Source organism: Garra rufa, chromosome 12 (assembly GCF_049309525.1).
Source record: "Garra rufa chromosome 12, GarRuf1.0, whole genome shotgun sequence".
Classification (NCBI taxonomy): domain Eukaryota; kingdom Metazoa; phylum Chordata; class Actinopteri; order Cypriniformes; family Cyprinidae; genus Garra; species Garra rufa.
Window position 1 is genome coordinate 4,679,954 of NC_133372.1, and position 122,802 is coordinate 4,802,755.

At 34.0% G+C, this 122,802-nt stretch overlaps 7 protein-coding genes across 7 annotated transcripts in view; 3 read left to right on the top strand and 4 right to left on the bottom strand.

Annotated features, from left to right (window-relative positions):
• The window catches only part of LOC141346816 (lysine-specific demethylase 4A-like), an 18,119-nt gene extending 16,008 nt beyond the window's left edge, over positions 1-2,111 (bottom strand). The window contains exon 1 of the mRNA XM_073851775.1: positions 1,958-2,111. Within this exon, the coding sequence (XP_073707876.1) occupies positions 1,958-2,111 (154 nt within the window). The remainder of the gene's footprint in view (positions 1-1,957) is intronic.
• A 4,287-nt stretch (positions 2,112-6,398) lies between these two features.
• Positions 6,399-10,958, top strand: LOC141346817 (artemin). The gene is made up of 2 exons (XM_073851776.1): positions 6,399-6,429; positions 10,534-10,958. The coding sequence occupies exons 1-2, from the start codon at positions 6,399-6,401 to the stop codon at positions 10,956-10,958; spliced, it is 456 nt and encodes a 151-aa protein (XP_073707877.1).
• Positions 10,959-19,579: 8,621 nt separating this feature from the next.
• On the top strand, positions 19,580-37,022 carry rad54l (RAD54 like). Its single transcript, XM_073851606.1, has 18 exons — positions 19,580-19,862; positions 20,004-20,084; positions 20,813-20,917; positions 22,279-22,339; positions 22,736-22,871; positions 22,959-23,028; positions 24,054-24,342; positions 24,624-24,748; positions 26,730-26,880; positions 26,995-27,121; positions 28,143-28,217; positions 28,452-28,582; positions 28,680-28,790; positions 29,552-29,675; positions 29,856-29,934; positions 30,925-31,104; positions 31,201-31,364; positions 36,633-37,022. Exons 1-18 carry the CDS (start codon positions 19,860-19,862, stop codon positions 36,832-36,834), a joined length of 2,214 nt encoding a protein of 737 aa, XP_073707707.1. The 5' UTR covers positions 19,580-19,859; the 3' UTR covers positions 36,835-37,022.
• Positions 36,842-50,950, bottom strand: LOC141346673 (leucine-rich repeat-containing protein 41-like). The gene is made up of 10 exons (XM_073851605.1): positions 50,819-50,950; positions 50,561-50,647; positions 50,303-50,373; positions 45,110-45,806; positions 41,444-41,671; positions 41,127-41,273; positions 39,958-40,056; positions 39,740-39,868; positions 39,159-39,231; positions 36,842-37,318 (listed from the first exon to the last, which is right to left on the bottom strand). Exons 1-10 carry the CDS (start codon positions 50,904-50,906, stop codon positions 37,099-37,101), a joined length of 1,839 nt encoding a protein of 612 aa, XP_073707706.1. The 5' UTR covers positions 50,907-50,950; the 3' UTR covers positions 36,842-37,098.
• Positions 50,951-53,016: 2,066 nt separating this feature from the next.
• LOC141347099 (cytochrome b-c1 complex subunit 6, mitochondrial-like) lies at positions 53,017-57,312 on the bottom strand. The gene is made up of 4 exons (XM_073852084.1): positions 57,182-57,312; positions 56,834-56,866; positions 54,711-54,872; positions 53,017-53,312 (listed from the first exon to the last, which is right to left on the bottom strand). The coding sequence occupies exons 1-4, from the start codon at positions 57,224-57,226 to the stop codon at positions 53,280-53,282; spliced, it is 273 nt and encodes a 90-aa protein (XP_073708185.1). The 5' UTR covers positions 57,227-57,312; the 3' UTR covers positions 53,017-53,279.
• A 288-nt stretch (positions 57,313-57,600) lies between these two features.
• Positions 57,601-90,083, top strand: LOC141347233 (fatty-acid amide hydrolase 1-like). Its single transcript, XM_073852236.1, has 15 exons — positions 57,601-58,089; positions 60,804-60,917; positions 62,225-62,365; positions 62,445-62,578; positions 70,836-71,042; positions 72,695-72,735; positions 72,839-72,963; positions 73,052-73,177; positions 76,711-76,808; positions 76,909-77,008; positions 79,875-79,918; positions 80,684-80,723; positions 83,383-83,491; positions 85,918-86,063; positions 89,355-90,083. The coding sequence occupies exons 1-15, from the start codon at positions 57,877-57,879 to the stop codon at positions 89,487-89,489; spliced, it is 1,773 nt and encodes a 590-aa protein (XP_073708337.1). The 5' UTR covers positions 57,601-57,876; the 3' UTR covers positions 89,490-90,083.
• A 13,431-nt stretch (positions 90,084-103,514) lies between these two features.
• On the bottom strand, positions 103,515-110,975 carry LOC141347384 (diencephalon/mesencephalon homeobox protein 1-B-like). Its single transcript, XM_073852390.1, has 5 exons — positions 110,843-110,975; positions 107,876-108,038; positions 107,602-107,780; positions 106,141-106,513; positions 103,515-104,375 (listed from the first exon to the last, which is right to left on the bottom strand). The coding sequence occupies exons 2-5, from the start codon at positions 108,027-108,029 to the stop codon at positions 103,963-103,965; spliced, it is 1,119 nt and encodes a 372-aa protein (XP_073708491.1). The 5' UTR covers positions 108,030-108,038; positions 110,843-110,975; the 3' UTR covers positions 103,515-103,962.
• Between the last annotated feature and the right edge of the window lie 11,827 nt (positions 110,976-122,802).

Genomic DNA, 122,802 nt, shown 5'->3' on the forward strand with positions numbered 1-122,802 from the left:
GGGAATGTTTATTTACAGTATACCGAGATCGCCAACTTTTCATTCCAGACTTTGACTTCTAAAACAAAAGAATTGTTTGTTTTTCTCATCTTAATCTTATGTAGAAAATCAGTTGAGATAAACAAGAGATTTCATTAGTTTGTTTTCTGTGAAATGGAAAGCGAAGCTGAAACCAGTTCAGTCTGCTTTCTGCTTTCTGTCTTCTCAGGCTTCTTACTGAAGTTACTGTTACATTTTCTGTCTAAACTATCAGAGGTTTGAATCCTTTGGGAATGATGCTTTACACTTTGTTGCCACTTCCCAAAGCCCTATAATGTGTGAGTCTCACGAAACCTGTCAAAAACATGTCCAGATCATATTTCACCCCAAATATATATGTAAATACCAGTCAGAAGTTTTTGGACAGTATGATTTTTGTTTTTAAAGAAGTCTCTTCTGCTCACCAAGCCTGCATTTATTTGATCCAAAGTACAGGGGAAAAAAATTAAATATTTTTTAATATTTAAAATAACTGTTTTCTATTTAATATATTTAAAATATAATTTATTTTTGTGATTTCAAAGCTGAATTTTAGCATCATTACTCCAGTCACATGATTCAGAATTATTAATATTCTTATTTGCTGCTCCAAAAAACATTTATTATTAGCATTTATCTGAAATAGAAATATTTTGTAACATTATAAATACAATTTAAAGCATCCTTGCTTATATAAATTAAATTATTCATTTCTATAATATCTTTCCCCCCAAAAAATGACTGACTCCAAGCTTCTGAATGGTATAGTGTATAATGTTACAAAAGCTTTTTATTTCTGATTAATGCTTTCTATTAATCAAAGAATCCAGAAAAAAAAACTGTTTTAAATATTTACAATAATATTAATTAAAAGTTTCTTGAACAGCAAATCAGCAGATTAGAATGATTTCTGAAAGATCATGTGACTCTGAAAACTGGAGTAATGATGCTAAAAATTCAGTTTTAAAATGACAGAAGTAAATTACTTTTTAAAATATATTCAAATAGAAAACAGGTATTTGAAATAGTAATAATATTTCTGAATTTTACAGCTTTTGCTGTACCTTGGATGAAATAAATGCAGTCTTGGTGAGAAGAGACTTCTTTAAAAAGCCATTAAAATCTTTTGACTGTTACTGTATATACAATAAATTAAAATTATGTTTTGGTCAATTCATTTTTTACAGAATTTATGTAATGTATATTTTTTTTAACATCAATGAGTTGAATATCAGTTAAACAGGTATTTTCAAAATGACAACATTATTGCATACAGAAGGTTTAAGACCAAAACCACTATTCAATGTGTTTAAAAACAACCCAGTTTTCATACGTGTATTACAATCTTGCATTCTTACTTAGTACTGCAAACACACACATGCACATTTTATTCAACCTTTCTGCTCAGCTGCAAATCCTGTTCTAAATACTGATTTAATACAATAGTTGAAAAATAGTAGAAAATTAAAGAGCATTGCAGCAATGAGAATCTGGGGGTTAATGTTCTCAAATGTGATTACGATGAACATCACAATTAAATATAAATAGGACTACTTCTATTTATACAAAACACAAATTCTTCTTTGTCTGTTGATTTTAGGGTGAAATGTGACCTGGATGTTTATGTGGAATTCATCACACTTTTCTGCATTTACAGAAAACATCTTTGTGGAAGTTTAAGACGTTGTTCTTCTCATCCTGTGATTCTGTGCTATGTCACACTGACACATTGCTTCGAGGCAAATTCCTGTCAAATTATTCTATTTTCATGTTTTTCCCCCTTATGTTTAGAGGAAATAAAATATGTGTGCACATAATAGTATACAAACACGAGTGGAATGCAAACCTTCTCTTGTGAGGACATGCACTATAATGTAGACCTAAGATATAGCTGCTTTAATGAGCTCTGAGGAACTTCTGACATTTAATGCTGACATGCCCATGTACTTTGTTTTGCGCAGTCTGATAAACACGATCAGCATTAGCTGAACCACAAGATGACATGTTGGGCAAACAAACAGAGCAGTGTTTTCACAGAGCTGCAGAGTCACAGTGTTTACACTCTTCAGGAAGTCAGCCGTGATATTGACCATTTTGCTGCCACTGAATTAGACCCTGTTATCACAAACACCACCATCGGTGGATGCTGAGTGGGCTTTAAAATACACAAAACAGCTTAATTACATAATATATTAACAGATGTCATTTGAAGAGTACTGCTAAAGGTCTGAAAAAGAAGATATGAAACACACTACTGTTTGCAATTTGTAGTCTGTAAGACTTGTTAAAGTTTTTGAAAAGTTTCTTTTGCTCATCAAAGCTGCATTTAATTGATTAAAAATACAGTGATATTGTGAAATATTATTGCTATTTAAAATAGCTGTTTTCTATTTGAATATATTTTCAAATGTAATTTATTCCTGTGATACAATGCTGAATTTTCAGGATCATTATGCAAGTCTTCAGTTTTTCAGAAATTATTCTAATATGCTGATTTGCTGCTCATAAATAGATACAGTTTAAAAGAACAGCATTTATTTGAAATATAGTTTGTAGCATTATAAAGGGTCAAAGATGAAAAAGGGTTTAAGCATAAATTGTTAATTAAATTGTTGTTTTTCCCAAAAAATATAAAAAAGTTTTCTGTTTAATTGTATTGTATTGCATTTTTGTTTTTGTTTTTCTGATCAAAAAATAAACCTCATACATTTCCCTAATTTACAGAAGACACCCACTAAAATGTCATTCAGTGTAACAGTCTTGGCATATTTGAGTCAAAGACTTTTTACAAAATTTACAAAAGTGATTTTATGTCTGTCGGAAGCACATTACATATAAGTAAAGTGTCTACGTTTATGGTTTCAAATGAATAGATAAAGTTCAAAAGAACAGCATTTATTTGAAATATAAATGTTTTGTAGCATTATAAGGGTCAAAGATGAAAAAGGGTTTAAGCATAAAATCAATAAGTGTAATACTGCTTTAAATTGTTGTTTTTCCCAAAAAAATATTTAAAAGTTTTCTGGTTAATTTTATTGCATTTTTGTTTTTGTTTTGTTTTTTTGAGCAAAAAAATAAATGTTATACATTTTTCCCTAATTTACAGAAGACACCCACTAAAATTTCATTCAGTGTAACAGTCTTGGCATATTTGAGTCAAAGACTTTTTACAAAATTTACAAAAGTGATTTTATGTCTATCGGAAGCACATTAAATGTAAGTAAAGTGTCTACGTTTATGGTTTCAAATGAAAATATAATGTTCAAAAGAACAGCATTTATTTGAAATATAAATGTTTTGTAGCATTATAGGGGTCAAAGACGAAAAAAGGATTTAAGCATAAAAACAAAAAATGCAATACTGCTTTAAATTTTTGTTTTTCCAAAAAAAAAAATATTAAAAAGTTTTCTGGTTAATTTTATTGCATTTTTGTTTTTGTTTTTTTTAGCAAAAAATAAATGTCATACATATTTCCCTAATTTACAGAAGACACCCACTAAAATGTCATTCAGTGTAACAGTCTTGGCATATTTGAGTCAAAGACTTTTTACAAAATGTACAAAAGTGATTTTATGTCTATCGAAAGCACATTAAATGTAAGTAAAGTGTCTACTTTTATGATTTCAAATAAATATATAATGTTCAAAAGAACAGCATTTATTTGAAATATAAATGTTTTGTAGCATTATAGGGGTCAAAGACGAAAAAGGATTTAAGCATAAAAACAAAAAATGCAATACTGCTTTAAATAGTTGTTTTTCTAATAAATAAATTATAAAAAGTTCCAATAAAGAGTTTTCTGATTAATTTTATTGCATTTTTGTTTTTGTTTTTCTGAGCAAAAAATAAATGTTATACATTTTTCCATAATTTACAGAAGACACCCACTAAAATGTCATTCGGTGTAACAGTCTTGGCATAGGGCCTATTTGGGTCAAAGGCATTTTACAAAATTTACAAAAGCGATTTTATGTCTATCAAAAGGCCATTAAATGTAAGTAAAGAGTCTGCTTTTCTGGTTTCAAATGAATATGTAAAGTAAAAAATAAAAAAAAAATGTTTTGTAGCATTATAAGGGTTAAAGACGAAAAAGGGTTTAAGCATAAAAACAATAAATGCAATACTGCTTTAAATAGTTGTTTTTCTAACAAATAAATTATAAAAAGTTCCAATAAAGAGTTTTCTGATTAATTTTATTGCATTTTTGTTTTTGTTTTTCTGAGCAAAAAATAAATGTTATACATTTTTCCATAATTTACAGAAGACACCCACTAAAATGTCATTCGGTGTAACAGTCTTGGCATAGGGCCTATTTGGGTCAAAGGCATTTTACAAAATTTACAAAAGCGATTTTATGTCTATCAAAAGGCCATTAAATGTAAGTAAAGAGTCTGCTTTTCTGGTTTCAAATGAATATGTAAAGTAAAAAATAAAAAAAAAATGTTTTGTAGCATTATAAGGGTTAAAGACGAAAAAGGGTTTAAGCATAAAAACAATAAATGCAATACTGCTTTAAATAGTTGTTTTTCTAACAAATAAATTATAAAAAGTTCCAATAAAGAGTTTTCTGATTAATTTTATTGCATTTTTGTTTTTGTTTTTCTGAGCAAAAAATAAATGTTATACATTTTTCCATAATTTACAGAAGACACCCACTAAAATTTCATTCATTGTAACAGTCTTGGCATGTTTGAGTCAAAGACTTGTTACAAAATTTACAAAAGTGATTTTATGTCTATCGAAAGCACATTAAATGTAAGCAGTGGCGGTTCTACACGGAGGCCAAGGGAGGCCCGTGCCCCTGTAGACATATCCTTGGCCACCCCTGTGGCCCCCCGTACTGACCAAATAAAAAAATTAATTAATTATGGTTTTACACACGAGCGCCAAAAGCGGAACTAATGCGACGCATCGTTCTACTTACATGGGTAAATTAGAGCGGCGCACACAAACACTGCAGCAACAATTAGAACTACTCTTGGATAGAGGAGCTACGATTTATTTCTCCTGTTGCAAGAGTCGAAGGTAAGCAAAACAATTTCATTTCGTGAGTGACTTGTTGTTCTTGCACATAACCGTGTTACTTTTGTTTTTCACACTGATAATTAAATCAAGTTTGTAAATGGCTTTGTAAAATCTTTGTTAACGTTAGTTAATAAAAATATACAGCTGTTCATTGTTAGTTCATGATCAAGTGCCGGTTCAGTTCTGCTGAAATTCTACACCTCTGAGAACTCTCTCATTAAAACAAAGAAAGTGTAGACATGATGTAAATAAGAGATTAATTGTATTGTGTAAATGTGATTTTATTACCTTTTATTAACTTTGAGAGATTGCGATGAACTACAGTAATGTATGAGTGACAGCTTTCCAGTGATTGTAAGGGGAGCGCGCACTTTTAAGACTATAATTAATTCAGAATTTGAATTCATTTATTCACGGATTCACTCTCTGATAACGCAACATCGCCATTGCTATCGTGCAGCACATAGGCTATACATCAGTTACACAAACTAAGAGAAGGTAAAGCAGGTGCTTACTCATCAAAATATGTCTAAACAGCCGCACTGCACGTGTCGACACGCGCCCGTGAGTAAACATTTTTTTTCTTTCACCATGCAGCAAACGTAAAAAAAATTAAACCGTTTAACTTATAGTAAAAATCGGTTAAAATTCTTACTGTCGGTTAACAGTGAACGGTCAATATGAGCATCCCTAAAATGTTTGTATGATTTTAAAGTAAAACAAAGTTTATAATCTTTAAATATCACTTGTTGTCATTTTTTAATGTGCCCCTCTGGTTAAACACTGGCCCCTTCTTGGCCCCCCTAGTCAAATTTGTCTAGAACCGCCACTGAATGTAAGTAAAGTGTACTTTTAAGGTTTCAAATACGTTTTTGGAGAATAAAATGTCAAAATTTGGTTGAATTAATGTTACATTTTCATTCAGTGTAACACAATATTTATATAAAAATATAAACAGCATGCTTGTTCTGACTTGTAACATGTAGAATAAATATATAGAAATAAGGGAACGTATTAAATTTGATTGTGTTTTAAATGAGTAAACGATTCTTACTGACTAATGGACAAAACCTAGGATAGCAGCTAATTTTAATTAGTATTTGGGGTGAAAGTAATTTTTCTTTTAATACGTAATAAATTGATTTTTGTTGTAAATATGCCTGACAAGATTGTTACTGTAATGAGGACTCTGGGAAGCGTGTAAGATCCACGTGCGAGCTTTATTAAACAGACCGTAGTCAAGACAGGCAGGGTCGAACACATGCAAACAGGAATGCGTAGACAAGACAAAAATAAGAGAAACGCTTGGTAGAGTCCGCAACAGCAAAACAATACTTCGCAATGTCTGTTAGGTAATGGCTGCTCTTTATGGCCACCAAACAGGAAGTAACCAACGAGGCAGCAGAGGGAGCAGCAACAGTCAGAGTGAGTAAGGGCTCCCTCTGCTGGCCTGGCGTTACAGTTACACTGAATAACATTTTACTAGGTGTCTTCTGTAAATTAATTTTGCTCAGATAAACAAAAACAAAAATGCAATAAAATTAAACAGAAAACTTTTTAATATTTTTTTGGAAACGACAATTGAAAGCAGTATTACACTTGTTTTTATGCTTAAACCCTTTGACGTCTTAATCCGTTTACAACAAAAATCAATTTATGACACATTAAAAGACAAATTTCTTTCTCCCCAAATATTAATTAGTTGTAATTCTACATTTTTAAAAAAATTAAATTTTTCAATAAAAATTCTTTTACGCATTTAAAACACAATACAATTTAATATGCTCCCTTATTCTATTAAATATTTTAATATGCACAAGTCAGAATAAGCATGTTGTTTGAATTTTTGCATAAATATTGTGTTATTTTAACCATTTGACATTTCATTCTACAAAAACATATTTGAAACCTTAAAAGTAGACACTTTACTTACATTTAATGTGCTATGGACTTAAAATCGCTTTTGTGGACATCTTAACGTCTTTGACCCATAAATGTCTTTACTGTCACTTTTGTTCAATTTAATACATCCTCACTGAATAAAAGTATTAATTTCTTTACAAAAAGATAAAGCATTTCAACATAAAACAATGCACACTTCTCCTTTAAGAAGGATGTTTTTTTTTTCACTGAGGCACACAGATGTTGTACACAAGTTTTTCACACCCAGTACATTTGTCATGTTTTTCCCCGACTCATGCATGCAATAGAATAATCTCCGTGCGTTTATCAATTTTATGTTCCACTTCAAATAATCCGAAGCTTCTCCGTGCAGGTTTTGACACAGCAAATTGCTCCCTTGGAAGCTAATTACTGCAATCTTCGCCTGGAGAAAGTTTGAATCATATTCTAAGGTTCTCCTCACCTTGTGACTTTAAACAAATCGCTATAAACATGATGTGACACGTCGTGGGATGTTTTCAGTGCTGCATGCTGCAGTTGCATGAGTTACAGTACAATAACAGTCCGGTGCAATGGCATTAAGTTTTCCCCCTCAAACAGCAGGAGGAATCTCACACCGCGGAGAGACGTGCACATGTTACACAATCAGCTGCTGAGGTGTGAACCAGGGCCACTAGTGTTATCACCTTTTTAAATGCCAGTGTTACATTACAGTGGGCGGATGTGCCTTGCGCTGCCAGGAATCGAGACTATTTTAATGCATCAGAGCCACGTGCCAGAAGCTGTAACCTCTGGAGAAATATAGTTCAACCAAAAATCATTTACTATTGACAGTGTTATTCCAAAGTTTAATGATTTTCTATTATCTATGAATTTAAATTTAATGAAAGCCAATGGGATGGGTATGGGTACGGGTGCAGTTAAAAAAGCCAAATATCATAAAAGCATAAGTAGTCAATACAACTTATTACATTGTAGTCCAAGTGTTCTAAAGTAATGTAACAGAAAAGGAAAATAAATGCATTGACATTATTGCCCTTATGCTGCTGTTAGACATGTACACTGCCACTCAAATGTTTGGAATCATTTAGAATTTTTTTTTTGTAAAGAAGTCTGTTATGCTCATCAAGTCTGCATTTATTTGATCAACAGGAAAAAAACAGTAATATTGCAAAAAAAAATGTTACAATATAAAACAATGGTTTTAATTTGAATATACTTTAAAATATTTATTCCTGTGATGCAAAGCTGATTTTGTCAGCTGTCACTCCAGTCTTAAGTGTCACATGTTCCTTCATAAATCATTTTAATATGCTGATTTATTATTAGAAATCAGTTTTTGGAAATTTGGATTCTTTTTTTCAGGATTCTTTGATGAATAATAAGTTAAAAGTATAAATATTTTCTAACAATGTAAATCTATGCTGTCACTTATTAAGTTAACACATCGTTGGTGAATAAAAGTATTAATAGTGTATATTGTTAGAAAACCTTTCTGTTTTAAATAACTGCTCTTCTTTTTAAAATTTAATGATCAAAGAATCCTGAAATAAAGCATATTGGAATGATTTCTGAAGGATCGTGTGACACTGAAGGCTGGAGTAATTATGCCGAATATTCAGCTTTGTATCACAGGAATAAATTACATTTTAAAATATATTCACATAGAAAACAGTTATTTTAAATTGAAACAATATTTCACAATATTACATTTTTTTCTGTATTTTTGATCAAATAAATGAAGCCTTGATGAGCATAGGAATCGTCTTTAAAAGCCATTAAGAATCTTACTGATCTCAAATTTTGGAGCGGCAATGTACATTGAAAAAAAACTGAATTTGAAGATTTTTTTTCTTGTTAAACATGCTCTTTGTCTTATTTACACTTTTGAAAAATCATTTTGTACAATTTAGCATTAGGTTTTCATGTGTATCTTGTCACTAAATAATATTTACATCAAACTTGATATGGCACATTTATTAGCTAAATGTGATTTGAGAGTTACAGCAAAGGGCATATTTTTAGCAAATGTTTAGTTGTAATGTTTTAGAAAAGTTAAATATTTTAATGGCCTGCTAAAGCAATCACACAAGGTTATCACAGCCTATATATTTTTAAGAGAAATTATCGAAACGAATACTTTTATTTAGCAAGGATGCTTTAACTTGATCAAAAGTGATGATAAAGACATTTATAATGTTATGAAAGATTTCTATTTCAGATAAATGCTTTTCTCCTGAACTTTCTATTCATCAGAGAAACCTGAAAAAAGGATACTTAGCTGTTTCCAACATCACAATAATACATGTTTTTTTAACAGCAAATCAGCATTTTAGAATGATTCCTGAAGGATAATGTCACACTAAAGACTGGAGTAATGATGCTAAATATTCAGCTTTGAAATCACATGACTAAATTACATTGTAAATTATATTCAAATAAAAAACAGCAATTTTAAATAGTAAAAATATTACAAAATGTTGCAGTTTTGCTGTACTTTGGATCAAATAAATGCAGGCTTGGTGAGCAGAAGAGACTTCTTTAAAAAAACAATGAAAACTTTTGACTAGTGTAATTTTTATGCCATAATTCAGGATAGCTAAAACGTCTATTAAATCTATAAATCCACATAATTAAATCAAATATACAAACATACATTTTAAATCATTATAAGTCCCCATACTTTGACCAAACAGACAAAATATATAATCAATGTTGTTAGTTGAACCCTCACCACCAATATTGACATTGCCTAAAAGTTGACTTGTGATTATTTATTTATTGATGTAATGTCAACTTTCAACTTTTCTAGATTTAATAATTAATACATTTTTAAAAATGAAAGTATATATTAACACTTACAGTACAGACCAAAAGTTTGGACACACCTTCTCATTCAGGTGTGTCCAAACTTTTGGTCTGTACTGTAGATATGAATTCAACTGAAAAAACTTGTGAAAAAATATCTTTCAGGTTGTCAAATAGCAAATAGTGGAGCTCTGCAGGCACCTATTGGTAAAAGTTATTTGTAGTTGTTTTTTTTTTTACTTTTAAAACTGGATTTTCCAAAAGATGGGCAAAAATCTTACACTAAACCATGTGAAATTATCCATGTTATCCCCATGAATTAAAGTTAGAAATGTGGGTCTTTTATAAAGTGAATTTTACATAAAAAAGCAGTTTTTGTATCAAACCCCATTTAAAAATATTTATTTATTAATTTATATATATTTAAAAAATATCACTAACCCACTGAAAACTGCACAAATGTAGAGTAAAAACTTTAATAAACAGAAAGATGTGCTGTACAGACCAAAAGTTTGAACACACCTTCTCATTCATGCAATGCTGCTCGACCAAACAGATCATGGATCAGAACTTAATGTTGCATAATTTATTATGCTGTTAGAGTGCTTTTTGTCATTTTCAAATTTAAAAGCCCAGTTTTGTCTTGAGCAACTAAAATATTCTGCAAAATGTCACTATCTGTCACCCAGAAGAAAAGAAAATGATAGAAGTTTGTAATGAAATAAGTAATGATGACAGAATCTTTATGTTTGTGTATAATCTGTGGTTCTGTCTCCTTAGATTCGTCTATGGCCGAGGAAGGTGAGAGCCATCGAATTCGGTGGCAGCGCTCTTCTACAAACACCTCCACTTCACGTAAATCTCCTAGGAACCGCAAGGAACGCCGAAACCGCCAACGAGGCCGGAGCAGCCAGGACTGCCGTTTAGAGAAGAAAGAGATGAAGGTGCGTGATCTCGGCCTCGGCTACGACTCGGACGAGATTGTGCTGTTTAAGTACTGCGTTGGGACGTGCATGAGCGCCCGTAAGAACTACGACCTGGCCCTGAAGGTGCTGACAGATAACGGCAGCGTTTCGAGCCGCAAGGTGAGCACTCACCCCTGCTGCAGACCCACGCGCTTCGAGACCGTCTCTTTCATGGACGCCCAGACCAGTTGGCAAACCATCAAGTGGCTTTCAGCAGCCAACTGCAGCTGTGTGGGATGAGAGAGGCCGAGGAGACGCAGCCGGTAAAATCAATCCAAAGCTCCGGTGTAGAAAGTGCAAGGAGTCGGATGCAGCGCTCCTGATGATGCAGAGGATCTACAGGAGCACAGGAATACGGGACGTCCTGCAGTGAGACGGTCATGTGACCTCGGAAAGCCTAAACTGTACCTGTGAAGCGAGTCGTCAGATTCCTGCTCCAGACTGCAGTTCTGCGTGGAAAGATTGTGAAAAGTAACTTGAAGGCCTACGTTTCACACTATCTGGCGTTATGAGATTTTTAAAGTTTTAAAGGAGAAGTTTACTTCCAGAACAAAAATGTACAGATAATTTACTCACCCCCTTGTCATCCAAGATGTTCATGTCTTTCTTCTTCAGTTGTAAAGAAATGATGTTTTATGTTTTTCTCTCCATATGTGACCCTGGACCACAAAACCAGTCATAAGGTTAAATTTGACAAAACTGAGATGTATACATCATATGAAAGCTCAACAAATAAGCTTTCTATTGGTGTATGGTTTGTTCGGATAGGACAATATTTGGTCGAGATACAACTATTTGAAAATCTGGAATCTGAGGGTGCAAAAAAATCAAAATACTGAGAAAATCACCTTTAAAGTTGTCCAAATTAAGTTCTTAACAATGCATATTGCTAATCAAAAATTACATTTTGATATGTTTACAGTAGGAATTTTACAAAAAATCTTCATGGAACATGATCTTTACTTAATTTCCTAATGATTTTTGGAATAAAAGAAAAATCTATAATTTTGACCCATACAATGTATTTTTGGCTATTGCTACAAATATACCCCAGCGACTTAAGACTGGTTTTGTGGTCCAGGGTCACATATAGTGGACTTCTATGGTGCCCCCGAGTTTGAACTTCCAAAATCCAGTTTAAATGCAGCTTCAAAGGGCTCTAAACAATCCTAGTCGAGGAAGAAGTTTTATCTAGTGAAACGATTGGGTATTTTCTAAAAAAATACATTTGATATACTTTTTAACCTTAAATGCTCTGTGTATTCTGGTTCATGACAGTTAGAGTATGTTAAAAAAACTCAAAATAGTCCTACATCACTGTTTTACCTTTTTTGTAAAGAGCACTTGATCTTTGCAAGTTCACTTTGTAAACACTTGATTGGTACTTCTTCAGCGATGTAGGACAATTTTGAAATTGGAGGAGAAAATAAGATGGGAGTTTTTTGACATACCCTAACTGTATTGAACCAGAATGGAGGTTAAAAAGTATATAAATTGAAATTTATTTTTAAAGGGATAGTTCACCCAAAAATGAAAATGTGGTGTTTATCTGCTTACCCCCAGGGCATCCAAGATGTAGGTGACTTTGTTTTCTTCAGCAGAACACAAACTAAGATTTTTAATGAAAACCAGTGCAGTCTGTCAGTCAAATGGGCATCAGCATCCGGATCGTTACATGTGTAGTGCTCTGGCGTAGTATACGCAAACGCCGTAAGGGGAAATCGGTGAAAAGTCCCGGATGAGTTTGCGCAAGCAAACGTAATCTTTTAGCTTTAAATCGGTTTGAACAATCAGGATAAGCACAAGTAATTACCATTTTGAATAGCCGCTATACCCACAATCTCTGTGCTCTATGTAAACAATGAGTGTCGTATACATGCAACAGATCGCTTCCGGTGTTTCCGTATTCTACGCCAGAGCGCTACACATGTAACGAACCAGATGCTAAGTTCGTGCTCAGGACAGATGGACGTGGCTGTGTATCAAAGGTAAAAAATGATATAAATACTGTTCAGTTTCTCAAGTAAACCGATCGCTTCGTGTCTTAGGACATCAATGTATCGTCACGAGTCGCAGGGTGTAATTTGGATTTGTCTGTGCATGTTTTTGTTTACTTTTAAAGGTCTGGTGCCCATCCGCTCATATTATAAGGCTGGCAGACTGCACCGGTTTTCCTTAAAAATCTTCATTTGTGTTCTGCTGAGGAAACAAAGTCACCTACATCTTGGATGCCCTGGGGGTAAGCAGATACACATAAAATTTTTATTTTTGGGTGAACTATCCCTTTAAATAACTGATCGTTTCGCTAGATAAGACCCTTATTTCTTGGCTGGGATCATTTGGAGCCCTTTGAAGCTGCATTTAAACTGCATTTTATAAGTTCAAACAGCATAGAAGTCCACTATATAGAGAGAAATCCTGCAATGTTTTCCTCAAAAGACATCATTTCTTTACAATTGAAGAAAGAAAGACAAGAACATCTTAATTATCTGTAAATTTTTGTTCTGAAAGTGAACTTCTTTAAGATCTAGGATACCATGAAGGTTAATTTTAACAGAACAGAAGGTGCTTTTTATTACTTGTCAGCTTAGCATGTGTGTTTAATACACACACACTTACACACACACTTTCCTTCAGCCATATGCACATTACAAGACTGATGCGTGTCACCTTTTTTAGTCTACAGCCAGTTTTTTTTTTGTCAGATACAGGCCAAAAAGTGCTGTATTTCTGCATTGGCTCTTTATAATGATGATATCATGCTCGATTACACTGCATGTCTGGACGTATGCCCGGTTATAGGACTTTCTTCCTTCATCTGATCATCATTAGATGAATTACTGCTGCCACGATCGCTCGAAAATGTACACAAACTATTTTTAACTCTTTTTAGCTCTTTTCACTTTTAAACAAAATTCCGTCTGCTTTCTATAAGCAGTACGAGCTTTGAATTTGGTGAATAATGTATTCTATAATAGGCCTGTTTTACATGAAATGAATCCTTCTTGGATTTAAAAGAATGCCAGTGACCTAATTTACATGATTGTTCAAACGTTTGGGAGTCATTATGAAATGAATACTTTTATTTAGCAACAGTGTGTTAAACTGACCGAAAGTAAGAGTAGAAATGTTTGGAATGTTATGTTTCGTATAAATGCTGTTCTTTTGAACATTCTATTAGAATGATTTCTGAAGGATCATGTGACACTGGAGTTGCCTAATGATCGTGAAAATTGAGGTTTGCGTCAAAGGAATAAATTAGATTTTAAAATATGTTCACATAGAAAATTGTTTCTTTAAATAGTAATAATATTTCACAATTTTACTGTCATTTTACTGTATTTTTAATTAAATAAATGCAGGCTTGGTGAGCATAAGAGTCTTCTTAAAATAACGGTAGTGTCAATACACTGCAAAAAAAAAAAAGAGGTTTATCTTGCTTAGTATTTTTGTCTTGTTTCTAGTCAAAATACAGTACAGACCAAAAGTTTGGACACACCTTCTCATTCAGGTGTGTCCAAACTTTTGGTCTGTACTGTAGATATGAATTCAACTGAAAAAACTTGCGAAAAAATATCTTTCAGGTTGTCAAATAGCAAATAGTGGAGCTCTGCTGCCACCTACTGGTAAAAGTTATTTGTAGTTGTTTTTTTTTTACTTTTAAAACTGGATTTTCCAAAAGATGGGCAAAAATCTTACACTTAACCATGTGAAATTATCCATGTTATCCCCATGAATTAAAGTTAGAAATGTGGGTCTTTTATAAAGTGAATTTTACATAAAAAAGCAGTTTTTGTATAAAACCCATTTAAAAAATATTTATTTATTAATTAATATATTTAAAAAATATCACTAACCCACTGAAAACTGCACAAATGTAGAGTAAAAACTTTAATAAACAGAAAAATATACAGTACAGACCAAAAGTTTGGACACACCTTCTCATTCATTTGAAATTGTGTCCAAACTTTTGGTCTGTACTGTATCTAAAAATTCTTAAATTAAGATGCATTTAGTAAATAAACAAAATGATAAAAAGATATTTAGTCTTATTTCCAGGGGAATATTATTTTACTTACCCCACTGGCAGATCATTTTACTTGTTTCCAGGGGGAAAACACTAAATTAAGTACATTTTGCTTAAAACAAGACTAAGTATCTTTTGTAATTTTGCTTATATATTAAATGCATCTTAATTTAAGAATTTGTTGATATTTTGATTAGAAACAAGACAAAAATACTAAGTAAGGTAAACCTCCTTTTTTTTTTTTGCAGTGTAACTACAGAACATTTACTGCAAAAAAAGCTTTTCTTACTTAGACTTTTTGTCTTGTTTCCAGCCAAAATGTCTAAAGAAGAATTTTCTAGACGAGTAAAAATTATTTTCTCATTTTCAGAAAAAAAAGTCAAAATTAAGTGCTTAGATCAAGCAAAATAATCTGCCAATGGGATACGAAAAAAAAAATCTTATTTCAAACAGAAAACAAGATTATCAGATTATTTAGCTTGTTTCAGTAAGAGTTTTTTTTTTTTTTTAGTAAGAGTTTAAATGGCTCAGGTTGACTTGTGACCGTCTTGTAATGTGCTCTTGGCGTTACACACTTGCACAAACACAACCAACAGCTAACCAGTTATCCTGATGCCACATTCAACCTCTACTATCAAGAAATACCTCTTTAATTTCAAACTTCTTTGATCAACATTGTTATTTTGTTTCACCGCTCAAGTGAATGTCTGTTTTTCTGTGCATTTTCCATTATGGACTTGATCTTTGTCAGGGTACGTGACATATTTGGTTTGTCATTTAAATTAAAATGTGTCCTGGCTAACAGCCAAGCACACAGCACTGTACCGGTTTACCAAATTGTATTGTATTTTAATTGTCACATTTCATGTTTTTGGGTGTTGACCTATTGTATGCAAAGTGAACGATATACCAAAGCAGGAGTTAATAAATAGCAGATCACCTCAGGTAGGGACAGTGGGCAGAAGAAATGAAACCTGTGGTTTACATCACGCTTTTATTCCATTTTTCACATTTACTGTATTAATCACATGGTTTACTGTTACTTTTACTCGTATATCACTTGTAATGTTTCCAAAGAGGCTATAACTACCTGTGAACTCATTCTCAGAAGAACACATCTGGCTCATGTTTCACCCTAAATTCAACAAAAAATATTTATTTTTTTACATTACTTTAATGTTTTAATTTTCATTTCATCAGTTAAACATATGTCCCCTAAAACTCGCATGATCAGTACTGTAATGTAAAAACAATGCATAGATTATATTGTATTTATACATTATAGTAGTATTTGTTGTAGGCCTACATGCTTTTTTAACCGTAGTACATAAAATTACTGTTACAATAATGAAAAACCTAATCATTTTTAATCTCATTTTATTGTTAAATGTGACCAGATTGTGTTGTCATGAGATTCACCCGTAAAGTAAAAGCATTTAAAAATGACAAGTTCCATTTTTGTTTCTACCTTTGAATGTAACAGGGATTTAATCAACTGTTTTATATTGATATTAAGCAATCGATTAATAGAAAACATCATACAGTAGACACCAGTTTAACCTCCTAATGTTTTGTTAGATTACTTGCAGTGTTTTGGCCCTGTTTTTATGTTACATTTCTGCATTTTTTGACTCATAGATCGTAGATCTAATAGATTATCTTCTATATTACCCAACATTTGAAAGATGTCATATAGGGCGAAGCTTAATTCAACATGCCATGATCTTCACTGACACCTTTATGTCAAACGCAATAATGTTGTTCTGATAATCTGGGATGTTTTGGTCAGTTCAATTTGTTTAATTCTTTTCTTTATGAATGGCATTGTTTTACCCTTTGGATGCTATGCATCCCCACTTTATTTAAGGGAAATTACTGCTATTGTTTGATGTATTTATTTGTTGTTGTTTTTTTTTCATATACTGTACATGTTATCATAATTATATTTTTTATTATTTATAAAATGTATATACCTGGAATTTATTGCTCAGATTTTTATACAGATGATGCATTTAAAGAGAAATACATTTTATCTTTGTGTGTCATACCACGTGTTTGTCACTGTTTCTCTTTTTGAAGCACTAATGCAATAATGCATTTTCAAACTATACGTTATAGAGCAAATGTTATTGCAATAGAATTGTTAACCTCTTTTATTTGATGTTCAGCACAAATAAAGGTCTCAGCAGAAAGTTTCCATACGAATGCTCTCAGAGCACAGCACGTTTATACTAAACAGACTTAAGTGTCTTATTACTGTCATCCCACATGCTGTTAGTGTTAAGGTCTTTTAGAGCAAAAGGTGAGTAAAAGTATGAATTCGATGCAACTGTGCACAATGCAATGGACATTTATGTTCTCCAGGGCTTACTAATGCTCACATCTACTTGTCTATTTTGTTATTTTTCACACGAGAGATGATGAATTCATGACATTTGACCTCTAAGAATTATAATGCACAAGTTTGAACTGCTGCTGTCAATATAAATAAAACAACTGCGCCATCTAATGGACAGCCACAGTGGACGTTTATATAAAATACGCTCAAAACCTTCAGATAAACCTTAGAATCCGCTATATAGTAACTTATTACATTTAATATGGATTACGTAATCAGATTCCAAAAATTAAGTACTTGTAATAAGAGAAAATTACATTTTAAACACATTCATTTACATTTTGACTATCCCTCTGTAGGTTAATATACCATGTATTTCTGTCTTTGGAAGGCTTTTGTCTTTCAAACACATTAAAATGCACAAATTCACTCCTCTTTCACCTAATATAATTACTTGACATACCCCTGAGATAAAAAATAAATGTTTTAATAATTAAGTATCACATTTGCATGTTCATTGGTGGGCGTTTCTTCAACTAGGGCACTTTTAGCCTTGTGAAGTTGAAGAAAGAAAAATTGTTCAAAAGTCACATAACACAGTCTCATAAGTTTAAATAATTTGTCTAGTTTTAAGGTCTGTAAGAGGACCAACTTAGATTACAAGAGAAATGGTTAATTTTTTTTTATTATTTTTTTTTTTTTTTGGACCTGCAATGAACAAATGTGTATATTATATTAAGTATAAATATAAATATAAATATTAAGTAGAGCATGATCTCATAAATTGTGGATAAATTTTTTAATGTGTGATGAGAACTTTTTAAATATTTTTTAAAAATGTGTGTGTGTGGTGTAAATGACAAGAAATGAAGGTAAATGTAGGGAAGTTTTGTACTTTGTAACAATGAATGTCAGAGGGCAGTGTGGTGGAAATTACATTTCTGTAGTTTTTTGTGAAAAAATGGAAGATAGCTTCACTGATTGGCTTTGAATTATTACTTAGCATTTCGTGTATGTAAAATACTCTTATTTAACTTAAAATTTTTAGCTTTTTAATAACACCCTTGATGGTACAGCGTGTGGTGGAAATGACGTAGAATAAATACATTAACTGAAAAGTCTGGGTGTGCGACAAGGAGAAAGCACTGATTTTGACACCTATAAGAAGGTTGAAAAGTATGAAAAAATCATAATAGAAAGGTAGTAAAAAGTTTTAGGGTGGTTTTATTGATAGCTGGACAAAGAAAGAGGAATTTGTCCAAAATGATATGTATTTTTAAAAATATGACCAAAGTACATAAAAGTGCCCATAGTCTAAGAATCACCCCTCTGACTTTGGTTATGGTCACGTGACATGTAGTTAAACAAATTAAATATTTAATTTTTTAGTACTTTTTTAAATTTTGATTGATCTTAAAAAAATTTATATAAATATATGTTTTTTATTGTTTTATTAATAATTAGTTTTTCATTAAACTCATAAACCCCCGCAGTTCCTTCACCAGCACCAGTTTGGGAAACCTTGACGTAATATAATTAAATGCCCTTTTAATTTAATGCTACAAGATTATCCCATTTAAATCAATGTGATAAACGAGTTAGGTCAAAAGTAATCCAAAAGTAGTCGTAGATTGTATTACCTAAAATGTGTAATGTAATGGATTGCGTTTCTTACTACAATTTTCGTCGTGTAATTTGAAAATCAGTAACGGATTACAATTTGGAAGTAATCTGACCAGCTCTGAGAATTCCATAGTAGAATCTTCAAATGCATTTTAAGTGAACAAACAGCACATAAAACTACACAATACAGTACACAATATAAGAGTCAAGTTTTAAATAGGACAAATATCGAAAATCATTGGTCATTTTTGAAAGCGATGCTATATTGGTCTCATAGGACTCAATGATCTATGCTAAGCTATGCAAGTGATATCGCCAGACAGGAGAACGGCTAAATGGATTTCAAAACGGTAAAACTCCACTTATTAACTCGGGGGGAGTTGGAGAATGAGCCTATTTCCAAAAAAAAAAAGGTGGAGTGTTCCTTTAAGGAAAATATATATTTTAACTAGCATTTCTTATTAACAAACAGACAAACCGTAATATCCAGTAAAATTTCCATTTTCATGCCATGTGCTCATTTATACTGACAAGTGATGACAAATACTATTATGTATTAAAAAAAATAATAATAATAATAATAGAGAGAGCGACAGAAAGAGACCTATTTATATAAAACACTTTGTTTACAATTTGTTTATATCAATATATTGATTGTTTAAAAATATTTCTATATATTCTACTGATATAATGTTTAGATTATATATTTATAATAATATTAAGAGGTTAATACAAAAACGCTGTATTAGTTATGCTATTCGGTGGTTCTCCTGTCGGAGTGGTCGGAGCAGTATTTATTTTCGAAACGCATATCAGAGTCAAAAAGTTTGTCCCTTTCCACTTGCCGTAGTGTTGTGTGAGCGATGCGCGGGACTCTCAAAGAAACATGCCGGTGTTTCATAACGAAAACAAACGCTTAATTTCTGGTCACTTGATATGTTCTTGAATGAGATATTCGTTGTAGTTTAACACGACAGTTTTGCTGTGGGAATTTCGTTAAACGGAGTTAACTTCTTTGCTTAGTTCTGAGGCAGAGCAGAGCGCTTCTGCTGCCAAAATAAGAGAAGAGACAAGTGAAGACTTTGAAAAAGACAGAATAATGCATGTTTATTTAAATTTATACGTTTAATTCGGATTCAATTCCTGATCCAGAATGGTAAGTTGCTATATTGATCTTTCAATTTGTCATAAATGTTGATTTATGTAAGCTATGATCTTCATGTATACACATCTAGTGTATGTTCTGTTTGTTGTTGTCAATGAATTCATTAAAATCTTTAATTTTTAACACCTGCAGAGGAGAAGTCTAGCACCCAGTCAGGTGGCCAAAAGAAAACAAGAGCCAGATTCAGATGATGAGGAATGGGAACCTGAAATCGTGAGTTGGTCTTATTTAAAGGAGTAGTTCACTTTCAGCAAAAAACAAACATTTACAGATAATGTTCTCACCCCTTGTCATCCAAGATGTTCATGTCTTTCTATCTTCAGTCGATAAGAAATGGTGTTTTTTTGAGGAAAACATTTCAGGATTTCTGTCCATATAATGGACTTCTATGGTGCCCACGAGTTTGAACTTCCAAAATACAGTTTAAATGCAGCTTTAAAGGGCTCTAAATGATCCCAGCTGAGGAAGAAGGGTTTTGTCTAGTGAAGCGATCGGTTATTTTCTAAAAACATTTACAACTTATATAATTTTTAATCTCAAACGCTCTTCTTGCTGAGCTAGACAAAACGAGCATTTGAGGTTAAAAGTATATAAATTGTAATTTTTTAGAAAATAACCCATCATTTTGCTAGATAAGACCCTTCCTTCCTCGGCTGTGATCGTTTAGAGCCCTTTGAAGCTGCATTTTGGAAGTTCAGACTCGGGGGCACCATAAAAGTCCATTATATGGAGAGAACTCCTGAAAGGTTTTACTCAAAAAAAAAAAAAAAAATTCCTTACGACTGAAGAAAGAAAGACAGGAACATCTTGGATGACAAGGGGGTGAGTACATTATTTGTAAAATTTTGTTCTGAAAGTGAACTACTCCTTTAAAGCTCTTGACTGAGTTATCATCATCATTGAGGACATGGTTGACTGTTTTCACTGATTTTACTCTACAGGCATCACAAAGTAAAAGAGACTGTAGAGAAAACTACATCTCTCCCTACAGAAAACCCCTGACACCGCTCACAAACAGACCCCTGTGCACTGATGGCAATGAGCATGTGAGTTTAGAATGAAAACACAGAACACTAGTATGAAAACACATTGAAAATATAAAACATAATATAAAAAACAGAAAAAAAGTGTAAGTATAGCCATGCATAGTCAAGTCACCTTTATTTATATAGTGCTTTTAACAATACAGATTGTGTCAGCTTTACAGTATTAATAATAACAATAGTGTGTCAATAATGCAAAAGGACAACAGTAAACACTTAATTTTCAGTTAAAGGCAGTAATAAATATAAATATAGCTGGAAATGTAAAAAGAAAACGTAAAAATATATAAAGATAATATAACAAAATATGTATAAATAAAATATTTCTGTATAAATAATGATTATGTAAGATTCTTAAAGTTTTTTTTTTTTAAAGAATTTTCTTCTGCTCACCAAGCCTGCATTTATTTGATTCCAAATGCAGCAAAGCAGTACTTTTTTAATTATAGAAATGATTGAAATTAATACTTTTATTTAGCAAGGGTGCTTTAAAGTGATCAAAAGTGATGATAAAAGATTTCTATTTCAGATAAATGCTGTTTTGTTTTTAAACTTTCTATTCATCAAAGTAAACGTAAAAATATTTCAGAATTTAACTTTTTTTGCTGTACTTTTTTGTGAGGGGAAGAGACTTCTTTAACAAACATTAAAAATCTTAATTCAAAAACTTGACTGGTAGTGTATTAGTACGGAGCCCCTAAGGGGACGTGGAGCAAAAATTAAATAAAGTTTAGTTTCGCGTGCTCACGTGAAACTATCGCGTGCGCACGTGAAACTATCGCGTGCGCACGTGAAACTTTCTCTATAGTTTCGCGTGCGCACGTGAAACTTATAGTTTCGTGTGAGCACATGAAACTAAACTTTAAAAAAAATTCTGTACATGAAGGTTTTCGCGTGAGCACATGAAAGTTTCAAGTGAGCACATGAAACTAAACTTTAGATTTTTTTTACTCTGACGTCCCCTTAGGGGCTCCGTATATTTGACAGTAAGGCATTATTTTAAAAATATAAATCAAATGTTTCTAAAGCAATTTACATTTAAAACTAAAAAGTTTTTTGGCTTCACAATGGGATTTCAGTCATCCTGCAAAACAGGCAGTTTATGCAATTTTTGTACTGATGCATTATGATATACGTGATAGATTTGACAGAAAATTGCATTATGAACAGAATACTACAGGATCTTTTTTTTTTTTTTTTTTTTACCTTGTAAATATAAATATAGATAAATTCTGGAACACAAGAGGAAGGTAACATTGAGATATGAAGAGATATGAATGGGCATTACTTTAATTACTAATTACTAACTACTACTAATTGTTAACTATTTATATTATGTAATTAATCATTTGAATTTTTCACAGGAAGCATTGATTCGCAAGATCTTATCAAAGCCATTTAAAATTCCCATCCCAAATTATACAGGTCAGTCCACACTCACAGCTCATTTTCATTAGTGGTCGACCAATATATCACCAAGGCTGATATTTGACATTTTTTATTTATTGGTATGGTTTAATTTTTTCGGTATGGTCGATTTATGTCAGTAAAAGTATTTTTATTTTGACATATATTGCCATCTAAATCTTATTTCTAATTTAGTGAATATTACATTAAATGCATATAAATGTCATTTTAGCAGTTGTCATGCATGTTTTTCTTTCTTTAATAGTGTGATTTTTTTTATTTTTATTTATATTGGCATCAGCATTGGCCATCAAATCTATATTGTTTGACCACTAATTTTCATATATTTAAACAAAAATCCTTTGTTGTAAATGCATTGTAGAGGTTCAGCTGTGTTTGTGTTGCTCTGAACAGGCTCATTGGGTCTGCGGGCTCTGGGTTTGAGGCGGGCCGGAGTGAGGAAGGCTCTGCATGACCCGTTTGAAGACGGAGCTCTGGTTCTGTATGAGCCGCCTGCCGTCAGCGCTCATGAGCTCATCAAAGCTGACAAGTCAGTGACATCTTTTGGTTATAAGAAGGGTTTATATTGCAGCTTCACAGCAATGACATGATCACTTTATGATTGATTATTTTGCAGGGAGAAGTTACCAGTGCATGTGGTTGTCGATCCAGTGCTCAGTAAAGTGCTTCGACCCCATCAGCGAGAGGTATGATTACGTTATATGGATGATTCAGGGCTGTAGTGATATGGGTTATCCCAGAATAATCTCAAAATGCTCAGTTATCAGTCAGATATATAAGCTATAGCCATATATAACCCATTCTCTTCTATAAATTTCTGTCTTTATCCCATGATTTTGGAATTATTTCCACCATGGGTTAAAAAAAAAGTGCAATTTTCAGATTTTTTTTCCGGGGATGCAAGACCTAAAATTAGTTTAGAACACAGTTTATAACTAAACTCGTAATTGCGAGAAAGGTCAAAGTTGTGAGATGGAAAAAGTTGCATTTTATTTATTTATTTTTGAGCAGTCCATAGTTAAAAAAAAACTCTCAATAAGACTTTTCTTCTTTATATCTTGCAATTTTCAGTTTATATCTGGCAATTCTGACTTTTTTCCTCAATTGTGAGGAAAAAAGTCAGACTTGTGACGAACTCGAAATTGTAGGGGGAAAAAAGTCAGATTTATGAAATAAAAAGTTCTAATCAACTTTTTATTTATTTTATATTCCATGGCAGAAATAAGTGTACATATTTCCACAAATATGGGATAAATGTAGAAGTTATTGAAGCTTAATTGATTTTTTTTCTCTAACAAAATAAATTTTCAATTCACAACAGAGTTAAAATTTGTTATAAATAAACTTGTGATTACAAGAAATAAGTTATAAAAAATTATGAGATAATTTTTTTAGTTACAATTTCAGTTGACGTCTTGCTTTTTTTTTCCTTGGAATTGAGATTTTAAAATTGTGGAAAATGTCCAAATCTGAGATTTATTTATTTATTTATTTTGGTAGAAATGGTTCAGACTTTTCTTCTTAGGATCTAGCAATTCAGAATTTTTTATTTAGAATTGCAAAGAAAAAAAACTCAGAATTGTGAGATATAATCTCAGAATTTATTACATAAAAAGTCACAATTACCTTTCTTATTTTTTTATTCTGTGACAGAAATAAGCCTCCATATGGACAAGACTTTTCAAATCATGCTTGCAATGTTCTTCCGTAGGGTGTGAAGTTCCTGTGGGACTGTGTGACAGGAAGGCGGATTGAAAACTCTTTTGGCTGTATAATGGCAGATGAGATGGGGCTGGGAAAGACACTGCAGTGCATCGCTCTCATGTGGACTTTACTGAGACAGAGCCCTGATTTCAAACCTGAGATTGACAAAGCCATCGTAGTGTCCCCCTCCAGTCTCGTGCGAAATTGGTACAACGAAGTGGGCAAATGGCTCGGTGGACGCGTGCAGCCTCTCGCTATTGACGGCGGCTCCAAAGACGAGATTGATCGTAAACTTGGTATTGAATTCATTCTTTTGTTACAGTTAGCTAAATTGTTACATTTCTACCTAAAACAAGTAAGAAAACGATAGGTTAAGAAAAAAAGAACTTCTAATTCAAATGTATATTTATTTTTGCTTAGTCGATTAATAGAAGTTTTAATGCTTGTTTCCTGTATTACAATGGTTTTTTTTTTTGTCTTTTCATGTCTTCTTTGTCTTTTTTTTTGACTTCATCTGTTTTGCTATAGCTTTATCTATCTTCAGTACATTTTTATGTTATTGCATGTGTTTTTGCAGAGAGTTTCATCTTCCAGCATGGCATTCGAGTGGCAACTCCAATTCTGATAATATCTTATGAAACTTTCCGCCTCCATGCTGAAGTCCTGCACAAAGGCAAAGTTGGACTGGTTATTTGTGATGAGGTAGGTGTACTAGAATAAGTACATAAATATAGGCCAGGAATTTTTTTTAAATGTATTATTATTATTTTCTTTTTAAATAAATGTATAGTTTTAGTTAGCAAGGATGCATTAAGTTGATCACAAGTAACAGTAAAACATTTAACCCTTGTGCGACCTTATGGACATTTTTGTCCATTTCAGTTTTGTTTTTTGTTATAAGTGTGTCTGTGTTAATGCCAACTGGATAAATCTTGGCTCAGGTGTGTATTTTTATTGAAATTTTAATATTTCACCCCCATTTCCTTCAAAAAATCTATTTTACCCTCCGTAAAAAAATACTCACACTCAGGACCTTAAGGACAAAAATGTCCACATTGAAACCCATTAAAACTGCAATTTTTTAGCCCAGGGCCATTTGACTGTAAAATGATGCAATATTTGCTAATAGGCATTCATTCTATCGGAAAGGCTTCAAATTTTAAATTTTTACCATTTTTTACTAGATTGTGCCATTTTTTTCAAATTTGGCATATAAAAGAAATACTCACTTTTTTGTGTTTTCTGCTTATGCATATTATAGCCTATTATAGAGTCAATTGGAAAAATAATGCAGCTAAAATTGTGTGGGTATGTTGGTAAGGATGTCAGAGTGTGGTTTGGATGTGTTTACTGAAAATTTTATGGGTGTAATATGTTTGAAAGAAATTATAGTGTATATGAGTCTCACCCTTGGCAGGGTTGTAGGGCCATGAGAAGGCTATGAATAAGGTCAAAGAAGGTTAATGAGCTTTGAGGATTTTTCTTTTTCACCCAAACACACATTTTAATCCTTGATTGCACTTTTTCATTTGTTAATGTTTTTGTACAGAGATAAAAGGTGAGCATGAATTTGATGTAGAAGTTAAGAAGTCCCTAAACACATTGTTTTTGTTTTCACCACAAGAAAACGCTGATTGTGTAGTCTGGTAGATTTTATACAAAGTTTGAGTGTTCACAAAGCCCAAACAGGTGTTCGCAAAGCAAAACCTATACATATTTGGTGCTTGAGGGCTTGATCATTTCATTGCTTGCAAGATAAAGAGACGTTACTCAGCAGAGGAAGCTCTGGAGCTGGTGTTGCCCACTGACAGTGAGGATTATGTAAAGAAACCAGTTTTTAAAACCTTACAATTCTGAAAATGAATGAATGTTTGGTAATTATGAATAGAAGAGATGCTGATAAAAAACAACAGTCAGAGAAAGTGGAAAAAAATATTAATATATAGCATTTCTATGACAGCTTTTTGACAGTTTTTTCCATTGTGGCCCTAAGTGTTAGTTTAAAAAAAAAAAAAAATCTGACACTACATAAAAAATATAAATGCCTCAATGAATGTTGTTGTTCTTCATTGACACACCCAAGAAGCTAATAAGCAAAGAAAAAAAATCTGCTTAGCATTTAGTATATGGAAATTAACTACTATTTTTCATTTTTTCATTAAAAAACACCTGTCATTATGTAAACAAACCAGCATTTAAAGGGTTAAAATTCTGAAAATTAATGAATGTTTGGTATCTATGGATAGAACAGATGCTGGTTAAAAAATCGACATCAGTGAAAGTGGAAAAAAATATTAATAAATCATGTTTTTATGACAGTTTTTGGACGTGGACATTTTTGTCCATTTTGCACCTATGTGTAACTTTTTTTTTGAACGCACAAGGGTTAAAATGTTACAAAAGATTTTTGTTACAAATAAATGCTGTTCTTTTTAATCATCAAAGACTTCTGAAAATAAAGTATCTCAGTCTGAATGATCATGTGAAAGTGATCTAGAAAGACTAGAGTAATGATGCTGAAAATTCAGCCTTGATCACAGAAATAAATTACATTTCACAATATATTCACATAGAAACGTTATTTTCAATTCTTAGAAATAATTCACAAAATTACTGTTTTTGATCAAATAAATGCACCCTACATTCTATATGCTATATGACCATCTCAGTGTTTTTCATTTAGGGTCACAGGCTGAAGAACTCGGACAATCAGACATACCAGGCGCTGAACGCTATGAACGCCCAGAGGAGAGTGCTGATATCTGGGACTCCCATTCAGAACGACTTACTGGAATATTTCAGTTTGGTGCACTTTGTAAATGCTGGTATTCTTGGTAAGAGATATTCTCTCATTCCAGTTTTGCACAACCCTATATGGAGAACTACTGAAGCTTTATTGAATAATGAAAAACATTCATTTGCATTTATCCATCGGTCCCTTCTCTAAGGCACAGCTCAAGAGTTTAAGAAACGCTTTGAGATCCCAATCCTGAAGGGTCGCGACGCTGACGCCAGTGATAAAGACAGGGCAGCCGGAGAGCAGAAACTCCAGGAGCTCATCAGTATTGTTAACAGGTGAGCATGAGAGAAACTATCTGGAAAAGACTAGGGATACACTGAATGTTCGGCAACTACAATTATTCAGTAGAAAATGGCAAAGAAAAGCTCTTCGGTGTTCTGCCGAATAAGTGAAAAGTCTGAATAATTTATACCGAACAATGACAGATGTGATCAAATAGAGGCGTGCACTAATGCAGCAAACATGTGGGGAGTGGGGAAGCATTTAAAACTGTCAGAGAAAGACACAAAAATCATTACAAGCACCGACAGTACTGCATCGCATGTCTTCGATGAGAAAAGAAATGGGTGGTTGTTGCTGGTATGATGGCTGAAATCACGAAATAGCCTTAAACCATTAGTAAATAAACTACAGAATGTTATGTTGTCTATTACACGCACGAAATCTGCTGTTGTCAGCAGTAAGTGGTACTACTGAGGTCTTCCTGCGGGTTTTCGCCAAAATAGAAGTCAACATTCATAAATGTTAGTATTGTGATTTTACTGTTGTTCTGTAAAATAAAAAGTAAGACAAAAATATGCTAACAATCATTAAAACAGCTCTATTAATACATTTATTATATCATTCTTAATTTGCTCGGCAAGGCTGCATTTATTTGTACATTAAAAAAACATGCCCGATTCAAGAAGAGGGTCTTAAAAATGGCCAAAGAATATTATTTTACTAACTTATTCATTTTAAGTTAAATTGTGCTTTGTTGGTAGGCTATAATGTCTACTAGAATGTTAAAAATGTTCAGTGTTTTTAAATCGTTGTTTTGTAATTTATTTATTTATTTTTTGATAAGCAAGACTAAACTGTAAATAGCACATTTTGGCATTTAATTTATGCAATGGTGAAAAAAATAGGCAAAAATACATGGGGGAAAAACTCGTAAAACCGTGTTTAGTAATCGGCCTTCGGCCCAGTGCTTAATTTTATTTGGCTTCGGCCAAGAATTTTAATTTCGGTGTATCCCTACAAAAGATTCTTTGTTCAAAACATTTTGATTAAACATAGTTTTTTTTGTTTCTTTAGGTGTTTGATTCGAAGAACCTCAGATATTCTTTCCAAGTATCTGCCTGTGAAGATTGAACAAGTTGTCTGCTGCAAGTAAGAGATCAGTTGATATTCTCGACTTTTTGTAACGGCAAGGCTCAATATAGCAATAATAAACACTTGATATTGTTATTTCAGTAATTAGCCATCTCATGCATGTATGTCATCATTAGCACTTGAGCAATAAGATATTTAGTTAAAAATGTGGCATGTGGCTTTATTTAAGTGTGACTGATCGTTTTTCCTTAAAGGAAATATTAATGAATAATGTGTGTGTTCCTTTGTCAGACTGACTCCCCTCCAGACAGAGCTGTATAAGTTATTCCTGAAACAGGCCAAACCTGTAGAGAGTGTGCAGAGCGGCAAGATCAGCGTGTCTTCTCTGTCGTCCATCACCTCGCTTAAAAAGCTCTGCAATCGTGAGTGTTCATCAACATAATCCTTTTTTTTAAATATATATAATTTCTGACTTATTGTTCTGTTTCTGTTTTCATGTGTGTTTGGTTTCTCTGTTAGATCCTGCCTTGATTTATGAGAAGTGTCTGGCAGGAGAAGAGGGATTTGATGGAGCAATGGATCTCTTTCCCCAAAATTATTCCATTAAAGCAGTAGAACCACAGCTCTCAGGTCAGTTCTCAAGTCAGACTTACACTACCTTTCATTCAGTAAGAATGCATTAAATTGATCAAACGTGACTGTTAATAATGTTACAACAGATTTTGTATATCTCTATCTTCTATTCATCAAAGAATCCTGAAAAAGTATCAAATGTTCACAAAAATATGAAGCAGCACAACTTTGTTAATCATTACTGATAATCATAATCAGAAATGGTTCATGAGCAGCAAATCGGGATATTAGAATGATTTCTGAAGGATCATGTGACACTGAAGACTGGAGTAATGATGCTGAAAATTCAGCTTTGATCATAACTAAATTAAGTATATTCAAATACAAAAAACAGTTATTTTAAATAGTAATAATTCACAATAATGCTGTTTTTTTATTAAATAAAGCAGTCTTGGTGAGCAGAAGTGCCTCAAAATCATTAAAGCATTTTAAAATTTTTAAATTTAAAAATGTTATCAACGCTAAACATTTTGCACTGTGTGCTCAGAGATGGAGCTGCACCACAAGGACCATTAACCTAAGAAACACAGAGCTGCACCATGGGACCCCCTAAGTGCTTCTGATTTTTTTATGTTGTTCATGCACAGAACAACACTCACCGTAGAAAGATTTTACAGAAATCTTGCATGTATTAATCAGACAGACAGGTCATGGTATTTGCTGCAGAGACATTAAACCCTAATTTTACACCAGAGCTGTAATTGTGGACTTCAACTGACTTCTGATCCTAAGTTTTATGTTGGTCATCTTGTTTTCAGGGAAGATGTTAGTACTGGACTATGTCCTGGCAATGACCAGAACAACAACGAGTGACAAAGTAGTTCTGGTCTCAAACTACACACAGACTTTGGATCTTTTTGAAAAGCTGTGTCGAAGCCGAAGGTGAGATTCATTTACTTTTTAAATGGCCTGGATCTGAAGGTTTTTTTGCCCCCCTATTTACTTTCTATATAGTGGAGGATTTTAACAATGTCTTTTTATAATTTTGCCATTCATTCTTATGGCATAATGGTAGGTATTAAGCTGAAATTGGTATAATAATAAATATTTCTTCACAAATAGATACCTTTATGTCAGACTGGATGGGACAATGTCCATCAAGAAGAGAGCCAAGATTGTGGAGAGATTCAACAACCCTTCTGTAAGTTTCCTTTCCATTATTAATTTTTATTATTATTATTTATTTTTATTTATTATTTCTAACATCAGTTTGTAATAATTTAGAATTTTCTTATAATTTTTTTTTTTTTTTTGGCTTTTGTTGTATTTAAATTTTTTATTTAATTTATTTTTTTAAATATCACTATTTAGGTTTGTTTATTTTATTTCAGGTTCAATAGTAGTTTTATTTTTTTGTTCAGTTTTAGTTTGCAGGTCCTTAAAGTCTTAAAATGTCTGAAATAACATTTTCCTGATAAAAGGCCTTAAAGTCTTAAAATGTCTTAAATATTTTTGGTCACATTATCGCTAAAATATCTTCAGTCTGAAGGACCTAATGACTGTTACAGTTGTTGGACAGAAGGAAGATTTTCCCAAACATTTCTTGTTTTTAAATTCATAAATATATTTAAAACATTAATCTTATAACATTATTTATGTATTATTTATTGCACTTGTAATTGTGCAGTGTACATTATTTAATTTGCCTGGTAACAGCCCTTTAGAATTTGTTGAATTGTAATAATTTGAAATGAAAGATGATGCATATATTTTATAAATAAAAATAAATAAATAAAACATTTGCTGAATTAAGTTTGTAAAAGTTGAACACTGATAAATATTGCTTATAAAAATATTTTGTGGAATATTGTCGGCTGAACAATGAAAAGTTCACTGTATACTGTAGTAATAAATATCATTAATGACATTTTAGTTTTGAAATGTTGTTTTCTTTTTACATTAAACACATTGAATATTACATATACTGCTTGTATGTAGTATGATGTGTATTTACATTACAGGTTTAGGTCTTAAATTTCATGTAAGGTGGTATTTATAGTCTTAAAATTCACTTGTTCATATCTGTAGAAAACCTGTCTAATTCACATTTAATGTTTTAAGTTTTTCATCTAATATTTAGTTTTAAGAGCTCTAATATTAATTAATGATGATAATTCTTTTCTTTTTCTAGAATCCAGAGTTCATCTTCATGCTGAGCAGTAAGGCTGGCGGCTGTGGCCTTAATCTGATTGGAGCAAACCGCTTGGTGATGTTCGACCCTGACTGGAATCCAGCCAATGACGAGCAGGCGATGGCCAGGGTTTGGCGAGATGGACAGAAGAAGACCTGCTACATCTACAGACTGCTATCGGTGAGAAATACATACAGGAAAAGTCTGTTATTATACAAAATGCTCATCGTTTACAAGTGGATGACCAGCCGGCTTGTTTCTTTTCCTCTCTGACAGACTGGAACGATAGAGGAGAAGATCCTACAGAGACAGGCTCATAAGAAAGCCTTGAGTAGCTGTGTGGTGGATGAGGAACAGGATGTGGAAAGACATTTCTCTCTCGGGGAGCTACGAGAACTCTTCTCACTGAATGAGGAGACACTTAGTGACACACATGACAGGTAAAAACACACCACCACCTTCTAAGGGAATTACATATTAATTTAGCTCAAAGGGAATTGATTATGATTCAAATGGGAATTTGCACAGAGTCGCTGTTCAGAGTCGGGCGCGCGATTCATGGAACGAGCCGTAGAACAGAACTCTGCAATGGATATATATAGTGAAAACACTATATATTAGCACAGTAGCAAGATCGGCAGTTTAAGACATTAACTTGTAGGGCTGGGTAAAAAATATCGATTCTCCGATTTTAATTGATCTTCAGTTTAACGCAACGATATCGATTCTTAATGCGTGTGCTTCACATAAGAGGATATGAATATTCACCTCTCCTCCTGAAGGTGTCACCATCAGCTGCTTTTTTTGCAGAAAAATCTGGTGATCAAAAATGATTAGGCTGTAGTTAAGAACTGTTAGTTTTATGGACAGTTAGAATGTTTTGTATACGCAGACAAGGGCTTTATGATGGGCCTGTTTTGAATTTAGAACAATGTTTTATGTCTTAAACATGTTTGAAGATCTTAATAGATTTCACTGTTGCACATTTACAGTCTTTTTATTTTTTACAGTAATGTGCATTTTGCAGTTTGTTTACATGGTGTACAATGGATGCACATATTTATGACTTCTTGTTACAGTGTTCATTTAAAATAAAAGTTGTTTAAAATAAACAACTGTGTGCACCCTATTATTAATGTAGATGTGTATTTCAGTAATAAACTTAAGTGCAGAGTTTCAGTTACCAGCATTTATATCAAAATATGGATCCCATGTCTGCAAAACTAACATTTTAAATGAAATATTGATATCGAATCGAATCGAATCGAAACCATAAAAATAAGAATCGAATTGAATCGCCAAATTGGTCACAATACCCAGCCCTATTAACTTGTAAGCACAAAACACAAGATACTTCTCTTTTCTATTAAAATAAGATTTTATTGGATAAATCCACTGATCTATATAATGACTATTATAGATCAGTGGATAAATCTAAGACACAAACTAATCTAACACATAAACACATGCATTCACACAGGTTGCAGAAGAGAGCGAGAGAGGAAAGAATGAGTTCAAAAGAGTGAAAATATAAAATCCCAAGTTTATAGCAATATGTGCAATTGCTTAGACCTGAACAACCATCAATCACTTAATTAAATGGATAGTTCACCCAAAAATGAAAATTTTATGTTTATCTGCTTACCCCCAGGGCATCCAAGATGTAGGTGACTTTGTTTCTTCAGTAGAACACAAACTAAGATTTTTAACTCAAACCGGTGCAGTCTGTCAGCCATATAATGGGAGTGGATGGGCACCAGACCTTTAAAAGTAAACAAAAACATGCACAGACAAATCCAAATTACACCCTGTGACTCGTGACGATACATTGATGTCCTAAGACAGCGGTTCCCAATTCCAGTCCTCGCGCCCCACCGCTCTGCACATTTTGCATGTCTCTCTTAGTTAACACACCTGATTCAGATAACCAGCTCATTAGAAGTGAGGTCCGTGCAGGAACTGCGATCCGATTGACATGGTCCCTGCAAAGTGTTCATTGCTCCCTGCTCCCTAAGCGGGGGAAATCTGCTTACTATACTTCGAAACATTCATTCACATATTTGCGCTACGTCACAGCATGTAGCGTCTTCACACACAGATGAAACTTACTAGAGCAGTGTGACATAAGTGCATCTGTAAATAAATGCATTTTAAATTTACGTCTCGCACGCTTTAATGACCTTCAAATGGAACACATACACTCGCTTCGAACTAATGAATAATGGCGGAATATCCTGTGATATCCACTTCGAAGGGCAGTAACGTTGGAATAGAACAAACGTCGGAAGCGATGCGTGAGACACACAAAATGTGCAGAGCGGTGGGTCGCGAGTACTGGAATTGGGAACCGCTGTCCTAAGACATGAAACGATCAGGTTTTGCGAGAAACTGAACAGTATTTATATAATTTTTTACCTTCGATACACAGCCACGTCCATCTGTCATGAGCACGAGTTTAGCATCTGGTTCGTTACACGTGAACGCGCTCTGGCGTAGTATACGCAAACACCGTGAGGGGAAATCGGTGAAAAGTCCTGGGTGAGTTTGTGCAAGCAAACGTAATCTCTTAGCTTTAAATCGGTTTGAATAATCAGGATAATCGCAAGTAATTACCATTTTGAATAGCCGCTATACCCACAATCTCTGTGCTCTATGTAAACAATGAGTGTCGTATACATGCGACAGATCGCTTCCAGCGTTTGCGTATTCTACGCCATTCTACGCTACACATGCAACGAACCAGATGCTGAACTCGTGCTCAGGACAGATGGAAGTGGCTGTGTATCAAAGGTAAAAATTGATCATTTCATGTCTAAGGACATCAATGTATCGTCACGAGTCGTAGGGTGTGATTTGGATTTGTCTGCATGTTTTTAACTTTTAAAGGTCTGGTGCCCATCCACTCACATTATTTGGCTGACAGACTGCACCGGTTTTTGTTAAAAAATCTTCGTTTGTGTTTTTCTGAGGAAACAAAGTCACCTAGCTACATCTTGGATGCCCTGGGGGTAAGCAGATTTTCATTTTTGGGTGAACTATCCCTTTAACACTTGTTTTGAGTCTCTCAATGAGGCTATTAAACTTTATATCAAATCCACCAGTTCAGCTAGAATCTGGAGGTTGTACTTGCGTTGCCTTTGTGTTAAGGGAATTCCTTTCGTCGAGTCGTTCTAGAAAGGGGGTTTTCCCGAGGTTGCTGATTGGTTGGAAGTTCTGTGGTCGTTCGATGTGAAGTCTTGGGCGTTGGCTGAAGATGCGGAGCTGTGAGCTAGGTGAAGTTTAGGCAGGCACGGGCGTCTGAATTCAAGTAAAAGACATAAGTGTAGCGATCTCCTCATGTTTTCTTTAGAGGAGCAGCTGGCATGTAGGCCAGGGAGCGTTAAAAAAACGCTAAACAGCAGCGAAGAAGGGCGAGCAAGTAAGAGAGAATAATTTGATGGTGTCCTGAGTATTTAAACTCAGCTTTTGGACACATCCTAAATGGTGTCTTGACCAATTTAAACATTGTCCTAACTCGGGGTACTGCTAATTTCTCCTCCCAAAACATAAATCAGCATGTCACCTAACAGTCCCATGGTCCCAATTTTCCCGCTCTTTGCAGAGTTAAATTTAGATGTTATTTCTATAACAAGACTTTAATACATTTTACAAAGAATTGAGTTAAAGAAACATTTTAAGAATGCAATTTCAAGCTCAGGCATACCAAACTCAAATATAAACCATTAAGCTATTCAATAGTTATCAAAAAGGACATACACAACGAGTGTTTAAAACATAAATACACAAATGTGTGGGTTACATAAATGATAGGAAGTTATGCATAGAAATGATTAGTTGCTCATAAGTCCTTTTAGCACCATCTAGGTGTATACATGGAAAGGCAGTTTTCCGACCGTTCTGTGAACGTAAGGACGTGTTCTGTGAGGAATGAAAAGGTTAAAAGGGTATAGAAGGAATTTCGGTCTCTGTCCTGAGTGGGGGAGCCCACCAACCAAAATCTCTAATGATTTACCTCATGTGATGTTCATGATGTGCATCTCTTTGACCATTAATCTTGGTTACTTTCCCCAAATTTGACATTCTCCTTCCTTCGGGTTATCAGCGAGTGTCCTTGTGTGTTAATGTTGCAAGTTGTTCAAAGACAAAATTTATGGCGAGGTCTTATCATGCTGGGCCTCTTGTGGAATTTGGGTCTGTAGAAGTGTTTCAAAACTTCTAATCAAACCGCCTGAGTTGTCTGATTCGCGCTGAGATCCTACAACCTAATGCTGCCCTTAAATGATTTTTGATTAAATGATTCAGTTATGGATTAGGAAAAAGCATTCAAATTCCACAAATAACGCCCTGCATCATATTTGCAGATTGAAATCCAGTACTTCTGATTCCAAAATAAGTGCTTGTTTTGTTCTGTCTGAAACACTCTCACAAGATATTATGCTTTTTGTAGCACTTTAGCTTTTGACAGACATTTGTGAGGTGAAGAAGTCTTATATTATCCTTTAAACACCAGAAATGCTGCCAAAGACATTTTCCTCTGAGCCAGATTACAACTATTTGTTCAATTCTCAGCCCATTTTCAAATGTACTGTAGGAATGATTCTGAAGACAGTATTTTATGCCTAATTCTAATTCCAAGGTTAGAATTATGACCAGTGACAAAATAAAATGCAAACATATTTTATTTTATTTTTTGCTTGATCTATGGGTGTTTCACTACACCCAAACAGTGACAACAAAAAATTACAGATTTTGTGGAAAAAAAAAATCATATTTTTCAACATTAAATATTTGTACTGAGTATTTGAACATATTCTACAACTCCTTTGCTGACTGTAAGATGTTTTGAATACTTTTTTTGTCAATGAAACTTGACTGCTTTTCTTTGAGCAGTCAAAAGTTTTTGAACAGTTAGATTTTTAATTCATTTTTGAAGTTTTTTCTGCTCACCAAGCCTGCATTTATTTTATCTAAAATACAGAAAAATCAGTAATATTGTGAAATATTTTTTACTATTTAAAATGTAATTTATTTCTGTGATCAAAGCTTATTTTCAGCATCATTACTCTAGTCTTCAGTGTCACATGATCCTTCAGAAATCATTCTAATATGCTGATTTGCTGCTCAAAAAACATTTTTAGAATTATCATCAAAATTTAAAACGGGTAAATTTTTTTTCAGGATTCTCTGATGAAGAGATACAAAAATCAGCATTTATCTGAAATAAGCTTTTTGTAACATATACTATAGAAATTAATACATTTATAATGTTGCAAAAGATTTCTATTCTATTTTTCTATGAAAAAATATATACTCAGCTAGTTTCAATAATAAATTAATTTTTTGAGCAGCAAATCAGAATGTTAGAATAATTTCTGATGGATCATGTGACTAATGATGCTGAAAATTCAGCTTTGAAATCACAGGGATGAATTACTTTCTAAAATGTATTCAAATAGAAAACAGTTATTTTATTTTATTGCTGTTCTTTGAATAAAAAAAATGCAGGCTTCGTGAGAAGACTTCTTTAAAAACATTTTTAGACGGGTAGTGTATGCTGTATGTGTAATAAAAAAAAAAACTACATTATAGAACCTTTTTGATATTTTTGAACTCATCAAATTAGCTAATATTAGGCCTTAGAATTTTAAGATGCACAGTGGTGTTCTCTAAGGAGGCAGGATCATTCAAATAATTTTTTGTGCCGTCAGGTTTCGCTGCAGACGTTGTATAAACAGTCGCCAGGTTCGTCCTCCTCCAGATGATTCAGACTGCACTTGTGATCTGTCCAACTGGCATCACTGTTCGGATAAAAGAGGCCTGAGAGACCCGGTGCTGCAGGCGTCCTGGGACGCTGCCGTCTCGTTCGTCTTTCACCAGCGCTCACATGAGGACCAGAGAGGAGTCGTCTGAGCATCATGAGTCAAAACACCAGATCATCAATGCTGAACACCGTGAAACTGATATCAGCACTGATGTAAACCGAAACTTTTCCATCACTAGTGCACTGATTTTTTCAGTTGTTTTCATTGTATATATTTTGTAAACATTATAAACGTTTAATAAGTATCTCAATCTGTGTTATAAAAAGTATAATTATACCCAAGATGTTGCTGGTTGTTTATTATCATGGTCACATTTGCAAATGTGTTTTAAAAGGGCAGCTTGAAGCGTTTGTCACATCACACTTATATGATCTGCCAAAGTTGACCTCGAATCCCAATTATCTGTTAATATGTTAAAGTACGGGATGAGCTTTCGCAGTGCTTGACCTTTGACCTCAGGGTCACGATCCAGTGGATTAGAGCACAGGTCTAGTGTGAGTCGCTGAACAGGCTTGTATGTTTCCACCAGCTGCGCAAACTCCAGCAGTTCAGCAGGAAGAATAAAATTTGAGCTGTAAGAAAGATTACATTTATTTAAATGGTTGGTTCACCCAAAAAGCTAACTTTTATTAATTAGTAATTAATGTCCAAGGCAACTGACTAATATAATCATTACCAAAAAAATTGTAATAATACTATATAAACAAAATAAGTACATTAAGGTTATGTTCATTAGAACTAAACTAATTATATCAATAATTACTGTCCACGGCAACTGACTAATATGATAGATAATATTTACAATTTTTGTTAAAAGTGTATTTAAAAGCTTCTTCGCAAATTATGCACACATTTTTATTCAAGTTTATGCATGTATTACAACATGAGCACTATATAGTAACAGCACTGTAATGTAAAGTGAGATTTTTTTGCTTGGTTTGAATCTTGGATGAAACTTCCTTGTTCGTCTTTCATTTTGTGTGTGCTGTTGCTGATTTTAGAGAGCTGAGCTTTACTCTCTGAACAGCTCCAGACACATTTAAATGGTTAGTTCACTCAAAAATGAAAATTAACCCATGATTTACTAATCTTCCAGGCATCCTAGGTGTATACGACTTCCTTCTTTCAGACGAATCCAATTGGAGTTATATTAAAAATTATCCAGGCATTTCCAAGCTATAGAATGGCATAGCGGGTGTTTCGCTTCACCAGTCCAAAAGAATAAAGCGCATCCATCTATAATAAAAATTGCCTCACACAGCTCTGGAGGCGGGTGAATAAAGGCCTCCTTTGGCGAATTGATGCATTTGTGTAAGAAAAATAAGAATCAGCTTAAAAGCTTAAGAAAGCAGCTCCAGTTGGATTGCGCAAGACTTCAATGTTGCATATGCACTGGTGAATCTCGTGAAACCAATGTACAAATCCTGATTGATTAGTTTTGCATGTGCAATCTGCCAAGAGCTGCTTTCGTGTACAACCAGTTGGTGCAAGCTAATTTAAAGTGATTCTTATGTTTTAAATATGGATATTTTTCATACAAAAACATTAATTCACTACAGGAGGCCTTTATTCACAAAATAGGTTTTTAACATTTGTGCAAATGTATTAAAAAAAACTGAAAAGATCCTGTTGCATAAGTATTCATACCCTTTTCTGGGACACTCGAAATTTAGCTCAGGAGCATTCATATTGCTTCTAGATGTTATTACACTTTGAGTGGAGTTAAACTGTGGCAAATTCATTTGAATGACTTTGATTTAGAAAGGCACACACCTCTCAGAAAAGGTCTAACAGCTGAAAATGCATATCAGAGCAAAAACCAAGTCCTGAGGTCAAGATAACTGTCTGTAGAGCTCAGTGACTGACTTGCGTTAAGGCAATGATCTAGGGAAGAGTTCAGAAAAAAATCTGCTGCATTGAAGGTTCACAGAAGCATGTAGCCTCCATTATCCATAATGGAAGAGGACTGGAACAACTAGGACTTGAGAAAATGTCTGCCAGCCCCCATCCAAGCTGAAAGAGCTTGAGAGGTGAAAAGGTGAGGCAAAGAATGGCAGATAATTGCCAAATGCAGATGTGCAAAGCTTGTCACATCATACCCAAAAAGACTTGAGGCTGTAAAGGTGCTTCAACTATGTACTGAGTTAAGGGTATGAATACTTATGCAACGTACTTATTTCAGTGTTTTATTTTTAATAAATTTGTAAAATTTGCAAATCTGGTTTTTGCTTTGTCATTATTATGGTGTATGGAGTGTAAGTTTATGTGGGCAAAAACTAATTTAAAGCAGTTTATCATAATGCTGCAACAAAACAAAACGTGAAAAAAAAATAAAGTAAATCATGGGCTAATTTTCAGTTTTGGGTGGACTAAGCCTTTAACAACAGTGAGTGTGTATGAAAGAAGCATTACCTAAGGTCTAGTTTTGTGATTTTGCTTGGGTGGGATCCTGAGAATAATTCAGCCATCTCTATGGCACCCGTTGCTGGAGGAAGAAAAACAGATTTGTCATATTTATTCCCTGTTGAGTCATTCCAAACACAATATTTTTCTTTCATGAAACACAATAAGATGTTTTTTTGTGACTTTTCTTCAACAATTTACATATTTCAGTCTGTTGCTCACACAGCGATTTACAGAAAAAGAACATGAGCATCAAAACATGTTCAGCTGAAGTAAATCATGTTAATAGTTCATAAAAATGTAAATTCTGTCATGCGTTAAAATCAATTTAAACTCAAATCATAACAGTATATACACTACTATTAAAAAGTCAGTAGAATGCAATAATATTGTGAAATATTGGAATGTGAAATGTGTGAATATATTGTAAAATGTTATTTATTTCTGTGGTCAAAGTCATTTTCAGCCTCATTCAGTGTTACATGATCCTTCAGAGATCATTCTAATATGCTGTTTTGCTGCTCAAGAAACTTTTCGTGATTATTAAAGTTGAAAACAGTAGTTTTTCTACAGAGTGAGTTTGGTCTCACCGAGGCGATTCTGGGCCAGCTTCAGGGTTCGGAGGGAGGAGATTCCTTTCAGTGCTTCTACAAATGGCAGCAGGAAATCCTTCTTTACCACACACTTATCCAGCAGCCTGCAGTCTCTAAAGGACAGCTCTGAGATTCAAATAACAGTACAAACATTAGCCATTCATTTCAAGACTTAGTGTTGCTGTTTTTTCTGTGTAGTGCAGTATTATGCTGACCTTCTAACACAAAACATCCCAGAAACTGAAGAATCTCCTGATGATAGTCTGATAAGTTTATGTCTTCCAGCTTTAATACCTTGAGGGTTGGATTAGATCCTATGGGCAAAAAATACCAAATATAAACTGTAGTTTTTTATCTTAATAGCCATTTACATTTACACATAATAAAACAGAAATAACTGATCATATTCAAACACTAGATTAAAAGATTTATCATTTGGGACAGGTAAGAGAATAATTCCTCCATTATTTAATGAGTATGATGTACTCTTCAATATCTCAGAAATACATGTGAAAAAGAAGTGCACTTAATTGTATTGAATTTGAACATATATATTTAAATTTATGAATTAAAAAAATGCCACTTAAGTACATTTTTAAGTGTTTATAAATATTATTCTTAATATAATTAAGAGCAATTTCAAAAAGTAAACTGAAATAATGTAAAATCTAAAAAATTACTTCAGTTTCCTGCTTTAAAGAGGTACATTTATTTTGACGCGTTGACAAACATAAAGCATATTTATATTTGACTACATATATGTATGCATGTATGTGTGTATATATATATATATACACACACACACACACACACACACACATACATATATATATATATATATATATATATGTTACTCAATATTACATTTAATGTCAATATATTTAAAATAATCTGCAATTTAGAATATTTAAAATATGTTAATATTAAATGAAAGTAACTTAATTTCAATTTTTTTTTACAAATGTAACTAACTAAATAAAAATAGATTTAAATGCAGATTTCTAAAGAAATTACACTGAAGTATATTTTAGTTTACCATAAATGACTGTTAGTACATTCACACTTGTTAAACTAATTGCATTTAATATAAATTTGGACTATAATGCATGTTCACTGCAATTTTCATGCAATTATGTCTAAAAAAAACATACATTTCAGTAGCTTTTTTTGCTATTTTCGGCCGGATAATAGCCGAACATCCGGTGCATCCCTAAATTTTAGTTCACATTTCAGTATATTGTCTTCAAGTATGTTGTCTCCGTAGTAAGCACTCTTTTACTCTTTTATGCTTAAGTGCACTTGGTTTTCACAAGGGTGACAAAGGAATGTTGGTCTTGTGTAAAAATGTCTGGCTAAACCAGGAACTGATTATTTGTTGGAGTACCTGATAATGTGTGAAAAAACTGCTGTGACAGATGGATTCCTGTGAAATGAAGGCTGCTGAGTTTTGGAGCCGACGTCAGAACCGGCAGAAAACACGCCACTGTCATTGGACCGGTGGATCTGACCGTCAGCTTTTCCAGACACAGCTCTGCAGATAACAAAGAAAGAAAAAAATGACATCAATCTGAATTTTATACCATTACACAGTGGAATGTTACAGCGAATTAATTTGAAAATTGAAAAATTGAACAAATTCTAATCCAACTGCTTAATTCACATAGACTTGAAGAAAAAAAATTGAGCTCAGGAGATCATCACCTTTGTTTTTGGCAAAATGCGGCTGCTGTCTCAATGCATTTCTGTTGGCAAAGGCACAGATCTCCAGACACAGTCTCTGTAGGGTCGGACAGGCTCTCAGCAAGCTCATCAAGTGTGTGAGATCGCTAACGTGGCTTATACTGAGATCCGTCAGAGAACAGCCGGGATTCAGAAACAACCGTCTGAGAGACTCCACCAACTCTGACATCTCCTGCTCACTGATCAGCCCTGCACACACAAACACACATCATCACTTCACACCACCCTGCATTCAGAAATGTCAAAATTAAATAATTCCAATAAGTATTTAATAATAATAATAATAATAAAACTATATAAATTTGGGGTCTGTACAATTTATTTTTGTGAAAGAAGTCTAATATGCTGATTTGCTGCTCAATAAACATTTCTGATTATTATTAATGTTGAAAACAGTTGCATTTTAATAATGTTATTCAGTTGTGGAAAGCTTGATCTTTTTTTTTCCAAGTTCATGTTTCAAGTTTATTTGAAACAGAAATCCTTTGTAACATTATACATGTCTTTACTTTCATTTTTGATCAATATAATGAGTCCTTACTGAATAAAAGTAAATAAATAATAACAACAACAAAAAATAAAATGAAATATATTTTGATCAATATAACGCATCCTTGCTGAATAAAAGTAAAAAAATAAAATAAAATAAAAATCAAGGAATTGAACCTAGTAGTTCGCTCTAAAATGTCAGAATAAAATATTAAATAAAATACACAAATTAAAATAATATAAAATTAAATTAAAGAAATTGATCAATATAATGCATCTTTGTGCAATAAAAGTGTTAATTTCTTTAATTGAACCTAGTAGTTTGCTCTAAAAGTCAAAATAAAATAAAATAAAATAAAATCCCATCGGATTGCGTTCCAAACTCATTTTCCCATGCAGTTTTATTTGCAGACATAGAGGGAGGTTGGAGGGTTAGTAGTGACTCATAAAAGTGTGACACTTTTCTATTTTGAAGGAGGCACCTATCTAGGAGTGAGGGGGAAGCACTTACATACGAAGGTAGGTGGGTGCGTACATAGTCTCTGGTTTGCATAAACCTAAAGAGGTTGTTCCGAGGGAGTTGAAATTTATCGCATAGCTGGGAGAATGAAGCAAAGGTTCTGTTCAGGTAAAGGTCACCGATTGTGCAAATACCCAAGTCTTTCCACTGCGAGAATACTTTATCCAGTTGGGACGGCCGGAATGAAGGATTCCCAAAAATTGGGAGCAGAAAAGAGAGCTGACTGATCCCAAAGTGTGCCCTAATTTGCTTCCAGATTCTAATTGTACTATGTATAGTGATGCTTCCACGGTAGACACTTGTATCTAGAGCCACTGGAGACAGGACAACCGCACTCAAACTGTATGGGTAGCAATGCTGCCGCTCCATTTGAAGCCAGCGGGGGGACTCGGCCAAGTTATCTAACCACAACGAAATTATTCTAATATTAGAGGCCCAGTAATAGAAACAGAGGGTAGGGAGAGCAAGCCCACCAGCTTGTTTCAGTTTACAAAGGTAAGCCTTTTTAATTCTGTGACGTTTATAATCCCAAATAAAGGAGAGAATAACAGAATCAAGACTCTTAAAACAGGACTTGGGAAAAAACACTGGAAGGAAGGCATTGAAAGAGGTAACGCAGTTGAGGAAGGAATATCATTTTAATTGTATTGATCCTCCCAATCATTGAAATAGGGTACAAGAGGGGGGTTATTGGCTCGGAAAAGAGTTGAGATGAGATGAGAGATGAGATGAGAATTCTTTAGTGATTTGAATCCCAAGATAAGTGAAAGTCTGAGATGAAATTTTAAATGGTAAATGTTGTATCAGGGATAGATCGTTTAAGCCAACAGGCATCAACTCACTTTTGGTCCAGTTGATCCTGTAACCAGAAAATGACCCAAAATAGTTAATTTTGTCCAAAAGAGCAGGAAGGCTTAATTGAGGCTGGGTAATAAACAAGAGTACGTCGTCTGCAAATAACAACATTTTTTCAGTTATATCTATAATATTAAGGCCGTGGATACTTGGATCGGTGCGAACTGATTCAGCGAGGGGCTCAATGGCCAACGCGAACAGGAGAGGAGAAAGGGGGCACCCCTAAACAAGCGGAATTGGGAGGAACTGAGTTAGGCCCCGATTACACCGAACGCATTTTTGCAGTTGGAGGCGATTCTTTTGAATGGTTTTCTGTTGGCAGTGAGCGTTCTGCGCACTGCTTATGCGCCCTAGGCGCCTCGTGTTTTCGCCGCCTGCTGCGCCTCGCGTTTTTGCAGAAGCGCTGAGCGCCTGAAGTTGAAAAAAAATCAACTCTGAGCGGAAAAAACGCCCGACGTCATTCGCGTTCTTTTCCATTGTCCAATCGAATGAATGGAGAGGCGGGCCTTCTGTTGTGGAGACGAAAGTTTACCGTTGCTTAAAAAGTCCGGAGACTGCAAGAAATGAAGGAGAAACCTTAGGTGTCTCTTGTGGGTAACCCATAGCTGTATTTTTTAGGGTTTCTGCTAATTTGACAGTTTAATTAACAGCAAAAAAACTAACGCTGCGTCCCAATTCGCCTACTTATACTATGCCCTAAAAGTATGTACTCTTTTTGTGAAGAAAAAGTACATACTTTTGAGTATGTAGCAGAATAGTAGGCAAGCTTTGGGACATACTACTTCGTCATAACTGCTTCTTTAACGGACGCTCTGTTGCTTAGTTACCTGAATCCTGTCACTGTTTAAACTGCCCCTGTCAATTATCACAGTTAACATTATCAACATTTCGTTTAATTTCCTACCGTATTAGAGACAAATGAAGAGGCACGTTGAGTATTTCATGCCGAGAACTCTGCTCTTGTGTTTGCATAATTATGCATTTAAACGTTAATGACCAAACCTATCATTATAAAAGTTCATAATGTTGCTGCACATGAAATATAACGCGGATAACATTTAAAAAATATTTTTTATCAGGTTACACATTGATTATTTATCACTCAAACCCCTTTCTCTAGCTGCCCGTTGGTCGCGCATATCCTCCATGTTTGTAGTTTTTTTTAACACTATTTAAGCGTGTTTGTAGTTCTAATCGAATCCTCGTTCGCCGCACAATGTGTTGTGGGCAATATTAGCCGTTAGAGTGTGCATTGATCCGCACTTCGAATTCCGAAGTTAAGTAGTAGACAATCTGGGAATCTTTGGAATACTTTTTTAAACATACTACGATTTGGGACATACTAATTCTATTTTCGAATACTATTTAAGACGGATAGTATGCGAGTTGGGACGCAGCATAAGATTTTAGAACGGTCACGCTATAATCCTTTGATTTGAATGACAGGACAGCTGTTTTGGTCATTGCTTAGCAACATAAAAAACCGCAGCACACTGCTATTTTATTAAAAGTCACCAAAAAAAGGCAGTGCTGTGCGCCTCGCGTTTTAAGAACTAAAAGACGCGTTCGGTGTGATCGGGCCCTTATACTTTTACAAAAAACTAGGGTTGCAAAGGGGTGGAAATTTTCCATTAAATTTTTCCGAAACTTTCCAAAAATCCCATGAAAATCCTGGAAAGTTTCCAAAGTGTACTTGAAATTTTCCACATTTTTGCAACCCTACAAAAACTAAAGTTTATTTTTATTTATTAACATGTACTTACAGCCACTGTGAAGATGTAGTGTGTGAAGACACAACCATGTAGGCAGCATATGTGACACTGCAGTCAGGATTTCACATTTGGACACTTCAAAGTCGAATGAGTGGATCTGACCTTCAGGACAGCGGTCAGCAGGGCTGCTTGAGGACGAAAACTCACGGCACAAAACCTCTGGGTTTTCATCCACGTCTAAAGCGAGACGTTTGGCAGCAGGCTCCTCCGGTTCTAAATCATCTACTACTGAACGATGGCCATCAGCGTGGGACGTCTCTGGTGCGGTGGACACCGTTATCTGCGGACCTCTGCGTCTGGATGTGAGCCAGTTCAGAAAAGATGAATCTGGATTTCTTCTCAGAACCACTTCTCTAACAGAGCCGTGATCCAGGAGCCGGTGGATGACGTACAACATGTGCTTGCGTCCGTGTTTGAACAGTGATTTCACATCCAGTAGTTTGAGGGTTGTCACTCCCTTTTCTAGGCTGCTCAGGACGGGCCGCAGGTCCCCGGATGCAAGCCTGCAGATGTTTTTGTTTGAGGTGTGGAGAGTAAGGACTTGGACATGCTTTACGGTCATAAAGAAAATGGAAGAATCGCTGAGGTCGGAAATGTAGGATCCTCTCCGTCTGACCTGAGTGAACAGGACCATGTGAAAGAGCCTTTCCAGACATCTCTGCTTCGAGTCTTGATCAGGCAGTGTTGACTGGAAAAAATAGTAAACCAGATTTCAGGTTTACTGCACTCGCTCACAAAATACAGTAAAATAAAATAACAAAAATAGCACAACAAAAAATAAATAAATATATATTTATATATATACAGTGAGGCCAATAAATATTTGATCACCCTTTGATCACCCTGTGAAAAATGAAAACAGGAGAACGGCTGAATGTATTTCAAAACAATAAAAATCAACTTATTAACTCGGGGGGAGTTGGAGAATGAGCCTATTTCCAAAAAAAGTGGAGTGTTCCTTTAAGGTCAAACCAGGAATGTGCAGCTTAATTAAGGAGGAGCCCCCCTCCTATAGCTTGCGTCTAAGGTCAAACCAAGGATGTGCAGCTTAAGCATATGAGGAGTGTCTGCACATTCCAGATGGATACCTTTTTTCTAAAGTAGGCCTCCTTTCACATAGGCAATGCATGATTATAATAGTGAAATAACTTGATGCATAAATGGCTATAGTCACATTGATTATACTTGTTTGTGATTAATAAAAATCTTCCTTATTTGGTCTAAAAAATATATATAATAATAATAATAAAATTAATTAAAAAAAAAATACACACACAAAAAACTATTTTTAGTGAACCAGATTTCAGGTTTAGTGCACATGCTCACAGAATAAAATAAAATAAAATCACAAAAATAGTAAAACAATAAATAAATAAAAAAAATTATATATATATATATATATATTGTTTTACTATTTTTGTGATTTTATTTTATATATAAATAAAATGTACATGGGTTTATTGCCCATGTAAGTTGTACTTATAAGGAATTTGACAAAATAATAAAACAAAATAAGATGAAATAAAATTGTCTATTACCCATGTTACTTTTAAGTATTTTGACTTAGCAGTTTGGTCTAAAAAAAACTGAATAAATAAAATAATAAAATTAATAAATAAAAAAAAATACACACACAAAAAACTATTTTTAGTGAACCAGATTTCATGTTTAGTGCACTTGCTCACAGAATAAAACAAATAAATACAATAAAAACTAAATAAATAAATAAAATAAAAAATAATACACAAAAATAAGATGAAATAAAATTGTTTATTACCCATGATGTTACTTATAAGTATTAGTAATATTAGTAGTTTGATCTAAATAAATAAATAAATATATATATATATATATATATATATATATATATATATATATATATTAAAAAAAATAAATACACAGAATAAAAAATACACAAAAAAATCAAATATAAAATAAAATAAAATTTACATGGGTTTATTGCCTATGTATGTTGCATTTGTAGGGATTTTGACTTAGTAGTTTGCTCTGAAAACCCAGAATTAAAAAAAATAATAAAACAAAATTAAATTGAATAAAATTGTTTATTACCCATGTTACTTACAAGTATTTTGACTTAGTAGTTTGATCTAAAAAAAAAACTAACGTGATAAAATAAATAAATAAAAAATATGCAAAAATAATAAAAACAAAACCAAACAAAAAATAATCAAATATAAAATGTACATGGGTTTGCTGCCTATGTAAGTTGCACTTATAAGGAATTTGCTTAGCAGTTTGCTCTAAAAACCCAGAATTAAATGAAATAAAATAATACACAAAAGAATAAAACAAAATTAAATGAAATAAAGTTGTTTATTACCCAAGTACTTTGACTTAATAGTTTAATCTAAAAAAAAACTGAAATACACAAAAATAATGAAAAAAAAATTATTGTCCGTGTAAGTTGTACTTATAAGGAATCTGACTGAATTAATGAATGAAATAAAATAGTTTATTACCCCTGTTACTTATAAGCATTTTGACTTAAAAATCTAAAAAAAATAAAAATAAATAATAATACACAAAAATAATAAAACAAAAAAAAATAAGATTTTTTTTTTAAATAAAATAAAACAAAAAGCTTATTACCCATGTTACTTATAAGTATTTCGACTTAGTAGTTTAATCTTTAAACAAAAAATTAGGGCTGCAACTAACGATTATTTTAATAATCGATTAATCTGTCGATTATTTTTTCGATTAATCGATGAATCGGATATTTAAAAAAAAACAAGGGATTTACAACCCTTTATTCAAAAACAGAACTAAAATCTTTAGAAAGTGCACGAACATGTTGCTCCTTGAACTGTTATAATAATAATAATAAAATAAAAATGGACTAACACAAAAAACATACACATGTATGCTTTACATCTGCCAAATATATAGACTAAATAAACTAAAAATACTATCCGTCAAGACAGCGGCTTGCTGTGGTTTACATGATGCATTTCCCATCAAGAAGCCTCTCAAATTAAATTCCTCAGTGCGCATTAAAAAAGTCATGTGACTTTGCACGCTGGAACGGGATAACTTGACTAACTTTCTGCTACATTCATTCTGCCATGGCGGTGTTTAGTGTCCTGCCATCAGCAGCGACCAGCTGGAAGAGTTCCGCATTCAAATGCACGCAAAACTGGCCTCAAAGCCCCAGCAAAAGTAATTACCATGAATGTGTCAAGGCAAAAATTAAGAAAATATTCGAATTACTTATTAATAAACTAGTATTTTCTGATTCAGTGTTGCAAAGATGAAATTGAAGATCCTGCCATCTGCTCATTAATGCCTAATGCATCTTTATGGATTAGCTAATGAAAGAGTTTTGTTTTCGATTTTAATTATTTCGTTTTATAGTAAAATAATAATTTAGATATTGTGTTTGTGAGGCAATTACAGTGTACCTGGGTTTCGGTTAATTATTGTGAAGCGCTCCTGTTTAAACCAAAGATATCAAGCGTATTCTGTTTGTTTTCTTTAAGAGCACATTTTGTTGATACTGTGAGTACACACGAACTAAGGTAGACCCTTTACAGTACCGGCCCGGGTGGTAAATTACTCTTACCTTTATGAGCAAAAAAGAAATTCCACATTGCACTGGCGTCTCCATGTCCTGCAAAGCGCGCTTCTCTCCGCACAAACTTTGGACTTATCTTGATTGAATGATTAAACTAATATTGTGATATGTTTTAAGTTTTTTATATCAATGGATTTTAATTTAAATCGCGATGACTTGAGCAGGCTATTGATCTGTCTGCCGCTGTTTGCTAGGTCATAACTTTAAAAAACAAAAACTTGAATTTAACAAACAAAAAGTGTTCCAAATATATCTCTAAATTAACTTTATAAACTAAAGAAACGAAAATAAATGTAATCACTTTGCTATTAAAAACAGCAGCTGTGTAATGAGGAAGAGAAAGAGAAAAAAAGACAGTCGGACTGGAAATTCAGTCGGCCAAAAATTGATGAGCTGTCGGACATTTTTACAAGGAATGTTTGTTTAATAGCCTATTTAATATTCTTAGGCTACTTTCTTAATTAAATATATTATTTCTTTGATTTATTTTAGCGTTTTTAGGCTGCTTGTTCGCTGACTGAGGTGTAGGCTATATATAAAAAAACAACGTGCCGCGTCACAGCCCTATTCAAAACTGAGACGATTTCACCTTTCGATTTCTCCTTACGGTTGTGGTATGTTTTCGACACATTATACAGACAGACAGTGTTACAAAAACTATTGAAGTAGTTTTCTCCATCTCCACTATCCAACGACCCGTACAGCAGCTGTTTTGCGATCGAGCATTGGCTGCTGTGAAAGTAGGCTAGCCAAAGTAGGCTTAAATATCAAACATGTTTGATATAAATCGGGGCAGCATATATATATAATGTAGAAACGGTGCTTTATGCTCAAATGTTCCAGTTTTGCGCATAAGTTAAATTCGCATTTTTGGATGGAAACACAGCTTAGGTGCCGAACTCTGCTGGCATCAGTGCGGGAGAGAGACCGAATGTGTCCACTCCGCTCTGCGCTCAATTTTTTTTTAATATATATAATAACAACCAAATGTGTCTGCGTCGCGCGACACAACGAATCGATTATGAAATTCGTTGCCAACTCTTTTAGTAATCGATTTTTATCGATTTTATCGATTCGTTGTTGCAGCCCTACAAAAAAATAAAACACAAAAATAATAAAACAAAACAAAATAAAATAAAAAAAAAGTTTATTACTCATGTTACTTATAAAGTAAAATCAGGGGACTATTTCCATCTTGTCCTATGCATTTAAATAAAGAATTAGATTTAGTAGTTTGCTCTAAAAAGCCAGAATAAAATAACAACAAAATAACATTTTCAAAGATTCTACACAAACAAAAATTCAATAAAATAATACAAATAAAGCATTACACCAAAAAATTTCAAATTAAAAATTAAATTAAAATAAACGTGTATTGGCCATGTAAGTTGTGCACTTATAAAGAATGTGACTGGATAGTTTGCTATAGAAAGTCAGAATAAAATTAAATAAAACAAAATATACAAAATAAAGTAATAAAAAAATAATTTAAAAAAATAAATGCACTGTATGATGACAGTATCCTGATATTCTAAGCACGTTCATCAAACAATCATTTATCAGAGATGATTATATGAAATACAACGAACCTTTAATTTCCAGCGCCACATCTGATCCAAATCTCTCCATATTGCTGCCCAAATTACAGAGGTGGAGATGCCTAAAAAAATTCAGGTATTAGATGTCATTAATATACTGACAAGTATTTAAGCATTTTATTTCTAACTTTTACACACATACAGACAAAATGAAAACAATATTAAGCTGGCATAAACTAGATCTGATAAATGTTAATGAACCAGAGATTGATTGACATTGATTCATTAAATGCTCTTTTGTGTGCATACCTTTGGTGGCAGCAGCAGTTTCAATTCTGTCCAGATAATAAATGTTTAGATGTGGCAGTAAGTCTTTCAGGAGAGACACAGGCAGACCTACAACAAAAAAGATGTAAATATTAGACATTTTTTCAAATAAATGTTTTCCATCACGTTCTTTATGTCCATAAACTGAAATTAAGTTGTAAATTTTGTTAAATTACATATCAGGTCTTAATTTTGGAATTAACGCGGAATTAAAATAATTTCCCTGAAAGTAAAACTCACTCGAAACCTTCTTTTCCAACACATCCATGTTTTGAGCAACTTTGACGATGCACATCCGCACTAACGAGCTTGCATCTGAAGTTCCCATTTTTGCACTAGAAACGAGCTCAAGTGTTTTCTTACACAGCAGCGTGTGCTTTGCACATTTTTGATGTTGTGCTTCCGTCATATGCTTCCGAAATAAAAATATATTGGAAAAAAAATCCGACAACAAACGTTGTAATTGACCCAGGGGGCGCTCGGCGGCTCAAAAAACCTGAGGTACATTGTATCCTAATTTTTTTTAGCTCATTTGGGATATTTATACACAACACCGTGTAGTCTTTTACATGTATGTATTGGAATAAACTATTACCTGATAGAAAAATCTAAAACCGTTATCGTAAATCGCTATAGAATGAAATTTAAAACTCGTATCCAGCAATCACTCTCGAACGCGATTGGTCCAATCTGCCCGCGCTGAGAAAAGAAACAGATACCACGTGACAACCAATTTTATAATTTATATATTTATTAACGTACATCTGAATAATAAATTAAGGGGAGACACTGCAGGCAAAAAATGCTTTTTTTCATACACCTGTCAAATTTGATATTTTTTGGACTTTTGTTGGTTGGTTTTAGACTAGTGGGAAGAAAACATCCAAGAGACACTGTCAAGTGTTTCTTTTATAGCACTTTATATATTGTGTCAATAGATTTCAATTACAATACCCATTTTTAAAAGTCGTTTTCTCAAAATGATATTTTTTCTCCTACACTGAGCCATAAATCTCCACTTCAGTAGCACTTATACACACCAAACTTTACATTTTTATTCCTGTAAAAAATGTTCTAGAAATGATATGTGCATATTTAAACGTAACACTTTAGAAAACTTGTAATCCAAAATTATCAATGTAATCAATCAACTGGGTAAGCAAGGTCATAACTATTAGTAAAAAAAAAAAAAAGTACCCTATACACCTGCCAATGTTTCGCCTTAACATCTATTAAACTAAAAAATACTCGGATTCTAATGCACCAAATCCCTCCAGGTAAAGAACCTTATTTAATGTTAATTTCCCTTCTAGCTGCTCAAATTCCATGGGCAGAATGCGCCCATTGGCTCAATTTCATGGAGTCTTACTTCCGGGCGCTGAGGCGGCCAATGAAACACGCTGTAGAGGTGCAAGTCCCGCCCAATACAGAAAATTCCATCGGAAAGATGTCAGCATGCCGAATGCAGTCCTGCAATATGAACTGATTGATTATATGAAGCAAACAAGTTGTGAAAACAATTAAAACATCTACAGTTTCTAAAATGTATTTTAATGAAAATAGGAAAACTAATTTCTCTACTATTTAATTTATGCTTTACCATATAGCTTTTATCTGTAGGTAGATGTATTTGTCTCATAGACAAGTCATTATCTTAGTCGTGTTTATGTCATATATATTATATATTATGTTCTTTGTATGCTGTTAATGCTTAATGCTTTAAGGGGAGACACTGCAGGCAAAAACACAGTTTTTTCATGCACCTGGCTGTCAAGTTTGAGATTTTGGGCTTTTTGTTTTTTTCATGAAGTGTTTTTTCAGACTAGTGGAAATTAAACATCCAAAAGACACATTCAAGAGTTTATAGTTTTTAATTACAATACATATTTCTAAAGGCTGTTTTCTAAAAAATAGTTTTTAAATCCATAAATCTCCACTTCAGTAGCATTTACACACATTAAACCTTACATTTCTATTCCTGTCTATATCCTGAAGGATTTTACAGAGGGATTTGTTCATACAGAATTTGCTTGATTATGTACATTTTATTCCCTCAAATTGTGAAAATATATTGTTTAAGTATTTTCTGAATTGTGGAGTGACAAAAATAAGATACCTGAAATTCCTTCTGTAAAACTTTTGACTCTAATGTCAAAGAAATTAAACAAGAATTTTGAAACTGACTTCGTTCAGTGTTTAAAATTTTGTCCTACACATGTATGCAAATTAGCACATATTTCATTAAACAATGGCTAATTTCCATATGTAGACCTAACATTTGAGAAAACTTGTAATACCAAAAATGTTTGTAATTACTAATGTAATAAACCAACTGGGTAAGTAAGGCGATAACTAATAGTTGTTGTTTTTACCCTATTCACCTGCCTTATTAAATTCCTAACAGCCAATTTATGGCAATGAATGACTGAAAACAACAGTTGTCTTTTGTTCTTTATTGTTTTTCTGTTATTTGACATTAGCAATAAACCCAAATTCTGTGTCAACATCACCTCTTTACTGATCTCAACGACAGAGGACAGATGACAGATGAACAGAGCACAGTTATTAACACTTTAGTCACAATTCAGCAAAGTGGACAACCTGAAAAACCTATGGGTGACAGTGAATAGTTGAATCTGGGACAGAAATCACACCTTATATAAATAACCGAGCACTGTATTCCTATAAGCAGACATGCTGTTTATTTCATTGACTGGAAAACATTGTGGGCCACCTGTAGAAAACAAAGAGAGAAGAACAAGTTATTACAAATAATGTTTACAAAAAAAACAAAAAAAAAAAAAACAGTATTTTGGAGAATTTTTAGAGAAAAACAAAATACATATAGGTTTGGTATGACAAATGAGACAGACAAAATAAAGTATCTATATGTGACCCTGGACCACAAAACCAGTCTTAAGTAGCGCGGGTATATTTGTAGCAATAGCCAACAATACATTGCATGGTTCAAAATGATCGATTTTTGCTTTATGCCAAAAATCATTAGGATATTAAGTAAAGATCATGTTCCATGAAGATATTTTGTAAATTTTCTACTGCAGATATATCAAAACTTAATTTTTGAGTAGTAATATGCATTGCTAAGAACTTTATCTGGAAAAATTTAAAGGCGGTTTTCTCAATATTTAGATTTTTTTTCACCCTCAGATTTCAGATTTTCAAATAGATGTATCTCGACCAAATACTGTCCTGTCCTAATAAACCATACATCAATGGAAAGCTTATTAAGCTTTCAGACAATAAAAAAAGACCCTTATGATGGTTTTGTGCTCAAGGGTCACATATTTAACCCTTGTGCGTTCAAAAAAGAAAAAAATGGACAAAAACTGTCCATGATTTATTTATATTTTTTCCACTTTCACTGTTCTATCCACAGATGCCAAACAGTCATTAATTTTCAAAATTGCAACCCTTTAAATGCTGGTTTCTTTGCATAATGCCACAGGTTTAAGTTTTTTTATTTTTATGAAAAAATTAAAATTAGTAGTAATTTCCATATACTAAACGCTGAGCAGATTTTTTTCTTTACTTATTAGACTCTTGGGTGTGTCAGTGAAGAACAACAACTTTAGTTTTGAGGCATTTATATTTTTATGTAGTGTTAGATAAAAAAAAAAAAAAAAGGCACAATCTAGTAAAACATGGTAAAAATTCACAATTTGAAGCCTTGCCAAAAGAATAAATGCCTATTAGCAAATATTGCATCATTTTATAGTCAAATGGCCCTGGGTTAAAATATTCCAGTTTCAATGTGGACATTTTTGTCCTTAAGGTCCTGAGTGTGAGTATTTTTTGTACGGAGGGTAAAATTGATTTTCTGAAGGAAATGTTGGTGAAATATTAAAATGTAAAAAAAAAAAATAAACACCTGAGCCAAAATTTATGCAGTTGGCATTAACACAGGCACCCTTATGACAAAAAAACAAAACTGAAATGGACAAAGATGTCCATAAGGTCGCACAAGGGTTAAACTACTTCTTGAAGTTAGTTGTGTGACCAGCATCTTGACAAAGTCAAAGACTCTAACTAAAATGCTAAATGCATTATCTAAACCTTTCTAGCAATTACTGACATCTAATATCCACAGGTTCAGTTGAATATCAGCACTTACACAGTGGTCACGAGCGTGCAGGAAGTCAAAGAGCTCCTCCGTACAGTCCTCTGTTGTCTCTGAGCGAGAGCCGACCCGTGACTCGCACGCTTCGAGCCGCTCACCAGCGTGAACGCAATGCTCCGACTGCTCACACTTCTCACGCACCGTCTCTAATGGGTCCTGAGGAGCAAATATTCAACAATATTCTTCATCAAACATGGTATGCATAGACCACTAGTCATTATGAAAATGGACATCATCACATGAGACATTCACATTTTGTATCTTGGGTCTACAATATCCAATGTGAATAAGACATGGTACTCAGGGACAAAAGGAGAATGCATACACTACCAGTCAAAAGTTTTTGAACAGTGAGATTTTTTATGTTTTTTTAATCTTTTTTGCTCACCAAGCCTGCATTTATTTCATTTATTTCAAATTTTAAAATATTTTTACTATTTAAAATAACTGTTTTCTATTTGAATATTTTTTTAAATGTAATTTATTCCTGTGATCAAAGATAAGTTTTTAGCATCATTAATCCAGTGTCACATGATCCCTTCAGAAATCATTCTAATACGGTATGCTGATTTGCTGTTCAAGAAACATTTATTATTAACATAGTTAATACTTAAAAAAAAAAAATCAGGATTCTTTGATGAATAGAAAGACCCAATTTATCTGAAATTAATACTTTTATTTTGCAGGAATGCTTTAAATTGATCAAAAGTAATGATAAAGATGATATTTTTACAAAAGGTTTCTATTTCGGATAAATACTGTTCTTCTGATCTTTCTATTCATCAAACAAACCAAAAATAAATTATACTCAACAGTTTTCAACATAATAATAATAATAAAAAATGTTTTTTTAGCAGCAAATCAGAATATTAGAATGATTTCTAACAGATCATGTGACTGGAGTAATAATTTTTAAAATTCAGCTTTGAAATCACACCAATAAATTTCATTTTTAATTATATTCAAATAGAAAACAGTTATTTTAAATAGCAAAAAATGTTTCAGAAATTTTGCTGTTTTTGCTGTACTTTGGATTAAATAAATGCAGACTTGGTGAGCAGAAGAGGCTTCTTTAAAAACATTAAAAATCTTACTGTTAACTGTAAAAAAAAAAAAAAGGTACATGTCAAAGTTCTTTAAAGGAGTAGTTCACTTTCAGAACAAAAATGTACAGATAATGTACTCACCCCTTGTCATCCAAGATGTTCATGTCTTTCTTCAATCGTAAGGAAATTGTTTATGATGAAAATATTTCAGGATTTCTCTCCATAATGGACTTGTATGGTGCCCCTGAGTTTGAACTTCCAAAATGCAGCTTCAAAGGGCTCTAAACGATCACAGCCGAGTAAAAAGGGTTTTATCTAGCAGAACGATTGGTTATATTCTAAAAAAAAAATTACAATTTATATATTTTTAACCTCAAATGCTCATCTTGTCTAGCCGTGTGTGTACTCTGTGTAGAGATTAAAAAGTATTAAAAATATTTTTTGAAAATATCCAATCGTTTTGCTAGATAAGACCCTTCTTCCTCGACTGGGATCGTTTAGAGCCCTTTGAAGCTGCATTTAAACATTTTGGAAGTTCAAACTTGGGGGCACCATAGAAGTCCACTATATGGAGAGAAATCCTGAAATGTTTTCCTCAAAAACATAATTTCTTTACGACTGAAGAAAGACATGAACATCTTGGATGACAAGGGGGTGAGTACATTGTAAATTTCTGTTCTGAAAGTGAACTTCTCCTTTAAGTTATGATGCTAGGGGGCACCACAACCTCAGAAAATCTACAATTTCATATACAAAGATGTTCTTCAAACATATTATGGACTTTCATTAACTGCTGTGTGCGTATGTATATAAATCTAGATATAGCTATATATTTATAGACATATAAAGATAGATAAATAAAAAGATAGATACATACATAGATCCAAATTGCTCACAAAACACATTGGCATAACCTGAAGTCTTGATCAAGGGCATGCTAGTGAAAGTTTATGGGTCTTTATCAATTACACATTTTTGAACAACTGTCTAGTATAGTTTTAATTCATTTTAACTGATTTGGACATAAAATTTCAACATATTGCATTGTAATACAATACAAAAGAGACATACCACCAAATCCTGCTCCTCTTCTTCTTCCTCCTCCTAAACACAACAAAGTATATTATTTGGCTACATATACATGCATACACCTATGTATACACATAAATTGTAAGAAAACAACAACAAACATATATGATAACCTAGGATGCGTGTTTACACATACAAACCAAACATAAAATCAAACGCAATAATTTAGACAGCGGAAGCATAAAATAATAATATGTATGTACATCAGATTCAATGTAAAGATTAGGCTCGGCCCTTAAACCAAACCGGTTTTACATAAAGCAACTAACAGTTACTTTACAACCTAAATGACATTTAAACCGCTCTGTAAAACAGTATGTGCTATTATACCTCTTCTGGCTCTCCATTCGTGATCATTTTATCTTCGAACACCATGATTTCAGCTGAGTTTTTCCGATTTGACCCTCTGTGGACTGTGATATGCGCCGATGGAGGACAGCGTGACACTTTCCGGAAGTTGTAAGGGCTAAAGTGTTTCATGCAAAGAGAGACAGTCCACCTCTGTCAACTTCCGGTTAGCAGTGTCTGTTTACATCAGCTGTAAATAAGCAAAGTTAGAGTCCTGCCTTCATCAGCTTGTACTTATCATTGTGTATTCGACATTAATACTCAAAACAGTGAGGTAATATGACATGTTTTCACTATATTAAATCCTGTCAGCGTTGATCTGCGTTACATTGTATATGTTTTGCTGCCATCTGTTGGCTTGGAGTATGAATAAAAATTAACAACAAGGTGAAATATATAATGTTTAAATGCATGTTACCTGTACTACCTACCCGGATATAATCGCTTATTATCTCCCTGACAGGATTTTTAAGGCAATTCCGAGCGCAGCTCCTCTTATGAGGTGCTCTGCATATATTATATTCCGCACAGGAAATGGAATCAAAGTTGGAGCTCTAGTGCGCACAATTAGTTTTGATGTCTTTAACTACGCCAAAGTTCTTAAAGATCCAGTAACAAATGATTCAAGTGCATTACACTCCGGACTTCGCAGGATCACAAGACACTGAGCAGCAGTTATGGGCCGCTTTAATGTGCAGCAGCTCACAATAGACATGGATTTTAACTGGACGCCGGTGATTGCAACCATAGTTTGTGGTACAGGTGCATTATATCTCTACTTGAAATGGAGAAATAACCAGAAGATTCAGAAGAAAATACTAAACGCACGGAAAAGACGAGATAAATCATTTCAACAGGCTGAACAAGCGGTGCAACAATTTAAAATACAGGTAAAACTAACATGCATGTATATGCATTGTGTTTAGAGTAAATGTTTATAAATGTGCATGGTATGTATACAATTATATTGTTGTTACACTATATGGGGCAAGTTTTTACGCAAAATGTAAACAATAAAGCAGTTACAAAACAAAGCAGTTTATAAAAAAATAAATTGTAATAAAAAATCACATTTTTCCATTCTTGTGCTGAACAAATACAATAATTAATCCATGTAAAATAAATAAAATTAAATGCATTTTAAACAATGTATTAAATACATTTATTTAGACTATTTATCAAATTTAAATAGTACAAATTACTCCAATAAAAAGCAATTTTGGGAAAAGAAAAAAGTAAAATGTACTTAATTTTTCGTTTCGTTTAAGTACATTTAAGTATGAGGTAACACTTTATTTTGATAGTCCACTTTAGACATGCTACTAACAGTAAGTAACTTTGCAACTACATGTCAGCCAGCGGGCAATAGAGTATTAGTAGATTCTGTTTAATATCATCTTACACTTTATTTTGATGGGTCCACTACAAAAAAATGCTTTTCTTACTTCGTTTTGTCTTGTTTCCAGGCAAAATATCTAATAATTCTTAAATCAAGAAGGATTTTCTAGACAAGTAAAAATTATTTTAGACTGTTAGATTAGGTTTAGGGTTACACTGCAAAAAAAAAAAAAAAAATGCTTTTCTTGCTTAGATTTTTTTTACTTGTTTCCAGCCAAAATATTTAAACATTTTTAAATAAAGAACCATTTTCTAGACAGGTAAAAATTCTTTTCTTTTTTTTTTTTTAGTAAAAACAAGTCAAAATTAACTGCGTTTTTGCTTGAAACAGGCAAAATAATCTGCCAATGAGGTAAGAAAAATAATCTTGTTTTCTGTTTGAAATAAGATTATTTTTCTTACCCCATTGGCAGGTTATTTTGCTTGTTCTAAGGACAAATTCACTCAATTTTGACTTGTTTTTACTAAAAACAAGAAAATAATGTTTATTTGTCTAGAAAATGGTTCTTTATTTAAAAATGTTTCGATATTTTGGCAGGAAACAAGTCAAAAAAATCAAAGTAAGAAAAGCATTTTTTGCAGTGTAACCCTAAACCTGATCTAACAGTCTACTCTGACAGTCTGTAGACAGGTAGTTGCAAATTAACATTAATTGACATGTAGTTGCAAAGTTACTTATAGTAGTAGAATGTCTAGTGGATTATCAAAATAAAGTGTAACCAAGTAGGACAAGTTAAATAAGAGAATAAGTTAATCTAACTTGGCCAGTTAGAGTTTGTTGAGTAATTACAAGTTAAAGAAGGCAGTAGATTGCTTGCTATGCTTTACCAACTGAACACATTATGTGTGCACAATAATATGTGTACACAATACACAACACACAATGATGAAAACAATCAGTGGATGGTGGTGTTTGAGTATGTAGTATTTTCATTTTAAGTTTAAGTAAATAAATACTGGATGTCACAAAACTGCATGTTACTAAACCGAACAACAATAGGAATTATAAAACAGTATAAATACAACTACAAAACAGTAAAAATTTTAACCTTATAATTTATTATTCATGTTTGAAACATGAAAACTTTGTAAACAAACAATTCCAAGTGAAAATCAGATAGTCTATCTTCACTATATTGTTGACTCTTTTCTGAATGTATAAGAGTGCATTGTTGTTTTCAATTTTAACTGATATTACAAGAATATTATAATAAACTGGAATTTAACAGATTTAACTAAACATTTAGAAACCAACATATAAAACCATCTCTGGAGAAAATATGTACTTATACACTACCAGTCAAAAGTTTTTGAACAGTAAGATTTATAAAAAAAATTTATATGTCTCTTATGCTTACCAACCCTGCATTTGTTTGATCCAAAGTACAGTAAAAAAAAAATTAATATTTTTACTATTTAAAAGAACCATTTTCTATTTGAATACATTATAAAATATAATTTATTCTTGTGATTTTAAAGCTGAATTTATGGCATCATTACTCCAGTCACATGACCCTTCAGAAATCATTCTAATATTCTGATTTGCTGCTCAAAACATTTATTATTATTATTATTATTATTATAATGTTGAAAACAGCTGAGTAGATTTGTTTTCTGGTTTCTGTGATGAATAGAAAGTTCAGAAGAACAGCATTTATCTAAAATAGAAGTCTTTTGTAACATTATAAATATCTTAATCTTCACTTTTGATTCATTTTAAGCGTTCTTGATAAATAAATGTATTAATTTCTATAATTAAAAAAAAATATATAAAATGAAATACTGACTCCAAACTTTTGAATGGTATAGTATATAATGTGACAAAATCTTTTTATTTTTAGATATATGCTGATCTTTGGATCTTTCTATTTATCAAATCCTGAAATTTTTTTACTCAGTATTGAGTAATGATTTCTGAAGGATCATGTGACATTAAAGACTGGAGTGATGATGCTGAAAATTTAGCTTCGATCACAGAAAAAAAAATGCATTTTAAAATATATTCAAATAGAAAAAAATATTTAAAATAGTAAAAATATTTTTAAAATGTTACTGTTTTTGCTGTACTTTTTGATCAAATAAATGTGGGCTTGGTGAGCAAAAGAGAACACAGAAAAAACACAGAAAAAATCTTAGCTAGCCCCAGTCTCCTTTGTTATAGATTGATTGTATAAATATCTAATATTTGTTTCTTGCATCTTTCCAGAATCCAGACTTTAAGAGCAGCTCCATAGTGTCTCTGTCTTTGCCTGAGCTCACTGGAAAACTCAAGGATGGCTCTTTACAGCCAGACGCTGTGCTTTATGCCTTTATGGAAAAGGTTGTGACTGTGCATACAACTATACGATTTATGAGTTTATGGCCAACTTCAGAGGTTTACAATTAACATTTTAATTGCAAAACTTTGAGACTTTGAGCTGTCATGTCTTGTGCAGTCTTTTGTACACAACATTTACTAATAGTTTTGCTCATGTTTGTATTAATATTATAAATGTCAGCTATAGCATTATTAAGAAATAATCTCTCGTTTTAAATTTAAAACTGATTGTTGAGTTTTGTAATGTCATATTTCCAAAGCTTTGGAGGTGAACAAATTCAAAATGGGAAAACCTGGTAATATCAAATAACTTGCAGGACAAGAAGACAATCTTTTGCCAACCGGAGTGTATTAAGAGACCATTCAGTTAGTCTAGTGGCTCATTTACTGGAAAAAATAAAGTTAATTAGAAGCCAGCTGAAAATGATTGTGCCATTAACCAATTAAAACATGGTCTGAAGTGAGTGGCACAGTATTTTTATTTACTAATAGTTTTGCTCATGTTTGTATTAATATTATAAATGTCAGCTATAGCATTATTAAGAAATAATCTCTCCTTTTAAAAAAGAGAAGCATTATTATATTATTAGAAAACAAACCTATATGTGACCCTAAACCACAAAACCAATAATAAGTATAATTTTTTCGAAATTGAGATTTATACAGCATCTGAAAGCTGAATATATATGATTTGCATTGATGTATGGTTTATATAGGTAAAGATTTGGCTGAGATGCAGCTATTTGAAAATCTAGAATCTGAGGATGCAAAAAAATCAAAATATTGAGAAAATCACCTTTAAATTTTATTGCATATTACTAATCAAAAATTAAGTTTTGACATATTTACAGTAGGAAATTGACAAAATATATTCATGGAACACGATCTCTTCTTAATATTCGAATGTTTTTTGGCATTTAAAAAAAAACGTTAATTTTGACCCATACAATGTATCGCTTTCTATCAGAATCAGAATCAGAAAGAGCTTTATTGCCAAGTATGCTTGCGCATACAAGAAATTTGTTACAGTGTTATTAGCTTCCAGTACACAGAGACAACAACGCACAGACAATATGTAAGCATAAATAGACCAAAAATAAAATAAAAAATAATAATTATAATTTGTAAAAAATAAATTGACAAATAAATAGGTGATATGTACAGTTGTGCTATAGTTGTGCTATTGCTATAAATATGCATGTGCTACTTAAGGTTTTGTGGTCTATGGTCACAAATGGTATTTTTGAGCAACTGGTAAAGTGCCGTTAAATAATACTGATTGTTGAGTTGTGTAATGTCATACTTCAAAGGCTTTGGAGGTGAATAAGAATCTGAACTGCAGCACTGAGATCATAATGGAGTGTGAGGCGCAGCTGAAAGATATCAACACTCAAAAGAAAGGTCTTTTGTATGGAGTGCCCATCAGCATCAAGGACAACATTGCATATGAGGTGAATAAGATGGGTTAGGCTGGTTCAAAGAAGTGTGGTTCTGTTTGCGGTGTATGTAACATCCTGTTTGTGTGAGCAGGGTCATGACACTTCCTGTGGTGTGGTGAGTAAGCTGGATCAGCCTGCGCTCATGGACAGTGTGCTGGTTACAGTGCTGAAGAAGCAGGGCGCCATCCCGTTCATCAAGACCAACATACCACAAGGTCTTCTCAAGTGAGTAAACGCCACATCATTTCTGGGGGAAAAATCAAAATGGGAAAACCTGGTAATATCAAATAACTTGCAGGACAAGAAAACAATCTTTAGCCAACTGGAGTGTTTGAAGAGACCATGCAGTTAGTCTAGTTGCTCATGTACTGCATCGAAAACAAGTTAATTTGAAGCCAATTAAAAATGAGTGCACCATTGACCAACTAAAACATGGTCTGAAGTGAGTGGCACAGTATTTTTATTTATTTAAAGGGTGTGTTAGTAATATGCGCCTATAGGCAGGTGCACAAGGCCTGTACACTGGACGCGCAGCAGCACACAAACATCCCAAATATTAAAAATGAAAGGATTACAATGTAAAAGATTATTATTGTGTACATAAAGAAAGCTTGTCCTATAGAACTGTTTCCTAGTGTTTGTAAAATAAACCTTTACCACACTTCCTATATCCACTTCCGCTCCCATCGTAATTAGGCATGCAATGATACCATTTTTTCAGATCCGACCCAATCCAGAAAATTCGGAGTATCTTCTGAGTATTTTTTTTTAAATCAATGTAGAATTTCTGTACTTCTGTGTGTTGACCTGATCATCACTCTTTTGTGTGTTAAACACAATCTACAAAATAAAGACAGCTTTTAGCATTTGATTTTAGCATATTCTGCAAAGGGGAATGTAAATATATGAGCATAACTATACATAACAGTAGTAGTTCTTCACAGGTTTTTTTATTCGATTGCAGTGATTTTCCATTGTTTTTCTGTATAAACCTTAGCGCTTTTGACTGCTGCACTCGTGTCTCTTGCAGCATCTCATGCATGAAATGGCATTATAAAAATGCGGTGCTCAGGTTAAAAGAAGTTCACTCCCATCATGCATATTTTTCCTATTCCACTTTCTGTGTTGCATCTTTGTCAACACGAAAGCGCAATTAAGTGTGAATGGCGCCTAGCGATATGACAGTTGAATCGTTCTTTTCTTTTTACTGTTATCATTGGCATATTGTCAAAGTGTCTAATTCTAGTCAAAATCACGATTCCTCGATTTCTAAAAAAATAAAATCATGGCAAAACATTAAATTCGAATTAATCGATAAAATCCGAAAAATTGCTTAGCCCTAGCACCTTATTATTTAAATAACAAATGCACTTTCGCCCATCTGTTGCTGGTCTGAAAACGTGTGTTTAGCGAATTGTTGATGCGTTGCTATTTTGAGACAATTGAAAAACAATTGTGCCATTGACCAACTAAAACATGGTCTAAAGTCAATGGTGCAGTATTTTTTTGTTTATTTAAAGAGCAGATCATACAGTATTTTAAAGTGTCATAATATTGTGTCGGAGTCCCCTACAACAGGTTTAAATGCATCTAAGATCAGAAAACTTGTAATTTTCTCAGAATATACATTTAATATTAGAATAATTTTGCAATGATTTTGGAATGAGTCATTTTAAGCATTTCTGAGCAGGGTTCCCAGGTTTTCAGAACAAAACCTGCCCAATTGCTACTCAAAACTAGTTTGAAGTGTTTCTAGCGGGGGTCCTCCATTCAAAATCGCATTCCGGGGGATAAAATACAAGGTTTCTTTTTGTCAGGGTTCCCCTGGTAAATTTGTGTTTCAGGGACTAAATATGATGTTATTGGAGTCGCTTCAACCCACGTTTACATCAAAAACAACCTGCGGCCACAGTGTTAAAGTAGCCCACTTCTGCGGGAAAACTATGGACTTGGCAAAAATGGTTTTGAGTTTGAAGGAGTAGTTCACTTTCAGAACAAAAATTTACAGATAATGTACTCGCCCCCTTGTCATGCAAGATATTCATGTCTTTCTTTCTTCAGTCGTTTTTTGAGTAAAACATTTCAGGATTTCTCTCCATATAATGGACTTCTATGGTGGCCCCCGAGTTTAAACTTCCAAAATGCAAGCTTAAATGGAGCTTCAGAGGGCTTTAAACGATTATAGCCGAGGAAAGAAGGGTCTTATTTAGCAAAACAATGGGTTATTTAAAAAAAAAAAGTATACTTTTCAACCTCAAATGCTCATCTTGTCTAGCTCGGCAAGACAAGCGTTTGAGATTAAAAAGTATATAAATTGTAAATGTTTTTAGAAAACAACCCATCGTTTTGCAATATAAGACCCTTCTTCCTTGGTTATAATCGTTTAGAGCCCTCTGAAGCTGCATTTAAACTGCATTTCAAACTCAGGGGCACCATAGAAGTCCATTATATGGAGAGAAATCCTGAAATGTTTTCCTCAAAAACTGAAGAAAGAAAGACATGAACATCTTGGATGACAAGGGGGTGAGTACATTATCTGTACATTTTTGTTCTGAAAGTGAACTACTCCTTTAAAGGGATCATCGGATGCAAAACTAACTTTTCCAAGTTGTTTGAACATTAATGTGTGTTGGCAGTTTGTGTACACAACCACCCTACAATGATAAAAATCCACCCAGTGGTATTTTTTTAATCTTTAAAAGTAATGTCACCTTGTTAAAATCAGTTCATTCTCAGCTCCTTGTCGTTGTGACGAAATACATTTGATTGACATGAGCGTCTTACCTTAGCCCCGCCCTCACCGATCTGAAACAGTCCGAATACGACCCTTACTGTGTTGACTCAGGTGCAGAGGAAGACTCTAATTGAGCGATTGAGGTGTTCTGTTGTTGGATGTAATAATGAACATAGCTGTAGTCATTTACTACCGACATCTGAGCCGCTGAAGACCCAGAGGTTTAACGTTACTTTCGTTTTTAAATGGAAAGCGCCAATCCCGATCTACATATTCATCTATCTTCGTGCGAATTGTTCCTGATGCAGCTTCACCCACAGCAGAAGTGAGTATAAGGGTTTTTATGCATCTTTGCAAATGATTTTTATAATGGTTTTATGTGCTTGTTGGCAAGTTTCGCCGATAAACGTGGCTAAAGTAAACATAATCCCAGAGAGGGGCGGGGCGAGTAGATCTCGCTGACATTTAAAGGGGCCATGTCTTAAAATGAGCTGAAATTTTGCAGAGCTGATTTTGACAAGGTAAAAGGTTTTTTTTACACTACTATTGAGAATTTTTAACCAAAGTATATTAGAGACTTTTCATTAAGACCCTAAAGAATCATATGAACTTGACCCCGTTTAAGGTCAGTAAAACCCGTAAGCCTACTCTGCTGTGATTGGTCACTGGCCAAGTCTGTTGTAATTGGTCTTTCCATATACATTACAATGCAAGCGAATCGTGCCCACAGCTAAAGTTTAGCTGCAGAACTCTAAACACTTAACAAAACAATAAAGGTGGATATGTTAGTTGAGAGCTAATGTGATAAACTGATGAAACAATACAGTTTGTAAACCAAAATATTTGTTTATTATTAAACAAAGTAATTAGAACAACAACAGTCATGAACCGACACATACTTAGGAAATAGTGTGTTCACAGCGAATATTATAGAACTATTTCAGTAAGACAGTAATATCGTGGTTTACCTGGAAAGCTGCACTAGGTATACAGCACATATTAGCACAAAAAAATGATATTTTGAGCACTAAATTGAAAATGTACACATAACGTGTTAATCATACTTATACTTATACTTATCATACGTCCAAATAAAAAAGGTATGGACTTATCTTTCATGGACAAGTGTTTAGCGAATCCTGCGTTGCAGGTCGAAATGACGAGATATATCAAGATATTAATGAAAACTATTACAATATCTCAGTAATTCTCAAACAACACTGTACAACACAGGTGTCAAACTCAGTTTCTGCAGAGTTTAGTTCAAACCCTGCTCCAAACCACACACAATGTAGTTTTCATATAAACCTGAAGGGCGTGATATAAGATGGATCAGGTGCGTTTATTTAGGGATGAATCTTAACCAAACCTACTAGAAGGCATGCCTGCAACCTCTATCCAAAAAAGTGTAAAGGTTAAATCTAACAGTGCAACTCAGGGAAGGAGACCAGACGCTGTTTCTTTTTAAGAGGCTTCACTATGCTGAACAAACAGCTTTTTTAAGGAAATAGCCTATCATTTATTAAACTGACAGTTTAATGGCTAATCTAAAACATGTTTTAGACTAAACCATTTTTAGAGTTTACAATAACAAAAATAAAATTGGTTTTACAGGAGAAGTCACAGACTTTTTGCAACAGGTGGAATTTGGCTTACAGCAATTCCCGTTTATTCCTATAGTATCCGCACTCCAAAAAAGGCTGATCTTACTTAGTATTTTTGTCTTGTTTCTAGTCGAAATATCTAAAAATTCTTAAATTAAGATGAGTTTACTAAATAAGCAAAATTACATAAGATATTTAGTCTTGTGTTCAGGGGGAAAAACTAAATTAAGCACAGTTTGCTTAAAATAAATAAAATTATCTGCCAATGGGGTAAGTAAAATACTCTTGATTTAAGAATATTTGACCTACCCCACTGGCAAATAATTTTACTTGTTTCCAGGGGGAAAAAAACTAAATTAAGTGCATTTTGCTTAAAACAAGACTAAATATCTTATGTCACTTTGCTTATCTAGTAAATGTATCTTAATTCTTAATTTTTTGCTGTGCATAAACAAATGGAAAAAGTTGAAGAAAAAAAAGGGGTAATGCTCCTAAAGATAGGCTTAATTTTATTTGATTATTTCATTTGATTTCTTTCATTCTTTTTTCCTTTTAATGAAGAATATTATTTAGCATTTTTCCAGTAGCCTTATTCATGCAGTTCAGCTGCTCATCTCACAAATCAATGTTACTATTTTGAAACATTTATCTATGGAACAGAGACACGTAGTCCAAGGCCGAACATTCCTATAACTAATGTTTCTAAAAGTACCAGTCCAACATACTAGAAGCACTTCAGTTCTTTCCTGCAAACTTCAGTAACAGAACAGATTTTATTGGCATCTGTTAAAAATGGTATTATGACATTATGGGCGGCTATTACATGGGAATGTGTAAGATCTAAGTCGTAACTTATGCTCAAACCATGATTTTCCCAAGATAAGACCAATGTATGGTACATCCTGTCTAACGCCAGCCATAAACACATAGGGCTCCACAATCATTATACATTTTATGAGAGGTAAAAGTTGTTTTTTCAGTGACCTTGATCACAAATGGCAAGTTTCTGGGGTCAGCTGGAGTAGTTCAGACGTTAGAGATGAAATAAACAGTGTCTCACAAAAGTGAGTACACCCCTCACATCTCAGCAACCATTTTAGTATATCTTCTCAAGGGACAATACTATAGAAATGTAACATTGGATATTATTTAGAGTAGTCAATGTGCAGCTTGTATAGCAGTATAGATTTACTGTCCTCTGAAAATAACTCTACATACAGCCATTATTGTCAAAATAGCTGACAACAAAAGTGAGTAACATCCTAAGTGATAACAGCAGTATGTTGTTTAAACATGCAAAGCCACATGCCCATACAAAGTTGTGTATCTTGTATTAGAGCAATTAAAATTTGCTGCTTTAAGTACAATTCTCTCATACTGATCACTGGATGTTCAACATGGCATCTCATGGCAAACAACTCTCTTACGATTTGAGAATAAGAATTGTTGCTCTCCACAAAGATGGCCAAGGCTATTAGAGGTTCGGGAACACCCTGAAAGTGAGTTACACTTCAGTGGTCAGGGTCATACACAGGTTTTCCAAGATGGGTTCCATTCAGAACAGGCCTTGCAAGGGTCGATCAATGAAGTCGAGCACTCGTTCTGTGCATCTCGTTCTGTGCATCTGTGCAGAACCTGGCTTCAAAAAACTGCTAGCATTGCTTTAAAGGTTGCAATAGTAGAAGGTCAGCTTGTCAGTTCTCAGAACATACGCCGCACACTGTAACCAGTTGGATTGCATAGGCGTCGTCTCAGAAGGAAGCCTCTTCTGAAGCTGGCTCACAAGAAAGCCTGCAAACAGTTTGCTGAAGACAACCTGTCCAAGAGCATGAATTACTGGAACCATGTCCTGTGGTCTGATGAGACCATAAGATAAACTTGTTTCGCACAGATGGTGTCCAGCATGTGTGGTGATGCCCTGATGAGGAGTGCCAAGAAAACTGTGTCTTGCCTACAGTCAAGCATCATGGTCTGGGGCTGCGTGAGTGCTGCTGGTGCTGGGGAGCTGCAGTTCATTGAGGGAAACATGGATTCCATTATGTACTGTACATGCTGAAACAGAACATGATGCCTTCCCTCCAGAAACTAGGCCGAATGGCAGTTTTCCAACATAATAACGATCCCAAACACACCACCAAGATGACAACTGCCTTGCAGGAGGAAGGTGAAGGTGAAGGTGATGGGGTGGCCAAGTATGTCTCCAGACCTGAATCCTATTAAGCACCTGTGGAGCATCCTTAAGTGTAAGGTGGAGAAGCACTGTGTGTCTAAAGTCCAGCAGCTCTGTGAGGAGTAGAAGAAGATTCCAGCAACAACCTGTGCAGCTCTGGTCAATTCCATGCCCAGGATGATTAAGGCAGTGCCAGATAACAAATATCTGGCATATATATAAAAAAAAAAAATCCAAGTTTCGGTTCTATAGTGTTGTCCCTTGAGAATACAGTCGTGACCAAAAGTTTTGAGAAATAAATATTGGAAATATTTGCTGTTGCTGCTTAAGTTTTTATAATAGCAATTTGCATATACTCCAGTATGTTATGAAGAGTGATCAGATGAATTGCATAGTCCTTCTTTGCCATGAAAATTAACTTAATTCCACTGCATTTCATTGCTGTCATTAAAGGACCTGCTGAGATCATTTCAGTAATCGTCTTGTTAACTCAGGTGAGAATGTTGACGAGCACAAGGCTGGAGATCATTATGTCAGGCTGATTGGGTTAGAATGGCAGACTTGACATGTTAAAAGGAGGGTGATGCTTGAAATCACTGTTCTTCCATTGTTAACCATGGTGACCTGCAAAGAAACGCGTGCAGCCATCATTGCGTTGCATAAAAATGGCTTCACAGGCAAGGATATTGTGGCTACTAAGATTGCACCTAATCAACAATTTAAAGGATCATCAAGAACTTCAAGGAAAGAGGTTCAATTCTTGTTAAGAAGGCTTCAGGGCGTCCAAGAAAATCCAGCAAGCGCCAGGATGGTCTCCTAAAGAGGATTCAGCTGCGGGATCGGAGTGCCACCAGTGCAGAGCTTGCTCAGGAATGGCAGCAGGCAGGTGTGAGCGCATCTGACGCACAGTGAGGCCAAGACTTTTGGAAGATGGCCTGGTGTCGAGAAGGGCAGCAAAGAAGCCACTTCTCTCCAAAAAAAACATCAGGGACAGATTGATCTTCTGCAAAAAGTCTGGCGAATGGACTGCTGAGGACTGGGGAAAGTCATATTCTCAGATGAAGCCTCTTTCCGATTGTTTGGGGCATCTGGAAAAAGGCTTGTTCGGAGAAGAAAAGGTGAGCGCTACCATCAGTCCTGTGTCATGCCAACAGTAAAGCATCCTGAGACCATTCATGTGTGGCTCACTCACAATTTTGCCCAAAAACACAGCCATGAATAAAGAATAGTACCAAAACACCCTCCAACAGCAACTTCATCCAACAACAGTTTGGTGAAGAACAATGCATTTTCCAGCACGATGGAGCACCGTGCCATAAGGCAAAAGTGATAACTAAGTGGCTCGGGGACCAAAACTTTGAAATTTTGGGTCCATGGCCTGGAAACTCCCCAGATCTTAATCCCATTGAGAACTTGTGGTCAATCCTCAAGAGGCGGGTGGACAAACAAAAACCCACTAATTCTGACAAACTCCAAGAAGTGATTATGAAAGAATGGGTTGCTATCAGTCAGGATTTGGCCCAGAAGTTGATTGAGAGCATGCCCAGTCGAATTGCAGAGGTCCTGAAAAAGAAGGGCCAACACTGCAAATACTGACTCTTTGCATAAATGTCATGTAATTGTCGATAAAAGCCTTTGAAACGTATGAAGTGCTTGTAATTATATTTCAGTACATCACAGAAACAACTGAAACAAAGACCTAAAAGCAGTTTAACAGCAAACTTTGTGAAAACTAATATTTGTGTCATTCTCAAAACTTTTGGGCACGACTGTATATACTAAAATGGTTGCTGAAATGTGAGGGGTGTTCTTACTTTTGTGAGATACTGTAAATGCAGAGGTGTGTCTTTAAATGTTTCTTGTAGGTTGTGATGGTCTCAGCAGATCTGGTAGACATTTAGAAGAAGATTGAAGGTTCTGGAAAGAGACTTTGTACCTTTGTATCCACTGTCTTTGTATTTTTATGTACTGTAGTTATGACTGCGGGAACCCCATTTATGGGCAAACCTTGAACCCATACAACCTTCAGAAGACACCTGGTGGTTCCTCCGGAGGGGAAGGAGCTCTGATTGGAGGAGGTGGCTCCATCCTGGGCATAGGCACTGACATTGGTGGGAGCATTCGTATCCCAGCATCCTTCTGTGGCATTTGTGGATTTAAGCCCACGGCAAAGAGGCTAAGGTTCGTATGCATCTGATGATACTGAATATGGGGCTGAAAAGTTACATATTGATATTCATCTTGGTAACTTGTCTCAATATTAAAAAAAAGCTAAATCATCCAATCATGAAAAACGTACCATCTCATTTATCAACGTCAGACAAGCAAGTATCTGCAGCAGAAGTGAATGGTCCAAAACATTTTGGCAAGTGTATACCTGGATAAACTTAATTTTAGCAAATAGAAAAGGAACTTGCACAGACTCTAAACAACTTTAAAGGGAATTTTCTCAATATTTAGATTTTTTTGCATCCTCAGATTCCTTTTTGGAAATAGTTGTATCACAGACAAATATCCTAACAAACCATACATCAATGAAATGCTTATTATCAGTTTAAAAAAATTGACCCTTATGACTGGTTTTGTGGTCCAGGGTCACATTTACTATCAATGTTGGGAACAGTTGTGCTGCTTAATATTTATTTTTGCGATGCTTTTTCCAGGATTCTTTGATGAATAAAACATTAAAAAGAACAGCATTTATTTAAAATAGTACTTTTTTTGTAATCTTTTGTTTGGGGTATTTTTTTTTTCTTTCTTTCTTTGTAAGAACTTAATACTTTTATTCAGCAAGGATGTGTTAAACTGATAAAAAAATGATAGTATTTCTATTTTGAATAAATGCTGTTCTTTTTAAATACATTTTATTTTAAAATATGTAAAAAAAAAAAAAAAAAATTAAATTGCAATAATATTTCATATTATTACTTTTTTTCTGTATTCCTGATCTAATAAATAAAACTTTGATAACAATAAGAGACTTCTTTAAAAAACATAAAAAAATCTGGGATCAGTGTATATCACTGCTATTTTTTGTATGTTGACTTTTTAAGACAAAATTGTTAAATTATTGTAAACATTATTTTGAAAGGTAATGATCGAATTGATTGAGTGATGCAATTGTTTTTGCCATGAATATACCCATTGCTGCTGACAAGAAATCATAAATGTGACCCTGGACCACAAAACCAGTCTTAAATCGCTGGGGTATATTTGTAGCAATAGCCAAAAATACATTGCATGGGTCAAAATTTTTGATTTTTCTTTTATGCCAAAAAGTGAAGTTCATGTTCCATGAAGATTTTTTGTAAAATTCCTACTGTAAACATATCAAAATGTAATTTTTGATTTGTAATATGCATTGTTAAGAACCTAATTTGGACAACTTTAAAGGTGATTTTCTCAGTCTTTTTGATTTTTTTGCATCCTCAGATTTCCGATTTCAAATAGATGTATCTCAGCCAAATATTGTCCTATCCTAACAAACCATACATTAATAGAAAGCTTATTTATTGAGCTTTCATATGATGTATAATTCTCAGTTTTGTCAAATTTAACCTTATGACTGGTTTTGTGGTCCAGGGTCACAAATATTAAAAATACATATTTTATTGTAAATGAGAGGCATTGAAGGAAACGATTCCGCACAACAACCACAATGTAATGCCCTTTATCAATCGTGTAAATGGGAAAAAAACATGTCTAGATCATATCATTTTTGGACCTGTTAATAATGTCACTTTGTAAAAATGCTATAATATGTAATTTCTCATTACCTGTTATTGATTTTTGTGTTCTTGTCTGTTTTGCTTTTTCTAATCATCTATGTTTAGTCTTCAAGGAATTAATTCATGCGTCAGAGGTCAGAAATCAGGTGAGATCACATCTATCATCCTGCTGGACTAGTTTTGAACTGTAGATAAAAAGAACATCATGTATGGTATGTTGTCTCATTGTTACATTGTGCTGGTTTTCAGTGTTGTCCTCCATTGGCCCTATGGGAAGGGACGTCGAAAGCTTGGCACTGTTTATGCGGGCGTTGCTCTGCCAGGACATGTTTTCCTTGGACCCCACCATCCCTCCCATACTATTCAACCAAGAGGTTCCCTATTTAACATCAAACATCAGATGCCTGTATTTGTGATGTGTTGCAAATGCAGAATCTATGATACTTTGCTCTTATTAAACAGGTGTATGAGAGCTCAGAGCCCCTGAGGATTGGTTATTATGAGAACGATGGGTACCAGCAGCCATCTCCAAGCATGGCCAGGGCCTTCAGGGAGACTAAGGACCTGCTGGAGAGAGCGGGGCACACGGTACACAAACACATTGCGTTAACAGTTGTTATGTAATCTCATGGTTCAGATCATTTTCGGATCTGTGAGAAAATAAATATTTTATATCAATGTAACTTTCTATTACTTAAAACTCACTTTTGGTACCTCTTTAAAACAACAGCAAAAACTACTAGCCTAAGAAAGTTCGAAATGATTGAAGTGAAAGGTCAATAAATAATACAATAAGAACAAATACACAAATTACAAGCATGGATAAATACAATATAACAAACAGGTCCGACAATAGTATTCAGGTACAGAAATGTGTGTATGTGTAAAATAACACTGAATAGTGCTCACTGTAGAAATTAAAGCTACAAAAAGTTCATAAGTTTTTAAGTTAAATCAGCTTAAAACTACGTCATTTTAACTTATTACAATAAAAATGAGTTGATATAACTTGTGAGTTTAAATGACTTACGTTGATTTAACTTACAATCTTAAGGCAGCTGCTAAACTTAAGTTTTTATGTTGAAACTGGTGAAAACTTTTTACAGTGTATGTTTTGTTTGATTAGCAGCAGATATTTATGGACTACTGTCCCTTTAAGACCTGGGGCACAGTTGCATATACATACCCTTGAAGGATTACTCTACTCCCAAAATAAAAATTTCCTGATAATTTACTCAGCCCCATGTCATCCAAGATGTTCATGTCTTTCGCAAAGAAATTACGTTTCTTAAGGAAAACATTCCAGGATTCTTCTTCATATAGTGGACTTCAATGGTGCTCAACAGATTGAATGATAAAAATGCAGTTTCACTGCAGCTTTAAAGGGCTCTACACAATCAAATTTACAATCTACAAAAAAAATTACAATTTATATACTCAGAGCTGGGTAGTAACTTATTACATGTAATCTGGATTATGTAATCAGATTTAAAAAATGAAGTACTTGTAATTAGAGAAAATTACATTTTGAAATACTCGTAATTAGACTACAGTTGTTTTTTTATTGGTTACATGATTGCATATTATTCACACAATAGCAATAAATTATTCATCATTTATTGATTCTCTCTAATTCCTTTTTTTTATCCTTTAAATGTTCCTTTCTATAACAATCTACCATTTATATTCACTCAAAGTCTTCCAAAATGAAATGGGAATTTTTCCACATACCCTAACTGTATTGAACCGAAATGCACAGAGTGCATCGCAGAGCTAGACAAGATAAGCATTTGTGGTTAAAAAGTGTATAAATATATTTTTTAAAGAAAATTACAGATTGTTTCTCTGGATAAAACACTTATTCCACGGCTGGGATTGTTTAGAGCCTTTTGAAGCTGCATTGAAACTGCATTTTAATTATTATTTTATTATTCAATCTGTTGAGCACCATTAAAGTCCACTATATGGAGAAAAATTCTGGAATCTTTTCCTCAAAAAACTTAAAGGAGAAAGTTAACTTCCAGAACAAAAATGTACAGATAATTTACTCACCCCCTTGTCATCCAAGATGTTCATGTCTTTTTTTCTTCAGTCGTAAAGAAATTGTTTTGTTTTTTTGAGGAAACATTTTCTGAAATGTTCTCCATATAGTGGACTTCTATGGTGCCCACGAGTTTGAACTTCCAAAATGCAGTTCAAATGCAGCTTTAAAGGTCTGTAAATGATCCCAGACGAGGAATAATGGTCTTATCTAGTTATTTGCTAAAAAAAAATTAACAATTGTCATACTTTTTTTACCTCTGTGATGTGCATGCATACCTTGTGCACTCCGGTTCAATACAGTTAGGGTATGTCAAAAAACTTCCATCTCATTTTCTCCTCCAATTTCTAAATCATTCTACATCGCTGCAGAAGTACCGACCCAGTGTTTACAAAGTGAACGTGCAAAGAAGGTCAATCACCCTTTACATTAAAAAAAGGTAAATCAGCGATGCAGGGCGATTTTGAAGTTGAATTGAGTACGTATTTGCATCGCAATACTAGTGTATTGTCTTTAAATATAATTTTATATAAATATAAAGAAAATGATCGATCGTTTTGCAAGAAAAGACACTTATTCCACAGCTGGGATCGTTTAGAGCCCTTTGAAGTTGAATTAAAACTGCCTCCAATCTGTTGAGCATCATTGAAGTTTACTATATGAAGAAAAATCCTGGAATGTTTTCCTCAAAAAAATGTAATTTCTTTGCGACTGAAGAAAGAAAGACCTTTTTTGGATGACATGGGTGTGAGTAAATCATCAGGAAATTTTTATTCTGCAACTTTAAGAACTAGTTTGACCAACTATCAATTAGAGAGCAGTCTAGCTTTTTGTAACTGATTTGAAAAAGTTATGACCAGTCTAGAAGGAAAAAAATTACATGACTAACTTTTTAAGACTAGTCTTAGCAGCTTTCTCAGCTGCAGTCTGTGGTTTTACTGTGGAAATAGGCTTCTTTTACACTGTTGCCGCAGGTTGTATGTTCTGAAGTAAGTGCCTGAGCGCGTTTGACCCCCAAAGCTTGGTTCATTTGATTACGCATAACCGCACCAGAGCACAGAACAGCTACTATTTTATATAATTTAACATACTACAAATGTTACATTTTGCAACAAATCTGCAAATGACTTGCGTGCTGAAACATGGGACCTTGTCTGAACGTATCACTGATCAGCTACAATCTGTTTAACTCATAATGTAAGCCAATGGCAGCTTGTTGGTGCACTAAGAAAGAAAATGCACTTTTTAAACCGTTAACACACAACAATGGTTATGAATCGGTTGTGAATGTCCAAATTGCTTTAAAGGGGTCATCGGATGCCCATTTTCCACAAGTTCATATGATTCTTTAGGGTCTTAATGAAAAGTCTCTGATATAATTTGGTTAAAAATTCTCAATAGTAGTGTAAAAAAAAACTTTTACCTTGTCAAAATCAGCTCTGCAAAATATCAGCTCATTTTATCGCATTGGCCCTTTAAATGCAAATAATGAGGGATTACGAGCTGTAATGTTTACTGTAACCGCGTTTAGCTGCATTTAACGGCAAGCACATCGTTTGCAAAGATGCATTTATACTCTTATACCCTTATACTCACTTCTGCTGTGGCTGAAGCTGCATTACGAATGATTCACACATATGTAGATTGGGATCGGCGCTTTCCTTTTAAAAATGAAAGTAACGTTGTCCTGTGACTCTTAAGCGGCTCAGATGTTGGGAGTAAACAATGGCGATCGTATTCGGACTGTTTCAGTTCGGTGAGGGCGGGTCTAAGGTAAGACGCTCATGTCAATCAACTGTGTTTCGTCACAACGACAAGAAGCTGAGAATGACCAGATTTTAAAAAGGGGATATTACCTTTTAAGATTAAAAAAATTCCACCGGGTGGATTTTTATCATTGTAGGGTGGTTGTGTACACAAACTGCCAACACACATTAATTTTCAAACAACTTGTAAAAGTGAGTTTTGCATCTGATGAACCCTTTAAAGACCATGCATCTGAAGGTAAATGGCTGTGTCAACACACAAATGTGATAAAGACTTGAGAAGCTGATATTCTAACAAGGCGTTTACATTTTAGCTGGTTCCATTCCAACCCCTGCGGCTCTACCATACCATGCATGAGTTGACTTTGAGAGGGGTCTTCAGTGATGGAGGTCGTACCTTCCTCAGTAATATGTACGTCTGTTATCAGCACATTCAGATTTCCATTAAAGGCACTATAGTCACCTCTAATGCATAGTAACCACATGCTTGTTGTATATTGTGTGCTTTTCAGGAAGGGAGACCCCGTTGACCCGTGTCTCTGTGGTCAGACCACTAAGCTTGGCACTCCAGGCTTCATTAAGAAGTTGATTTCTGCTGTTCTCAGGCCTTTTGTGAGTGCTTCTCATTTGTATCCAATTAAGCAATCAGTTGTCTTGAATAGCGGATATTTAACTTAATCCAAAGTTCTAACATGAAACTAGATGGCACAGTCTGATAGGTTTAATGGCGTAGCTGATTAGTTCTCTTCTGTATCAGCAGCCAATGAGCTTGCTGCTTAACATTCAAATGCTTGGCTAGTGCTTGCCATAGCAGTGCATCACTTCAGAAACCCTTCACCTTCCCCAGCTCCACCTGTATAGATATGCTACATAGTGATTCATGTATGCTATATGGGGATATTTCATATATGTGGTGCGATCTGGGAAAAGCCATCGGATGTCGCATTGGGTTTTTCAGGAAATTCGATAAATAGGTTGAATGTCAATTTTTTTTGTCAAAATCAGGTTTTCGTTAAATTATTATTCTAAAACATCTTGTCTATCATCTCTGAAAATACCTTGGCAAAATTCACTTGTTTAGTTCAGAAATATAGCAATTGCGTTAAGAATGCGCTGCAGAGGTGCTTTCTCTAAACACCACAAAAAAACAGTTAACGAAATAAACCATGTAACATATTTAATAATGGTGTATCAATGCACATTCCCCGCAAGTCCTGTGTAAACTATGGTATGCAAAGTTTATTTATTTATTTTTTAGGGCTGCAACAACTATCTTATTTATTTTGTATATTATTATTTACTATGTATTTTATTCTGTTTTATCTTATGTCACTGCGTTTTATCTGTGTTTCTATATTATTATCTATATCTATGTTTTTATTATGTTCATGGAGTCGTACAGCACTTTGGTACACGCTGTGTTTTTTAAGGTGCTTAACAAATAAATTTTGATTTGATTTGATTTGAACTAATCGGTAAAATCGATTATCATCGATAATGAAAATTATCGACAACGATTCTCATTATCGATTAATCGGGTGCGCCCACAGTGCACTTACAACTTCAGAGGGTCATGTCAAATTACAGCACTGAATGACGCATTTCTATGGACAAAATGTATCTAAAAATAGTGGAGGAAACAGAATGAGATGCGGCAGGAGAGATGCGGCATGAGAATTCTTTATTTTAAACTTTAGGCTAATAGCGTAAAAAGCAACCTGTGAGGCGCTTTGACAGATTCGTTTGCATCCTCAGCATGAAAACTTTCTGTTTATGGTCATATCCTTATCTGTAAATGTCACAAATTCACAAAAGCATTTCCATTTTTGCATAAAAGTCCATCCTGACAGTCTGTGTTAAGTTTAAATCTTTACTGAATGAGCGTGTCAGACAGGGAGACAATTAATACTCAGCGCAAAAACATTAATTGTGCTGAAATATGTTGTTGAACGTTAAATTTAGGTTTAAAAGAAAACATGTAGTGCACATATTTATGAAGAGTAGGAACTGTAAAGGGATAACATTGTGTAATTATCTGATATATAAATATCAGACGCTTCATAGCCGCCTTTTATATAAAGAAACGACAGTAAATGTGACTGAGCAAAGTGAATGCGTGTTCCTTCAGAACATTCATCTCACCTGTTGGTTAACTCTGAGTTTGTTTTTATTCGTCTTTATTATTTGTATTAGGCTATTCTTATCATTTTTAATGTAGAGATTTAATCTTTGTTCACTTAACAATTTATGTAAGGTGTTTAACAAATTATATAAGGTTTGTGCCGCTGCTGCTCCAGACTAACAGTATTGGTGATTACCAAAATCGTTTTTTAGCTTTCTGTATTGGTTAGTCCTCCAATATGCAATATGTTTTTAGTAACAGAAGGCTATTTCTAATGCTATAATTATTGCGGTTATCTATGAAAAAAAATAGTCAAGCACTGTATAGTGTTTTTCTTCAGATATTTTTTTTCTCTTTATTACGACCGGTGGTCTAATAAATTAAGCACTGTTTTCATAACATTCAGTTGGCACATTTGTTTGAAGCACATTGGGCAGGATGTGGAATATTATGATTTTTGTCAATTAAAAAAAGGGATTTAAGCAAATAAATCAATTAATCAAAAAAATAATCAACTAACTAATCAATTATCAAAATAATCGCTAGTTGCAGCCCTATTCATTTTTTAATATCGTGAGATGGCGGAGCACAAAAAACGACGCAGTGTGAAGTAGCTGCTCACTTAAACGATCTTCCTCGTCTCAATCTGCTTAGTCTTGATGTCAGTGCCCTAAATGATGTTATAATGGATTATTTCCCATCCAGAGATGAAGGATCGGATGATTAAATTACTAAAGAGGAATCCAGTGACAGTTTGTTATATGAAAAGGTCCGCGAACATTTGCGTTGCGCTCGCTTTCCTAAATGAAAATTTCAAGGTACACTTTTCTTGCTGTCTAAAGTAATCAAAAGAGAGACTATGCCTATGATAAACAACAGAAAACTCTCCTCTTCAGGGAAACGTTAGTCTGTTTGTGTAATGATGCTCCTGACAGACAGCTCTCGTTAAACCCGTTAATTAAAAATGAAACCCGTCTCACTTTAAACCCGTTTTTCTTAAAATTCCATTCCTGAAATAATCATAGCTATCAGCCAAATTAAGATAGCCATAACTTTTGTTATGTTCAAAGTATGGCAAGGGCTTGAACCCAGCTTTCATATGGTACCTGGGTTTTTCTAGATCGCATCACATATATATCATATGTGCAGCAGCAGTATTTCTTACATGCTCAGAACATCATGTTGTGGATGTATTGACAGTACAAAGTCTTGGTGCTTGCTCTGCCACAGCATTAGAGTACCAGATCTTTTTGGCCAAGACCAAACACATTAACATTGTCATGTACATTACCATGCCAATACCTCAGAGAGTTGTCATGACAGAAATATGTTTTACTTAATGTTTCTACTCTTCAGTATCCACGGATTTCTGCATTCATAGATGGAAGTCTCGGAGTTGGGTCAGTTATAAAGATGCACATTTTATTCGTTTTTCCTAATGAACATAATTATGTTGATCAGTTTTCTAGAGTTGGTTACAATTACATTTTTACAATTACAAAATTGAAATACACTACCGCTCACAGTTTGGGATCAGTACGATTTAAAAAAAAAAATTTTTTTACTACTTTTATTCAGCAAGGGTGCATTAAATTGGTAAAGCAACAAACACTTTTACAAAATAGTGTTATCCCAAAAAATATATAGCATCGCAACTGTTTTGAACACTGATAATCAGAAATGTTTCTTGAGCAGCAGATCAGCATTTTAGAATGATTTCTGAAGGATCATGTGAATGATGCTGGAAAAGCAGCTTTGAATCACAGGAATAAATTATATATTATATGATAAGACATCAAAAAAATAGTTATTTTAAATTATAATACAATTTAATAAATTATTACTATTGTTGCTGTATTTTTGATTAAATAAAATGCAGCATTGGTGAGCAGAATAGATACATAGAAAAATCTTACCAATCCCAAACTTTTTAATGAAAGAATTGTTTACTTTTAAAATTAATTGTTTACTGTTTAAAATCTCAAAAAGGACTTTTTTCTTCTGTTAAACATCTTTTCCATTCAGCAAATAAAAACACTGCAATCTATTTTAACAGTTTTAGAAGTGTTCTGTTGGCTTTGTGGTGCAGAATTTAAATTAATTTTTGGGAAAACTGTTTCTTTAATAGCATAAATTAACTTTTTTTTTTTTTTTTACTTTTTAAGGTCTGTGGAAGAATTATGGAAACTACATGACAATATTGAGGTAGTCTTTTATCATATTCATTTAATTTTTATTAGGTGTTTTTTCAACAGCTTGCATCAACGCCACTGAAACGGTAATGATTCTCAACTTTTTCAAGGGTACAAGAGGCACAAAATGCATAACATTTACAGACCTGGTTTTCATTGATAATTTGGAGCTGGGGGGGGCTGTGAGAGACCTTTAATATTTAGAGGTGTAATAGGTAATTGTCTTCAGAAACATTTTTTGTTATGCTGGTTGAAAGTCTCATTACATCCAGATAGCAATCATTAAGTTAAGTGGTCTAAATGTATTTATATGTATGTACAGTGGGTACGGAAAGTATTCAGACCCCCTTAAATGTTTCACTCTTTGTTATATTGCAGCCATTCGCTGAAATCATTTAAGTTCATTTTTTTCCTCATTAAATGTACACACAGCACCCCATATTGACAGAGAAACAGAATTGTTGACATTTTTGCAGATTTATTAAAAAAGAAAAACTGAAATATCACATGGTCCTAAGTATTCAGACCCTTTGCTCAGCATTTAGTAGAAGCACCCTTTTGATCTAATACAACCATGAGTCTTTTTGGGAAAGATGCAACAAGTTTTTCACACCTGGATTTGGGGATCCTCTGCCATTCCTCCTTGCAGATCCTCTCCAGTTCTGTCAGGTTGGATGGTAAACGTTGGTGGACAGCCATTTTTAGGTCTCTCCAGAGATGCTCAATTGTGTTTAAGTCAGGGCTCTGGCTGGGCCATTCAAGAACAGTCACGGAGTTGTTGTGAAGCCACTCCTTCGTTCTTTTAGCTGTGGGTCATTGTCTTGTTGGAAGGTAAACCTTCGGCCCAGTCTGAGGTCCTGAGCACTCTGGAGAAGGTTTTCGTCCAGGATATCCCTGTACTTGGCCGCATTCATCTTTCCCTCGATTGCAACCAGTCGTCCTGTCCCTGCAGCTGAAAAACACCCCCACAGCATGCATCACTGTTGGGACTGTATTGGACAGGTGATGAGCAGTGCCTGGTTTTCTCCACACATACCGTTTAGAATTAAGGCCAAAAAGATCGATCTTGGTCTCATCAGACCAGAGAATCTTATTTCTCACCATCTTGGAGTCCTTCAGGTGTTTTTTTTAGCAAACTCCATGCAGGCTTTCATGTGTCTTGCACTGAGGAGAGGCTTCCGTCGGGCCACTCTGCCATAAAGCCCCGACTGGTGGAGGGCTGCAGTGATGGTTGACTTTCTACAACTTTGTCCCATCTCCCGACTGCATCTCTGGAGCTCAGCCACAGTGATCTTTGGGTTCTTCTTTACCTCTCTCACTGATAGCTCAGTTTGGCCGGACGGCCAGCTCTAGGAAGGGTTCTGGTCGTCCCAAACGTCTTCCATTTAAGGATTATGGAGGCCACTGTGCTCTTAGGAACCTTAAGTGCAGTAGAAATTTTTTTTGTAACCTTGGCCAGATCTGTGCCTTGCCACAATTCTGTCTCTGAGCTCTTCAGGCAGTTCCTTTGACCTCATGATTCTCATTTGCTCTGACATGCACTGTAAGCTGTAAGGTCTTATAGACAGGTGTATGGCTTTCCTAATCAAGTCCAATCAGTATAATCAAACACAGCTGGACTCAAATAAGGGTGTAGAACCATTTCAAGGATGATCAGAAGAAATGGACAGCACCTGAGTTAAATATATGAGTGTCACAGCAAAGGGTCTGAATACTTAGGACCATGTGATATTTCAGTTTTTCTTTTTTTAATAAATCTGCAAAAATTTCCACAATTCTGTGTTTTTCTGTCAATATGGGGTGCTGTGTGTACATTAATGAGGAAAAAAATTAACTTAAATGATTTCAGTAAATGTCTGCAATATAACAAAGAGTGAAACATTTAAGGGGGTCTGAATACTTTCCGTACCCACTGTATATATTCTGTGGAAGGCATAAACCATGAAAATTCACCTTCAAGCCACTTTTTGTTCTTCTATGCCACCCCTGTAGTACAAATACATGTTGTTAATACTGATTTAATTTGATTGGTAACTTATTTTTATTCTACTTGTTCTTTTAATTAGAAATTTTAAAAAAGCTTTTTTTTTTTTTTTTTTTTTAGTTTGACATATATACTTTTAATAAAGTTGCCAAAAATGCCATTACAAAGGTAAAGACAAAATTCCCCTGTAAATCACTTTAAGGAGTCAAATATCACCTCGTAATGGGAAGGCACAAAATCAGATTTTTGATTATTTATTAAAAGGTGCATAGAGTAAGTAAGTAAGCATATAGCCCTGCTTTGTGCCTTTAATGGTCATGGTTGTAGTACATTAAACCAATTAAATCATTGCTGTAAAAAAAAATGTCAAAGCCATCCTGACGAAAACCAACGTGGTGTCTTCACATAGGCATATTTTTGAGCAACCTGTAGTTGCTGCACAAATCTCATCTCATCAGGTTTTGCACAACTTGTACTAACACATCTCACACTTTCCTCAACTTTTAAATTTGACATTTTTTCAGCCAAATTGACCACATTCTTCACCTCCTGTGTCTGTAAAAAGTTTATGATATTGAGTGTCCTTGTTCCGGTATATTATCGTGACAGTTGAGCAATAAGTAAATAAGACTCTTAATAAGATTCTGATATGATTAAAAAGGTTTTCTGTTTTTTTTTTAACCTGCAGCAATACATCCAGGAGGTGATAGCAGAGTGGAGGAGACTGAATGTGGACGTTTTGTTGTGTCCGATGCTTGGACCAGCCTACAATTTCTGTTACTGCGGGAGCATCGGCAGTACTGTTTTATCTCACATTTACATTATTATTGTGCCTGTAAACACACCGTACACCTGACACCTAATTTTTTTAGCTTTTAATTTCCTCATCATTACTATTTACAGTTACGTCTCCTGTCAATTACTACATCTTGTTTACACAAAAAATTTTATTTACTGAACAAAATTAGTCAAGATGTAGATAGGTTTACTTCTTCATGGAAACAGATTTGGAGAAACCTTACATCACTTGCTCAGCAATGGATCCTTTGCAGTGAATAGGTGCCGTCAGACAGACAGCTGATAAAAACATTACAATCCACACCACTCCAGTCCATTAACATCTTGTGAAGTGAAAAGCTGCAGGATTGTGAGAAACTAAAACACACATTTTTTATTAAGACATTTCAACATAAAAGCATTAATTCTGGCTAAAATATGAGTCCATCATCTATAATACTGCTTTCTTCAGTGAAAAAGTCATGGATGGATTTTGATTTGAGTAAATAACATAGGATCGATTTTTTTTTTTTAACTGGGGGGTTATTGGTTAGTATGGATTATGGACTCGTATTTCTGGAGAAAGCAATGTTGTATATAGTTGACTTGTATTTTAGCTGGAAGCAATATTTGAAGATGAAAACATCTTAATGATGGATTTGTTTCTTACAAACATGCAGCTTTTTTCTTTACAAGAAGTTGGACTGGAAGTGGTGTGGATTATTGTGATGTTTTTATCAGCTTTTTGGACTCTCATTCTGACGGCACCCATTCACTGCAGGATCCACTGGTGAGCGGGTAAAGTAATATTTTAATGTTAATTTCTTCACTTTGTCTAGTTTTTTCAAGAGTGCGAACCACCTACAGCTTCTTCCATACTTTATTGGTTTTTACGCACCTGGACTTACAAATAGCCTTCGTCTGAGCGCAACAATATTTCCTTGCCTTCAATGTAAATTTCTCCAAATCTGTTCTGTAACAAGCTTATCTATACAGCGAGGGGAAAAAAATGTTTGATCCCCTGCTGATTTTGTACATTTGCCCACTAATAAAGAAATGATCAGTCTGTAGTTTTAATGGTAGGTTTATTTGTACAGAGAGTTCAGGTGCCCTTGTGGGCAGCTCGCCGACATTCAGCGTTGTTGCGCTCCGGGCGTCCCGTGTTCGAATCCCGACTCGAGGACCTTTCCCGATTCCGCCCCCTATCTCTCTCTCACTGCTAAAATTACCCTACCATTAAAATTATAGACTGGTCATTTCTTTGTCCAGTATAAAATCAGCAGGGGATTAAATAGTTTTTTCCCTCACTGTATCTTGGATGCCCTGAAGTTGAGTATATTATGAGCAATTTTGGGTGAACTATTCCTTTAATTATTAATCTGTATTATTACTAGTGGTGGGCCGTTATCGGCGTTAACGTGCTGCGTTAACGTGAGACTCTTATCGGGCGATAAAAAAAATATCGCCGTTAATCTATTCTCAAAGTTGGGTTGGGAGCTGGGTCTAAACTACGCAAGATATGATGACTTTCACCTTGATATTTTAGCGCGGATGACGTATACCTAGTCGAATTGCACTGTAGGGGGCGAGAACGAGTCTTCAACTTCTGTGAAATTACCACATCAAATGAGACGTGCAAAGTCTGCAATGGATGCAGTTATGAAGCCGCTTCAGGGCAGGTGCGTGCGTTGCTAGACCCTTTTTACTGGGGCACGCGCCCCAGTGAAAATCTGCTGTGCCCCAGTAAAATCTCAAGTTTGAGTTATAATTTACTTTGATAATCCCGAAATAAAGACATTAAACTATATGCAACAACTGAATTGACGCTTCTAAAAGCAACGCAGTTTAATCGAAGACTATGCACGCAGATAGGCTATTCTTTCCCGTGCGCGTCTGTGTATTTAACGGCACGTCGTGCAGCCTTTTGCGCAGAAGTACTTGGTTACACAAGTTTGTATAGGTACTTATGTTGTAAATGCAATTGTCAAGCAGTTTGTGATGCATTTTGGAAACAGGAGATGAGCGCCTGGTCTAATGCGCCACCTGGCCCGTTCTCGAAGACTTAGGCTACTTTTAGTCATTATTTGGGTAGCACACATATTCTGAATGCCTTCACCAGAATTCAAATTAGCCATTTTAATCTAGATTAATTCCAAGATTTAATCTAGATTAATCTAGATTAAAAAAATTAATCTATGCCCACCCCTAATTATTACATTTTTACTCTACAGTTTTATTTTACTACTAAAGCTGATTTGTTTTGCCCACATGCCAATTTTATACCTCCTGTCAATGATTTACTTATAGCGGGTCAAAAACTGAGCAAACTACAGTTTGTAGGTTTCTGCAGTTTAATGTTACTTATTAACTCAACAATAATAATTTTAGCATTGCCTAAGGCCAGTAACAGTCACCTAGATGCAGTAAACTTTCTCCACTCCTGAAGGTGCTCTGAGTTACACCGCCCTGTACAACCTGCTGAACTTTCCTGCCGGGGTGGTGAGCGTGTCTACAGTGACGGAGGAGGACGAGGCTCAGCTCAGTCACTACAAGGGTGCCCATGGGGACGCGTGGGACAAACTCTTCGTTAAGGTGCGTTTTCACAGTGCAAGAGTACTGAAGTTGCATTAAACTTGCATGAAAAGCATATGCTGTTTTTGTCAACCTTGAAATAAACTTGAATGAACTCTGTCTGAGATGAATGCCTGACTACCACAAGGTGGCAGCATGGTCACGATTACAAAGAAGAAACTACACATTTTACAAGTGAACATATTGAACATAATATACATATACAATTGCATTGATATATGTAAATAAACAGACGTTAAGCAAAGCACATACCAGACAAAACTGATGCAAAGTACCAATAAAATTACAAATATTCTGAGAAAGAAAAGAAAAAGAAAGCAAATGTAAGTAGCGGTCTCTTCATTCCTCTTCAAGCAAATCAAGTTCTCTTATTATTCCGATAAGTTTCTGGGCCTTTTTACTTTTCATATATTCAAATGATGGAAAGTAATTATAAAAAAAAGTCTCTTTTAAAAACAGAAAAATAAGTTTTCTGACTTTAGAACTCTTGATACGTTTGCATTTGTGAAGAATCAACATTATATAAATTTATAAAATCATTCAACAGTATTCCGAACATAATGTGTTTTTTTGTCTCCAATAAGACATATTTTCTCAGAAAATTTTGGAATACACATGGCAGCTTGACAGAAAGTACAAACATTTTCTTTCAAATTAAACTGGTGTCTTAAAAACATATGCTTTATCATACTAGAAGCTTTATGATTTGATTAAATATAATGGTCTTATATAGGTTTACTACTTTTTTTTCTCAAGTTATGTGATGCTGTGTATTTTTGGGTCATTTTAATCTAAGGGGACTGATTTTCCTATGCTTATTTTTAAAATTATTTCCACAGTAATAAATATAGGATGACAGTTTTTTTTTTTTTTTGTTAATATTCTGATAGTTTTACTTATAGTTTTTATGTGTTGTTATAAATAACTCATTATAACATGGAAAAAATGTTTCCAAGCTTGTTTTGTTTCATCTCCATAACATTTTATAGTCTTTGAAGGTTTAATTCTCAGTGTAGAGCTAAAATTGACATTGACTAAATTGTGAAATACAAACTTGCAATAGTAAGAAAAAAAGTCAGAATGGCGAGATACAAAGTCGTAATTGCCAGAAAAAGAGTCAGAATTACGAGTTTATATCTTGCAATTCTAAATTTATTTCTCACAATTGTGAGTTTATATCCCAAAATTCTGATTTTATATCTAGCAGTTTTGACTATAACTCGCAATTGTGCATTTATATCACAGTTTTGGAGAAAAAAGTCAGAATTGCAAGTTTATATGATGCAATTCTGAGAAAAAAATCTAAATTGTGAAATACAAACTTGCAATAGTAAGAAAAAAAGTCAGAATGGCGAGATACAAAGTCGCAATCGCGAGAAAAAAAGTCAGAATTGCTAGATATAAAGTCAGAATTGTGAGAAATAAAATCACAATTGTGAGAAATAAACTTGCAATTCTGACTTTTTTTCTCGCAATTTTGACTTTTTTCTTACTTTTGCAAGTTTGTATTTCGCAATTTTGTTTTTTTTTTTCAATTGTGCTTTTATATCACACAGTTTGGAAAAAAAAGTCAGAATTGCGACTTTATATGACGCAATTCTAAGAGAAAAAATCTAAATTGTCAAATACAAACTTGCAATAGTAAGAAAAAAAGTCAGAATGGCGAGATACAAAGTCGCAATTGCGAGAAAGAAAGTCAGAATTGCTAGATATAAAGTTAGGATTGTGAGAAATAAAATCACAATTGTGAGAAATTAACTTGCAATTCTGAATTTTTTTTCTCGCAATTTTGACTTTGTATCTCACAATTCAGACTTTTTTTCTCAGAACTGTGAGATATAAATGCACAAATGCGAGTTATAAAGTCACAATTGTGAGAAATAAAGTCAGAATTGCAAGATATAAACTCAATATTCTGACTTTTTTTCTTACTATTGCAAGTTTGTATTTTACAATTTAGATTTTTTTTCAATTGTGCTTTTATATCACACAGTTCGGAAAAAAAAGTCAGAATTGCAAGTTTATATGTGAAATACAAACTTGCAATAGTAAGAAAAAAAATCAGAATGGTGAGATACAAAGTCGTAATTGCGAGAAAAAGAGTCAGAATTACGAGTTTATATCTTGCATTTCTGATTTTATTTCTCACAATTGTGAGTTTATATCCCACAACTCTGATTTTATATCTAGCAATTTTGACTATAACTCGCAATTGTGCATTTATATTACAGTTTGGAGAAAAAAGTCAGAATTGCAAGTTTATATGATGCAATTCTGAGAAAAAAAAATATCAAAATTGTGAAATACAAACTTGCAATAGTAAGAAAAAAAGTCAGAATTGCTAGATATAAAGTCAGAACTGTGAGATATAAAATCACAATTGTGAGAAATAAACTTGCAATTCTGACTTTTTTTCTCGCAATTTTGACTGTGTATCTCGCCATTCTGACTTTTTTTCTTACTATTGCAAGTTTGTATTTCACAATTTTGTTTTTTTTTCAATTGTGCTTTTATATCACACAGTTTGGAAAAAAAAAGTCAGAATTGCGACTTTATATGACGCAATTCTAAGAAAAAAATCTAAATTGTGAAATACAAGCTTGCAATAGTAAGAAAAAAAGTCAGAATGGCGAGATATAAAGTCAGGACTGTGAGATATAAAGTCACAATTGTGAGAAATTAACTTGCAATTCTGAATTTTTTTTCTCGCAATTCTGACTGTGTATATCGCAATTCAGACTTTTTTTTTTCTCAGAACTGTGAGATATAAATGCACAAATGCGAGTTATAAAGTCACAATTGTGACAAATAAAGTCAGAATTGCAAGATATGAACTCGCCATTCTGACTTTTTTTCTTACTATTGCAAGTTTGTATTTCACAATTTAGATTTGTTTTTCAATTGTGCTTTTATATCACACAGTTTGGAAAAAAAAGACAGAATTGCGACTTTATATGACTTTATATATAAACTAGCCATTGCGAGAAAAAAGTCAGAATTATGAGATAAAAGGTCGCAATTTTTATTTAATTTTATTTGTATTTTTATTCAGTGGCGTTAACGGGCTCCCATACAAACGTCCTCACTAATATAATCAAATATCATGACATGCATTTTGTGTGTCATCACTTGTTTAAAAGTCTTGTAAATTGGTCAGATCATGTTTCTATATCAGTCTAGGTTTCTGTGATGGTTATATTTAGGGGTAGGCCATAGAAAATATCATTAGCCTAATATAAAAACAACTGAGGTCTATAAGATATCTTCTAATATAGTGAAACGTGTTTTCAGGCGGTGAAGGGTGGCGTTGGTCTCCCTGTGGCAGTGCAGTGTGTGTCTCTGCCGTGGCAAGATGAAATGTGCCTGCGCTTTATGAGAGAGGTGGAGCAGCTCACAGCCAAGAACAAACTCACCAAGAAACATTAATGACTGAAATTCTGCTCTGTATTTTTGTGGGCTGCTAACGGTTCAGTCCCAGGTGAATTACAAGCAGGCCTGCACTAATTCTGTGAACCGTAGAAACATCCAGAGATGTTCTAGAGTTCTAGATAATTTACAAATCATGTTTGTTCATTAAAAGTTTTAGTTGATATGATTATGATTTTTTTTAGATAAGAACAAGACTCTGAACTCTGCATGATGCATTTTTACCATTGTACATTTAATTGTAATTTAAATCTGATTGTTGTGTTAACGTTTTGGAAGACAGAATGGTACTGTAATGTTGATTTGCTATATTTGTCTAATTTCAGATTAATATTCATATGTTTGTCAACTGAGAAGAATTTATGTGAAATCAGGCTTTATTTTTGTGATAACATTTGGTGGAGATAGTGCTGCTGAAATTGCACACCTTTAATAACTAGCAAATACCTCTCAATCATTCTTCACAATGTTTAATGAAACATGAATATTTGCACTCACTATAGAAGCAATGCCGCTTCAAATCTGAATGAGGATTCTGTATCATTTTGTATAATTTAGTGCCATGCAAATTCATTAAACTAAAAATGAATCAGAGCTGTGTGTCACAGGTTCACTGGAAAGCCATCGTCCTTGCTTGGCTGTCTTTTATGAGATGAGCGGCACTCATTTCTGTGCCCTGAATGATGACTTCGGTTGGAAAGGCTTTAACTGGACTTAATGACACATGACGCCATCAGCTCCGATGTAATGTAAATATTTGTCTGTTCTGGGTTTTGCGCACATTTTACATTCTTCATTTACATAAGTCATCAAGGATGAAAACTCGTTAGAGACGCTTTGATTTCTTCTCGTTTTATTGTTCTCTTTCCTGTTCACTTTTGAAATGGATCCTAACACTAATTTTAGCATGCAAAGTAAGGTTTTTTTGAATGAATAAGAAAAAGTTACACTAACAAACGACAATTTATATCACGATGAACTCTGAAAAAATGCATCACCAAATCAGCGTACTACTGGCATAAGACTGCTGGACTGCTGATGCTAAATATTCAGCTTTGCATCAAAGGAATAAATTACATTTTAAAATATATTACATTAGAAAACCGTTATTTTCAATTGTAATAATATTTCACAATATTATGTTCTTTCTGTGTTTTTGAACTGAAAACCTGCCCTTTGTTTCCAATCAAACAAACACTTACAGTTAGGGTCAAAAGTTTATATACACCTTGCGGAATCTGCTAAATGTTAGCTATTTTACCAAAATAAGAGGGATTATGCACAATACATGTTATTTTTATTTAGTACTGACCTGAATAAGATATTTGACATAAAAACAATTACATATAGTCCACAAGAGAAAATAATAGTTGAATTTATAAAAATGACCCTGTTCAAAAGTTTACATCCCCTTGATTCTTAATACTGTGTTGTTACCTGAATGATCCACAGCTGTGTTTTTTTGTTTAGTGATAGTTGTTCATGAGTTTCTTGTTTGTCCTGAACAGTTAAACTGCCTGCTGTTCTTCAGAAAAATCCTTCAGCTCCCACAAATTCTTTGGTTTTTCAGCATTTTTGTTTATTTGAACCCTTTCCAACAATAACTATGATTTGAGATCCATCTTTTCATACTGAGGACAATTGAGGGACTCATATGCAACTATTACAGAAGATTCAAGCGCTCACTGATGCATTAAAAGAAAACATGATGCATTAAGATATTTGATATTTGAATATCAGGGCAAATTTAACTTATTTTGTCTTCTGGGAAACATACAAGCGTCTTCTGTAGCTTCTCAAGGGCAGTACTAAATGAAAAAATAGGATGTGTGAGACATCTTCAAGCTCTACTTGTGAAATAATAGCAGAAGGTGCTTTTTGGTTGGGTTTGAAACAACTAAAAGAATCCAAGGCACCTGACACACTCTGAGGAAGGCTGAAGACCGAAATGCATCAGTGTGCAAAGTTTTAGGCAGTTTAATGTTTATATTGAGATGTCCAGAATAGCCTTTTAACTCTTTTGGAAGAAAAAGTGCCTTTTTGTAATAGAAAAAAAAATGCAAAATAAGAAAAATCTACACATCTTCATTCTGTTCAAAAATTTTCACCGCCCTTAATGCATCTTTTTTCCTTCTAATTCATCAGGGAGTGTATGAACTTTCTGTAATAGTTGCATATCCCTCAGTGTGAAAAGATGGATCTCAAAATCATACAGTCATTATTGAAAAATGTTCAAATACACAAAAATGCTGAAAAACCAAAGAATTTGTGGGAGCTGAAGGATTTTTCTGAAGAACAGCAGGCAGTTTAACTGTTCAGGACAAACAAGGGACTCATGAACAACTATCACTAAACAAAAAAAACACAGCTGTGGATCATTCAGGTAACAACACAGTATTAAGAATCAAGTGTATGTAAACTTTTGAACGGGGTCATTTTTATGAATTCAACTCTTATTTTTGGACTATATGTAAAGGTCTTCTATATGAAATATCTTACTCAGGTCAGTACTAAATAAAAAAATAACATGCATTTCATATGATCCCTCTTATTTTGGTAAAATAATTAACATTTTGCAGATTCTGCAAGGTGTATGTAAACCTTTGACCTCAACTGTGTGTGATAGAGATTTTTTTAAAGGGACGGTTCACCCAAAAATGTTCCATTGCCACTGACTTCCATAGTAATTTTGCATATGGAAGTCAATTGGGACCATCAACTGGTTCCGCAGAAGAAAAAACTCATTCAGATTTGGAACAACATGGTGAGTAAATGATGAAAGAATTTGGGTTTACTATCCCTTTAAGGTAATATAGTTATTAATGTGATTGGGTTACTAGAAAGTGTTGCCAGGTGATTTTGATCAGGACTTAAAATCATGGTGGCAAATGTTTCTGAAGAAAAATGTATTTTTGAGATTACAAGCAGTGGATAAACCTGTATGCACAAATGTTTCATGAAGTACAGACACCTGACTGGAAGTTGAAAAGTATGTCTGGCCCATCACATACAGCCGGATTAGGGGATAACGATGATTGTGAAGATTTCTGCGATTCAACAGTCCAGTGATTCAGGTTTTGGCGGCTTTTGGGTTCTTATTGCACAAACGGGAAGCATCGCCTCTGGACAGGATTCTCTTTTCTCCTGCGCCGTTCTGCTTCTTTTCTTCTTTTCTCATGTTTTTGCTCTACGTCACAGCACCCCCCACCACGCTTCAGCTACGTTTGAGTTTTTCTTTCTTTCCTTCGGCGGTGAGCTCGCCCTGAGGCCCTTATAGCCAAATTGGTTTACATTGGGGAGATAAATGCTCTGCAAATGCGCTTAAACACATACAGTAAAAATGCAGACAGTGCGTATCGGGATTACCGACCAAGTCAGAAGGCGGAAAGAGAGCCGCTGCTCGCCGAGTCTGTCTCATCCACTTTCAGGAAGAGCAGAGGAGGATTTAGCATATCCTTGCCTGTCAGTAATTCCTGGAATTATATAACGCCGCGCCAACAATAAAAGTCCAGCGGTATTGTGAAAGTATTGTTTTGCAGGGCTGGCAGAGCGAGTCGTCGGGCGGGTCAGATGGAAGGGTAAAACTACGCCGCTTTGCAGAGTTTTGACTCAGAATCCTGTCGAGGGGAATTATAGAGAATCTGCTTTAAACCTCTGAAGTGAGGAATGAAGTTCTGCTGAGCGGCTTCTTCTGTTGTCTTAGCGCTGAGAGCGCTGGAGGAGTTTGATGTTTCATGTCACTCCTATAAAAATGTCTTGCAAAGTGGTTGCTTTCAGTTTTTTGCTGCTTGCTGCTCAGGTATTTTCTCTTTTTCTGTCACATTGGGTGCCTAATAATAGCTGTTTTATTTACATGAAGCGGGTCCCCTCTTGGAGGCAAACATGTTGAGGTCACATAACCAGCTGAATACGACTCATTTTACAGTGGTGTGAAAAAGTGTTCCTGATTTTTTTATTTTTTTCCATGTTTGTCACACTTTAATGTTTCAGATCATCAAACAAATTTAAATATTAATGAAAGATAACACAAGTAAACACAGCATGCTGTTTTTAAATGAAGGGGGTTGTTTTGAAGAGGAAAAAAATCCAAACCCACATGGCCCTGTGTGAAAAAGTGTTAAAACATAACTGTGGTTTATCACACCTGAGTTCAGTTTCTCTCGCCACACCCAAGCTTGATTACTGCCACACCTGTTCGCAATCAAGAAATCACTTAAATAGGACCTGCCTGACAAAGTGAAGTAGACCAAAAGATCCTCAAAAGCTACACATCATGTTGAGATCCAAAGAAATTCAGGAACAAATGAGAAAGAAAGTAATTGAGATCTATCAGTCTGGAAAAGGTAAGCCATTTCTAAAGCTTTGGGACTCCAGTGAACCACAGTGAGAGCCATTATCCACAAATGGCAAAAACATGGAACAGTGGTGAACCTTCCCAGGAGTGGCCAGCCGACCAAAATTACCCCAAGAAGGCATCGACGACTCATCCAAGGGGTCACAAAAGAGCCCATAACAACATCTAAAGAACTGCAGGCCTCTCTTGCCTCAGTTAAGGTCAGTGTCCATGACTCCACCATAAGTAAGAGACTGAGAAAAAATGGCCTGCATGGCAGAGTTCCAAGACGAAAACCGCTGCTGAGCAAAAAGAACATAAAGGCTCGTCTCAGTTTTGCCAGAACACATCTTGATGATCCCCAAGACTTTTGGGAAAATACTCTGTGACCTGACTAGACAAAAGATGAACTTTTAGGAAGGTGTGTGTCCCATTACATCTGGCCAACAGTAAAATATGGTGGTGGTGGTGTGATGGTCTGGGGCTGTTTTGCTGCTTCTGGACCTGGAAGACTTGCTGTGATAAATGGAACCATGCATTCTGCTGTCTACCAAAAAATCCTGAAGGACAATGTCCGGCCATCTGTTCTTGACCTCAAGCGGAAGTGAACTTGGGTTCTGCAGCAGGACAATGATCTAAAACACACCAGCAAATCTACCTCTGAATGGCTGAAGAAAAACAAAATGAAGACTTTGGAGTGGCCTAGTCAATGTCCTGACGTGAATCCTATTGAGATGCTGTGGCATGACCTTAAAAGGCGGTTCATGGTCGAAAACCCTCCAATGTGGCTGAATTACAACAATTCTGCCAAGATGAGTGGGACAAAATTCCTGCACAGCGCTGTAAAGACTCATTGCAAGTTATCGCAAACGCTTGATTGCAGTTGTTGCTGCTAAGGGTGGCCCAACCAGTTAAGTTTAGGGGGCAAACACTTTTTCACACAGGGCCATGTAGGTTTGGATTTTGTTTTCCCTTCATAATAAAAAAACTTCATTCAAAAACATTAAAGTGTGACAAACATTCCAAAAAATAAAAAATCAGGAAGGGGACCAACACTTTTTCCCACCACTGTATCTGAGGCCCGTTTTATTGGACAGTTTTGCATAGAATGAAGGTCCGTTCACACAGATGTGTCTTTGCGTCTAAACGTGTGAGATTCAGTGCGCAGGAATGTTTTTTAAAGATCCACTGAAGGAAGACAGGGCTGAACATATCAAGCAGCTCCGCCTCTTTTAAAAAACGGCCAGTAGTGTTTCGTTTATATCACAGTTTGGGCCAAAGCCGTTGAGCTCGGCTAAGCTGCATTTGACAGCCAGAGTCTAATGGATTACCTCTTTAGATTTAATATTAAACTGTTAGTAAAGCAAAACAATCCCCAATATACTCTCTTAAAAATAAAGGTGCTTCACAATGCTGTGGAAGAACCCTTTTTGTCTAAATGGTTCCATTAAAATTAAATTGAATGGCTAATGAAATGATCAGTCATTTTCTTAAATAAATTAATATTTACACACAGTATAAAGTTAGGGTATGTCAAAACTCCCATCTCATTTTCTCCTCCAACTTCAAAATCGTCCTAAATCGCTGTTTTACATTTTTTTTTGTAAAGGGCTTTTGATCTTCTTTGTTTGTTCACTTTGTAAACACTGGGTCGGTACTTCTGCAGTGATGTAGGATGATTTTGAAGTTGGAGGAGAAAATGGCATGGAAGTTTTAACCTAACTGTATTGAACCGAATACACAGAGTACACATGTGCATCACAGAGCTAGACAAGATGAAAATTTAAGGAAAAAAACTATAAAAATTGTAATTTTTTTGAAAATAACAGATTGTTTCGCTAGATAAGACCCTTGCTTCTCATTTGAGATCATGTAGATCTCTTTTAAGCTGCATTTAAACTGCATTTTTAACCTTCAATCCGTTGAGCACCATTGAAGTCCACTATATCCTGGAATGTTTTCCTCAAAAAACTACATTTTTTGCAACTGAAGAAGGAAAGACATAAACATCCTGGATGACATGTGGGTGAGTAAATTATCAGGGAATTTTTATTTTAGAAGTGGAGTCCTTTAAGACACACGGACACACTTTTTATTCACGCGCATACTCCTAAATACTCCTAAATCTTTAGTCGCAAGTACAATGGAAATGCCGGTACTGTCGAGCCCTGCTTCCTCCACTCGCAAGCATATATGTGACCCTGGACCACAAAACCAGTCTTAAGTCGCTGGGGTATATTTGTAGCAATAGCCAAAAATACATTGCATGGGTCAAAATTTTTGATTTTTCTTTTATGCCAAAAATCATTAAGAAATTAAGTAAAGTTCATGTTCCATGAAGATTTTTTGTAAAATTCCTACTGTAAACATATCAAAATGTAATTTTTGATTTGTAATATGCATTGTTAAGAACCTAATTTGGACAACTTTAAAGGTGATGTTCTCAGTCTTTTTGATTTTTTTGCATCCTCAGATTTCTGATTTCAAATAGATGTATCTCAGCCAAATATTGTCCTATCCTAACAAACCATATATCAATAGAAAGCTTATTTATTGAACTTTCATATGATGTATAAATCTCAGTTTTGACAAATTTAACCTTATGACTGGTCACAAAACCAGTCAGAACAATGCCTATAAAATAAGCTTTCCATTGATGTACGGACTATTTGAAAATCTGGAATCTGAGGGTGCAAAAAAATCTAAATATTGAGAAAAGCACCTTTAGAGTTGTCCAAATGAAGTTCTTAGCAATGCATATTACTAATCAAAAATTAAGTTTTGATATATTTACGGTAGGAAATTTACAAACTATCTTCATGGAACATGATCTTTAGTTAATATCCTAATAAGTTTTGGCATAAAAGAAATCTATAATTTTGACCTGTTAGTCTATTATACCCGTGCTACTTAAGGTTTTGTGGTCCAGGGTCACATATAGTAAAACTCCCTTGGACTTTTGTTATGTTAGATGAATACATTTAATACAAGACCGCCCACATTGTTATATAAATAGCACCTGTTCGGTGCTCAGAATCTCAGTTTGTCCTTTCACTCTGAGGCAATGAGGATATTGCTCATACTATTATTACTAAACACCAGAAGAACCAACAATAAAAGTAAAAAAAAAAATCTTAAGTGAGTTTAGTGCCTACAGCTCTGCAGATTAATCATTTTGTAACTAGCAACATTTAAACCAAGTGTAGTCATGATGTGAGCGATTTAAACTTTTTTTATTGGCTTTGCACCCATTGAGACTGAGTTTAAACATAAACTTTACAAATAGTTTTCTATAAATGCTTGTTCATGCAAAGTCTCCCGAGTGTTAAAATCAGACGCACCCCTGTGATATTTCCTGACTTCTCTGCTTTATGCACACCCAGCAAGGTTAGAACAAAACTCATACCACGCCATTGAAATGGGCCTTTTTCACACTCCTTTATGGCTCCTCTAAAGGTCTTAGCCGTGCGGCAAAGGAGAGCTGTCACTGGGGAACCTGAGCCCATTGATGAACTGACAGCCACTGCCAGAATATGATCCTAATCCTGTTCCCAGCATTCTTTAACCCACTGCCATCGCAGTACCGCCACATATTCAAGCAGCTGTCAACTCACAAAATCCCTATAACAGAGCACAACCCTGATACACATCAAAGAGCTCAAGAGGACCTCAACAGCTTAACACACACAGATACACACACACACACACACACACACACACACGTAGGTACAGATGGGGGAAAAAAAAGCACCCAACCCAAAAAACGGCACTCAGACATTTTTACACTCACTCAGATGTTGGTTGTAACTGTCAAAGAAGAAATTGAACATCTCATACTTGGCACCAAGTTCTTTTTATTGTGGTGTAATTACATTAATGCGCACTAAAGCAGCGGATCTCAACTGGTTTTGCTTCAGGACATGGATTTTATGTTGGAGATTTACACCATAACAAAATAAAATTGCACAACATTTTTTTTATATATGTGTACAGTTACTAAAATGGCACAGTCTGAATACAAAAATTGATGATTTAATGATATTTTTAAATTTTTTAAAATTTGAATGTTTGCAATTACTAAAATGGCATAGACCAAATAAAAACAGATTTTTTTTAATTATTAAAAATTTTGTCCTTTATTTATTTCGTTGTTTTAAAATAATTTTTATTTAAATGTTTACAGTTACTAAAATGGTATAGACTGAATAAAAAATGACATTTTTATTTATTTAATTTTTCATTTTTATTTTTGCTTTTATTGAAATGTGTACAAGTAGTATTCGTTTATTACGTTTTTTTTATTTAAATGTGTGAAATTACTAAAATGGCATAGACTGAATAAGAACATTATTTAATACATTTTATTGATGTTTTATTTAAGTCATTTTTTATTTTAAATTAAATGTGTATGAATACTAAAATGGTTTAGATGGAATTAGAAAATTGACCTTTATTTATTTAATTTTTTTTACATTATTTTTATATAAATGTGTACAGTTACTAAAATGGTATAGACTGAATAACAAATGACATTTTTATTTTATTTAATTTTAATTTTAATTTTTGCTTCCTTTGAAATGTGTACAATTAAAATTGCATGTGTACAGTTACTTAAATGGCACAGCCTGAATACAAAAATTGATTATTTATTTATTTATTACTACTTTTATTTAAATGTGTGCAGTTACTAAAATGGTATAGACTGAATAAAAAATGTCATTTTTATTTTTATTAATTTTTTTTTTATTTTTATTTATTTTTTTATTTTTTTGCTTTCATTGAAATTCGTACAATTAGTAAAATTGCATATGTGTGCAATTACTAAATGGCATAGACTGAATAAGAACGTTAAAGTTTTTCATAATTTAATTAATTTTATTAATTTTTTAGTTAAGTAATTGTTTTATTTTTGTTTTAAATGAAATTTATACGAATACTAAAATGGTTTAGATTAAATAAGAAAATTGACCTTTATTTAGTTTTCTTTAAATGTGTACAGTTACTAAAATGGTATAGACTGAATAAAAAAATGAAATTTTATTTATTAAATTTTTATTTTTTGCATTTTTATTTATTTAATTGTTATTTTAGTAAAATTGCATGTGTACAGTTACTAAAATGGCACAGACCGAATACAAAAATTGATTATATTTATTTATTACTATTTTTACCTAAATGTTTGCAATTACTAAAGTGGCATAGACTGAATAAGAACATTGATGTTTTTAATTATTTAATTAATTTTATTGATGTTTTAACTATTTAAGTCATTTTTTATTTTATATGAAATGTGTACAAATACTGAAATGATAAAGATGGAATAAGAAAATTGACCTTTATTTACTTAATTTTTTAAAAATTATTTTTATTTAATTGTACAGTTACTAAAATGGGACAGACTGAATACAAAAATTGATTATTTATATTTATTTATTACTATTTTTACCTAAATGTGAGCAATTACTAAAATGGCATATGCTGAATAAGAACATTGATGTTTTAAAATATTTAATTAATTGTATTGATGTTTTAATTATTTAAGTCATTTTTTTATTTTAAATGAAATGTGCACAAATACTGAAATGGTTTAGATGAAATAAAAAAACTGACCTTTATTTATTTAATTTTTAAAAATTATTTTTATTTAAATGTGTACAGTTACTAAAATGGTATAGACTGAATAAAAAATTACATTTTTATTTATTTAATTTTATTGAAATGTGTACAATTAATAAAATTGCATATGTGTACAGTTACTAAAATGGCACAGGCCGAATACAAAAATTGATTATTTATATTTATTTATTACTATTTTTACGTAAATGTGTGCAATTACTAAAATGGCATAGACTGAATAAGAACATTGATGTTTTTAGTTATTTAATTAATTTGATGTTTTAATTATTTAAGTCATTTTTTTATTTTCAATGAAATGTGTACAAATACTGAAATGGTTGAGATGGAATAAGAAAATTTACCTTTATTTACTTAATTTAAAAAAAAATTGTATTTAATTGTACAGTTACTAAAATGGTAAAGACTGAATAAAAAAAGACATTTTTATTTATTTTATTAAAATGTGTACACAATAAATAAAATTGCATATGTATACAGTTATGGCACAGACTGAACACAAAAATTGATTTATTTATTTATTATTTATTAATAATAAATGTGTTATTCTTTTTTTTTACTATTTTTATTTAAATGTGAGCAATTACTAAAGTGGCATAGACTGAATAAGTACATTGATGTTTTTAATTATTTAATTAATTTTATTGATGTTTTAATTATTTAAAAGTAATTTGTTATTAATGTTTATGAATACTAAAATGGTTTAGATGTTTTTTATTTTTATTTTTTTATTTTTTACTTTTGCTTTTTTTATTGAAATGGGTACAATTATTAAAATCGCATACAATAAGATTTTTTTTTACGTTTTTTAGTGTAAATATTTAATTGCACAAACCATGCATCCTTGTTGTGATAAAAAGTGAGATTTTTTAAGCAACTTTTTTACATTAGCATGTCCTTAATTTGGCTTCTACCAAGTGACGGATACATTTTTGAAGAATAAAAGGCGTGAGAGGCGTTATGATTATAGTTAATTGCATTTCATTGTTTGCATTTATCATAGTTTTCCCCCATGCTTTCTGTGACAAATCGCTTGAGAACCACAGCATTAGAGATGTTAACCATTATTATGCTTTTGATAAAGATCTTGTCTTTTCTCCTCCCTTTTCTTTCTGGAATGTGAATGAAATCCATCTTCTTAAATGCATTGCAGTGCCAGCACATAAAGTACAGGGCTGTTAACAGGTGTCTGAACATGACATGCCTTCTCACTCCATTCCTCTGTTCTTCCTCAACTTAATCCACTGCAATCCTGACCCGTGTTAATCTTCTTACTGCGGCAATTCTGCCTCAGAGCTGCCAAACCTCTGACAAGTGGGTGGCGACGGTCACGCCGAGGCTGATGTGGCTGATGGACTCATTTTCTGCCACTGTGTTTTAAGCTTTTCACTGGATCCGTTATCAAGATCAACATAGGTGTGAAGAAGAGAGAGAAAAAAAAAAAACAGACAAGAGGAAGAGAATATGTGGAAAAACATTTCGTTTTAGAGTTAACCAGATTAAATTTGCTATTTATTTGGTAATGCAGCACATATTAAAACAAATCTAATTTTTAGTGCTGGGCAACAATTAATCGCATCCAAAATAAAGGGTTTTGTCTACATAATATATGTGTGTGTACTGTGTATATTTATTATATATATATGTAAATACACACACATGCATGCATTTTTAAGAAAAATACCTTTGTTTATATATTAAATATGTTTAAAGTATGTAAATACATTCAAAATATATACTGTATGTGTGTGTCTTTAAGTAGCATTTGTAGCAATAGCCAAAAATGCGTTGTATGGGTCAAAATTATTGATTTTTCTTTAATGCCAAAAATCAATAGGATATTAATTAAAGATCATGTACCATGAAGATAATTTCTAAATTTCCTACCGTAAATATATTAAAACTTGATTTTTGATTAGTGTTATGCATTGCTAAGAACTTCATTTGGACAACTTTAAAGGTGATTTTCTCATTATTTTTTTATTTATTTATTTTATTTTATTTTTTTGCACCCTCAGATTCCTGATTTTCAAATAGTTGTATCTTGGCCAAATATTGTCATATCCTAACAAACTATACAACAATCAATACATCGGCTTTTAGATGATTTACAAATCTCAATGTAAAAAAAATACCCTAATGACTGGTTTTGTGGTTGAGGGTCACATATTATAGAAAAACATTTATTTTGGATGCGATTAATCGTTGCACTACTAATTTTAGAAATTAAACATAAGAAATAAATGTAAAGCTTTACTAAAAATTTAATCCAAATGTAGTTTTTATTTCTTCAGAAATATTGCTAAAAATAATTTGAGCTTAGTGATTTGTTGTAACCTCTTGTTTTTCTGCTGACTATAAATTTCTAGAAGTATTCCTGTTGTACTTTTTCACTATTTTCTTAATAAATCTTGTATTTGATTTTCTGCATTTCCTATGGCTATTTAACTCATTTGTGTGTGAAGTTTTACTTCAGTTGCAATATTATATTATATTGTCTCTAAAAATGACAAAATTAAAAGATAATTTTTGTCGTTTTAAAAATTGTAAATTGCATGGTGTTTTTTATAATGTTTTAAATGCACATTGAAATGAATGTGATTCAGTGGCAGAAAATGTGTGTGCTTTAAATACTGTCTAATTTTGATGGGATATGACCTCTTATATCACAATATGAGTAATTTTATTTCATTGTAACGTTGTATGTGACCCTGGACCACAAAACCAGTCATAAGGGTCATTTTTGGAGATTTATAGATAATCTGAAAGCTGAATAAATAAGCTTTCCATTGATGTATGGTTTGTTAGGAAAATATTTGACAGAGATACAACTATTTAAAAAAGGTGCAACATTTTTTTATCTAAATATTGAGAAAGTTCCTTTAAAATTGTCCAAATGAAGTTCTTAGCAATGCATATTACTAATCAAAAATTAAGTTTTGATATTTAGGAAATTTAAAAAATGTTCTAATGGAATTGGATCTTTACTTAATATCCTAATGATTTTTGGCATAAAAGAAAAATCGGTAATTTTGACCCATACAATGTATTGTTGGCTATTGCTACAAATATACCTGTGCTAATTAAGACTGGTTTTGTGGTGCAGGATCACATATATATTTAAATAAGGTCTTTATGATATCAACATTATTGATACCACAGAAATGACCACAAAACCAAAAAAAAAAAAACTGCTGTCACTTTAAGAGCTGCCCAGGTCCAATATACTTTTACACGTGTTTTCTTTCTCAGCTGTTTGCTTTCACTTAAGACTTAAATTGCTGTGTTTATGAGGATATTTAAAAGACAAGCATTTTCACACATACAAGTGTGTGTATTTAACCCTTCAAGGCCTATAAATTGACAAAAATAACTCTGTTTATAACATATGAACACCAAAATGAGTTCTCTTTCACTTCTGATTGCGTTTTAATGGCTTAAAATCACTTGCTTTTAACCCGCAATGCTTAAAATCGTGTGCAAGCGATGCCATAGAAGAACCATTTTTGGTTTCACAAAGAACCATTCAGTCAAAGGTTCGTTAAAGAACCATCGCTTTCGTACCTTTATGAAGAACCTTCTTTCGCCACAAAGAACCTTTTGTGAAACAGAAAGGTCCTTCAGATGTTAAAGATTCGTTATGGAACCATTTAAACAAAAAGTTTCTTCTATGGCATCGTGAAGCACCTTTATTTTTAAGAGTGTGGAAGAACTTTTTTGTCTAAATGGTTCCATAAAAACTTTTGAAGAACCTTTCTGTTTTACAAAAGTGGTGAAAGAAGGTTCTTCTAATTATAAAAAGGTAAGAAAGAGATGGTTCTTTATAGAACCTTTGACTGAATGGTTCTTTGTGAAACCAGAAATGGTTCTTCTATGGCATCGTTATGAAGAAAGCAGCTTTATTTTTAAGAGTGTAGCGGTGTATCGCCAACCCCTTCTGTGAATTACACGTAGAACAGAAAAGGGGGAAACAGTTAAAAATATAAAGTATAAACTTAATAACAGACAGAATCCACTAATTATTGTTACACATTCAGTTCATATACGTGGTTTATTCCCTTTCATAAATTATTCACATTTATTAAAACAATTCAGAGATATCCGATAGACTTTAAAGTGACAAAACACATGGCATGATGTCAGTCTTTCAGGAAAATCCTCCATTAACTTTACGTCCTTTTCTAACATCCACAGACAGTGAGGACATTTTCTCTTCAAATATACAAACATGAGGCTTCACTAACCTTCTACCACAGCTGTGGATCAGAATAAGCTTATTTACAGAAACAAATGAACTAATGTGCTCTTTTTTTACTTTTTTCAAAGTGCAAAGCCAGGGGTGTTTGAAAAAGTTTAAAACCTCTGCTGTTAAGCCGGACCATAACACTTAAAAGTCGTCCGAACTTCTCAACTCTGCCATGCTAGCTGTTGAATTCAGCACACTAATGTGATGTAGATCCTCAACACAAGACGTCGACAGCAGAAAACTTTTGCATAAATCAGTGGTCAGTTTGGTAGCGTGTCCAAGCCGAGTGATGCTGCATGCTGTTTGGCCCTCAGACGCAGGTTTTCAATGCTCGTGGTTTTGCTGTTGAGGGCCGGTAGACCACCGGAGCTCTGCAGGAGAGGGCTGCTCCACATCTGCTGGGCTTGAGACAGGGTCTGGTAGTAGGGCTGACACGGCAGGGATCCCAGCGGAGATGCCATGTTCACGTTCACGCCCAGGTAGGGTAAAGAGGACGGAGCGGTCACGTCGAAGGCGGGATAGTGCATGAGGTTGTTGGTGGCGGCCATGTGCTGGCGAAACTGTTCCTGCAGACGGAACAGACTGAGAGGAGATGAAGCGTAGGAATTGGTCTGAGCCACACCGCCGCTGACGCCACTGGAGGAGGGAAGAGATGGAGAACCGAGGGGCTCATCTGAGGAGAGAGAGGTGACGATGTTAACCCTAAAGAGCTTTTTGGTGACCGGGTGTTAAACAGTTTGTTGGTATGAAGAAAATTTTAATAATTTAAAACACCTTTTTTGCTACACTTTAAAAAATAAAGGTTCCAAATGTTTTTGCAGTGATGCCATAGAAGAACCATTTTTGGTTCCCCAAAGAACTTTTCAGTGAACAGTTCCTAAAAGAACCATTTTGATGACATTCAAAAATCTAAAGTAACTTGAGAACCTTTTCTGCATTTCAAAGGTTCCATAGATGTTCAAGATTCTTCATAGAACCATTGATGCCAATGAAGAACCTTTATTTTTAAGAGTGTATGGAATAGAAAGGTTTCATAGATCTTAAAGGTTCTTTGTGAAATTTGACCCACACCCTAAAAATAAAGATGCTTTAAAAGGTTCTTCACAGTGATGCCATAGAAGAACCATTTTTGTTTACCCAAAGAACCTTTCAGTGAACAGTTCCTAAAAGAACCATTTTGAAGAACATTTTAAAAATCGAAAGAATCTTTTTTGACTATAAAGATCCTTTTCTGCATTTGAAAGGTTCCATAGATGTTCAAGGTTCTTCATAGAACCATTGATTCCAATGAAGAACCTTTATTTTTAAGAGTGTATGGAATAGAAAGGTTTCATGGATCTTAACGGTTCTTTGTTAAATTACAGATGCCAATAACCTGCACTTCTTTATTTGACCCACACTCTTAAAAATAAAGGTGCTTTAAAAGGTTCTACACAGCAATGCCATAGAAGAGTGATGCCAAATGAGAACCATCTTGGTTTCCCAAAGAACCATTCTATGAACAGTTCCTAAAAGACCCCTTATGAAGAACATTTAAAAATCTAAAGAAACTTAAGAACCTTTTCTGCATTTGAAAGGTTCCACAGATGTTCAAGGTTCTTCATAGAACCATTAATGCCAATGAAGAACCATTATTTTTAAGAGTGTATGGAATAGAAAGGTTTCATGGATCTTTTTGATGCACACTTTTAATAATAAAGATGCTTTTAAAGGTTCTTCACAGCAATGCCATAGAAGAACCATTTTTGATTCCCCAAAGAACCTTTCAGTGAACAGTTTCTAAAAGAACCATTTTGAAGAACATTTAAAAAAATCTAAAGAATCCTTTTCAGCTACAAAGAACCTTTGCTGCATTTGAAAGGTTCCATGGATGTTCAAGGTTCTTCATAGAACCACTGATGCCTATAAAGAACCTTTATTTTTCAGAGTGTATAGAAAGGTTTCATTTTTGTTTAAAGTTTACTTATTATGATTTAGTTATTTATTTCTGTTCTTATTTATAAAATATTTATAAAATATATTATTTATAATTCCTTTATTTACTCAAAAAATGATTCGAAATTTTTTTTCAAATTTTTTATTTTTTTATTTTTTTTATTATGTTGAAGGTTTGCTGTTTTTATTTAATTAATTAATTATTTTTTATTATTTAGCTTTTTTGGCCAAATTATTTTGTCTTCAACTTGACCCACAACATAATGACTGTACCCACATTTTGTGGGTAAAAAAATGTGGGTAAATTAATTAAAAAAGTCTGTTATTATTTACTGTTACGGTGCATTTCTGACATTTTTTGCAGCTAGAACCTTCAGTTTTTCTTCTTTTGTGTGCCCCATAAGAAATTTTTGGTTTAACTATTTCCTTTAATTCCATTCATTCTTTAATTAATTTGAAAGTGTTTCCTTTTGAGCATTGTGAAGAAAAAATGCTATTCATACCTGATTTAGGGCTGATTGGTTTGCAAGAAGGTGAACTGTCGTCTGTGGTCAGGGTTGGCCCCGCCTCTTTTGTTTCATCTTTGATGGACAGTGATTCATCCTCTCTGTCAGTCATGTCCTCAGCCCCTGACTCCGCCCCTGACTGTTCCGGTGAGGTGACATTCACCTCTTCACTCAACTCACAGGGAGGGGGGCATGTGGAGCCACACCCATCTGAGGGGGAGGGCGGGGCTTGTGCCTCAACAGGCGGAGCTTCTTCTTTGCCCTCTTCCTGAGAGGCCTCCATCCCAGCGTCCTTCAACTGTTGAAGCTGTTCTTTCTGCAGGCTGCGCTGCTTCTTGCGGAATTTCGCACGACGGTTTTTAAACCACACCTGTTAGTGAAGACATTGGTGTTTGCGAAACATTAAAGACTGTCATGTCAATCACAGAATTGGGGAAATGTTATGTTTCAATATGCAAATGAGGCATTGTCTACATAAGTAACTAAATATGACTAATTTGCATACACTTTCAAAAGTTTAGGATCAGTAAGATTTTTAAGAAGTTTCTTGTGCTCATCAATGCTGTGTTCATTTGACCAAAAATACGTAATGTAGAGTAATATTTTTACGATGTAAAATCTAATGTATTCCTGATCAAACCTGAATTTTAAGCATCATTACTCCAGTCTTCAGCATCACATGATCATTCAGAAATCATTCTAATATGCTGATTTATTATCAATGGAAACATTTGTGCTGCTTAATATTTTTTGAAACCTGTGATGTTTTTCTAGGATTCTTTGATAAATAAAAAGTAAAAAAGAACAGCATTTATTTAAAATTTGAAATCTTTTCTAACAATATACACTACCATTCAAACATTTGGAATCAGTCAATTTTTATTCTTTCTTTTTTGGAAAGAAATTAATATTCAGCAAGGATTTGTTAAATTGATTAAAAGTAATAGCAAAGACTTATATTGTTAGGAAAGATTTACATTTTTAATAAATGCTGTACTTTTTAACTTTTTATTCATCAAAGATTCCTGAAAAAAAAAGTATCACAGGTTTAAAAAAAAAAAATGGCAGCACATTTGTTGCCAACATAGATCATTATAATAAATCAGCATATTAGAATGATTTCTGAAGGATCATGTGACACTGAAGCCTGTTTAATGGTTAAAAGAGTAGTTTGAATGTTTTCTTTCTAAAAGCCTGATAGAAGAAATGTGCTGTAAGCAAAATAGCCTAAAATCTGATAACTGACCAGTGCATAAAAATACGCTTTTGCCCGTAGTGTGTAAGGTTTACATTTTACAATATGTAACAATGTTCTAACAACCTACAACCTGCATAGCTGAGTTGTGCGTATGTTTTGGTTGCTTTAAGATTTCTATTTATTTCATTTATTGGCTCTTGCACTAATTATTGTAGTGAACTAACCCCATTGGCTGGTGTCCTCAGGTGTTGTGAACTCACCTGTACTCGAGCTTCAGGTAGGTTGGTGCACATGGCCAGACGTTCTCGCATGACCACATCAGGGTAGTGGGTTTTCTGGAAAGTTTTCTCCAGCGCTTCCAGCTGCTGAGCGGTGAAGGCTGTGCGGCTGCGGCGCTGCTTTCTGTGCTGAGAGCCGTAGCGCGCCTCCAAAATGATATCTGAAAATGCAGTCATTGAGAATGAAGACTTGTAGTAAGTTTCATAATCTATCTATCATAAATCATTATTTCAGGTGAGCGGATGCCACTCTTACCTGCCAGTCTCTCCGCTAAGGTGAGCGCGTGCACGGAGGGCCGGTAGTCGGGCGCGTGCTGCGCGTGCTGTGCGGCCTGTTGATGCAGGTTGTACATTGCGCTCAAAGAATTCATAGCGTGCAGAGAGTAGCCGTTCACTCCGTAGTGCTGCATCGCGTACCTCTAATAAAAAGACAATGCAGATAATTAGGTTAATTAAAAGGGTTGCAAAAGGGTGTTTTTGTTTTGCTTTTGTTTTTGGTTCCACAAAGAACCTTTCAGTGAACAGCTCCTAAAAGAACCATTTTGAAGAAGATTTTAAAAATCCAAACAATCTTTTTCGACTATAAAGAACATTTTCTGCGTTTAAAAGGGTCCATGGATGTCCAAGGTTCTTCATAGAACAACTGATGCCAGTAAAGAACCTTTTTTTTTTTAAATAGCCTTTTTTTTTTTCTTGGAGTGGTTCTTTTGAAGTTGCAGTGTTGCGTCTAAAAATATTTTCAGTGATGATCATATTATAAAGCATATTTAGCCCATATATTCATGATGAAGAGAACTGAATAATGTTATTCCATTAGCAGATTTTTTTTTTGTGCTAACCTAATGTTCAAATATGACACCTGCACTACATGCATTTCATGTTTTACTATTAACACAATACAACATTTATTTCACGCATACAGTATTTATTCGCGTAAATGAATAATTATTTCCCATGCATATGCTGTCTTTGACAGAATGCGCATTGCAATAAAATTGAAGACCCCTACAACAAAAAAGTTGTGTATCAGTCGTAAACAATACACTGAAAATGATTAATTGTGGTTGCAATCAAATTATTTTAGCTACATTTAAATAAACAAATGTTGTTGACTAACTTTCAACATTTTTTACTTAAATGCAGCTAAAATAAATTGACTTTCAACCATAATCAATCTTTCAACCTTAGAACCTTAGAAAAATTTTAGTAAATTCAATTAATATTTTTTTTCAGTGTACATGCATCGGTGTGTTTCTTGTAAAACGCATAATAGCTTTATATTTAAATATTTTTAGACTACGTATTTTTACCACTTTATTTAATTTGTAGGCCTATCGAATAATTGTTTATTAATTTTCACTGCTACGTGATACTAAAGTCTTTGTTTTCTTTTCTTTTTAAGCAAATGATATATGACTTTATGACATACCTAATAAATATTTTAGAACAGACTGTTCACCTTTATCAAATTAAATAACGATAATCTTAGTGTAAAAAACATTATTTTTTATTCAAACTGAGAAAACATTGTGTTTACTGCTGATGGCGCATGACAGTCGACACAATCGATGATGAATGTTTTCGTTCAGTTTGCAAACAGCCGTGCAAATCTCTGATAGATAGGGTTATGACAGGTCGTCTATCAAATTAAACGTAGGCATTTATATATGAATAATTATATTTAAGACATTTAACCATTTGTATTAATTATTGCGCATTCTCTTTAACAAGAACTGCATTCGAGAGCATGCTTTTGACTATATGCATCTGTCAAATAACAATAATAAAAATTGAACTGCCATAACAAATGACTATAGTTATTATTATTAATAATAGCAAATTATTAAATAGAATGTGTTTTTATTAATGAGAATGTTTAAGGATTCTCCATTATTAAGCTTCAGTTTAATCACTCGTTAATCGGTGATAATTGGCTACAGTGCGAATAATCTCTTTATTAGTCATTATTAATTTTTGAAGCAAGAATAAGTGTAAGCAGCCTGAGGGTTTAGGATTTAGTCCTCACTAAAGAGGCCGTGGCATTTGTGTCACTGACACTAAATTCCCCAATGTAATCATATTCCAGCCGCATGGGAATACTTTAATTCGCCTGAACAAAAAGTGCTTTGCTAAACATTTACTTTGCCCTCCCAGTGTTAAGCTCAATTGGTGCTCTCTATGTCCTTCATCGCCTCTGGGCTGGTTTCGCTGGAGATGTATGTATGCATTTATAAACGCTGCTCCCAGTTGGGCCGCGTCTGATGTTGGTGCAAATAGCTTTCATTACCAATCTGACATGATGGGACGCAAGGCAGTTTGTGTTTGACAACACTTGGTGCACAGTTGTTGTTGTTTTTTTTCAAAGCATTTTTGATTAAAATAATTTTAGGCGATTGATATAGCTGAATTATGTTTATAATAAGAGACGTAAAATACAGATACATTACATTACTATTTTTTCAAATAAAAATAAATAAATTTTAAGTCATTAAAAAACATTGCACAGCCTTCTGCTCAGCAAATCAGGGCGAAATCATTATAAATATCTATTTGAATAGGCCTATGTTTATATAATAAACAAAGTTTAATACTAATCTGAATATATATTAACGAATGATTTGACAAGCATTTGTCTACACTATAAACATTTTTAGATATAATATCCTGATTAGGTGTTATTTCAAAAGTAAGAATTTTATTTAATTTAGATTAGGTTACACCAGCCAAACAAATGTGAAAATCCAGTGTATAAATATTTATAAATACATCCTCAGCTTAAAATTATTATTATGTTTTAATTTTTATTAGTCTACACTCTTAAAAATAAAGGTGCTTCAAAAGGTTCTTCAAGCGATACCATGGAAGAACCATTTTTGGTTCCACAAAGAACTATTTAGTCAAAGGTTCTTTAAAGAACCATCTCTTTCTTACCTTTTTTTTTTTTAAAAGTGAAAGGTTCTTCAGATGTTAAAGGTTCTTTATGGAACCATTTAGACTAAAAGGTACTTCTATGGCATCGTGAAGCCCCTTTATATTTAAGAGTGTAGGCTTTGAAATGATCAGCAAGTCTATGAGACCTAAAGAACAGATTGAAAATAATACAATTTAGGCTAGATTTAAAATCTCAGCCAAAAGCAATTAGTTTTATATTTTTAGTTTTCTGTTTTAACTGATGAAAGCAGACTTTCACATGCTCGTATGAATTTTAAAAGTAGTTACTTACCTACTTACTCTGAGAAGTTTTTTTTTCCTTCGAACAGCAATTTAGATTAATTTACGCAATTGAACAGAGGTGATTTTTCCCAGTCAGTAGTTTTATATCCTGTTGGAAGTCAAAAGTATCCGAGGCTGTTTACAGCTGCTCTGTTCTGAAGAATGCTTGATGTTAGTCCTCAAAAAATATCACAGGCTCCGTGGGTCAGAGCGCTACTATGTCCCGCCCACCGACCAATGAGGAACGCGATGAGATCACAGAATAGCCCCATTGGTCAATTTCACTGTCAATCAAAGGTTTTCCGTCACCTTTAGTTCTATCGGTTTTTACGGGTTCGTGCTGACCTGTGCAACGGTATGCTTTTCTGCTCTTTCCATAAATACATGACTAAATCAGCTACGAAATAAGTGGGCAATACCATTAGCTGTTATCATAAATAATAATCTAAAAGTATCTAAATGTTTTAAGAAATGCTCTAATTGCATTTGATCCTTTTAGAATTTACTTATGAATAAATATGATATAATTTGTTGTTTTTAACCCATTAAGAAACTGCAAAACAATTTACAATTAAGGAACAGCCAACCAGTTAAACTATAAACTGTCACACAGTTGCAGTGATTTTCAGGCTGGATAATTATGAAGTACATGAGATGTGGAGGAGAAAACAGTTATAAACGAATTCACTGTATTATTTGCGTTACACCTCTGACAAGCTGTTTTTAAGAAGGACCGAAGCAAAGAAGGTGGAGAGAGAATGAGATCTCGAATAGATGGCAGAATCTCTCCTGGCCTGGAGGATTTACAGAGACAAGACGCCATCTCAGCCTTTAAAACAGTCTTAAAATGACGGATGGTAAGAGGATTAAAACAATAATGCCCTTCTCTTCTTCAGGCTTTTTTTTTTTTTTTTAAGATTTCTTCTTTTCAAAGAGAAAAAAACCGTTTAGACTGGAATTAAGAAGTGGTCCTTAAATGTAAAGCTTGCATGTTTTGTTATAGGCTGGGAAAAAGAGATTCAGGGCGATGTTTTCAGTATTGGCAAATTCATTGAAGCCTTTATTAACAATAAAAAAAACTTTACCACAGAACATATATATTTTGATTATTTTTTTGTTTATTTTTCTGTATTTATTTAAAAAAAAAACTAGCCTATTGAATTTTTATTAAACTAACAATCACCTAATTAGTGCTTATACCCATTTACATAATAATAAGAAGAATCTAAAATGGTAAAAGTTTTCGTCTGCTCCTCTTGGCATTTTGTGCACATCTGCGCGCATTAGGGTCTGGAAAAAAATCCGATTAACTTTTGAACCAGTGGATATAAGAAGTTAAATAGGAGGTAAATCTGGGTAGTGTCTCTTTGTAAAGACCATTTTTAAGGCAATTAAAGCGAGAAGGAATTCCTCTGTGTCTCAGACTCTAATGCGCATGTGTCCAGCAAGTCTGAAGAAGAGTTTGTTTGTCACTAAAGAAATTCTACTGGCTAAAACTGAAGGTCTAACATTCCCGCCAAAAAACAAAACAAAAAAAAACGGTCATTTAGGTTTTCGCCTGAGGCTCGTCGATTTTTAATAACAACTTGGTGAGCAAACGAGTGATAATTATGCTTCCTTCATGCCATTTAGCATACTTAGGTGAGCTTTCCTGACAAAAAAAAAAAAGTTAAGGTCATCGTCGAACTTCCTTGAAAAGCTTCAACTTAAACACTATCACATTATCGTTCGTGGCGCCAAAATTGCAGTGCCTCAGCATTTAAATAGTAAAGTACGCCTTAGCTATATATATATATATATATATATATATATATATATATATATATATATATATATATATATATATATATATATATATATATATATATATACAGTAGTCAACATTCGAAGTGGATCAAAACCTTTCATCAAATTTGTCCTAAAACCAAAAAGAATACCCGTTCTTATCTTAGGACAAGTTTTGGTGAACTTTTTTGATCCACTTCGAATGTTGACTACTGTATATATATATATATATATATATCAGTTTAATATGAAATTTTATAACCAGATGAAGAACTTTCTTGTTTCTAAATACTGTGCAAGGGAATCATGTATGATCATGTATTTTTTTTAAGAGACAAATCATTTGATGATTTGACCCTTGACCACAAAACCAGGTAGGCAATATTTGTAGCAATAGCCAAAAATACATTGTATGGGTCAAAATTATGGATTTTTATTTTATGCCAAAAGTTATTAGGATATTAAGTAAAGATCATGTTACATGAACATATTTTGTACATTTTCTTCTATAAATATATCAAAAACATAATTTTTGATTAATTATATTCATTCCTAAAAACTTCATTTGGACAACTTTAAAGGCAATTTCCCAGTATTTAGATTCTTTTGCACCAGATTTTCATCAGTGGAAAGCTTATTTATTGAGTTTTCTGATCATTTATGAGTCTCAATTAAAAAAAAAAAAAGACCCTTATGACTGGTTTTGTGGTCCAGCAACACATTTGTGAATTTTATTAGTAATTGTGGCATATATTGCATTGCTGCTGAAGTCAGCCATAGGCACACAAAAGTGAATGACTTTGACTCCAATTTGATTTCAGTGTGAACACTCTCTTGCTTCAACAAACCCATTTGTATGTTATTTTAAGAGGTAATTTAAAATAGGTCTCCATTTCCTAATAGTCTACAAAGGTTTGAAGTAGGAAGAGTTTTAAAACTTCTCTGCTTGAGGATGCGCTGACCACAATTTCTAACCACTTTTGCTATTCAGGCCCACATCTCAGTTAAGATATTTATTCTCCTTTGACGTTGTTCTGTGGCATCAATCTCTGTATTTTTTCCGAACAGGCTTCATCACAAAAAGCCTCTTTAGATGATTTAACGTCTTTCCTGTTGGAGATGATGCTCGCGCATGGCAGATCTTCAGAACAAAACTTTATCCTCTTTTAAAGCTCAACCGATCAGCCAAAATGTGCAAGCGTACTCAATGAGGTGTAAAACCAACTTTAAACCAATGAGCCAAACGCAATACGCTGGGCTTTAGTCAGCCTACTTGAATTTCATGTTTATGATATGGATGCATCCAAGATTTTACGGTCTGAATTCGATCAAGCCTACCTCTGAGATACTAAAGAATGCTTGCAAAATTATCTCTTATTGTGTTTTCAATGTAAACACCCTACTTTGCCATTCGTAGAGGGTTGAACCTCTCTATTTCTGGTCAAGGGTATTGTAGTATGTGCTGATATAGGGGATATTAATAATTTTGATGAATGGTTTTAAGCTGAATGGTGCCTGGGGACTCTTATGACAAGAATAGCAAAACAACTTGCCAGAAGCAATCTGTTAGAGGTGTTATTATTAAGACATTTGGTTTAAATATTTTCTTTCCACTTCTGCTGAATCTGATTAAAAGGGGCCAAAATAACACTCGCCAACACTCAATCCTTCCTCAATAATACTAAACACTAACAGCACTGGAATTTGTTCTGCTTTAACATACATAAATGCACAAGGTCAGCACTTAGGGCTGAAGGCTGAAATTATGTTTTTGGGAAGGTTAACACAGCATGATGTTCCTGCTGAGACAAGGTTTGTCCAGCAATGTTTTTATCTCCTGAAAAAGACAAGATGATGGCTTTGAGAAATTTTTAGTGACAAAAACTAGTTTTATTTGGCATCATTACATTATAAATCCAAGAAATGGCTTAACAAACAGAGTTTTGTTTTCTTTTGTTGGAGTATTTCCTAGAAGCAAATAGTTTGGGTACACAACTTTTAGGAGTGCATTTATTGATAACCTCAAAGAGACTAAAAGCCTAAAAGTGTCATACTAATCAACTGCATATATATTTTTTCTAGATATAACACATGGGACATACTTTGGATTCTTTCCTGAAAGAAGGATTTTGAAGAGTTGTAACTTTGGTACCCCAAAGTCTGAACTACCGTCCCCGTGAGTATTTGAACACCAGAGCTTTCCTCGATTGGTTTGGCCAACTTCCCATCCTGAGAACATTGACATATTGAAACTGGCAGTTGAGTTTCTTCCCTCCAGCCTGCGGCCGGACACAACAACACCTTTTGTGTTGGTCTAATCCTGGGGCTCCACCGTCTTCGCAACTCTGGAGGATAAAAGCACCATCAAACCACTACTTTAGGGGGAAAATCTTCTCTAATCCTAGCTTTACCTAAACAAAAGGAGGGAAAAAAACAAGAGGGTGGAGAGAAATTGTGCAGAAACAGGGCAAGACCCGGAGCAAAGATCCATACAAACCATTTTCCTGGAGAAACTAAGCATTTCTGACAGGCTTTCAGCACCACTATAGTGACACAAAGTACCAAGTCATTGAGAACGCTCTACACATTAGATATTTGACTAGTTAAATGACAAAGCATTGAAACTTTCATAGGATTTGATTTTAAGAAATATGTTTTCAAAGTATCTAGTAAAAGACAGCTTTTACTTATACAGACCTAATCTGTATTGCAAGCCCAAAATGATTAGTTTTTTAAAGTTTTTATATGCATCAAATCTATTTTCCTTAACAAAAAAATAGGTTGCAAGCTGTTTTTGAGCAATAATGCAAGTTATAAAATGCAAACATTCATGTAATCTTGCATAAGACTTAAAAAAACTTTTAAAACTGTCCAGGATTTTGGTGCAAATTCATATGTCACTTGGTAGAAGCTAATCAAATTTGGTAGATGTAAATGTATAAGAACTGGCATTCCATAGAGGCTAGAGGTTGTTGCATTGCCCCTTGAAGCAAAAACCCAGTGCTAAAAAATCCGCTCTGTGATCTACTCCATTTGAGTGCTAATAGTAAGTCTGGTTTGGGCCATGAGTTCTGCACCTGTTGTATTCCAGTGACTGATTTCTGCAACCGGTATAAATCTTAAATACGATTTCCTCCTAAATCTCACCCTCAGTGGCCACTTTATGAATCTAGCGATGAAGGCTTCCATTTTCTCCCTCGCACTAAACGTTCCACAAGAGAGCCGTTGTGCTCCTGATTCTTTCCTTCAGAAGGATATTGAGGTAAAGAATGAGCTGATGGAGTCGGACTCAAGCCACGCAATGACTCTCTGGAGTCTAAACACAGTCGCATACACACCAAAGCCTCGGGCAAACTGCTTCCACTGACCTTTTTGTTTTCTATTTGCTAATAAGTATCTTAAGACAGGCCAGGCTGATGAGTAGAAAACCTTTCCATGCATTAGATAGTCAGGAGCTAATCCACAAGTGAAGCACTTGATGGGACTGGTAAACAATTACTTAAGTGTTTTACGCTTTAATAGCACTTCCAATCCAGCAGATGGGAAATATCATATCAATAGGAACAATGATGATTTTAATATGCAAAAGGTAAAGGAATTTACTGTATATAAATTACAATTTTTACTTAGGTTGTTATAAACTGACATGACTTATCAATTTTAGTTAATTGATAGCTGTTGGTGAGACACAAATGGATATTTAATTAGTGTGTGTTAACAAATCCTTTTATGTTTGTGTTAAATAATACCAGAAAATGAAGGTTGCAGTTGATTTTGCACCAGAAGTAGCTACATGCAGTGAGATTTGTGTTATGGCAGAGAGGAGGAATATCATTAAATAATGACTTTTTCCTTAAAAAAGTTATCATATGACTTTAAAAGATGTGATTTTGGCTCAAAATAAATTGTGATTTGGACTATTTTTATGGTACTTTCACTTAATTAAGAATTTCTTTCCAGAATTCCTGATAATTTACTCACCCCCATATTATCCAAGATGTTCATGTCTTTATTTCTTAAGTTGAAAAGAAAGGTTTTTGAGAAAAATATTCCAGGATTTTTCTACATATAGTGGACTTTAATGGGAGCCAACAGGTCCAAAATGCAGTTTCAATGCAGCTTCAAAGGGCTACGCAATCCCAGCTGAGGAATAAGGGTCTTTTTCTAAAAAAAAAAAGAAAATTTAAACAAAATCACAAATTGTGTAATCATGTTGGACAAGTCACCCGCGGTTATTCGCGCCTGTGTATTCTGGTTCAAAAAAGGTTGGGTAGGGAGAAAATTTTTTATTTTCTCCTTTAACTTTTCAAAATTTGTCCAAAATTGTTGTTTTATATATTTTTTGTTGTTGTTGTTGTTGTTGTTTGTTTGTTTTTGTATAGGGCTTTTGACTTTCTTTGCATGTTCACTTTGTAAACACTGGGTCAGTACTTTCACGTATGTCATAAGTAACCCTTCCTATGTGATTTGTGGTTGCAAAATATATACATTTTTTATTTTTTCAAAAATTACCAGTTGTTTTGCTAAATAAGACCCTTATTCCACAGCTGGAATCATTTAGAGCCATTTAAAGCTGCATTGAAACTGCAATTTGGATCTTCAACCTGTTAGCCATGATTGAAGTCGATATATGGAGAACAATCCTGGAATGTTTTCCTCAAATTCCTTAATTTCTTTTTGACTGAAGAAAGAAAGACATTAACATTGATGACGTGGCGGTGAGTAAATTATCAGGAAGCTTTTATTCTGAAAGTGAACTAATCCTTTAACCTCTGCTTTACTGGTATTTCTACCATTATTTAACACCCCACAAAAAGCATGTGTTAACCCATTTAATTTGGTCATTGTCAGTAGATCAACCATAGAACTTACACACAATTCACACAGTATAGGACTGCGCTCTCATGCTAATTTGCCCTGTTTAGTCAATCTGGACCTAAATAACTAATTTTAAGAACACTGAACATTTCTCAATACAATACACAAAACATTTACTAATGTTCCAGAAGGAAAAAACAATGCATTAAGAGCCAGGGGTGTAAACTTTTGAACAAAATTAAGACGTGTAGATTTTTCTTATTGTGCCTAAATATGATTTTTTTTTTTCCCTTTAAGTACTACCTTTAAGAAGCTACAGAAGATAATTACATGTTTCTTAGAGAACACGATAAGTTAAATTTACCCTAATCTTTAAATTCAAAAGTTTTCACCCCCTCTTAATGGATTGTTTTCCTTCTGGAGCATCAGTGAGCATTTAAACCTTCTGTAATAGTTGCATATGAGTCCCTCAGTTGTCCTCAGTGTGAAAAGATGGATCTCAAAATCATACAGTCATTGTTGGAAAGGGTTCAAATACACAAAAGATGTTGGAAAACCAAAGAATTTGTGAGACCTATAGGATTTTCATGAAGAACAGCAAGCAGTTTAACTTTTCAGGACAAACAAGGGACTCATGAACAACTATCACTAAAACAAACAAAAAAAAAAACACAGCTGTGGATCATTCAGGTAACAATACAGTATTTAGAATCGAGTGTATGTAAACTTTTGAACAGGGTCATTTTTATAAATTCAGCTATTATTTTCTCTTGTGGACTATATGTAAACATTTTTTGTGAAATATCTTATTCAGGTCAGTACTAAATTAAACATAACATGCATTTCGTATGATCCCTCTTATTTAGGAAAATAATTAACATTTTGAAGATTCTGCAAGGTGTATGTAAACATTTGACCTCACCTGCATTCAAGAATCCATGAATATAATGTCTATTTTGTTTTTTAAAACTGAAATTCAGAGGTCATGCCCTCTTCGTCAGTGCTCGTTTGTGGTTGTCTGACAATCTGACATTAGGCAAACAAAGCACATTGAAGTAAGAAAAACTCTATTTTAAGGCAGTTTATGCCTTTTTATTACCAAAATGCTCTTAAAGGGGTCATCGGATGCAAAACTCACTTTTAAAGGTCCACTGAAGTGCCTTGAAACACGCAGCGTTATTCTATGTGGTGACGTACTTTTAACTGAAACAAAAACATATCGCCCAGCCCCGCCCACTAATTTTGAATAGCCAATAGCGATCCATTTATATCTGCTCGGGCCAGAGCCGTTGAGCTCGGTAAAGCCGCATTTGTAAGCTTATGACCGCCACAGACTAATAAATTACCCCACAGATTCAATATGAAACTTGCTAAAACTAAATAGTGATCATTATCATGCTGAGGCTGTGTAGTTTAATACATGCTGACCGCACATATGAGCGCTTATGATCTGCTCCGCGTCTCTGTGTAGGGGGCGGGACACTACGGACTCTAGAGAGCATTTGATTGGACAGAACGTTTGATGAGAAACTGAAGTGCACGGTGATATCATCCAAATCCTTGATTCATATTGGCGGAAGTGACGAGACTGTAAGTTTTGAATGCCCATATCTTGTAAACGCGAATTTTGTCTTTGTTTTGAAGCACACTAGACTATAGATAATCTTAAGGCTAATATATTCATACTAAAAGCCAAAAAACTTTAATTTTGATTTCAGGGGGACTTTAAATGCTGTTTGAAAATTAACGTGTGTTGGCAGTTTGTGTACACAACCACCCTACAATGATAAAGATCCACCCAGTGGTATTTTTTTAATCTTTAAAAGTGATATCCCCTTTTTAAAATGAGGTCATTCTCAGCTTCTTGTCACAGACAGAGGCCACTCCCACGATAGTTGATTGACATGAGCGCCTTACCTTAGACCCGCCCTCACCGAGCTGAAACAGTCCGACTCCGATCGTCATTGTGTCGACTCAGGTGCAGGGGAAGACAAAAATAATCTCCGATTGAGCGATTGAGGTGTTCTGTTGTTGGATGTAATAATGAACATAGCAGTCGTCATTTACTCAGGACATCTGAGCAGCTGAAGATGCAGAGGATTAACATTACTTTCGTTTTTGAAATGATTGCGATTGCGATCTACATATGTATCTATGTTTGTGCAAATTATTCATGATGCAGCTTCACCCACAGCAGAAGTGAGTATAAGAGTTTTTTTATGCATCTTTGCAAATGGCCTTTCTTAATAATGGGCTAGCTAGCAAGTTCCACAGCTAAATGCAGCTAAATGTGGCTAAAGTAAACATTACGGCTTTTTTTTTACGGGGCAAGCAGAGCTCATTAGCATTTAAAGGAACATGCAACAGAATAGCTCACTCTAAAACGATCTGATTTTGACATAAAAAGAGTGTTTTTTACACTACCATTGAGAAATTTTAAACAAAGTATGTTATAGACTTCTCATTAAGACCCTAAAGAATCATATCAGCTTGTGGAAAATCATTCTTTTATAGAAAAATTTGATAAATAATAAGTTGAAGTTTCATAGTCTTTGATAAACTGTGTGTGCAGCCACAGGGATTCTAGCTGCTTCAGTGGAGTCAAGGCTGTCAAGCCGCTGGCCGAGTGTGTCTAACTCCTTCACAGATGCAAACACCGAATGAACCCTCCAGCCTGTCTCTCACTTAGCTGAAAGAGCCCTCAATGAGCTCAACTAACCATGTAACGAGTGAGAGCAACCTGTTAGACGGAGACCTCCGGAGAACACACACACACACACACACACACGCACACACACACTCAGACGCTTGCCTAAACACAGATAATCCCTGTTGCTCACTGTAGCAGCAGGGTGCTAGTGAACAGAGCAGTGATGGATGTGTTTGTCTACTTATCTTCCCCTAATGATCAATTGATTTGCAGCCCCTGGGCAGCTACACAGTCCAGCTTTTGACCGATACGGTGGTAGTGAAACCCAGCTGAGGTCAGTCCAAATTATTTCCACATGTAATACTTCCATGCACTGTTATTTTTTGTCCATCCAAAAGTTTCAAAATCGTTTTTGATGGAAGCTGTTGATCGGGACGAGCACAGCATGAAAGTTCACCACGCTGAATAATAGCGGTCATTATTTACAAGGAAGACTACTTTTCTAGGAGCTCTTAGAGAACTCAGTTAACTATATCTGAGCCTTTTAACGAGTGACAGTCCTGGTGTGACATGAAAACTAATCATCTAAAACGATTTTTAACGTAATTTTGCTGATTATTTGAACTGATTATGCAAGAAAATTTATATTGTAATTTTTAAAAATCTAATTTTAAAAATTAAATTCACAAAACACACTGTAACTAATTTAAAATAGAAATCTAAAAGTTTGGGGTCAGTAAAGTTATATTCTTTCTTTTTTGAAAAGAATTAATACTTTTATTCACTAAGGATGTGTTACATTGATACAAAGTGCTAGCAAAGGCTTATATTGTTAGAAAAGATTTATATTTCGAATAATTACTGTTCTTTTTAACCTTTGATTCATCAAGAATCCTGAAGGTTTAAAAAAATATTCAGCTTTGCATCACGAGAATACCATTATTTTAAACTGTAATAATATTTCACAGTATTAATTTTTCATCTGTATTTTTGATTTAGTAAATGCAGCCTTGATGAGAATATAAGAATTATTTAATTATTTTTATATATATTAAATGTATTAATTTTAATACTTAATAATATTATTTATTATAGTAAATTGATTAGTAAATTAACCCAGAAAACAGACCAAAATATTTATATATAAAAAAATACTAATATAATATATTAATATTGTACTAATAAATATATTATACACTAATAATATCGATTCCTAATACAAATATAAATGAATTTAAAGCTAACAGACATGGACTTAAAGATGCAAAAGTGAATCATAAGCACAAATAAATTCAGTGTTTGCATGTAAATCAAAAATCAAATCACAGATGTTGATTTTTCATCAGTAATTGTTGACATTTCAGACTGAAATTGCAAATAGTTTATGTGACAGTTCTTTACCTTAAATAAAATAAATAATTTTTGCATTTACATGTGCAGTAGTCAATTGTTTGCAATAGCACTGATGCAGCACTGGATCAAACTGAGAGACAGAAAGTATAGCAAGAGCAGTAAATTTATGTGTAAATTTATATAAATGTTTCCCATCTGGAAAAAAAAAAGCCACAGCTTTTTAAATAAGGCCAGGAATAATCTGTTTCCACTGTGCTGTGAGATCCTGCAGGGATTTGCAGAAACATTCGCCCGTGACACAGATCTACATAATCATTTTAACTTTCTCCCCATTCCTTCCCATGATTCTCCTGCTGTCACTTTAGATACTATTAAAACTGATTTGGGTTCCTTAATCTGGCGGTATTTCTTACACTTTTAAAATCTCTAATATTATAAGGAGATTATTTCATTTATAATTGATTGAGTGCATTTCCTGGAGTGCCACTTCAAAGTTGCTGAATTGAAGATGCATTTAATAGCCAAAGCATGCAGAAAAGAGAAGAGAAAGAGAGGGAGGGAGGGCTGGAATAGGGACGCCAGCCAAGAGCTTGACTCCCATGCTGTGGGAAATGTAGCTCGCAGTCTTTTCTTAAGAAAGCAAGAGGCGAAGATATCATGAGGGCACTGGCATAGGGCAGACGGTGATAATACACTCCTGCTTGTTTCGGTAGAATTACGGTATAATCCAGATTCTGCATCACCCATGATTTCAAAACTGGTCAAACAAAGCAAAGCAAAGCTAATTAAACTGATGAATAAATAGTGAAACATCTTAGGCCAGAGAATACTGAAAGGAATAGTTCAGCATTTACTCAACCTCAGGCCATCCCAGATGTAGATGGGTTTGTTTCTTCATCAGATTTAGAGAAATGTAGGATTCCATAATGGGTGCCGTCAGAATGAAAGTCCAAAACATCTGACAAAAACATCACAATAATCCACAAGTAATCCACACCACTCCAGTCCATCAATTAACATCTTGAAAAGTCAAATGCTGTGAGTTTATAAGAAACAAATGCATTATTGACACATTTTAACTTTCCTAAACTGTTGTTTTTTTTGCCAAAATAATAATCCAGTGAAAAAGTTCATCTTTTGTTGTCCTCTCACATCCTGTTTTGGACTGTTTTCACTTGTAAACAGTGCTTGATCTGCATATTTCTCACCTGATTAAGAAAAGATGACTAGAAAGCAATATTATGAATTAAGGACTTACATTTTAGTTGGAAGCAATGGTTATAAACATCTTAATATGGATTTGTTTCTTACAAACATGCAGCTTTTCACTTCACAAATGTACTGGAGTGGTGTGAATTACTTGC

Excerpts from the sequence above, each read along its gene's own strand:
- rad54l (XM_073851606.1), top strand. Across the intron at positions 28,218-28,451 it reads GAACAAGTTGTCTGCTGCAA|ACTGACTCCCCTCCAGACAG; the intron begins GTAAGAGATCAG and ends TTCCTTTGTCAG. Across the intron at positions 31,105-31,200 it reads ACATCTACAGACTGCTATCG|ACTGGAACGATAGAGGAGAA; the intron begins GTGAGAAATACA and ends CCTCTCTGACAG.
- LOC141347384 (XM_073852390.1), bottom strand. The coding sequence starts at position 108,029 with ATGCAGCACTACGGAGTGAACGGCTACTCTCTGCACGCTATGAATTCT. Across the intron at positions 107,781-107,875 it reads CTTAGCGGAGAGACTGGCAG|ATATCATTTTGGAGGCGCGC; the intron begins GTAAGAGTGGCA and ends CTGCATTTTCAG. Across the intron at positions 106,514-107,601 it reads TACCTGAAGCTCGAGTACAG|GTGTGGTTTAAAAACCGTCG; the intron begins GTGAGTTCACAA and ends CTTCACTAACAG.
- LOC141346673 (XM_073851605.1), bottom strand. The coding sequence starts at position 50,906 with ATGGGAACTTCAGATGCAAGCTCGTTAGTGCGGATGTGCATCGTCAAA. Across the intron at positions 41,672-45,109 it reads ACTACATCTTCACAGTGGCT|GGCTGATCAGTGAGCAGGAG; the intron begins GTAAGTACATGT and ends TTGTGTGTGCAG. Across the intron at positions 40,057-41,126 it reads GTTTTTTCACACATTATCAG|GATCTAATCCAACCCTCAAG; the intron begins GTACTCCAACAA and ends TTTTGCCCATAG.
- LOC141347099 (XM_073852084.1), bottom strand. The coding sequence starts at position 57,226 with ATGGTGTTCGAAGATAAAATGATCACGAATGGAGAGCCAGAAGAG. Across the intron at positions 54,873-56,833 it reads AAGAGGAGCAGGATTTGGTG|GACCCATTAGAGACGGTGCG; the intron begins GTATGTCTCTTT and ends TTTGCTCCTCAG. Across the intron at positions 53,313-54,710 it reads TGCACGCTCGTGACCACTGT|GTGGCCCACAATGTTTTCCA; the intron begins GTAAGTGCTGAT and ends TGTTTTCTACAG.
- LOC141347233 (XM_073852236.1), top strand. The coding sequence starts at position 57,877 with ATGGGCCGCTTTAATGTGCAGCAGCTCACAATAGACATGGATTTTAAC. Across the intron at positions 60,918-62,224 it reads TTTATGCCTTTATGGAAAAG|GCTTTGGAGGTGAATAAGAA; the intron begins GTTGTGACTGTG and ends CATACTTCAAAG. Across the intron at positions 71,043-72,694 it reads CCCACGGCAAAGAGGCTAAG|TCTTCAAGGAATTAATTCAT; the intron begins GTTCGTATGCAT and ends ATCTATGTTTAG.
- LOC141346817 (XM_073851776.1), top strand. The coding sequence starts at position 6,399 with ATGGCTGCTCTTTATGGCCACCAAACAGGAA. Across the intron at positions 6,430-10,533 it reads TTATGGCCACCAAACAGGAA|ATTCGTCTATGGCCGAGGAA; the intron begins GTAACCAACGAG and ends CTGTCTCCTTAG.